Here is a 139,036-nt window from a genome sequence, read left to right on the forward strand (position 1 = left end):
TCAAAAATGAAGACTGAAGATGTGAGGGAAAGTCATCAGGGGTCAAGAAGGTGTCTGTTGTGAGAAGTTAAGAGGATGCTGTGAATGCTGGTGTTCCTATGGAAGCTGTTCAGACCATCATTCAGGGTCATAGAGGTAGTGGCTATGGAATTAGGGGAGGATGAGCAGCATATCAGTAATGATCAGATTCCCTTGGGGGATAGGAATCACCTTGACCAGGGCACTTTGAGGAAGCCAGGAGTAGCTAATAGCAAGATCAGAGGCATCCCTGCTAAAGGTGTTAAGGAGAAGGGAAGGGATCCAACTAGCCCTTTGCAAAATAAAGGTGGTACTGAAAATAAACCTCTTAATTCTGCTTCTAGTAGACTGAAAGAGAAAGGGAAACCCAGCTTGGACCTGAAAGTTAAACTGGAAGGGCTGTGTTAACCAGGTCGTGAAGGGAAGGGGTCCAACTAGCCCTATGCAAAAGAACCAATTTGAGCAGAATATTCGGTTTAAGTTTGATATCTTAGCTCTTTTGGAAACTAGAACTTCTGGTTCTAAGGGTGATAACATTATCAAGCAGTTGGGATTCCCTAACTACTTTAAGCAGGAGGCTGATGGGTATTCTGGTGGGATCTGGATCCTTTGGGATAATAAGGTGGTTGATCTTGAGATCATCTCAACCCACCACCAATTTGTTCACACTAAGGTAGTGCATTTGTTGTCTATGAAGATTGAACTCATTACATTTGTTTATGGGAGCCCTAGGAGGATTAAGAGGAGGATTCTTTGGGCTGAGCTAGACATCATTAGTCAATCAATTCAGGGGGGGTTTTACTTGGAAGAGGGGGAAGCTCCATGAGAGAATTGACAGGGCTTGCTCCAATGAATCTTGGGATATCCTCTGGCCTGACAGATTTATATCTCACTTACCTTTTTTCAATTCTGATCATAGGCCTATACTGGTGGCTCAGAGTGGTCCCCCTAGACCTGGTGATCATACCATAACCTTCAAGTTCATGGCTGCTTGGCTAACTGATCAAGACTTTGGTAGATTGGTCAGGAACAGTTGGGGTAATAATATTTGTTGGAACCAGGCAAGGAGCAAGTTTGATAGGGAAGCCAAAGAGTGGCACCAGAATGTTTTTAGGAGGAATTTCCATCAGAAAAATAAGATTTATGCTAGACTGAGGGGTCTTGACAGTTACAGAAATGGGAGCTTTGACCATAATTTGGAGATTCTGCAAAAAAACTTATGGAAGGAGCTTCAAGGCATTCTTCTTTCGGAGGAAATAACCTGGTTTCAAAGATCTAGGTTCCATTGGCTGAAATATGGTGACAAAAATACAAAGTTCTTCCACTCTTCCACAGTGATGAGGAGAAGGATGAACAGAATCCTTACTCTCAAGGATGAGAATGGGATTTGGATAGATGATCCCAAGGTTCTGGTTAATATGGTTGTGTCCTATTATCAAAAGCTTTTCAAAGCTGATCTTCCTGATGATGGATTCTTTCCTATTAAGGGTGCTTTCCCTAAGCTGTCAGATATTGATAATCTAAGGCTTGGCCAGATTCCTAGCAGGGAGGAAATTAGGAGAACTATTTTTCGTATGGGAAAGTTTAAGGCCCCTGGCCCAGATGGCCTTCATGCTATCTTCTTTCAAAGCCAGTGGGATATTATAGGGGAGTCAGTTATCCAAGTGGTTCAGGAATGCTTTCAAACCCCTGAGAAAGTAAATGAGATCAATAAGACTTTTATTTGTTTGATCCCCAAGAAGGACAGCCCTGAGAATATGAAGGAGTTTAGGTCAATTAGTCTTTGTAATGTGATTTACAAGATCATTACCAAGACTATCTCTGATAGATTGAGGGATTTAATGCCCAAGCTAATCTCCCCCAACCAAAGCAGCTTCATTAAGGGCAGACAAAGTGCGGATAACATAATTGTGGCCCAAGAAGTTTTACATTCAATGAGGAGCAGAAAAGGTAGTAAGGGGTGGATGATGATAAAGGTTGATCTGGAGAAAGCCTATGATAGGCTTAGCTGGAATTTTATTAGAGAAACCTTGAGGGATCTTAGTCTCCCTAGCTCTCTGGCTAATCTGATTGGTAGATGTGTCTCTTCTGCCTGGTTTCAGCTGTTATGGAATGGTGTGGCCACTAGAGATATCATTCCGGAGAGAGGAATTAGACAAGGGGATCCCTTATCCCCTTATCTTTTTGTCATTTGCATGGAAAGATTGGCTCAACTTATCCAAGTAGCTGTTGATGTGAAAGCTTGGAAACCAGTGGTGATTAATAAAAATGCCCCCCTCTCTTACATCTGTTCTTTGCAGATGATATTATTTTTTGTGCTGAGGCTAGCCTTGACCAAGCTCAAGTGATAAATCAAGTCCTCAAAGTGTTTGAGGAGGCTTCTGGACAAAAGGTGAGCAGGGAGAGAACAAGGGTCCACTTCTCTAAAAATGTGTGTTTTAACAAGACTAAGGAGATTAGTGATTGTCTAGACTTCTGTATAGCTGCTGATTTGGGCAAATATTAGGGGGTACCTATGCATCACAAGAGAATTTCCAAGAAGTCTTTTAGTTATGTGCTGGACAGAGTTCATGCAAGGCTAACTTCTTGGAATCAGAAGTCCCTCTCTCTGGCTGGTCGTGCTACCCTGGCCAAAGCTGTATTGGAAGCTTTGCCTGCATATACTATGCAATCTTCTGCTATGCCTTTTGGGGTGTGTAGAGAAGTGGAGAAGCTCACTAGAAGTTTCTTATGGGGATCCAAACTGAACCAGAGAAAGACTCATTTGGTTAATTGGACCAAAGTCTGTCAGCCTAAGAAGGATGGAGGGTTAGGCCTTAGGGACCAGGTGAAAATAAACAAAGCTTTCTCTATGAAGCTTGGTTTTGGCCTCATCAGTAAGGTGGAGGATCTTTGGGTGAAGGTGCTTAAAGCCAAGTATAAGGTTAATGATGCTATGATTCCTAATATCCCTGTATCTAAAAATGCTTCTAATGCTTGGAAAGGCATTCAGCAGGTTTGGGGTCAGGTTCAAATGGGTGCCAGAATTTTGCTTGGTGATGGCAGGAACATAAAGTTTTGGGAGGATAGCTGGTTACCTGGAATCAATAGACTTCTTGATGAGGCTCAAACTGAAGTGCCTGAAGCTATCTCCAAGTGGAGAGTGGCTGACTGTGTATCAAATGAAGGTGATTGGAAGTGGGAGCTGCTGAATCAATTTCTACCTGTGGGCATTACTTCTGTTATATCAGGTATCCCCCCTCCTAAGGATTCTGATGACAGAGATAAAGTTATTTGGAGCCATTCCTCTTCTGGTACTTTCTCGGTGAGCTCAACTTATTCATTTCTCTGCTCTCCTCAGTCCAGTCAGGATGCTGTTGACTGGGGTTTAATTTGGAGATGGGGGGCCCAACGAATTAAAGTATTTCTATGGTTGCTTTATAGTAATAAGATTCTATCCAATGCTGAAAGGGTTAGAAGGCACATGGCTGATAATTCAAGCTGTCCCAGATGCCAATTTCCAGTTGAAAACAGGGATTATATTTTTAGGAGTTGTGGGTGGACCAGGGATATCTGGAAGCACTGGATTGATAGTGCAGACAGTGGGCAATTTTTTAGGTTACCATTTGATAGCTGGATGATGATGAACCTCAACTCCAAAGGTCAGAGTTCTGATTGGCAACTTAAATTTGGTGTGATCTGTTGGTATATATGGAAGGAGAGGAACAACTTTATTTTTAAAGGTCAAAGCTTAGATCCCCCAGACCTTCTTTAGACAAATTTCTATTCACATTGTGAGTACTACTTCTGCCAATGATGTGCTGAAGGGGACAGGTCTTGAGTTGGAGCCTGTGAGAGAAGTTCGGGTCAGCTGGAGGGCTCCTTCACAAGGCTGGCTTAAGTTTAATGTTGATGGATCCTGCAGGGCTAATGGTTGTGATTTGGCCTGTGGTGGGGTGCTCAGGGATGAACATGGTAACTGGATACATGGCTTTTCCAGAAAGCTTGGGCATGGGTCAGTTTTAATGGCAGAATTGTGGGGCATCTTGGTAGGGCTGCAATGGATTTGGCAGAAGAATATGAGGAATGTGGTGCTAGAGGGAGATTCCCTGGCTGCATCTCAGCTGATTGCACATGGGTGTGTTAGTTCTCATCCTTGCTTCTTTCTTGTTAATAGGATTAAAGAGATGATGTTTAGTCATTGGCATGTGGATATTTTACATACACATAGAGAAGGCAACCGAGTTGCTGATTGGCTAGCCAAACTCAGGGTTGATAATAGTTGGGATACGCATTGGTATAGCATTCCACCAGATGGGTGTAAGGACATAGTATTAGAGGATTGTAGGGGCATATGTACAAGTCAAATGCTCTGGAAAAGTGATGTATGAGGTTACACTTTTAGACTGTAAGGTCTAAAGAAGTTTCTTCTTATGTAAGGTTTGTAATACTTTAAAGAGTAAATACCATTTTTCGTCCCTGGCAATTTTCACGAGAAACAATTTAGTCCCCGACAATAAAAAAGGCTCATTTTAGTCCCGAATTTTTGAAAAAAAGAGCCACTTTTGTCCTTCTGTTAGTTGGAATGTGACGGTCCACTTGACAGAGCACAGCTGGATCGTTAGTTAGCTGAGTCACTAACGTCACGGCCACGTGGAAGACAAAGGAACGACGTCGTTGTGTTATATGCTAAGGCCCTAAGATGTAACTACAAGCGGACGACGACGTTTGGTTAAAGGAAACTTCTTCAACCTTGGTGTTGACTCACTTCACACACTCAGACAACAAGTTACTTGTCCATACCCACCATTTCCTCTGCTCGTGAGCTTCGTTTTCGGTGAAGGTTGGTGAGGAACAGTGGTTTGTTGGTGCACGTCTCGTCTGCAGTTGCAACCATCTGGTGGTTTTTGTTGAAGATCGTTAAAACGGTTGTGAGTGTGGTGACATTCCTTCAAGGTACGTGGGAGAAATCATTTCTTTATTATCTGTAGTCCCTTTACCCTTTTTGGTCATTGTCTTTTTGTTTAATGTGGTCCCCCATGTGCGGTTTAGGGAAAGAGATTGTTAGGGTTTTATATTTTGGTCCCCTTTGGTATTTTATTTTTGGAACTTGTTGCATGTGGTCCCCTTGTCGATTTGCAAATTGCTATGTGTAGTGATTAGTGGACCCAAGTTTTTACCAACGGAGCCTATGATAAAAAATATTGGACTGGTATTATTGTAATTTTGATAATACATGATTGGTTATATGATACTGTGAAATAATATTATTGGCCGTATAAAAAATGATTGCAGTTCTGTTTTCTATGCAGATGGATGAATATATAGTCATGAGATATCATCATGGGGTGTGTTGGTTAGAATGATGAAGGGAAGCTGAATTATGTGAATGGGAGAGTGGATGATTTACCTAAAATGGATGCAGACTATGTAAACCTTCGTGACCTTGAAGCTCTGTTCAAGGGGTATGGTTACCACAAATGTAGGCAGATGTGGTGGTTGAATCCTGGTGAGAGTGATTTAGAGGTTGGGTTGCATCTTCTTGAAAAGGATTCTGATGTTTTGCAAATGGTCAAGGCTGCCTTAAGTAATGGGAACAAAATAGACATATATTTTGATGGTTGCATTGCAGTTCCTAAGATTTTGGCTGGGCCTGCAGAAGGGAGTGATGGGTCTGTACCTCAAAGTGCTGATGAAGAGGGGGTCTTAGGTGATTCAGTTGGGAGTTCGTGTGACTTCCATATGACTTCTGCTGATGAATATGAAGAGGGAGAGGGAAATGGACTGTCAAGTGATTCATATGACAGTGTAGAAGATGAGCCTTTCAAGCCTCCTCCACCGGGTGTTGATGACGAAACAGAGGATGAACTGGATCCAAGTGAGGATGAGCCACTTATGTCATTGAAAAAAAAGGTGAAAGGAAAGAAGAAGAAAAATACAGGGAAGAAAACTTGGAAGAGGATGAGCAGAATATGTCATTTGAAGAGGGCTATGGTTACAATTCTGAAGAATTGAAGACTCCTCCTTCAAGTGGGGATGAGGAGGTTGAAAGGGATGTGTTTCCGAAGTTTAATGAGGAGAATTCTTTTGGTCATGTACAGCTCGAGCTTGGAATGGAGTTTGTCAGTTTAGAGCACTTTAAACATGGTGTGAAAGACTACATTATAAGTCTTGGGAGGCAATTTACGTGGGTTAAGAATGACAAGGTAAGAGCAAGGGCCAAATTCTCAAATGAAGACTGTGAGTGGATGATTTGTTGTGCCTGGAACAACAAATCCAATAGTTTCCAAGTGAAGACATTCAATGATAACCATTCTTGCTGCAGAATTTTCAAAAATAAAAGGGTTAGTAGGGATTGGGTTGCAAAATAGTTGGAGAAAAGGCTGGCCACACAGCCCAACATGACAAGGGCCGAAGCTTATGAGCATTTAAAAGAGGAGTACAAGGTCCATGTGCATATGAAGAAAGCCAAAGGCATAATAGAAGAAAATGAGAAGGAACAGTATGGCAAGTTAAGGGACTACCTGGGTGAGCTTTTGAGGAGCAATCCTGGCTCCACTTGCCAGATGCAAGTAATACCACAGGCAGTGCCTAATAGCCCACCTATTTTTTCTAAACTGTTCATATGTCTTGATGCCTGTAAGAAAGGATTCAAAGCTGGTTGTAGGCCATTGATTGGGCTGGATGGTTGTTTCTTAAAAGGCTACTATGGGGGACAGCTCTTGAGTACAGTGGGAGAGGATGCAAATAAGAGCTTTTATGTCATTGCTTTTGCAGTGGTTGACAGTGAGACCAAAGAAAATTGGAAGTGGTTTCTGAATTTGTTACAAGAGGACATTGGCAGCCATGTAGTACATGGGTAGAACTTCATTTCTGATCAGCAAAAGGTATGTTTATTTTTTGGTTGTTTCTTCTCGTTTGTTAAATAGCCAATTGTTATGATTCTTGTTGATGCTTCATGTATTAATGCAGGGTTTGATACCAGCATTGCAGGAAGTCATGCTTGGTGCCCATCACAGGTTATGTGTGCAGCATTTCTGGAAGAATTTCATTAAGCAATGGAAGGACAAGGCCATTAGGGGAATAGTATGGGAGGCTGCTTGATGCACTATTGTGCCCCAATTCCAAAGAACAATGCAGAAATTGAAAGACTTGAATGAAGATGCTTAGGTATACCTTCACAAGATTGACCCCTCATGCTGGGTCAAGGCCTATTTTACTTACTGGCCCAAGTGTGATAACATAACTAACAACATGGCTGAGGTGTGGAATGCAAAAATTGTAGAATACAGGTCCAAGCCCATAATCAGTCTATGTGAAGAGCTTAGATGCTATATCATGAGGAGGATGGCTGCCCATCAAAGAATTCTTGGAACAATTAGGGGTAAAATTGCCTCAGCCCAACAGAAGAAGCTGGATCTATTGAAGGTATTAAGCAATTCCTGAACCCCAACATGGACAGGGAATTTGGAGCAAGATCTATATGAAGTGACTAGTAAAGGTGAAAGGGTTAGAGTCAATTTAACCTATAAGACTTGTGCATGTAATGTGTGGTAGCTCACTGGATTGCAATGTGAGCATGCAATCGCTGCAATATGTCACAAGAATGAACCAACAGAGCTTTATGTCCATCAATGGCTGACAGTGGATGCTTTGCATGCCACAATGCACACACCTTGAACCCTGTCAACTTGATCAGTATTGGCCTGCATCAACTGAGCCTAAACCCATTCCTCCACCACTCAAAAGGCCAATTGGCCGTCCCAAAAAACATAGGAAGAAAGATCAAAGTGAGGAGCATGACAGCAAAACCAAAAAGTTAAAAAGGACATATGCTGCAAAGTGTGCTAAATATGGACAACCTGGTCATTATGCAAAGACCTGTAAGGGACTAGCTGCAAGCAAGAAAGGGAAGAGAGCAACACCTCCTTCAAATCCAGTTAATGTCAACATACCATCAAGACCTGAAGAGAAGCTCCCTCTAAGTCAAGGAGGACCTTCTGTGATATCAAGACAGTCCCAGGCAGCTGAGGAATCCAAAAAGGGCAACAGCCCACCACCTACTGTCCCACCACCACCAGAACAATTGTCAACTAAAACTGTCAATGCAACAAGCAGTGGCACAAGGAGCAGGCTAATGGCCTTCATGACCACACCTGGGTTTAGGCCACCAAGGCCAGCTTGAATGAAGTTGATCAGTTGTAGGTCCAGTGTTTTTTGTATAGGGGTTCAGTGTTTTTTGTATAGGCAACGGTGCTAAAAGTTTCCATTTTTTTTGAATTGTATGCAAGTTCAGTTGCAACCCCATATATTTTGGTATTTAAGGCCTTTAGGTGAAGTACCTGTTTTTTTATTCCCAATATGTCTTTGTATGGGTTTATTGTGAATCAAAAAATACATTTGTGGAAAAAGTTTGAAGGATGGTTTTTTTGTATAGGTAGGCCTGTAATTATGTAACCTTACTGTGGAAACTTTTTGAAGGATTGTAAATGTCTACTTGGAAACTTTGTCAATTGATTTCTTACCTTTGTTTGATAACTATAACTGCTTGTGGTTGGTGTTTGCTGGTTTGAAGTTACATATGTGTTTTCTGCAATATGGTTGGTCATTTCACGAGTTACATATATTAACCTTGATCACTTGTTTTTTTTTGCTGCAATATGTCTCTATATACATTTGTGGATAAAGGGTGTGATTAGGTGCTATGTCATGAATTACAATGAATCTTCGAAATGTTTATGGTTGGTGTTTGCTGGTTTCAGTAACATATGTGGTCCACATTTTGCTGCAATATGTGCATTCCATTGCTGCAATGTGTTGTGTTACAGGCAATACCTTTTAGCAATAAACAGGTCATGCCCATTTCTCAAGTTTCAGGGATTAATTAGGGCCCTGATATCAATTGTCAAGGACCAATTTGGTCCTCGATATGAATTGTCAGGGTCCAATATGTCCCTTTTGGTTATTCTGTTACAATAATTTCTGGATTTAGGGATACATTTCTCATCACATTATGGTTTGTGATACAATGCAGCAAACTGGCACATTCATTCCATGCCCAAGTATGCAATATAATACAACAAAAATAGCATTGAGTTGGCATTGGATGCATATATATATATGATGCTATCAGATATAAAGGAATACATTGAAAGCTTCTTTATTATTAATCCAGATATGTATGATGGAGACAGATTTGAACCAACACAAAATAGGCCATATAATACATCCTTCTTCATTAATTTGGATAACAAGATTACTGAGTACTCATTACACTTCATTGAAGCAAAAATACATTGGGGTCACTTGTTTTGACTGTTACAACACTAACAAAAAACATACACATGATGATCACACCTACACAAGCAGCACCTAAGACCCTAGCAACCCTACCAACATTCCAAATTTGTTTGTCCATCCTATCTAACTCCTCCACCATCTTCAGGTGTAGATCATTCAGCTTTCTTTCCTGCTCATGAACCTTCATTTCTTACTCACTAATCTTCACATCTTGCTCTCTAATCATCATGTCCACATACTTCAACTTGAAATTAATTTCAGTAACATCCAACTCCACATTGTGAATTCTTGCATCTTCCAGCTCCATCCGTTCATTACAGACGTCATCTACCCATCTAAAAAAATCACAAAACGGCTTCTTCTTCTGCCAAAATAACAAACCACGATTAGCAAGTGTTTCAACTTAATAGAGGGGGAAATTACACATGTATACCTTGAAATTAGGGCACCCAAGGAAAGCCCTGTTTGGGTTTCTCTCAATTTTGGAGGTATACACAATACTTTGTCTCCCACATTTGCACCTACGACCGGCGGTCCTTGTTAGTGTTCTTCCCCCTATTGAAGCACTCCCACTTGATTCCCCCATTCCAGAAGAAAGACTCATCTTCTCCTATGCCCCAGCAAATTCGGTAGAGGTCTTCTACTGTTGTCGATTTTCAGTCATCAACGTCCGGATGTATAGTTTGGGGAATTCTTCTGTTTAGGGTTCATTTAAGCAATTTGGGGGATTTTTGTGTTTAGGGTTGATTATTGCACATTTGAGGGATTTTTGTGATTAGGGTTCAGTGTGAGCAATTTTTCTGTTTAGATGCATGCCATTCACAAAACGTCGTCGTCTCTTCTTCCACGGTGTACCACGTCCAAGCCGCGTCAGCAAACTAACGTGCCAAATGGACACCGTTAGTTGGGTCGTTTGGGGGGAGTTAACAGAAGGATCAACGTGGCTCTTTTTTTGTTATTTCAGGGACCAATTTATCCCTTTTTTGTTGCTAGGGATTGAAATGTGCCTCGTGAAAATTGTCAGGGACGAAAAAAGGTATTTACTCTACTTTAAATGTAACTGTCAAATTTATACAATTTATATTTGTAAGCTTACTATTCCAGAAGCTAGGAGCTGGTATATTGTCATATTTATAAAGTTCTATTTTTCAAGTTCTTTGACCTTTTCAACTATTTTCTCTCTCCGTGTCTCCTCTTTCAGTTACCTTGTGTCTCCATTATTTTGATATTCAAAGGGTTTAGAGGAAAAGAAAGAGCCAGAAGGCAGTTGTTCCTATCCAAGAGCATATTTTTTGTCTCTTGTTTATTTCAAAAATATAAATGTATTGTGTTTCTTTTTCTCTTGGTTATTTCTTTGTGCGTTGCATTTATTTTTTTGTTAATTCTAAAATTGAAGCGGGTAGCAACAAAGCCAATGCCAGACAACGCTTCTCAAATAAGATACGATATTTTTGTTAACTACGGGGACAAGGACATTTACTGTGATTTTCGTAGCCATTTGATTAAGGCTTTACACCGAAAGCAAATATATGCCTTTGAAGATGATAAACTTAGAGAGTGTATCAATAAAGTTTTCTCTTTCATTAAGTTGTTTTGATCCGTTCTCTCTTCAAATATATATTGGCATGTAAATATATTAAGTGATGTTGTGATATGAAGGAAATGAGATTAAACCAACTTGAATATCATATTCAAAATAGTTCATTTACTTATGCGCCAAGAAGTTTCTCTCCTTTAAGTTGGGCTTAGGTCCAACAGCTAGCTGGTGTTGATGTCAATCAAAGGCACTGCATATCTCAGCCATAATGCCACAGCTCTACTTTCCAATGCTACAGCTCTGAGTTGCAATAAAATAACAAAGGCAATAAATGACTCTAACACTCAAATTATCTTCAAATATCAATACTTAGCATATTTTTCATTCAAACCATGAAAATACAAAATTCATGCAATAATTATGTAAAATCAAGAGAATTATGCACAATTATGGCACCAAATCATCATATATAAGCCTAAAAATAACTCTCCATCAGAGAGTTATCACACTCCAAACTCAAAATGTTGCTCGTCCTCGAGCAACAAAACACTTCTCAAGCTTAACAACCATTAATTCAGTAACATCTATATCAGAGGCTATTGTTGAGATTCTCCACATTTCTACAGTACAATTGATTGTTGATCTTCAACCATCATCCTCACTTCAACTTTAGTATTCCTTGTTAGCCTCATCTTCTCAAGGCTTCATAGCCTTTGGAAAAATCAGTGTGTGTGCTAGGAATTTTCTTTTTAGGGTTGATCCACCTTGGAGCTTCAACTTAAAAATCATAAGGCCTAGTTGTTTCATTCCATGCTTTGCCAAATCTGAATCCATATCCATGTGTACAAAACTTGAAGCGAGTGTCCACCTTACATCTTTTATTTTTAGCTTTGCCTTCCTCTTTTGTCTTGTGCTTTTGCACTTATTCCATTTTTGGGGTTTTCACCTCTCTTTTTTTTACTTTTTTTATTCAATTTTTCTGAGGAAGAACTCTTTGTGCATTGGTACTTTGTTGCTTGGCTTCTTTCACCTTTATAGCCTTTAAATTTTTTCTCACGTGATAGGATTCAAACCCATCAAATTTTTGAATCCTAATCCCTCTTCCGCAATTCACTTCTTGGTTTCTTTTGCCTTCAAGTGATTCCTTGTGCTTAGATGATCCATCCATCAGCCTTAGACTTCAATTAGTTTTTGCTTTCAATTCTTACTTTGGAATCCATATGGACCTTGGTCAAATATCACTGAATTTCACTATTAAGCAAATGCTGTAGAAATCCTGTAACAATACAGATCATAACAGAATAGACAGAGATACAACAATACTTCATCAATGTTATGCTTAGTTTTTCAGTTCTTAACATTCTTAACTCAACATCAGTTCTGAGTTTCTTTCTTGAGTCCCTTATTTTTATTCCATGTTTTGCCTAACTTCATTTATTTACATCAAAATCAAACTAAAACCTAATTAAAACAGAATACTAAAACTTGAACATGAAAATAAACTCCTAACATGATGCAATATCCTACTAAGATCTTTGTTTCATTTATTTATGTGGGCATATACACAAAAGAAAAAGAAAAACATAAAGCGAAACAACCTTTCACAAAGTGAATTTTAAATCAGAGGGGATCCATTAGTATCATCCTCTTCTTCTTCTTGCTCTCCTTCTTCTTCATTTTCTTTCTCTTTTTCACCTTCTTCTTCTTCTTCTTCCGATGCTGCAGCTTTGCCCTGACTTTCTTTCTGATCAGGGGGATTGAGAAAACCAAGTTGAGCTAGGATTAAACTATCCATATTCTTCACTTTGTCCATGATCTCCTTCCTAGTCTCTAGTTGGTCAGCCTCAATTTTCTTCAATCTTTCTTCAATTCTTTTCTGCCAAGTTGTGTCTCCTCCAACTGGTGTTGTGGAAGATGATGTTGCAGCACTCTTTCCTCGGGAGTTTAGTGAAGATGTGATTTCTCCAGCAAGTTCCTTTGCTTTCTTGCTGATCCTATCAGTAATGTAGGGTGTGATTGGTTCTGTGATCTGGAAACGTTCCTCATCATCAGCAATGGGAACATTGGCTTCTTGGCACAATCGAGTGATCAATCCAGGGAACTAGAGATAGCCAGTATCGACCTTGGCACAGACCACAATTTCAATTTGAATTATACGACCCACATCAATGGGTCTTCCATCCCAAATACAAGAGAGCAAAATTGCAGTGTGTGAAGCAGGCATCATCCTACTTTTCAGAAAATAGTACAACACTCTTGCTTCGGGTTTCAATGCACTCCTAAGAAAAGAAAGACTCTTTTGGGATGACTTAGTCTATATCATCTTCTCAACACACAAGTCATCAAGAACTTGTTTCAGAAATTCCTCATCAATGGAGGTCTTCAAAACTTGATATTCATCCACGACGGTGGGCAGATTGTATAGCTTTTTGATGGTAGAAGTGCTGAAAGATATGCTTTTCCCTCTAGCCATCACCTTAGTGGCCTTGCTCTGAGGCATGTTGGCATAGAATTCCCTCACAATAGGGGTTACTGCTTCAGTTTCATGGAGGAAAAATGTCTCCTATTGATGTGCAGAGATGATGTTGGTGATGTAAGGATTATAGGCTTCAACATCCATGCTTGCTTGCACGAAGCCCCTATCCGAAAATAGGTTCCTCTTCAGCATGATCTTGTGCATCTGCAAGACTTATAGCAAATGCTCCTCTTGCATCTTGGTCAAAAGAGATGAAATTATCATGGGCAGAGTATCATTCTCTCCCAAGTATGCATATCTCAAATGATCAGATAGTGGCTTGAGTTCTAGCACTAATGGTTCTTCTATTGATGGCTTTGGTGGTTGTGCTTTCCATTCTTGCAAATTTAGAAACTTATAATGTCTCTTTTTGAATGACATTACTGGTTGGGCATCTATCCAGGCTAGACATGCTTCTACCTCTTCTTCATCAATTGCACCTTCTTCTGCTATGGCAATCTCCAGTGGCTCCTTTTTAGTTTCTAATTCATGCTGCTGCAGCAGTGGTTCATCAGCATCTTCTATGGTAGAGTATTCCTCCATTTGACTTGGATACTTCATAGCAGTCAACACATTGAAGATTACTTGCTCATCATTGACCCTCATGGTCAAATCTCTTTTTTCAACATCAATAAGAGTTCTACCAGTAGCTAATAATGATCTTCCCAAGAGAAGAGGTACCTCCATATCTCCTTCAAAGTCGAGAACAATGAAGTTAGCAGGGAGTATAAATTTATCCACCCTCACTAATACATTTTTAATCTTTCCTTCAGGGTAAATGATGGATCTATTAGCAAGTTGTAAGGTGATAGTGGTTAGACGTGCCTCTCCGATTCCCAACTTGGTGAAAATACTCTTGGGCATCAAGTTAATGGATGCACCAAGATCATATAGTGCTTGACCAATGTAAGTGTTGCTAATGGAACAAGGTATTGTGAAAATTCCTGGATCTTTCAATTTAGGTGGCAACTTATTCAAGAACCTGTTACTTTCTTGGGTGAGAGCCACAGTTTCATACTCTTTAACTCCCCTTTTCCTAAACAATATGTTTTTCATGAACTTTGCGTAGCTAGGCATTTGCTCGAGAGCCTCTACCAATGGAACATTTATAAGCAATTGCTTCAGCATATCCATGAATCTTTTGAATTGCTTGCCATCTTACTGCTTGTGAAGCCTTTGAGGAAAAAAGGTGGTGGTCTACTTGTTTTGTCAATTGGCTGCCAATGCTGCTTCTTTGCTGCAACATTATGTTATGGACTCTTGGCTTGAGTTTCAACTGGTTGATCTCCAATGTCTTCTTCTATAACAACCTTCTCTCCTGCATTCTGGTCTTCTTGCTCCTTAATCTTGTGATATTCCTTTATGTGATCTGGCTCATCTACTGCTTTCCCACTCCTCAGCGCTATAGCTTTGATCTGCTCACTTCCATCTCTTCTTGAATTCTCAATGTTACTAGGCAGTGTACTCATGGGTCTGCTCCTTATGGCATTAGCTAACTGCCCCACTTGATTTTCCAAGTTCTTTATTGATGTTGATTGACTCTGAACAATAGCATTATTCCTTTCCATGAAGTCTTTCAGCATATTCTCCAACGACTGGAGTTGTTAGCTTGATGTCTAGGCTATTGGAATTGTTGTTGCTGCTGGAATGGTGGTCTTTGCATCTGCTGTGCTGGAACATAGCCTGACCTTTGTTGTTGCCTTTGAGAATAAGGCAAGTTATTATTGTTCCTCAATCCTTGATTATAGGAATTTGAATATTGATTATTCCTGTTATAATTTCCTACAAAAATAGACAAATTGAGGATTTTGAGGGCAATCATCATAAATATGAGGACCATTATAGAAAACACATGTTATAGCATTAGGAATATTAGAAATTGCATGTGCTTGTTGTGGCTGTGCTTTAGCATCAATGCTCAAATTCAAAGTTTTAATAGTATTATTCAAAGAGGATATATGTGCTGCCAGTGAAGACACATCAAGCTCCAGCACTCCTGCAGCTTTCTATTGTGCAATTGTCCTCTCGGATGGCCATTGATAATTGTTGTTTGCCATCCTATTTAGAATCTGGTAAGCTTCTGTAAATGTCTTGTCCAATAGGGATCCTCTAGATGATGCATCTACTATTCCACGGGTTTGCTCATTCAGCCCATTGTAGAAGGTTTCCATCTGAAGCCATTCGGGTATGCCATGGTTGGGGAATTTTCGAAGCAGTTCTTTGAATCTATCCCAGCTTTCATATAATAATTCTCCTTTTTTCTGCTGGAAATATGTGATCTCATTCCTTAGTTGAGCAGCCTTGACTGAAGGAAAGAATTTGACTAAGAAATTCTCAGCCAAATCATTTCATCTTCTGATTGAATTAGGGGCTAAAGTGCTTAACCAAGTCTTAGCCCTGTTGGCTAAGGAATAAGGAAATAACTTCAACTTTAATGCATCAGATGTAACTCCTTTCATCTTGAAGCTATCTGCCAAGTCCATGAAGTTCTTCAAGTGTAGATGCGGGTCTTCAATTGGCATTCTATTGAACTGGCCAATTATTTGCAGCATGCTGAACATAACTGGTTTCAACTTAAAATTTGTTGCTACAACGTCAGGTTGTACAATCCCTGAATGGAGATTATTGAGTGTGAAGACTCCATGTGCTCTAATAGGCATCTCTGCTCTATTGAGTTCATCCCCATTGATAGATCCTTCTCCTTCCATGTCTGTAGTTCTAGGTACTGCTACAACTTTGTTCTGTCTCTGCCTCCTTCTCCTTGCTAGAAAGTTCTCTCAATCTCTGGATCAAATTCAACTTCTGGCTGGTCAGGAGAGTTGTTTATAAATTAGCTGGAATACCTGAAAAGAACAGGAAGAAGAATAGATTAAATATTATTTCACAAAAAGATAATAGCTTTAAAATAATCTCCGGCAACGGTGCCAAAAACTTGTGCAATTTCATAATCAATTATATCAATCACACAAGTACGTAAGTGCACATATCAACAAGTAATAAAGTGGATGTGTGAGTCCAAGTACCGATCCCATGGGGATTAAGTAAAGCTACGGCTCTGAGTGAAGTAATATAAGTAACAATAATAATTTTTGATTAACTAATGACTAACTTAACAACTAAGAAATAAAATAAGCTAAGACTACTGATTAACTAAGAAAATGCAGTAACAATATAAGTTTTCAAGTATTCAAAAGTAGATTGGGATCAATTTCCCCATTATTGTAATTTCATCAGAATGCAGTCACAATGCTACAACAATCATCCAATCAATAATCAGAACACTAATGCATGCAAGGGCTCTCACCAAAAATACATGTATACTAGTTCCCATATCTCTATGACCAATGTAGTTATGAATCATTAAGTTCAGGTTCTATGTGATTTTGTGGCATGAATGGTCTCTCTACTCACAATTAACCAATTTTACTTAGTTAAACCATAATATTTAATAACTTTCAGGGTTCACCTATATCTCTATAGCCCAAACCCTATGTATCTTGCAACTCTCTCTGATGAATCAACAAGATTAGAGACAATGTAAACACTTTATTAAACAACTAAAAGGACAATCATGTAACAAAGTTTAGGTAAACTAATTACATCACAATAAGGGTATTTTATCACCCAATCCTAACAAATTAGCTCATACTTGAATAGAAAGAAACAACAAAGAAATAATAAGATTCCATAGATCTAAGATAAGAAAAGCAGGGACGTTGCTGTAGCTCTGCTCTCGCAGCAACCGTGGGCTCTGCCACCATCCACCGTATCTCAGCCACCGGAAAAGTACAAAAAGTTACCTGATTCAATGATCTCTCTATTGAACCCTAGCTCCTCCCTTTGATTCGCTGGATCTCTCTCAAGGAACCCTTAAATTCTCTCTACGTGTTTCCTCAACTTTCTCTCTAACAGCTCTGAAATCTACGTTCCAATCCTTGTCTGAACCTTCCCAGCCTGTTTGATGTGTGTAGGCTTCCACTTTTTATAGATTTCTACGAATAGGGCTCCAATTATCTCTTCAACAGAGCATGGTGATTTTGCTGTTGCATATCTTCTTTAAATATTTCCAAATATACTACAGATTTGATTTGGATTTATAGAAGATTTCGCTCTGATTTGTTGAAGACTTGATTAGAATTTTTTGAAGATTTGTGAGTGATTATTCTGAACAGGTCGTTTAGTTGTGCGCCAAGAAGCTTCCCTCCTTTAAGTTGGGCTTAGGTTCAATAGATAGCTGGTGCTGATGTCAATCAAACGCACTGCTTACCTCAGCCCTAATGCTACAACTCTGCTTTCCAATGCTATAGCTATGACCTGTAATAAAATAACAAAGGCAATAAATGACTCTAACATTCAAATTATCTTCAAATAGCAACACTTAGCATATTTCTCATTCAAATCATGAAAATACAGAATTCATGCAATAATCATGTAAAAATCAAGAGAATTATGCACAATTATGGCACCAAATCATCACATATAAGCCTAAAAAATAAGGTATGCCATTTATTAAAAGTTTTCTCTCATGCTACTAATATCATATTAGGTAGTGATTATCCTACAACAAACTTATATCTTCCGGAAGTTTATATGGTCAAAGTAGTGATTGATAAAGCAGCTGAAGATAGTTATGATTTTATGAGATGAATGACATATGAAAGATAAATTTGATAAATATTGAGGGGAATGCAATTTGTTGATGGCCATTACCAGTGTTTTGGACCCAAGGTGTAAATTAGAAATGGCGAGCCTTTGGGTGTGTTTGAATGTGTTTTTGTTTTTTGTTTTTAAAAACTGTTTTGAGGATAAATTTTCAAAACTAATTTTGAGAGTAAAAAAACAGTAAAACTGTTTGAATATAGTTAGTTTTAAAGTTATAAAGAAGTTAATACAAAAAAAAAAGTTATAAAAAAGTTGTAGTTATTTACAAAAATGCCATTAATGAATCCTCATATTTACAAGATTTCCACTGCAAAGTAATTTAAAATTAAAATTAAAATCAATTTAATTATAAAAATGCCATTAATGAATCTTTGTATTTACAAAAATGCCACCGCGAAAACAAGAAAACAACTTTTGAAAATATCCCTTAGTTGTTTTTCTTTTTTGGTTTTTAAAACAAAAACGCAAAGGCTGTTTTGAAAACAGATAGCATGAAAAATCTTTTTCCAAACAATTTTTTTTGATTTATTGTTTTTAAAATTTGAAAACTATTTTGCAGAACAGAAATCAAATAGAGCCTTTGTTTTCCACTTATTTACAAATCAGAATTTGATGCCAAAGTTAACATAGAAAAGATGCATCAAGCTTTAGAAGACATTTACACTAATTATTTGCAAGAATCTTCCTTTAATATAGATGTCAGAACTAGGGTGGAAGGATCTTCCTCTTCTACTCCCTCAACTAAAGCTTCACAAGATTCTGAATCTGGGTTTGCTCAACTCATGAGCATGATACATGCAAGGGAATCTACTCATTCAGTTAAGTTTGGGCTGAAATGTTATCTTGAAGAGAATGTTTATATAAGTGAGGATAATTCTCATATTTCATTTGATGCCTTGGAATGATGGAAGAGCAATAGCATGAAGTATAAGATTTTATCAAATATGGCAAAATATATATTAGCAATACCAGTCTCTACAGTCGCATTTGAATTGACATTTAGTGCTGGAGGAAGAGTCATTGATGCTTATCGGGCAAGTTTGGCAGAAAATACAGTCCAAGCATTAATTTGCGGTACAGATTGATTATGTAATAAGTATGCATAAAGAAAAAGCAGAAGGTATTAACTTACTTAATTTAAATTGTTTTAGATCTTATGATATTATAATTGAATGTCAAAAATAATTTGACTTGTGTTTTTTTGTTTTTGTTTTTTATGTAGGAGGAGGCAACATCACAATATATTAAATTGTTGATATGAGTATATTAAATTGTTTACACAGAATTTGTAGTATTTTGTTCTTTTGGATATGCAAAATTTGGTGCAACTTTAGTTTATTGGTTAAGCAGACTTTTTGAATGATTTTGTTTTATATTATATTATTTGGATATACATTGAATTTATGAATGTTTGTGGAATTTTGTTGTCTTATTTTTTTTTAACAGGCTAAGTCAGGCCACAAGCTGATAATTATATTCGTAACAGGTTATAGGCTAAGGCCAGTCTAACATATTTAAACAAATGCTTAGCCTTTGAAGACCAAAGCTCGGCTCGGCCTGGCCCGTTAACACCCCTAGCTATATTATTTTGAGATACGTGATTAGACAGTTGTATGTATATTATGTCATTCAGGCATGTACATATTTATTCAATGACGCATGTATGGATATGTGTATGTATGTATGTGGTCAAGTCAAGTATATGATATCTATAATGGCAAGACACCATATTTAGTACATGTATATTGGATTGGACTTTTCTGTATTTTAGGTGACAGGTTAAAATGTGGGATTTTATCCTTAGATTAGTTCAATTTACAACTGTTATGTTGTCCATTTGACTCTGTCCAAATTGATACTTGTTATCATATCCGGATAGTCTTTGACCATCGATTATGGTCACATGAATTCAAGTAATGATTCTGTACATGTATAGACAGTACAATTCATGTAAATAAGACAAGTATACTTTGTATGGCAATACGTAAGGAAAAATAAAAAGGAAAAAATTAAATCAAAAAATTACCATGTGTAATAGCAAAACTTTCATAAAGTCTTCCGCTAATTATTCCATGTGTGATGATGCACTTATATACCATTTTGCACGCTAACAAACCGTGATATCAAGATGGGACATTACAACTAGCCCCCACAATTACCACCAACATTACTTCAACCAGCCACCTATACCTGCAAGCAACCACCACTAGTCATTGACCACCAATATTGACAATTAATTTAAAGCTTAATTTCTTATTTTTTTTTTGTAGGGGATATAATTTATTTATTTTAAAGAAATTATAAGTTATTTATGTATTTTAATATATCTTATTTAAAATTGTGACGTTTAAAATATTTTAATAATTTAAAATAAGAAATAATTTGTAAATAAGTAAAAAAAATAGTTTAAAAATAAATTTTAAAAACATATGTAAATATGTTAAAAAGGACATTTACGTCTATTTATATCATATCATGACACCACATGATTCACGTCAAACACTAGGTAGGATAATATTATCTTATCATAGTGCTTATCTGGGGCAAATCATACACATAATAGTATATGAATTTCTCATACTTATATCACACACATTATTATATGCACCAAACGAACACTAGGTGTTACCAATGAAAAATTTAATTATTACCATTGAACATTTTAATATAATGCAGAGTTTTAATTGCAATATTTATCCACAATTTCTACAATTGCAATATAATTTAATTGCTACTACAATAATTGAAAACCATGATATAACTCCTCTCCAAAAGTCTAACAAAAAAAAAGTTTAAAAAAAGAAATTAATAATAATAATAAAAAAAAGCAAGGGATCATCCGACAGGTCAACCTCGTCAGGTAACAAAAAAATGGGACCCAACTCATACATACTACGTGTGCAAACAGGGAACGTATATTAATAACAAGCTCTGGACAAGGGCCAAGCGTTTAGGAGAAATTAAGGCAAAAACGGTGAAGAATTGAATGCATTGTGATCTAACCAATCTAACGTAGAAAGATGGAAGGGTCATCGAACGAGTCTGCAAGTGGAGGATCATCATCTCAACGAGGCGAAGAGAAAGGAATATTCGAATACTTTGGTTGGGTTTATCATCTTGGCGTGAATTCCATTGGCCATGAGTACTGTAACCTTCGATTCCTTTTCATCAGGGGCAAGTGCGTTGCCATGTACAAGCGTGACCCTCACCAGAATCCTCACATTGTATCTTTCCTCATTTCTCATATATATATATATATATATATATATATATATATATATATATATATATGATCATGTTTTCATGTTCCATTCCTTTCATTATTTCTTGTTGCCTTTCACCATTTTAACATCATTGGCCGTCAAATTATCTAAACAATAATAAACCATCATAAATTTTAAAGTCTTCAAACCTTATGTATAACATAATCTTAAGGGTAAATATCTTTTTGGTCCTCAACAAATTTTACTATGACTGCTTTAGTCCTTAGCAAATAAAAAGACCAATCGTAGTCTTTAAGAAATTCAAAATTATTTTAGTCGTTTTAAGTACTAATATAGGTCTTTTTTGAATTTTTGAGGAACCACGATTTCAACTAAATGGGTCCATTTTGAATTTTTTAGATACCACGATGGGCCTTTTTTATTTGCTAGGAACTAAAACGGCCACCGTAAAATTTGTATATAGTATGAATAAAGGATATTTAATTGAACATAATGTTGTAATATTTTTATAGTGTCCCTTATTTTATTTTTAATGTGGGTTGTAATCAATCACTTGTCATTGTACTGTTTTTCTTTTCTTTAGTAATATCTATTTCTAGTTTTTATAATTCTTAGATATACCACGTTAAAATTTTTCTTTGTTCAGGAACCCATTAGGAAGGGGGTCATAGGGGCAACACTAATGGTGGAGGAGCTAGGGCGTCGAAAGGTCAACAATGGGGTAAAACACTAGCATTTTGCAACTCTTCGTATTTACTTAATTAAACTGATTTTGCATTGGTTTTGATGGTGTATTCTCTTTGAGGACAACTCGTAACAAGCTTTTGTGTCGTGAATTTAAGATATATATATATATATGTGGGATAATAGTTTGTCACGTAACATGACACCATTTGTGTCATGTTACAGACACAAAAACACTGTGGACCCCATTGTATAGTAAAAAAGCAAAAAAAGTTAAAGTGGGTCCCATGCTATATTGAGTGTGTAGGAAAGTGGAGATTTTTCATGTAACATAACACTTGTATTTTCCTATATATATATATATATATATATGTTTTACTTCATTTTAAACTTACGGAAGCTAAATATGTTCTGTTCTTATCCCCAGGATCTTTATGTAATACGCTTTTACAATCGCTTAGATGAGACCAGAAAGGGCGAAGTAAGTTATAGTTTTTAATTGTTTGTTCTCATAATTGTTTATGGAAATTTGCTTGCCACATAGCATGTTTTTAATATGTATAGCAGTTCATAAAGAATTAAAGGTAGCTTTTAAAGCTACTTGTTACACTATAAAAAGGAAACATAGTGACGGGCACAGTTGGTAAGTGAATTGTGACCCAAGGATAGGATATGTGTTCCATCCTTGGCCGATGATCTTTGGGTCAGGTGAATACCCTTGCACTCTAAGTCTCGGATGGAAGATTAGTCTCGCCTTTTCTCTGGTGACAGTGATCCAATGCACCTTCTGTTTTAATGAGAAGCTAGTCTTAGGGCCGTATTCCGAGAATAAAGTGGTTGGAGGAGGTTGAGTGAAGATACCTTCATGAAAATTTAAAAAAAAAGGGCAACATTGTACTATAAAGCTCTCACTATACGTCGGTCCAGAGGAAAGGGTCAGGTTCACTGTGTGGGTCTACAATAGGCCATCTTTCCTTAAATTTGCAAGAGACTAATTACATAATTGAACCTGTGTGCTATGGTTCACATGGGGACAACTTTTGACACATAACATAAAAAGAATCAATCTTTTTAGTTGTTAATTCTACAATCAGAACTTACTTCAAATATTATAAGTTGCTCTTATATATTTTAAAATCTAAAATAATTTTAAATATTTTATATCTTGCTTGGTGCCAACCCCAACTAATTTGGAGTAAAAGTAATGTTGATGTTGACTCTATTTTAGAGAAATTCAGCTTGAAGGTGCTTGTGAAGTGTACAGTAATGATCAACAAGAAGACCCAAGGCTTATCTCAGTTCGTAGGATTGCCTACATCAATCAATCGATACCATTGGACTCCATCAAAAACTAAATTTTCATTAAAACTATTCAGACCTTTTTTAAAAGTGGTTTCTGCTAAAGTTTTCTTAAATTTTCATCTACACCTAGTAATCAGACTATCTTCCTTAATTGGTACTACTGCAACTCTCTCCTAGATACATTTGTTCCTAGTTTTATTTCTTATTTTGTAATGTCAACTCATCCACCGTAGCAGTTTCATCTCTGCTTCACATTTTGTTATTTTTTTTATTTTTTTATTTTTTGCTCTTATTGTTACTTTACTGCCCAACAGTCATACTCTGGTAGAATTTTCTTCGAGTTTGATAGGCATTTTCACCTCGAAGCTTTTCTCTGTTTCATACGTGTGAATTGACATTCTATCAATCTCCCTCTTTATCACTTTGCAAGATGGATCCAAGATACTTATACTGTCAAGCTAGATTTCCCATAATTAAAACATATAATAGAAGCTAGCATTTGAAATTTTGGGTTAATTGGTTGAAAATGATAGTCTCTTGATCCAACAAACTGCACTAGCATGTATCTGAATTTGTGTCTGTATTGAAGAGGAGCTTATTTATTTTAAATTGAATGAACCCATTCATGTCATGGGTGCTATAAGTTTTTCCTTATTCATTATATAAATGAGGCTTTTTACATAATTTTTCTTCAAGATTGCTTGTGCAACAGCTGGAGAAGCCCAGAGATGGATTGAAGCATTTGATCATGCCAAGCAACAGGTATGAGAAAATAACTGTAAGGTTGCATTTATAATGCAAATGTTTAATATGTTATCAGTGTTAATATTTGTTACAACCCAAGCCTGGTTGTTATGGAAAAATTTGTTTATGGGGAAGGAGGTTTGGATTGGAGTTCCTAGTAAGAAATTTTCAAATATATATATAGGTTTACATTGTATGTAAAGAATATGGGAGTAGTTGTTTTGCTATATAAAAGAATTTAGCATGTTATGGAACTATATTCATATTTACCATAATATGCTTATGTGAATTTGTTCGACATATCCTCTTTGCAGGCTGAGTATGAGCTGTCACGAGGAATTAGTGCCAGATACAAACTAAACAAGGAGGCTGAGTATGCCATTTTTTGTCCTCCACCTAACATAAAGTTAACAAATATCATATAGAATGACATTAGTTAAATAGTCTTGTCAGCAAATTAATGAGGTTTTTCTGATGTATTATAAGCAGGGTATTCCAATGCTTTTGATCATGTCAGAGTCTCAATTTTATTTTATTTTCTTCTTATATATTTCCTTCATTTTTATTTTTATTTTTACTATAAGCTCTAGAAATTATGAAGTTTTTCAACAATTTTGAAGGAAAATGCTTTACAGAGTTACAGTTAGATATTACTGTTCATGTTTTGACGAGTTAAGCTTAATGAAAGATCCATAGAGTTGCTGAGATTGTTATTGGGTGGCCTTCCTTAGAGGTCATCCTTTTATTAGAAAACTTATCATAAACTGACATACAGTTGCTTTTTCTGTTGTGGAAGAATCAATCTGGAAGGACATCGACATTCTGTGAGGCGGTATGCCTCTGGGTTGAGGAAGTTTATAAGAATCGGCCAAGGTAAAATGATAATCATTGTTTGATAGGTAGCATTCATCAGCGGAGATTTTGATTTCTTAACAATGCTTAATTGATTTGTATCTTGCACTTACCATTCTGTTATGTCTTCATTATGTTATGGCTGAAGATTGGAGGGTAAATATGCTACGTTTTAGCTTAAATAGGTTAGGCTTCTGTAAAAGGAATAAATCTTTGGTACTACTGCTGTACCAAAGATTCAGTACAAATCAGACTATTAGACTTAAAAGGAATATGCTATTTATACCCCCAGTTGCCGAGCTAAGCTTTTGGTTAAATAAATCAGACTTATGTAAGATATATTAGGCTTGACTTGGCCTGTTAATCTTGCCTAGACCCAAATTGTAAGTTTGGTTCAACTTATATTTAAAAACAAAAGGTATGGCCTAGATCTATTAACCTATTTAAACCTATTAGGCTTAATAATTAAACAAATAATAAAAATAATATTATTTTATTATTTAAAATTATTAAAATAATAATTTTATTAGAGATATATAAAAAGTTTAATTAATCTCATGTTAAAGGAATGTCATAGAGACAAACTTGTAAACTCCACCACCTGAAAAAAAAAAAAAAAAAAAAGATGGCATAGTCATCGAAGAGTGTGTAGGAGGGAAAACTTATCTCATGTAACGTGAGAATAGTTTTTTCCATATATAAAATCATTAATATAACCTTACCTACCAGCTTAAGCTTTTAGGTTGAATTGATTTTTTACATGGTATCAGAGTCTCGGTGTTATGGATTCGATTTTCACTGCCCTCACTTTCTCTTGTGGAATTTCTTAACACAGATAGATGAGCATATGTACCCTTCAAGCTCAATAGGGAGCATATGCACCATTCAAGCTCAATGGACTCTCATGTGATGGGGGTGTTAGAAATATATAAAACCATTAATAACCTCATCCACTAGCTTAAGTTTTTGGGTTGAATTGATTTTTTATAAATTTTATTTATTTTATTTAAAATAAATAAAATAATATAGGTCAACCTGTAAACTTATAAGTTAGACTTTATAATAAAAAATTCTAATTTTTAAATATATTTTTTTTGAGTAAATATCATTTTTGATTCTCAGCAAATTTCATAATACTCGCTTTAGTCCGTGGCAAATAAAAAAACTCATCGTGGTCCCTAAGAAATTCAAAATGGACCCATTTTAGTTCTTTTAGGGACTAATACGGGTCTTTTTTGAATTTCGAGGGACCACGATTTCAACTAAATGGGTCTATTTTGAATTTCTCAAGGACCACGATGAGTCTTTTTATTTGTTAGGGACTAACGCGAAATTTGGGAAGAAACAAAAAAAGGTATTTACGCTTTTTTTTTTTTTAAGCCTATTTTATAATAGTAATACTAGAGAGTCCTATTTACACCCTTAATCCCATGTTTGTTTTCTAATTTCGATACTAGTTGACATTACTCTTGATCTTTCATTCTGAAGGCCCAGAGACACTCTTACGGCTATCATCAAAGTTTTTTGGTGGTTCAGATGCGTTTGAAGCAGATTGCGGAGATGCATTTGAAGCGCATCAGTGGAAATGCGTTCGTACCATGGCTGGTACTTTCTTCTGCCACACGCATACACTACTTTACAGCCTATTTATTGCAAGCCAATGTTTTGTTGCTTCAATATTCTCTTCCTAATATTTATTAAAGATTTTTTATCCAACTTTATGTAAAGGTTGCAATTGTTTTAGATTATTTATATGAGAATTGAAATTTTCCTACCTTTCGATTTTTGTGCTAACATGATCCTCTACATATTTTTTGTAACACGGGTCTCATGTGTTTTTTGTCTTTATGGCATAAAAAGACTCATTTCATGTAAGATGAGAAGTATAAAACATATTGTTTTATGATAGAAGAAGAAATTTTATTGTAGAGCAAAGAGAAGCAAAGCTTGGGGAAGAATAAGAAATCCTTCAAAACAGAAAGACTAAATTCAACAAAAACCATAAAAAATGAAAAGAGGGGAAAAAAGTTAAGTACGTATTAGGCTTCCCAATCTCATTGTAAATCCAAGATAGCAACACCCTTGAAGCAACCATGAGCTGAAAACCATAGACAAAACCCCCTTAAGAATACGAGTATAGCCTCCAACCACACATGGCAAAGGACAGCCTTTGCACAACAAGAAGTCAACAACAACTAAGCCTTAAAATCTTAGTCTTTTGTTCATACCAATTCCTCTATATTAAACCCCAAAAATAGAGTAAAGGGACTCACCTAGTTCTCTCCAATAACCCCAAAAAGGGAGTTCCAAATCCAAAGGAAAGTAGCCACCTTATAGTGCAACAGTAAGTAGCCTTACTGTCTGAGCCTGACTGCTCATAACACACATTTAGTGAGAAAGAGCAATGTAAGGTCTATGAATCTGCAAAAGTCATTTGTATCAATGTTATTAAGTAATGCTGTAAAATGGCCTAAAAGATGTTGCTAAATATTCAATCGGTATAGTTTTAATGATTTTGTATTACAGAAGTTTGTTTGGGCTAGAACATTGTAAGTTATAACTCTCTCGTTAATGAATTAGAGGTTTTCAGAAATAATTTTATCTCAAAGGCTATTAATTTTGAATTAGTTTTCATATTGTGTTCTTTAGCCACATAGTTGGATCTTTCGTTATCCTTTTGGTTTTTTTTGTTTGTGGTTCCAGGTATTAGAATTTTTGAGGATGTTTCAAATCACAAGGTATGTATGCATATAAGTTTTTGGGGCTGTTGGTTGATACTGATTTTCGCCATATATCTTGAAAACTAACTGGCTTGCATTCATGTATAAAAATTCTAACAGAAGTTGTGAAAGTACAATACTTGACTTTTTTCAAGAATAATTTTTTGGCAATTCTTTTTCCAGATCAGTATTTTGCTTGTAAAGCCTGAAAATCTCAAGTTTCTTTATCATATTTTCAAATTGTTGTGCCTCTCTCTTCTATTTCCTATCACAAGTTGTTGTTCAAAATGCTGGTCCATTTGTTTACATAAAGTTTAAAAATATATTAAAGGTGTTCTTTTCTTCCTATGATGAAAATCACAACCTGTGATTGTCACACAGAGTTTTTCAAATAGTTGTATCAGTTCACATGTATTATCATGAGGCTGGTTATTATTTCACAAAGTCAGTTTTAGTTTTGGTTTAATATATCTATTGATGGAAGACACCTTTGTCTGTATTGTTGTCATTTATATTGTTGAAAAAAGCATTGATGTGTGTGCTGTGTAACCCAAAACCTTTACTAACATGATAATGAGTTGTCTAGTATTCACCGTATTAATATTAAAATATTGTCATGTGCTTGCTATATAGGTTCTGTTCCTCTATTTTTTCTGTCTTTGAAACTGCAGATATCACATTTAAAAACAATTGAATAAGCACTTTATTATGATGGGATAGATAGTTATAGATATCTATTTTCTGCTTTAACGTTCTTTCAATGCTTTGTAGAATGGTAAGGGTGTCCTCGCTAAGTCAGTTGGTGTTATTGATGCAACTGCAGATAGTGTTTTTGAAGTGTTTTTAAACACTGAACGACAGAAAAGATACGAGTAAGTTTCCCATAAAAGGTGCTTCAGAGGATTGATAAAATATTGGGGAAATTAGTCTTTCCTATAATTACATTTTCAGGTGGGATATGTTGATGGGTGACTTGGAGCTGGTAGAGTCTTTTGATGGACATTATGATGTTGTTTATGGGACATATGATCCTAAGTATCTAACCCGGTAATCAACGGATTTTGACTTCTTCTAAACTTTAAATTTTGTTGCAACTGCATTGCTATAATAGTTTTCTCAGTCCAAAAATTTTCATTATTAATAATGTTGCTAAAACAGGTCAGGAATTTTTGATTTGTTTATGTAACGTGTGGATTGTTACAATTGATAGAGATTTGCATGCACTTGTGAATTTGACTGAATTGATTATAATCTCCATTCTGTAAAATTCTTCGTATCAGACATGTACTAACACATTAATTATCATTATTTTTATTTTTATTTTTTATTTTTATCTGCCTCTATCCATTGTATAGCTAAATGTGATGAAATTTTGTTGCTAAGTGGTTATAGTTTCCTCGCTTCTCTCCCTTTTCTCCTATTGTCGTATAAATTTTTATTTGTATCAGTGGATAGCAAGCTTCACTCAAATTTGTTGTGATTTAATCCCCGTTTTACTTTTAAAAATGTCCATCATTCATAAATTTCTTTTCAAACCTAATATCCAGATGGCATTCAAAGCGGGATTTTGTCTTCTCTAGGCAATGGTTTCGGGGACAAGATGGAACATACAGTAAGAATAACAGTTTCTTACTCCTTTGATTTTTCTGTTAATTTTCAACTAACTGAAGCTTTGAAATAATACTTGTCAAACTGAAAAAACACCCTAGAAATGAAATTTCTCTAATTGAGCATAGAATCCATCTCACTTAATTTTATGCAATTATCCTTTCAGTTCATTAACACTGCAGTTTGCTATTACAATGGTGGTGGTTGTTGTAGCCTTGATTGTCATGGATCATCAGAAGTGATTCTTGGCTGTGGCTGACATATTGTATATGTTTAATGGATGCAGCTATCTTGCAATTTCCAGCTATACATAAGAAAAAGCCTCCAAGATCAGGATATCGACGTACAAAAATTAATCGTAAGATATATTATTTGCATAAGTGATTCAACTTCCTTCACTGTTGGTGAACTAGCTTTTTGAACTTTTTTGTGTTGACTTCTTTTGAATTACTGGCTTCTTATAAAAGCTTAAATGGTTTGAGAACAACCCAACTTTGTGTATTAACTCTCCACCTTCAATCACATGCATAGTGATTCAAACCACAAGTAAATCCATGGTGCTTGGTATTTGAGCTCGTTCAAGATTTGCCAGTCAATTCTGGAAATTCATTAGAAGAAAAAGAAACAGAAAAGATTACTGGTGACTTCTTTGTGACCATTGACTAATTTTATCCTCATATTTATTTTATTTTTGCTGCAGCATCTACATGGGAGATTAGAAATATGAACACACCTATGGGATCAAGTAGACCAAGATGTTTAGTGACCCACACTTTAGAGATACACTCTGCATTCTGGTATGGATGGAAGAACAACCAGAGCTCAAAATTTGAGAAGAGCGTCCCTTATGCATTATTATGCCAAGTAGCAGGTTAAGTAATTGAACTTTGGTTTTCATCTTGTATCCATCTGAAGTCTAGAATCATTGGCAATTCAGGCTATTAAAATTTATCGTTTAAACTACTCACAAATAATCATTTAATTTGGCCACTCAGTTTTTGTATTGAAATTCTTTCTGTCAACATTTAATTTGAACTGTTCACTAATATAGCATAAACTCTTCTGACATAATATCATTCAATTCCTTTCTTTCCTTTTTTTTTTTTTTTTGATTAAGGTGTGTTTGAGAAAATGAGGAAAATATAGGTGAAACTGAGAGGAACAGAGAAAAAACTTCTCTATTTTATTCAGAATGGGATTCAGGCCTGACCCCCTTTTATGATTAACATCATAAATTTGGAATCACACCAGAGAATAGTAACGAAACTACAGCATTACACTTTCAATATGCAAGCTTACATCCCTATATATAGCCGGAACAGTGACTATTTTGCCACGCCTGGCCAAATTATTTACCAGACTGCCACGCGAACAGTAAAAATTCCGGGAATGTCACGCGGCATAATTCGCTACACTGTGCAGCGAAATATGTTTGCAAATAATTCACTACACAGTGTAGCGAATTATGCCATGTCAGGCTGCACAGTCAGCAAAAATGACATGTGTCAAGCAGGCAGCAATACAAGCATAATTCGCTACACAGTGTAGCGAATTACTGCCTGCTTGACACATGTCATTTTTGCTGACTGTGCAGCCTGACATGGCATAATTCGTTACACTGTGTAGCGAATTATTTGCAAACATATTTCGCTGCACAGCGTAGCGAATTATGCCGCGTGGCATTCCGGGAATTTTTACTGTTCGCGTGACAGTCTGGTAAATAATTTGCTGAAGTGTGGCAAAATGGTCACTGTTCCTTGACACTGGGCAGATTGAACCTCATTTATTTATTAATTACCTCATGTTTGTAAACAAAATATGCAACTGATGGACATGGAACGTGGTCAATCTAATTTGACAGCCTGGCTGGCTATGATATTTAAACAACTACAAGAAAATATTTTGAAGAAATTTCTCAGTCTAATCCAATTAATATAGAAAAACTTTAGGATTTCTCTTGATCCTTGAACTCGGAAAATAAATTAGGCAATTAGCTTCTATTTGGTGTAAAGCTCATAACCCTTTTAAGGGGCTTTCCTAACAGATATGCTCATTGATTGGCCAGCTTTGCATCATTGTTGTCTTCTCTTGTATCTTGTCTTCCTTTTTCCTTTTTTCATTATGGAGGATCTCTTTTCTCTGAGAAGGCATTAGTGTAAACTAAGTCACACTAGCCCAAAATTGAAGAACCAAATTGTTAAGATAAACAATCACAAAAGAAAAACACTAAAGGATGTGGATAAGCATGAAAAGAGACTTCTGTAAACCATTCATTTGTCTTCTTCGAACAACTCAAGCTCTGGGGATAGTTGTGTTATGACTGAGGTCATTGTTTTTCTTTTTTGTTTGTGACTATTTCTCACATTCTCCTAGCCTTGTAATTTTACTTTTCTCTTTAAACTATTCTTTCCATTTTACAAACAGAAAAGAAACCAAGGAAGTTAATTGCTATTTACTTTTTCTGTGACGTGTGGCATTTAATACTCCTTGTTAAATAATGGTAGGTCTAAAGGAATATATTGGAGCCAATCCAGCATTCCACGAACAATATTCCACTACTGTTGTTCATTCCAAAATCTCTGATGCTTCTCTGTCCAGTGCCGAATATGAAGATGCAGAAGTCCAGGATGAGTTTTATGATGCAATTGCTGCTGAATCCACATCAGATGAAGAAAGTGATGTTGATGAGGAACTTGATCAGGTTTCCTTAAATCTGCTTTTCAACCACGAGTCTACATTTGAAATGGATGTTATTTGTGTGTGACTGGTTTGAAACAAAGACGAAGTACTTTTTCTTTTAATTTCTATAATTTAATACCTTATCTAATTTGTCAGGAGCAGAAAGTCAAACTAAAGAATGTTTCATGGGCCATCACGTCCTTAGCTTTGAAGCGAACTGCAGGTTAGCCTCTTCCTATGTTCCTTGTTATTTGCAAGGTAAAAGGGCCTAAAGGCGTTATAACTTTCTGCATGTAATTCTATTTATTTAGACTATCAAACTTTCAAGTACATCAACTCCTTGGTTCCAACTTCAAAATAGCAGTTGAATTCTATATCTGATTCCTGTAAATTGACAGTGTGAGATAAAAGTGGAATGGTATATCTGATTCCCACAAAACTCAAGAGTATAAGACATGGGAACATGAATATATGTCAACCAAATTGGGAAATTCGAATTTGCTAGTCATTTAAAACCTGCAAATTCATAGCATAGTCCAGCTCGACGTTTAAAACCAGTAAAGTCTATGCATAGTCCACCTTGCATTTTTCCTAATTTACTGGGCTGATAATCAGATTGTATTAGATAATATTTATGTGAGAATTCTCCTGCAGGAGAACACAATTTTTGCCAATATTTTTCTTAGTTTAACATGGTATCAGACTGGCTCACGATCCTAGCCTAGCCTAGAAATTCATCGTCTCTTGTCCTTTGGTCTTAGCTCTGTCCTAGTCCAGACCAAGTCCTTCATATTCGTAGTCCGGAATTGGTTCTTCATGACCAATTTTTCTCAGTCTCGTGTCTTCTGAAAAGTATGTTGTCTTATTGGTTTGTTTCAATGGCAAGAACTCCTAAGCCAGGATATTCAAATTCCAGATATTTGTCAAACGTAAGGATCTGTTAGGTTACACTGATGGGAACAAACCTGCTTCTAACAAAGGCAACCCCAAGGACGAACATGCCAACTAGGGAGGTAAAGGATGCTGAAGTCATGGGGTGGATTATATGCTCTGTTGATGCCAACATTGTCCCCAATCTTCAACCCTTCAAGACTGCCTCCAATATGTGGGCTTATCTGAAGAAAAATCTGCAGTCCGAATAACGCTGCTTAAAGATTCTAGCTTGAACATAAAATAGCCATTTTTCAACAGAACAATCTCTCTATCTTTGAATTTTACTCTCATTTCCTGAATCTTAGGGCTGAATACACTGACGTAGTGTATGACAACTCAACTCCTGATGGTTTAGTTTTTTACAATCAGTTCACGGAACTTCTAAAGTAGTTCTCCCAGACCTTCCTAAAGAATTCAATACAAATGAAATTAAAAAACTGAGGGAGTTACTAGGCACATTAGCAAAAACCTCAACACAAGTATTTGTTCCTTGGCATTCTCAAGTTGTATCTCCCAATCCTATGCACGTAGTGCTTTAAATTCTCCTAAATAAGGAGCATCGGGTCTAGATTCTGGAGCTACAAACCATATGACATAGTCCTTCACTGGATTTTTCTTCTATAGGCCCTGTCCAAGCAATGAGAAAATTGCAACTGTGGATGGAACTTTTATTACAGTCACTGGAAAAGGAGACATTATCATAAACCAGAATTTAATTCTGAAAGGTGTCTTGCATTTGCCAAATTATCTGCCAGTTTGATTTGTATTCACAAGCTTACAAGGATTTAAAGTATAGGATGATATTCTCTCCAACAATACGAAAATTTTTGAATCAAGGAATGGGAAAGATGATTGGACTTGTTAAGGAGGAAAATGGACTTTACCTTCTCGAGGAGGGTAATAGGATGTGTAGCACTAAGAGTCAAATTCCATGTCTTTGCTTTCTGAGTCATCTCCCTCCAACAATAAAAAATCTGGTTGTTTCACTTTTGTTTAGGTCACCCTTCATTCGGAACCCTACAAATACAATTATGTTCCCTAGCTAATTTTAGGGACTCAGGGTAGGCATGCTTCTTTTTGATACTAGTGAACTTGAAAAACACGAACTTGTCAACTTTCCTCTCTGGAATAAAAGAATGTCAGTTCCTTTTGCTTCATTGCACTGTGATGTTTGGTGACCTTGTAATATTTTGAACATATCTGGGGCCACAAAGGGATACAAATTTGACCCTCAGGCTATCAAATGTATTTTTGTTGGTTACTCACCTACCCAAAATGAAAGGGGGCGAACCGGAACAGTGATAAAACTGTTACTTTATGACTGAAAGGTCATGGGTTCGAATCTAGGAAATAGCCTCTTTGCAATTATGCAAGGGTAAGGCTGCGTACAAGAATTGCCTCCACCTTACACTCGCTAGTCGGGTTTAACGGGGAGTGAAGTGAAGAGACTCACCTACCCAAAAGGGATACAAGTGTTATTACCTTCCCAAAAAAAAGGTCTTTGTGTCTAATTGATGCCACATTTGTTGAACTGAAAGTTTCTTTTCCCAGCCTATTAATCAAGGGGAAAGTTCGCGAATGGAAGTTAAAGGATGATTTGTTCTTACTAGAAAATTCCCTTGGAGAAAATCTCTCGTTTCCTGAGTCAAGCCCTAACTTACCATTGTCAAGCCATATACTCCTCCTGTTTCAAGTTCGATGATAACCGGTAAACAGACTTAGAGGGGTGTATTGGATTAGGATTTTAAAAGACTATTTTGAGATAAAAAATCTTATAGATTTTAAAAGACTATCTAGAATTTGGGGAAAGTTATATTTACAAACTTTTGTTTACAAATTATACCATGTACTAGGGGTAGTACATTCCAGTACACAGTGTACTACCCCTAGTACATAGTGTAGTTTGTAAAAAAAAAATTGTAAATATAACCCTCCCCCCTAGAATTTTAGTGACTTTAATGACTTTTTAAAAATACTTTTTTGACAATCTAGATTTTATAAGATTGGATTTTAAAGGATTTTCACTGAATTTATAAGATTTTAAAAAACCATATCAATTTTTAACAAACATTCAAAATTACAAGAGTCAATAAAAAAATAACAAGGAAATGCAATGATATTAATAAAAAAAAAGTAAAAACTAATATCATTTTCTCAATCAGTAATTTGATGTAACTTGATGTCCTACTAAGTAGCAGCTCTCCACATATCTATACTAGCCCTCCACGCATTAGCATCTTCTCATTTCTGCTTTTGGGTTTGACCAATGGGTTGAAAATTATCTTCTCCACAAGTGGTATCAGAGCAGGGTCTCTCTTCCAGTACGGTGTGGTTCGAGGATGAACCAGGCGGAAGCTGGTGGGGATGTAACATCCCGAGCACTGACGAGGGTGGGGAGTGATCGCCGGTGCGAAAGGGTATGGTGCGAAAGGACACAAAAAAGGAGCGGCTCCTGGAAGGCTTCCAGCTAGGGTTACATAAATTAATTGAATCGACACCCGAAAGAGAAGAATTCTAAAGACTGTGCAGGTATGACATTGTACAGTTGAGGATAGCTTATAAGAATTAATTGGTACTACCTATACTAACAAGATGCATGTACTTTTCGGTAGCCCATAACGGAAGAACTCTATAGTTAAGCGTGCTTGACTTAGAGCAATTCTGGGATGGATGACCTCCTGCGAAGTTTTCCCAAGAAGTGTGTGAGGATAAAACATGCTAAAAAGTCCCGTGTTAGTGTGTGGGGATAGTCATTGATTCTTGAAGCAGCCAGGCGTTACAAGAAGAGCCACAAACTAAGTGAATCAACCAAGGATGCAACCATGGACATAGAATCTTACCAAAGATTGGTTGAGAAATTAATCTTTTTGTCTAGTACCATGCCAACCATTGCTTTTGAAGGTGTGTGGTAAGTCAGTTCATGCATAATCCCAAAGAAACTCACCTTTGACCCATTTATTGCATTTTGCAATACTTGAAAGGAACTCTAGAAAAGTAATTCTTTTTACAAGGGGGAAGGAGATGACTTTGGAGGCATATACAGATGCTGACTTTGTTGGATATGTAGATGATAGAAGATCTCCCTGCGGATACTGCACTTTTCTGGGAGGAAACCTAATGGCTTGGAGGACCAATAAACAAAAAGTTGTTGCAAGGTCCAGTGCAGAAGAAGACCTCCAAGCTATGGCCTTGGGGATCAGTGAAATCTTTTGGCTAAAAATAGTTCTAAAAGACCTGAAGACTGTGTTGATTAATGATTAGACCTATGAAACTGTACTGTGATAATAAGTCAGCAATAAGCATTGCACATGATCCAGTGAAACATGCTAGGATCAAACATGTTGAAGTAGACTGACTTTACAAAGTAGAAGTTGGCCAGTGTAACAAATGCACCTCATTTGTATCTACTGGAAATCAACTTGCAGATGTACTGATGAAAGGATTTAGTGGTGCCATGTTTCAATCTATTGTTACTGTAAGCAACATGGAATGGATGATAACCACTCACCTTGAGGGGGAATGTCAGAATCCCATTATCCAGAATATTTCCCTGTATTTACAGGATTAGATCCCATACTTGGAGATTAGGTTAAATGTCTTATTTTGTATTTATGGTGTAGGAATCATTCACCTATAATTATAGGAACTGACAGTGGGTACAGGGATGAACAAGAGTTTAGGGTTTTACTTTTTTAGAGGACGTGGTATTCTATTTAACAGCACATGCTCTTCTGATGAAATCATCAGAAAAACCTTTTCTGACAGCTCACCAAGCCACTAGATTACTAATTATCTTGTAAATCGATGACCTACAAGACTTAGTTGTGATTTAGATTGGACAGAAGCATCACTCTTTTATTTGGTGAAAGAAAAGTGGGAAGAGAAAAGTAGGATTAGAGACAAAGATAAAATTACCGAGGATGTGCACTTTGACATAAAAACATTACCAAATGAACTGTAATGTTATAGGTGAGGACTGAGGAGTCCCACTCTTGGCCCTGACTTCCCTCTGTCAGTGAGTCATACTGTGAGGAAGTATATAATTTAAACCCAAACAAAGCTTATTAAGTTCTGAAGGCTTAGCTTATCTAAAACAGTATCTCTCCCATTGTTATTTTTTATAATTTTATTTTATTTTTTTTGCTTCCTTATGGACTTGGATTTTGCAAGGGTCTTCCTATATCTGATATGCAAAGGGAATGGGTTTCTCTTTTGTGCTGATGTATTTTTCGTTTTGGCTTCTTTTCCTCTCTTTTCATTTTGATCTTGTTTTATGAGGATTATTGATCCTCCTGTATTGTATCTAAGGAAGCTAAGGGCTCTTTCCAGTTTCGCACATGACTTCTGCCTCTCACTTTATCTCAAATATTGTTTAGTCTGTGCCTATACACAATACATATTCTAACTCTAACCAGGAGGAGTGAAAGAAAAAATAAAAATGGTAAAAATGAATGGAGCATTCTCTCATTTGTAATTAACAAAGTCACACAAGCTTCTTAATTTCTCAATTCTCCCTTCTTTTTTCCATTCAAACTTTCAGTCCTAAATACTTGGTCATTCTGATTGCAGCTCCAGATCAAAGCAAAGAATTAGATTCTCATGTAAGTCCAATCAAAATTGATGCCAGTGACTTGCAAGGTTCTTTGCGCAAAGGAAAGGATGATAGTGACACAAACTGCTGGACTTCTCCTAGTGGTGAAAGATTTATGATTAGAGGAAAGAACTATCTGAAAGATAATTCTAAGGTGAGTTTACCATTTAAGTCCATTTATTATTCGTTGGCATTGCAAGGCATGATTAGGGTGAGAATTTCCATTCAAGACAAATAATAATGATAACAGCAACATATTTGAAGACTTATTCCATGTTCATAGTGTTTCTAATTGTTTGGAGGGGCATTTGTAACTGACCTGATTAAGTATAGAAGAAAAAGATGATGAATTTTCTATCATTTTTTTTTTCTTGAATTTAAGTACAGCATTAATAGTGCGAGTACTTCCTGTTTACCCCTTATTTCTGTGCAATGAAGAAACATAAGCGAGTTCAGGCATATTGGTAATTTAAGCTGCGTTTGATTTTTCAAATATCTAACTCTATAGCTTTTAAGCTGTAGAACTAGTAATATGTTGTTGACAATGACCTTGATATACTTAATTCTTTTGTTCTGGCTGAATGTCATGGACATACATTTCTCATGTAGGTAGTTGGAGGAGATCCTCTTCTCAAGCTCATAGCAGTTGATTGGTTAAAAGTTGATAAACCTGCAGATAGAATTGCACTGAATCGGAGAAGTCTGGTTCAGGTAAAATTGATCTTATAACATTTCATATCTTTAATATTCATATAGATTGTAATGAGATAAATTTGGAGAAACTTTGCTCAAGTTGGTTTGGACCAAGGTTATTGAATTGCAATGTAAATCGAGAATCGTCAAGCTAATTTTTGAATGGTAAATCGTAAGATTCAGGGACATATAGAAAAATAGCTTGAAATATATCATATAAATAATGTGTAATGCACAATGTAATAATTTTAAACTAGGAATAATAAATTGACAAAATAACTTAACCAAAAGTCTCAAAAAGCAAAATCATAAGTCATAACTGATGCACAGAAAATGGTTGCATGAAGCTTATGTTTCAAGAAAAAGAACAAAGCAATGATATAGCCATATAAAGTGCATATAGAGTGAACAAGTAACTGTGTAAAACCTCTATTTTAGAAGAACAAAACAGAGCAATGAAACAACCAAACAGGATGCATAGAGTGACATTTTGTGTCAAATCCCGATTTTAGAAGAATGAAAACATCGCAATGGAATAATCAAATATGGTGCACTGAATGGCATTTGTTTAGGTGCTTTTGATTTAACAACTTCAGCTTATTTGACTTTTCAATTTCTTTTATGAGAATTGATGAAAGAAAAAAAATGAATTGAGTTGAATTGTATGAGTGATATGAGTCACTACGATTTATGTGTGTATCGTACGATTCAAAGCCATCTGCAATTCATCACATTATACGATTCGGTGGCTTAGCAAATCGTATAGAATCGTATGATTTCTATAACCATGGTTTTGACATGTTGATTGAAGAAAACAAAAAAATTTGTCAAATATAACATGAGGGCTTTTTGAAAAAACTGACTTGCTTTTTGTGGCAAACTGGCAATTTTCATTCATAAATTACATGCTTTACATGGGAAGGAGATATTACAACAAATGTCCTAAAGTCTACACTCTAATCTGCTGAAAACTATGATCTGCAATGGTTACAAAGTAATACCAGAAAATAATACAGCTGTTCATTCATTCAAGCCTACTGTGGTTTTATAACCCATTGTTCAGTTTGTCATTGCCAGATATTTGCTGAAAATGAATTTTGGGAGCTTAATTTGGTATAGTTTTTCGCTTTTGCCAATTATGTAAAATGCAATATGAGTTTTGCCTTCTTCATGTCGTCTGCTACATTTTGTTCCAATGTATGGTTGCCATGTGTATGTACTTGATCATCTATTTTCCAGTCTTACCTTTTTTTGAATTTTTAAAATTAGTGTTGTAGTTCGTTTATGTTTTTTAATCCTGTGCATGCTGTAGGCTTAAAGCTCATGTGGTTGAAATTTTCTGTTACCATCATATTCTGGAAACCTTAAGCTGGAGATTTTGAGATTCTAAATGTTTTATATCAGAAGAAATTACTCTCTATAATCCTTCTCTTCTGAATTGCAGTCAGAAGCTGGGAAAAAGCTTCCGTTTATCCTTGTATTTAATCTCCAGGTATGGATATGATTGCTATTGTATATCATATATGTTATTTTACTGCAAAGTGAAGTTTAATATGCATTTTTGTGTTACAACAGCCATTCTTTGGTCCTTGAATATCAAGTGACTCTTTAAAATAGAATCATAGCGTAGTTGACTAACTGGTGTACTATTCTCTCTCTAATAGTATCAATTCTATTTAAGTGGTTAGCCTCATAATAATGTAATTGTTTATCACTTTCAACCTCTGTGAGCTTTCACATCAGGGACCATGTTGCCATCTTTTTTAGTTTATAATAAAAAGTATTCATTAAGAGAAGTTAAAAAAGTACGAAAGAGACAAGAAATACTGCTCAAGCAACCAAGAAGCATCGATCAGTCGACCTAAGCTCCGACTTGTAATCATTGATATACTTGCTTGCTGAAACTAACCTCTATAGTTGGTTGGATAGACACTTAACTCTGCAGTATACTTCTTGTATCAGTTAAATGTAAAAGAATATGTTGTATATTGATCTGTGTCAGGGAGTTACAATATATAGAGACCCTAATGGGCTTAAGTGAAAGGCCCAAACCTAATCCTAATACAGTCAGAATACAGTCAGAATATTTACGGATAAGACGGAATCCAATCATATCTAATCATATCTAATCATATCATATCTAATATTCTAACACTCCCCCTCAAGCTGATGCGTATATATTATGAGCACCAAGCTTGTTACAAATGTATTCAACCCGAGGACCTCTAAGAGCTTTAGTGAAAACATCTACTAGTTGATTAGATGAGTTGACATAAGCTGTCTTGATTTCTCCTGACTGAATCTTTTCCCGAATGAAGTGACAATCAATCTCTATATGTTTGGTCCTCTCATGAAAAACAGGATTAGAGGATATATGTAGTGCAGCTTGATTATCACAGATGAGTGTCATGAGTTGTTTCTGTTCACAAAGATGAAGCTCCTGAATCAACTGCTTTAACCAGATCAACTCACAAGTAGTATTTGCCATTGCACGATACTCAGCTTCTGCACTAGATCGGGAAACAACAAGTTGTTTCTTGCTTTTCCATGAGATTAAGTTTCCTCCAAAGAAGACACAATAACCAGAAGTAGAGCGTCTGTCCGAGGGTGATCCTGCCCAATCGGCATCTGAGTAACCACAAATTTCTGTATTTCCCTAATCCGAATACAACAAACCTTTTCCTGGTGCTCCTTTGATGTATCGAAGGATCCTCACAGCAGCATCCCAATGTGAATCACAAGGTGAATCAAGGAACTGACTAGCCGTACTGACAGCGAAAGAAATATCTGGCCTAGTCACAGTAAGATAATTGAGCTTCCCAATCAGCCTTCGATAACGTCCAGGATCAGATAACGGCTCCCCTTGTCTGGGCAATAACTTAACATTAGGATCCATGGGTGTATCAACTGGTTTACACCCCAACATACCAGTCTCTTCTAGGATATCCAAGGCATACTTCCTTTGACAGATAGAAATGCCCTGTCTAGATTGCGCCACCTCAATTCCCAAGAAGTAACGCAGCTTCCCAAGGTCCTTTGTTTGAAATGCACTGAATAAATGTTGTTTTAACTGACGAATTTCGTCTTGATCACTTCCGGTGATGATGATGTCATCAACATAGACTAACAAATAGATGCACTTGTTAGGAGATGTAATCCTATAGAATACAGAATGGTCAACTTTACTGCGAATTAGGCCAAACGCCTGTACAGCAGAACTAAAGCGACTGAACCATGCTCGAGGAGACTGCTTGAGACCATATAAGGATTTTCGAAGACGACATACCTTCCCAGACTCCCCCTGAGCAACAAAACCAGGTGGTTGCTCCATGTAAACTTCTTCTTGTAAATCACCATGAAGAAAGGCATTTTTTATGTCAAGTTGAAGGAGTGGCCAGTGACGAACAGCAGCAAGGGCAAGAAATAGGCGCACGGACGCCATCTTAGCGACTGGAGAGAATGTATCGCTATAATCAAGACCAAATATTTGAGTAAAACCCTTGGCAACTAGGCGTGCCTTGAGACGATCAACATGGCCATCAGGTCCAACTTTCACAGTAAACACCCAGCGACAGCCAACTATAGACTTCTCTGGAGGAGCAGAAACAAGGTCCCAAGTGCCATTGGTATGAAGTGCGGTCATCTCATCAAGCATCGCTTGGCGCCATCCTGGATGGCAAAGTGCTTCACCTGTGGTTTTAGGAATAGAAAAAGAAGAAAGACTAGAAACAAAGGTGAAATGAGGAGGAGAAAGACGATCATAGCTCAAGAAGGTATAAAGAGGATAAGGGTTACGAGTAGTACGTGTACCTTTTCTTTGAGCAATGGGAAGAGCCTCTGGTGAAGGATCCGGAGGGGAAGAATCAACTGCAGGGGGCAATGAGTCAGCAGGGGTCGAGTCGACTAGAGATACTGTGTTACGATGCTGATAAGTGAGAAGCGGACGGTTCTCAGGTACTGGAGCAATAGGTGATTGCTTATCTGGAGTAGAAGCACCTGCATCTAGCAAAGACAAGTCAAGAAAAGGAACAGGAAGAACATGATCAACTTGTGACAATGGAGATGAGATAGAATTAAAGGGTTGTTGATCAAGAAAGGTGACATCAGCGGAAACTAAGGAACACTTGAGATCAGGAGAGTAACAGCGATAACCCTTTTGAAGACGAGAATAACCCAGAAAAATGCATTTAAAGGCTTTGGATGTTAACTTATCCTTACCAGGAGTGAGATCATGAACAAAACAGGTACAACCAAAAACATGTGGGGATAGAGGAAAGAGAGGAACATCCGGAAACAATAAGTTATGAGGAATATCATTATTAAGCACAGATGAAGGCATGCGGTTGATGAGAAAGCAAGAAGCAAGGAATGCATCAGCCCAGAAGTGAAGAGGAACATGCATGTGAATAAGAAGAGTCCTGGCAATCTCAATGAGATGTCTATTCTTACGTTCAGCTACTCCATTTTGTTGTGGAGTGTGAGGACAAGTGGTTTGGTGTAAAGTACCCTGTGTGGCTAAGAAATGAGAAAAGTCAACAGAAACATATTCCTTAGCATTATCACTACGTAAAATACGAATAGAAGCACCAAATTGAGTATGAATTTCAGCAGAAAACCTTTGATAAATAGAAAACAACTCAGAACGGTTTTTTCATTAAATAATCCAAGTACAACGGGAGAAATCATCAATAAAGGTAACAAAATACCGAAAACCTAAAACAGACACACTTCGACTAGGACCCCAAACATCTGAATGAATAATTGAAAAAGGAGCATCAGCTCGCTTATTGACACGATTAGCAAAGGAGGAGCGGATGTGCTTTCCTTGCTGACATGACTGACAATCTAAAGTTTGAAGACCGGATAAAAGAGGAACCATCTTCTACAATTTCGCAAGACTAGGATGCCCGAGACGACTGTGGATGAGTTGTGGAGATTCTGTGAGAGAACAAGCAACTGAAGGACTCGGCACATCAAGGTAGAACAGACCCCGTGACTCACGGCCCACTCCAACATTTTGCCCGTACCCGGGTCCTGCACAGAAACAGATTGGTTTGAGAATGTGACAATACAATTAAGAGAATTGATCAATTTACTAACAGATATTAAGTTATAAGGGATGTGAGGAATGTAATAGACAGATGTCAAGGTCAATGAGGAGGTTGGACAGATTTGTCCAATCCCATGAACGGGGGGCCTTAGTTCCATCAGCAAGAGTAAAAGAGGGTAAATTTTCAGAATATGTAAGGGAAGAAAAGAGTTCCTTATTACCACAGAGGTGATCAGTAGCACCTGAGTCAAATATCCAAGGACCAAGTGATGCAGAATGAGAAACACAAGCAACAGGATTACCAGTTTCTGAAGCGGAGGCCTGAGATTGAGGAGAGGACTTCCTGAGAAGGGCCTGGAATGCTACATATTCTTCAGAGGAGAGAGAGACTGTACCATTTGAAGCAGTATCCGATTGAGCTATATTAGCAGCAAAAGAAGGTCGCATGTGAGGATACTTTGTGTAGCAGCGTTCCTCATAATGACCAAGTTGCTGACAGTAATGACAACGAGGTCGCTGACAACGTCCGACTGGACCTCCTGGGCCACGTCCTCCTGGGCCTCTACCACGACCAAGTCCACCTCCAATATTCCCGCGAAAATCAGTACGGGAAACTAGAGCAGTAGAATCAACAGCAGAAGACGATGCAGGAGCAGATTTCTTATTCAAATTCAGAAGACGCTGATACGTCATGGATAGATCAGGCTCCCCACTAGTCAAGATAGTATCACGGACATTATCATATTCTTCGGGAAGGCCAGAAAGTGTGGCAACCATAAAGAGACGTTCCACCTGTTTCCGATATGCAGTAGCATCAGTAGGGTAAGGCAGCATATCCAAATATGCCTGCATCAAAGAGCGACTTTTGCCAATATATGTCTCCATCTGAATGTTGGATGATTTGCTCAATTCCATAAACTGAGAGATGATGAAATAGAGTTGCTGAACATCATTAGTGTAGAGGTTTTTTGCTTCCTCCCATACTTCAGTGCAAGTTTGAAAGGAATAAAAAATATCCAAGACGATCGGATCAATGGATTGCCAGAGGATACTCAGAAGCTGGTTGTCAATCTTTTCCCAATCAGACTTGTCCTCCTTAGGGACATCAGTAGACTTAGTCGTGAGATGGTTCCCATATCCTTGTCCAAAGAACCAAACTCGAACAGAGGTGGCCCAGTTCTTGTAATTAACAGATCCCTTCAATTTTGAAGAGGTAATGGACCTAATATTGGTAGAGATGATATTGGGAGAATTTCTCACAGGAGGAGATGGAGACTTGACCTCCGAATGAATTGGAGAGTTTGCTGCCATAGTATTAAATCACAAAGATATAAACCGAATAAAGAGAAACGAACCTGATCACCAATCAAGAAGAGGTGCGCACAAAAAGTCAGACCCACAAAGAACCAACCACAGATCCAGAAAGAGGAGGAGAAGACGAGCTTCTCTGTCCAAGACCGGCCGGAATAGTGCTCACGCGCCGGCAGAAGGTGACGCGTGAAGCCCACGCGCAGAGAAGACTGGAGGCGCGTGAGAGCGCGTGACAACTCCGATGGTGGCCGGACTTCCACAGAGCAGGTCGCCGGGAGGAGAGGGTGCTGTTTGCGTTCGTTCCAGACTGAAATCTTGCCTGAAAAGTACTCCGGCAGCCTGAACAGTGGCTGACGGTGGCTCCGGTGACTGTTTGGGGATGTGGACACGTGCAGAAGATGCCTGGAGAGGACTTACAGTCCTTGATGTCTTGCCGGAAGGACGCACGGCAAAGAAAAGATGACTCCTAAGCAGTGGGCTTAGGTTTTAAAGCGAAGAACAAGATTTCTAAGCGGAAGCGAGGGTTCCCAGAACGAAATAGCTCTGGTACCAAGTTAAATGTAAAAGAATATGTTGTATATTGATCTGTGTCAGGGAGTTACAATATATAGAGACCCTATTGGGCTTAAGTGAAAGGCCCAAACCTAATCCTAATACAGTCAGAATATTTACGGATAAGACGGAATCCAATCATATCTAATCATATCATATCTAATATTCTAACAGTATCCTACCCCCCTTAGCCACTGAATCTTCAATACATTTCTGGAATCCCACTTCCCTCTCTATCTCTCTCAACCCACTCATCAGATTAACTTGCGCCGGAATGCCTCCATTCTCATCTCTTTTTGATCTCTGGACCTTCCCACTATGAGATATTACAGGTGCAGAAGCGTATTATAAATTTCTGTTGAACTCTGGCTTTCCAGCTTAAGATTTTAGGTGTTGTGAGTCTTTAGCATATCAAATAATCTTTGCGGATGTACCAAAAAATAAAATAATAATCTTAGCGGTTATAAATGGTATGAAATATTAACCAATGCTGGCATGTTGTTATTGTTGTAAGCCTCTAACAATGAGTGAAGGTAGATTTAGTACCTATGTTGACCAAGGAAGAACAAATTTGGAAGCCCTGTCGACTTTCTTATAGAATATCATAGGAGAACAAATGTGATTTTGAATGTAGCTGGAAATTTTCAGTTGAAATCATGAATATTTTGCAACTTGTTCATCTGTGTCTATTAGTTAGTCAATCTCTGGTGTTTTTTAACAATGTCAGATTTCAATGGCTGAAAAGATCTGTCTACATGAATGTATGTTGTATGCAGTTATGCACCTATGTATGTATAAAATGTTGCAATGAAAAATTTGTCTTGCTTATGGATCAGTTATCAAGAATGATTTTTATTTTGTCATCAATCTCAGGTTCCAGCTAAACCAAACTACAGCTTGGTTCTATATTATGCATCTGACAGACCTATAAATAAAGATTCTCTATTGGCTAAGTTTCTGGATGGAAATGACATGTTTCGGGACTCAAGATTCAAACTAATTCCAAGTATAGTTGAGGTGTGTGATTCTCAATGAAGTGTCATATGCCCTTTTTGATACCTGATGGCAGCAGCTAATGGTTTTCAATGGATACAGGGATATTGGATGATCAAGCGAGCTGTTGGAACTAAAGCTTGCCTACTGGGAAAAGCTGTAACTTGTAAATACTTTAGACAAGATAATTTTTTGGAGGTAAAGCTACAATAGCATTTTCAGAAGTAAAGATCTAGTTTATGTTGTTTCTCAAATATCATGGAACAACTTCAGAAGTAAAGTTTCTATCTTTATGCACGCATATTCTCTGGTTTAAATAGAGTTAGAGGTTACTGCACTTTTGTACGGATTAAATAGATATTAACCCTAAGTAATAGACACTTTCCAACTCTCTCCTCTCAAGTTAGAGTATACAAATCAAATGCACCAAGCTTATCACTGATAAAGTGACTTCTAGGAGCCCGAAGAGACTTTGTAAGGATATCTGCAAGTGATCACCACTATAATTTTCAAACATAATAGCAATTTCCTTGGAAAGAACTTTTTCCTGGCCAAAGTGACATTTGAAGTCAAACAATAAACCCAATAGGATGAAATTGTGGGTAATAGTCGACACATGGTGTAAAGGATCAATATATCTCAACCAGCAAACAACAAATAATCAGAAAATACCACAAGTATCTGATCATACAATCTGTATATTCCTCTCAATTCAGTATATCTCTGTTACAACTATGTCTTTAAAAGAAAGAAACAGTAATCAACTACAGTGGAAATAATAGCAAGAGACAGTAAGATAGCCCAGAAGAGTTAGAGCTCCTAATTTCTCCCCATTCACCAAATGGTGCCCAAATTGCCCAAATTCTTAGATACCCCCTACCTTTCCATACGCGCTCCTCCAATAGAATTGTTACCCACCTCAAGTGTCATGCTTGTAAAGAACCAATTCAACCCAAAAGCTTAAGCTGTTGGGTGAGGTTACATTAATGGTTTTTATATATTTCAACACTCCTCCTCACACGAGAGCCCACTGGACTTGAAGGGTGGACAATACACAGGCCCACCTACCTGTGCGAACAAAGAAATTCCACTTGAAAGAAAGTGGGGGGCGGCGAGGATCGAACCCGGGACACTAGGCTCTGATACCACTGTTGGGAAATTCGTTGCCTCAAACTTCAATGTCAAGCGGGTCCAGGGGAAGCCTGTGGCGGGGAACCACCACCAATGAGCTAAGGCTACACCAATCGTAGCAAGTGGATCCGACACCATGTCTCAACCCAAAACCTTAAGGCATTGGGTTCATGGGTCCTTTCACTTATATACTCTTCACTTAGCTCATTACCAACCAATGTGGGACTCATCACACTTGAATATCTCAACAATCTCCCCCTCAAGTGTGAAACCCACCATTGGTATGCTCCCCCTCAACCGAGTACCCGAAGCGCAAAGTACTCGACCCGCCTCCTAGCCAATTTCCACTCCATTTATCCCTGCTGACTCAGCATACACATTCATCCTCTTATAAGTAAATGATTCTTCACGGGCACAAATATTTTTCCTCATATAAACTTTCCATTTAGGTGGCGGCATCTTATCAATACTCCCCTCCCCCCCAATAAACACACCTTGTCCTCGAGGTGGAAATCTAGAAATTATTGGTTGATAGTAGATGATTCCTCCCAGGTATTATAACAATCTGGCAATTGTGCCCATTTAATTAGAACTTCCACGGTCCTATGCAGTGTATGACGCCATTGGAGGACAGCTTCAGCAACGACCTTCAACTCCTAATCTTCTTGTAATGTCTCCGGAATAGGCTGGACCTATTAACCCAGTGCCACTACCTTTTTTAAATAGGACACATGAAAAACTGGATGTAAAGAGCAAGTTACATGCAGGTCTAATTTATTAGCTGTCTCACCAATCTTCTCCAACACTGTGTATAGACCATAGTATTGGGGACTTAATTTCTCATTGAAACATCGTGCCAAAGATTTCAACCTATAAGGTTGAATCTTCAAATACACCCTGTCCCCTTCCACAAATTGCACATCTCTCTTGTGTTTATCAGCTGCTTGTTTCATCCTGTTTTGGGCATTGCTCAGCTGATTTTGTAGCTCGAGCAAAATGGCATCCCGCTCACGCATCAAAACATCCACCTCTGCTACGGGAGACACGCAGCCTGCATGAAATAGAGTTGGAGGTTCACAGCCTTAAAGGGCATCATGCCAGAGGAGCTTTTATAATTGGTATTTATGTCAATATTCAGCCCAATGCACCCATAAATGCCACTTTCGCGGTTTAGGATGACAGAAACAACGCAAAAATGTCTCCAAACATTTGTTGACGATTTCTGTTTGTCCATTGATACGAGGGTGATAAGCGGTATTATACTTTAGTTGCGTGCCTGCCTGCTTAAATAGTATGGCTGAGAAAGACCCTATCCCGATCAAAAATTATAGACAAAGGGAAACCATGCAACTTTACCACATTCGTGATAAACTGAGTCGTGACATCTTGAGCTGTATAAGGATGAGACGGAGGCATAAAATGAGCATACTTGGATAATTGGTTCACCACAACAAAGATAGTATCTAAACCACCCGCCTTCGGCAATCCTCTAATGAAATCCATGCAAATGTCACCCCACACCTGCGTAGGAATTGGCAAAGGTTGAAGGAGACCCGCTGGTGATAGAGCCACAAATTTACTGGTTTGGCACACCCTACAAGCTGCAACATAATTTTTTCTATTCTCTTCATTCTTCTCCAGTACACCAAGCCAGCCAAACGTTTATATGTGTGCAAAAAGCCAGAATGACCTCCAATAGGTGAATCATGATATTCTTTCAGTAATAAGGGTATTAAAGAAGAACCTGAAGGAATAATAAAGCAGCCTTTGTATAGTAATTTTCCATTCACTAATGTATAATCTCCGAAATTTCCATCTCCTGTCAACAGACCCTAGATAATTTCTTTCAGAACTGGATGAACTTGTTGCTCCTGTTCTAGTTTGTCTAATAGAGGTAAGGCCACCGGAGACATCGCTGCAAATAAGATTTGATGGCACAATGCATCTGCCACTACATTTTCCTTCCCAGATGGTATTGCACCTCAAAATCGTAGACCAACAATTTGGAAATCCATTTTTGCTGATCTTCCCCTGATATTCTATGCTCCATAAGAAAACGTAAACTCCTTTAGTCAATGCGAACAATGAAGTGTCTGCCTAACAAATATGGTCTCCACTTTTGGATTGCAAACACTATAGCCATTAATTCCTTCTCATACAAAGATTTTCCTTGAGCTCTCAATAAAAATGCTTTACTTACAAATGCTAAAGGTCTACCTTCTTGCATGAGTACTGCATAATCCCTTTCCCCGAAGCATCTGTGACAACCATAAATGGCTTGTCGAAGTTGGGCAATGCTAATGTGGGTAATTCACACATCTTTTTCAAAATATCAAAAGATTGTTGGGCCTCCGCATTCCACTTGAATGCATTTTTATTAAGTAAATTTATTAATGGTTTGGCAATCTTACCATATCCCTCCATAAATCTCCTATAATACCCTGTCAGCCCAAGGAATCCACGCAACCCCTTGATAGTTTTATGTATTGGCCATTGTTGCACCGCTACAATCTTACTCGGATCTGCCTGAACCCCTTCCTAGTTATAATATGCCCCAAATATTCCACCTGGTATTGCCCAAAAGAGCATTTTTTTAGGTTGGCAAATAATTGATGTTCTTTCAGCACTCCAATACTGCACACTCATGTGCCAAGTGCAACTCCCTGTCATTACTGTAAATTAAAATGTCATAAAAAAATACCAATGCGAACTTACAAAGATAAGGCTTTAAAATCTCATTCATCAATGCTTGAAATGTGGATGGTGTGTTAGTCAAACCAAAAGGCATAACTAAATATTCACAGTGTCCCTCATGAGTGCGAAACGCAATTTTGGCAATATCTTCTTCCTTCATTCTAATTTGATTGTAGCCGGACTTCAGACTTAGTTTTGAGAACACTGCTGCCACATGATCCAATAACTCCTCAATTATCGGCATAGGGAATTTATCAGGGACAATGATTTTATTCAAAGCTCTATAGTTCACACACATACGTTAACTCCCATCTTTTTTCTTAACTAATATTGCTGGGCTTGAAAATGGACTTGTACTAGGTCGAACGAACCCTAATTGTAGCACTTGAATATAAAATAATATGTTGTGTATTAATTTGATACAAATAGTTACAATATATAGAGACCCTAATGGGCTTAAGTGAGTTGCCCAGAACTAATTACAAAGGAATAAGGAAGTAATCTAATCGTATCTAATCATATCTATTCTAACACTCCCCTTCAAGCTGGTGCGTATATATTGTGAGCACCAAGCTTGCTACAAATGAATTCAACCCGAGGACCTCTAAGAGCTTTAGTGAAGACATCTGCTAGTTGACCATTAGAGTTGACAAAAGCGGTCTTGATTTCTCCTGACTGAATCCTTTCTCGAATGAAGTGACAATCAATCTCTATATGTTTAGTTCTCTCATGAAATACAGGATTAGAGGATATATGTAGCGCAGCTTGATTATCACAAATGAGTGTCATGGGTTGTTTCTGTTCACAAAGTCGAAGCTCCTGAATCAACTGCTTTAACCAGATTAACTCACATGTAGTAACTTCCATTGCACGATATTCAGGTTCTGCACTAGATCGAGCAACAACAGGTTGTTTCTTGCTCTTCCAAGAAATTAAGTTTCCTCCAAAGAAGACACAATAGCCAGAAGTAGAGCGCTTGTCTGAGGGTGATCCTGCCCAATCAGCATCTGAATAACCACAAATTTCTGTATTTCCCTGATCTGAATACAACAAACCTTTTCCTGGTGCTCCTTTGATGTATCGGAGGATCCTCACAGCAGCATCCCAATGAGAATCACAAAGGGAATCAAGAAACTGACTAGTCGTACTAACAGCGAAAGAAATGTCTGGCCTAGTTACCGTAAGATAATTGAGCTTCCCAATTAGTCTCCGATAACGACAAGGATCAGATAACGGCTCCCCCTATCCGGGCAATAACTTGACATTAGGATCCATGGGTGTATCAATTGGTTTACACCACAACATACCAGTCTCTTCTAGGATATCCAAGGCATACTTCCTTTGACAGATAGAAATGCCCTGTCTAGATTGTGCTACCTCAATTCCCAAGAAGTAACGCAGCTTCCCGAAGTCCTTTGTCTGAAATTGACTGAATAAATACTGTTTTAATTGACAAATTCCAGCTTGATCACTCCCGGTGAGGATGATATCATCAACATAGACTAACAAATAGATGCACTTATCAGAAGATGTGATCCTATAAAATACAGAGTGGTCAACTTTAATGGGAATTAAGCCAAACTCCTAAACAGCAGAACTGAAGCGAGTGAACCATGCCCGAGGAGACTGCTTGAGACCATATAAGGATTTGCGAAGACGACACACCTCCCCAGACTCCCCCTGAGCAACAAAATCAGGTGGTTGCTCCATATAAACTTCTTCTTGTAAATCACCATGAAGAAAGGCATTTTTGATGTCAAGTTGAAGGAGTGGCCAATGACGAACAGCAGCAAGAGCAAGAAATAGGCGAACTGACGCCATCTTAGCGACCGGAGAGAATGTATCGCTATAATCAAGGCCGAATATTTGAGTAAAACCCTTTGCAACTAGGCGTGCCTTGAGTCGATCAACATGGCCATCAGGTCCAACTTTCACAGTAAACACCTAGCGATAACCACTATAGACTTCTCTGTAGGAGCAGAAACAAGGTCCCAAGTGTCATTGGAATGAAGTGCAGTCATCTCATCAAGCATCGCTTGGCGCCACCTGGATGGGAAAGTGCTTCACCTGTGGTCTTAGGAATAGAAATAGAAGAAAGACTAGAAACAAAGGTGAAATGAGGTGAAGAAAGACGGTCATAGCTCAAAAAGGTATAAAGAGGATAAAGGTTACGAGTAGTACGTGTACCTTTCCTTTGAGCAATGGGAAGAGCCTCGGGTGAAGGATCCGGAGGGGAAAAAGCAACAGCAGTGGGTGATGAGTCATCAAGAGTCGAGTCGACAGGAGGCACAGGTTTACGACGCTGATAGGTGAGAAGTGGACGCTCCGCAAGTATAGAAGCAATAGGTTGCTCATCTGGAATAGAAGCACCTGCAGCTGGCAAAGACAAGTCAAGAAAAGGGACGGGAAGAACATGATCAACCTGTGACAACTGAGATGGGATAAAATTAAAGGGTTGTTAATCAAGAAAAAGTGACATCAGCGGAAATTAAGTAACGCTTAAGATCGGGAGAATAACAACGATAACCCTTTTGAAGACGAGAATAACCAAGAAAAATACATTTAAAAGCTTTGGATGTTAACTTGTCCTTACCAGGGGTGAGATCATGGACAAAACAGGTACAACCAAAGACATGTGGGGATAGAGGATAGAGAGGAACATCTGGAAGCAATAAGTTATAAGGAATGTCATTATCAAGCACAGATGAAGACATACGGTTGATGAGAAAAGAAGAGGCAAGGACTGCATCGGCCCAGAAGTGAAGAGGAACATGCATGCGAATAAGAAAAGTCTGTGCAGTCTTAATGAGATGTCTATTCTTACGTTCAGCTACTCTATTTTGTTGTGGAATGTGAGGACAAGTAGTTTGGTGTAAAGTACCCTGTTTGGATAAGAAATTAGAAAAGTCCATAGAAATATATTCCTTAGCATTATCACTACGTAAAATACGAATAGAGGCACCAAATTGAGTATGAATTTCAGCAGAAATTTTTTTATAAATAGAAAACAACTTAGAACGGTTTTTCATTAAATAAATCCAAGTACAACGTGAAAAATCATCAATAAAGGTAACAATACCGAAAACCTAAAACAGACAAACTACGACTAGGACTCCAAATATCTGAATGAATAATTGAAAAAGGAGCATCAGCTCGTTTATTGACTCGATTAGCAAAGGAGGAGCGTATGTGCTTTCCTTGCTGACATGACTGACAATCTAAAGTCTGAAGACCGGACAAAAGAGGAACCATCTTCTGTAATTTGGAAAGACTAGGATGCCCGAGGCGACTGTGGATGAGTTGTGGAGATTCTGTGATAGAACAAGCAACGGAAAGACTCGGCACAACCAGGTAGAACAGACCCCGTGACTCACGGCCCACTCCAATCGTCTTCCCCATACCCGGGTCCTGCACAGAAACAGAATGATTTGAGAAGGTGACAATACAGTTAAGAGAGTTGATCAATTTACTAACAGATATTAAATTGTAAGGGATGTTAGGAATGTAATAGACAGATGTCAAGGTCAATGGGGAGGTTGGACAGATTTGTCCAATTCCATGAACAAGAGTCTTAGTGCCATCAGCAAGGGTAAAGGAGGGTAAATTATCAGAATATGTAAGGGATGAAAAGAGTTCCTTATTACCACAGAGGTGATCAGTAGCACCTGAGTCAAATATCCAAGGGCCAAGTGATGCAAAATGAGAAACACAAGCAACGGGATTACCAGTTTCTGAAGCAGAGGCCTGAGACTGAGGAGAGACCTTCCTGAGAAGGGTCTGGAATGTTGCATAGTCTTCAGAGGAGAGAGAGACTGTACCATTTGAAGCAGAATCCGATTGAGCTATATTAGCAACATGAGAAGGTCGCAGGTGAGGATACTTTGTGTAGCAACGTTCCTCATAATGACCAAGTTGCTGACAATAATGACAACGAGGTCGCTGACCACGTCCACCTGGGCCACGTCCTCCCTGGCCTCTACCACGACCACGACCACGTCCACCTCCAATGTTCCCGCGAAAGTCAGTATTCCCGCGAAAGTCAGTATGGGAAACTATAGCAGTGGAATCAACAACAGCAGACAGATTTCTTGTTAAGATTCAGAAGACGCTGATACGTCATTGATAGATCAGGCTCCCCACTAGTCAAGATAGTATCCCGGACATTATCATATTCTTCGGGGAGACCAGACAGTGTGGCAACCATAAAGAGACGTTCCACCTGTTTCCGATATGCAGAAGCATCAGTAGCGTAAGCCAACATATCCAAATATGCCTGCATCAAAGATCGACTTTTGCCAACATATGTCTCTATCTGAATGTCGAATGATTTGCTCAGTTCCATAAACTGAGAGATGATGAAATAAAGCTGTTGAACATCATTAGTGTAGAGATTTTTCGCTTCCTCCCACACTTCAGTACAAGTTTGAAAGGAGTAGAAGATGTCCAAGACGACTGGATCAATAGACTGCCAAAGGATACTCAGAAGCTGGTTGTCAATCTTTTCCCAATCAGATTTTTCTTCCTTAGGAACATCAGAGGGCTTAGTCGTGATATGGTTCCCATAGCCCTGTCCAAAGAACCAAACTCGAACAAAGGTGGCCCAGTTCTTGTAATTAACCGAACCCTTCAACTTTGAAGAGGTAATGGACCCAACATTGGTGGAGATGATATTGGGAGAATTTTTTACAGGAGGAGGTCAAGAACTGACCTCCGAATGAAAAGGAGAATTTGCTACCATTAAATTAAATCACAAAGATAGAAACCGAGTAAATAGGAACGAACCTGATCACCGATCAAGAAGAGGCGCGCACAAATAAGTCAGACACACAAAGAACCAACCACAGATCCAGAAAGAGGAAGAGAAGGCGAGATTGTCTGTCCAAGACCGGCCGGAAAAAGGTGTCGGAACAGTGCACACGCGCCGGCAGAAAGTGGCGTGAGGCCCATGCGCAAAGGGGTTGGGCGGCGCGTGACGGCGCGTGCGAGCTCTGATGGTGGCTGAACTTCCACAGACTTGGTCGCCGGGAGGAGAGGGTTCTGATCGCGTATGGTCGGGCTGAAAACTCGCCGGAAAACTTCTCCGGCGGCCTGAACAGTGGCGGACGGTGGTTCCGGTGACCATCGGAGGTGCCGACGCGTTCGGAAATTACCCAGAAGGGACTTACAGCCCTTGATGACTTGCCAGAAGGACGCACGGCAAAGAAAAGATGACTCCTAAGCAGTGGGCTTAGGTTTTAAAGCGAAAACAAGGTTTTGAACGGAAGCGAGGGTCCCCAGAACAAAAGAGCTCTGGTACCAACTTGAATATAAAATAATATGTTGTGTATTAATCTGATACAAAGAGTTACAATATATAAAGACCCTAATGGGCTTAAGTGAGTAGCCCAGAACTAATTACAAAGGAATAAGGAAGTAATCTAATCGTATCTAATCATATCTATTCTAACAGTAGCAATTCATTTACTGCCTTTTCGATTTCGGACTTCTGATAGTGAGGGTACCTATAAGGGCAGATGTTTGGAACTTCACTCCCCTACTTTAAAATTATAGCATGGTCTTATCGTCTACTAAGAGGAAAAGGTAAGACTGCATTAAAAATCTCTGTAAATTCCTCCAATAATTCCATCAGCTATGGTCATTCTCTCTCCACATCTCCTAACTTCATTGGTGTTTTTCCTTCAGTGATCAGAAAACCCTAACCCTCATCTGCAAAGCCTTCGCCAACGATTTAAAAGAGGCAAGTGCCCTGGAAATTTCTAGTTCTGCTTTAGGTACCACTTCTCTGCCATCCTTGACAAAGCACAAAGTTAAATATCTGAAATTAGCTATGATATTGCCCAATCCTTGCAACCAATCTAACTCCAACACTACATCAGCTCCTCCTAAATTGAAGAAGTAGAAATCCTTCTCCCCTACAACTCCTTATATTTCTGCCTTCACCCCCTTATAGACTCCCTAACAATTCAGCAATTCACCATTACCCACTTCAACTTGATATTTAGGAGTATCTATTACAGCCAAATTCAACGCATGGACCATAGTATTCTTGATAAAATTATGCAAAGCTCCACAATCAATCAAAACTATTGCCTGAGTTTCGTTAATCTCCCCTCACATTCGCATGGTTTTGCTCGATGATAGCCCCAACAAACTTTGAGTAGAGAATTGTAACGTTGGTTTTTCTTCCTAAACTTCCCCGATGTTCGAGCCCGTGAATTGTAAGAAGGCCCATTGCTCCCCACCACCACGTTCGTGAGAGCCAAGTTTCTACTTTCGATCCTCTATGCTTTTTTCATCATCTTCTCCAAAGAATCATTAGGTTTGATCAGCAATTCCTCCCTAATCACGTCAGAGAATCCATTCAGCCATATTCCCCTCAAAAATACTTCATCTACATTTCGTACGGTGCTACTGATCCGTTCAAAATCTCGACGGTACTCTTGAATTGTTTCCGTTTGTTTGAGTCGAAGGAGTTCTCGAAAAGAATCTCCGATTAGTTCAGGGCGAAATCGTCCCACAACATCTGTGCGGAACGACTCCCAAGTTGTCTCTTGAGTGGTTCTTTCCTACCATTGATACCAATGGAGAGCTTCCCCTTCTAACATGATCATCACCATCGGCAGCTTCTCCGCATCAATCATGTGGTTCACCTCAAAGTAACATTTGACTCGTGCCAACTAGTCCTTCACCAGAGAATAATGGGATCTCCAATTTCTTTTCTTGTTCTGCGCGATTATCCCCTCTTTCGCCTCCTCCGTTGTGACTTCCCCACCTTCATCTCCATGTATGTTCTTGGATCATTGATTTTCACGATCCTGTGTCAAATTGTGCAACATTCTCATTATATCTGCCATACTCCGTTGCAATTCCACCTTTCCTGCTTCAACTCGTGGAATCCCTTCCTACAAACGTCCCACACGCTCTTCTATAGTTTCAAATATCGTCTCCATAATTCGTCACTACCATTCAAATCCCCCAGATCGGGAGGTTTGATACCAGTTGTAAAAGATCAATATATCTCAACCAGCAAACAACAAATAATCAGAAAATACCACAAGTATCTTATCATATAATCTGTATATTCCTCTCAATTCAGTATATCTCCGTTACAACTATGTCTTTAAAAGAAAGAAATAGTAATCAACTACAATGGAAATAATAGCAAGAGACAGTAAGATAGCCTAAAAGACTTAGAGAGCTCCTGGTCTCTCCCCATTCACCAAATGGTGCCCAAATTGCCCAAATTCTCAGATACCCCCTAATGCATGCTTCCCCCACTAATATGCCCCTCGTGAGCCTTCTCACATGCTTCCTGCCTTTCCATACGTGCTCCTCCAACAGAATTGTTACCATATCACGTGTGATGCTTTCCACTCCATTTACCGCTACTGACTCAGCATACACATTCATCCTCTTATTAATAAATGATTTTGTACGGGCACAAATATTTTGCCTCCTATAAACTTTCCATTTAGGTGGGATCTTATCACATGGTCTCTATATATAATATTTTCAAGTTTAATACCAATTATTCCTAATTGGTTCAACAATATATACATGATATATTATCATTAATATCCAAGTTACTCTAGCACTCCCTCTCAAGTTAGTGTTTACATACATATGCAACAAGCTTGTCATGTATATAGTTAACTCAAGAATCTCTAAGACCTTTAGTCAAAATATATGCAAGTTGGTCGCCACAATTTACAAATGCCGTTGTGATCTCTCTAGACTTTTTTTCTCCGGAACAAAATGGGATGAATCCCAATATAGTTAGCTCTTTCATGAAAGACTTGATTTGCAGATATATATAGCGCAACATGATTGTCACGTATCAGTTTCATTCTTTGTGATTCACAAATGTTAGATTTTTTTATCAACTACTTTAAGCAATGAGTTCACAAATCATAGTTCTCATTTCTCATACTTAGCTTCCGCACTCGATTTTGCAGCCGCTTTTTGCTCACTTTCTATGTTGACAATGTCATAAACAAGATGAATACATTGGTCAAGAGACTAATGTCAATAGAAAAATGATGGTTGGCTTCGCTTTGAGTCGTGATGAAGTCTTTAACAATTGTGCTAAAAAACTCAAATTCAGCCCGAGGATGTGGTGACTGTTTCAGGTCATAGAATGATTTGAGCAGCTTGCACACCAACCTAGACTCCCTCTAAGAACAAAGCCAACTAGTTTCTAGAAATGGTGGTCTAGGGCAAAGTCAATCGAGAGTTTCTATAACTGATCTTGTCCTTATTGTGGTGACTGAGGGTACTCAGACCAAAAGCTCAAGTACCTTAGAATTAGGATTTGAGACTTCCCAAGATCAAGCAATTCCGAAGACAACTTGAAAAGGGACAAAAGGATTTCGGAATTGTTTTGAGCAATTCCTTAGTATGATCAAATATATACATGATTTATAATCTCTCATATGAGGAAATTAAGAAGAAAAAAACTAACCTAATTATTTATTGTGAATATACATGCAATAATTAGGAGATATTAACCCTCAAGAATAGATACTTTTTCAATAGCTACCTTATTCTTGAATTAAGAAGACAAACATAGATGTCTGTGAATAATCTTTGTAATTATTAAACCACTCATTTCATAATATCCTCTCCTCTATCCGAATTTATTTCTAGGTGGAAAAAATGTAGTGCAGTACTATGCTATAATTGGAATGCTTTCAGATCTTTGGGATTTACTTTGCAAAAGGATGAAGAGATTATTGAGGATGTGAATCATAGAATCAAATCAGGATGGATGAAATGGCGTAGTGCATCAGGGTTTCTGTACGATCGCAAGATTCTCCTTAGGCTAAAAGGAAAGTTCTATAGAACAGTACTAAGGCCTGCAATGTTATATGGAGTTGAATGTTGCCCAGCACGTAGGCAACATGAGCATAAAAAGGGAGTAGCGGAAATGAGGATGTTAAGGTGGATGTGTGGTCATACAAGGTGGATGAGATAAAAAATGAAGATATTCATAAAAAGGTTGGAGTTGTACCGGTGGTTGATAAGATGAGAGAGCATGGATTGGGGTGGTTTGGGTAGATAATGCGAAGACTACTAGATGCTTCGTTAAGAACAAAAGCGTGTTACCAAGAACTCGACACAAAGAGAGGAAGAGGTCGGCCAAAATTTACTTGGGAGAAGATAGTAAAACATGACTTAATGGAGTGGGATATAGATTGGCAGACGGTGTGTCTTCGGTCGGATTGAAGAAAAGCTATTAGCGTTGTGGAGAGTTGGACTTGTTTTGCTTCCTATTTTCTAGATGGTTTCTTTTTAGTCCTTTTCCCTTTAATCTCCCTCTATTTCTTTCTTTACCTCTCATTTGTTCCCTTTCTCCTTGTATTTCACTTTTTTCCCTTTTTCTTTTTCTTCTCTTATTAATTTATTTATTTTCTTCTTTTTCTTTTTTTTATCCCTCTATTTCTTTAATATTTTCTATGTATTTTTGTTTTAACTTTCTTATTTTTTTCTTTCTTATGTATCTTTATTTTCAGTTTATTCTATTTTATTATTCTTCGAAATCGTTTATTGCTATGTTTTCATTTCTAATGTTATTTATAGTTCTTTTTATTCTATTTTTATCAATTTTTCCTCAATTTTTACGTACTTTTTATTTATGTTCATTTGCCACTGACCCTAACTAGTTTCATATAAAAGTGATGTTGATGTGTAGTACTATGCTAGAATCTCAGCTTACTTTTACTTGCAGTTATGTGTAAAATACTTTATTGGATTGGCTATGTAAATTTCAAGCCCCACTTAGCATCAACTACTGGCTTTTGCTTGTGGAACCTTAATTTTTATTCTGAAATATGTTTATACCGCAGCTTGCCAGTCATTGAAGGTGCCCAATTCAACATTATTATTGAATTGTGTGCAATAATATGCTAGTTGATCATAGAGTTGAGCTTCAGTTTACCTGTAACATTTCCGCCATTATCATAATTTGTCTGGTGGATCACACTTTAACAGCAATTTTCTGTATTATGCAGATAGATGTAGACATTGGATCATCCTCTGTAGCCAGGAGTGTCGTTGGCCTTGTTCTGGGATATGTCACAAGCCTAGTCGTTGACCTAGCAATTTTGATAGAGGTTTGTGCCTTTTTGGTCATTATTTTTATGGACAAATTATCCTCTTACAATGTCATCTTTCCATGTTCCTTTCATGTAGACTTAAGATATCTGGAATAAGGAGGCTGTGATTTTATTGGAAATGTGGAATTACCTGATTCTTTGGTGTATTTGGTTTGGAGAGGGATGCATTTTCAAGGGTCAAGGGTGTCTCTTTGCCAATACATATTTTATGGGATAGGATTGTGTTTATATTATGACTTTTATCTGGTGCCCTACTCATGGTTGCTTAAAGGAAATTGTTAGAGAATAATATAACCATATAAAAGGTCCTCACCCAACACCTTAAGATTTTGGGTTGAAGTTGTTCTTTATATAGTATCAGAGCTTCAATGACCACAAGGTCACGGGTTCGATCCTCACCGCCCCTACTTATGGAATTAAATAAGCATAAAGTAAACTAAAAATTGGGCCTATGCAATAATTCACGCTTCAAGCCCAAAGGACTCTTGCGTGAGGGGGTGTGTTAGAGAATAATATAACCATTAAAAAGGCCCTCACCCAACACCTTAAGGTTTTGAATTAATTGGTTCTTTACAGAAATATACATTACTAACATATGCAGAGATTATACAATTTTGTTGCATGTTTGAGCTAATTTATCTGTTTTCTTTCAGCTCATGCAATTAGTAGGATTTCTTATCCATATTGAATTTTCCCTCCTCCTTTATACAAAAATACTACTACTGATTTGTGATAAGATGCCGTATCCCTTTATAAAGGACATATACCATTAATGTATATGGGGAAAACTAAAGAGACAGAAAATAAAAATAAAAGGATTGCAAAATCTGAATGTTTCTGAGATGGAAGTTGGTGAGCTGATATGATACTTTAAAAATTAACTCCAACTGAATAAGAATTTTATGAAAATCCTTTTCATCTGCTAAAAGTTTCTTTTATTATTTTAGATATAAATAATCCCTCTCTAGCCAAAAATTAAATAATCAAACTAACTCAAATTTGAAATTTTTTTACATTTTATGTCCCTGCATGCTCTTTCTTACATGTTATTTTTTCTGAGAATCATAAAGTAAACGTCAAATGCAAAAGGACTGCCACGTAGTCTAGGCGTATTTGATTCCTTGCATAAGCATGTCCACATGTATTGCATTCTAATGTGGTCCAGGACCATAAATCATTTGGTAGGACTGTGGCGAGAGAAAAGAGGAAAGAGAAAAAAGAAAAAAAAATAATTTAATCCAAGTGTCAATATTTTAGTAGAAGGACTATGGTGGTCCTGGACCACATTAAAAAACTTCCTAATGGAGTGTGGGCTAGTAATAATTAATGAATAAACTCCTCTTGGACTCTCCAACCTTCTCACTATTCCAGATATTTACTGTGATGCCATATTTGCAGGCAAAAGAAGAGGCAGAACTGCCAGAGTACATTCTTGGAACTGTCAGATTAAACCGCGTAAGACTTGAATCTGCTGTACCATTGGAGTTTTGAGGTGTTCTCCCAATAAGTATTATAGAGTGTGGTTCTACTTTATCATTTGCCTCAAATGTTTTCAGTTTCACTGAGGACTCAAATTAGAAATGATACTATGGTGAATTTTCTGCAAAAGCATACATCATCTCTTTTTGCTTTTCTCTTCTCTGGTGTGTCCTATTTATCCAAGTTTGGTCCCCTTGATAAGTTTACTAGTTCCCTGTTTTGATTTTGTTTTGCATTTTTTTTTTCCCCGTCTTATGAGATTTCCTACACCCTTTGAAGTGAGGCTAATTTGCGTTTTGGAGATTGAGGCTGCCCCTCTCCCAACTTTCCTGCATGGCTCAAAACCCCTAATTGGCAAAAGTTCATCAACTTTATTTCGAGTTCTTGCACCACTTGTTAATTCTTAAAAAACAAACAAATATTCAACCAAAAAAAAAAAAACAAATAAATAAATAATAAATAAGTGGTTTAAAAGTAAAACGTGAGTACTGAGTAATAAACAGCAAATGTTCTGTAAAAATCAAGGTTAGTTTTATGGATTTAATTGATTCATTAATAATACAACGCTTTACACAACAGTGAATTATAGTGGCAGTTATTTTGAAAACAATTATTAGAATTTTTTTTTTAAAAATGGTGATCGCAAAGTTTAGGGGATGTATTGGATTAAGATTTTAAAAGATTTTTTTGAACTAAAAAATCTTATAGATTTTAAAAGACTATTTAGAATTAGAGAGATTTTAAAGACTTTTTTAAAAGATTTTTTTTACAAACAAGGGACTTTAATAGAATTTTATAAGATTTGAAAGAACAATATGGATTTATAAAATTTTAAAAAATCATTGAATTTTTAACAAACATTTAAAATTACAAGAGTCAATAAAAAAGGAAAAGGTTATAATTACAATCTATTTTTGTTTATAACATTTTACAATCGTTTCTTAACAATTGATTTTCGTCAATCAACGGTTATCATTCATTGCAAATTAAACATTAATTAATGAGTTTGATTTGTGAAAATAATAATCATTGATTGACGGAAATCAACGGTTAAGATATGGTTGTAAAAGGTTGTAAACAAAAATAGGTTGTAAGTATAATCTTTCCCATAAAAAAAAAAACAAAGAAATGCAATGGAATTAATAAAAAAAAGTAAAACCTAATATAATTTTTAAGAAACATTCAAAATTACTAAAAAATAGCTTTTCACATATCCAATGGGTTGAAAATTATCTTCTTCATTTGGTATCATATCCAATGGATTGCTTGGTGCAGGGATCAAACCTAATATAACAAGAATTTCACATAGCTTATTTTTGCCACATGGGAAATTTGAAGCATTGTTATCATTTCTTAATAAAAAAAACAATATTACATTATTATAGTAACCAAAAGTTTCTTATTTTTGCCAATAAGGATCGAGTCAACTATGTAATCGACTTCCCAGTCACGGGGCGTATTAGATTGAGATTTCAAAGAATTTTAATAGCTTATCCAATGGATCCACTTGCCAATAAGGATCCTTTCACATAGCTTATTTTTGCCACTTACCACTTACCCCCAAAGCATTGTTATCATATCCAATGGATTGCTTGGTGCAGGGATCAAACCCTGCCTCAAGCAGTTTCTTGGAAAATCTTTGGGGGCCAGAGGATAAGCCAACAAATCTTCGGTTGGGGGATTAGTCTCGTCCTTTCTCCGGTTGCGAAGCTTAGTGCACCCACTGTTACAATGAGGGGCTAGCCCAAACGGGCCGTACCCCGAGGGCATGGTGCCCGGAGAATGTTGAATGGGGATACCTCCAGGCAATGTACCAAAAAAAAAAAAAAAAAATTGGGAACGGAGCCACTTACCACCAAAAAAGTTTACAACTCTTACAACCAACTTAATCACCGTTGATTTTTATTGTAAGAGTTGGTTGTAAGAGTTGTAAACTTTTTTGGTGGTAAGTGGATCCTCCCCTATTTATATTTTTCACTAAAAAGTCTCACGAAATTCACACTAATAGAAAATTCATTAAAATCGTCGGAATTTTGAATACCACGAGATTTTGATTCCATTGTTTAAAATCCTTATTAAATATTAATGAATTTGGACGGATTCTAAAATAATCCTTTAAAATTCTAATCGAATACCAACGGATTTTTTTTGTCCAAAAATAAGCTATTAAAATTCTTTGAAATCTCAATCTAATACGCCCCGTGACTGGGAAGTCGATTACATAGTTGACTCGATCCTTATTGGCAAAAATAAGAAACTTTTGGTTACTATAATAATGTAATATTGTTTTTTTTATTAAGAAATGATAACAATGCTTCAAATTTCGACGTAAGAAGGAATGCCTTAGCTAAATGCATCAAATAGATGCGTACAATCAACATAAAATATAAAAGGGAAAATTGTGTGTCATTTTAAAGGATGTAAAGTTGTGTCATTTTGAGAGAGAGAAAGAGATAGATAAAGGAGGAGAGAGAGTTGACAAAAAAAATAAAGGTGTGGGTCCCACCTCTTTGTGAGAGTGAAAGGATATAAATTATGTCATTTAAAAGGATAAACATTTTTTCCAATATAAAATGCCTTCAAGGGTTTAGGGGTCCTTGTCTCCATTGATGTGGAAGCCTCTGTCCACCTGAGATGCACGGACACGCTCCTTTTTAAAAAAATTACGTGTCGGACACTGAGACGCTCCGACACGCGTCTGACATGTAGTCAATATTTTAGAACACGTTGACTATCTCAACACGCGATTTTGACCGAGTCGGACACGAAGTCAACGTCTTCGGACACGTTTTCAGACACGATTTCAAGCACCTTTGCAGTTTAGTTTAAAATAATTGTAAAAAAAAAAGTAGAGAACAATGTTTCTGAACAGAGTGAGAGAGGGGAAAATCACAAAGTTATAGAAGTTATAGTCTGTGAGGTCATCTTCGTTGTCTCCGTCGAAATCACAGGTCGCCGTTGGTCGCTAGTTTTCACAGGGGAAGGGGTTTGTCGAAGATGGGGAGTCATGGTTAGTGCCTCCACCTTCTCCGTCTCCGCCGCTGGTTGCATGACGCTGCTGGCCGCTGGTTGCATTTAGCTGCTGGAACGGATTTGTTGAGAAGGAAGAGTAAGAGTTGGTCATATAAAAAACTTATTAAAGGGAGAAAGTATTCATGCTGCAATTCCTATTACCAATGTACATATGCTGCAATTCCTATTACCAATGTACACCATAAAGACGTTAGTCAGAAGGGGAGGGGAGGGGACGGGTAGGGGTTGACGTTAGTCAGAAGGGGAGGGTTGGGGTTGGGGTACAGATATTTTAATGGTTGAATGACAAAAAAACCCTTAAATTATTATAATTATAATTTTAAATAGAGAGCAAATATGTAAACTTGGACATCCAATAATTTTAAAAGGATGAGACAACTTGGGGAACCAAATTGAATAAGTGGAAAAGATAAGAAAAAATAAAAGGGACAACGGTTTAATAAAAATTAGAAAATTGATATATTTTAAAAATTATTCATTAAAATAAATACAATATATAATTTCAATGTAAATAATGTTATATATATTAAAAATATTATTTAATATCAAAACGTGTCCCAACGTGTCGAAATATGCCATTATTTAGAATTAACGTGTCGGCGTGTCATGTCGTGTCGTGTCTCGTGTCCCGTGTCAGTGTCCGTGCATCATAGTTGTCCACGTGACGAACTCTTGTACGCAGGCTATTTCTTAGGGGGCGTTTGGTTGAGGAGAAATTTTTTGAATATTAGAGAAATGTAATTGATAGGAAAATAGTTAGAAAGTGAGTTTGATAGGAAAATGTGAAAAAAGTTGTTTGGTTAGAAAAAAAATTACCAGGCAAATTAGGTAAGATTTATAAAGTCTATGTTTGGTTGATGATAGAATATTGATGGGTAAATGGTATAAAATTACAAAAGTAACCCCTTATTAATTTTTTAATATCAATACAAATATTTTTAATATCATTACAAAAGTAACCCATAATAGATGGTAGTTATGTCAAATCCTTCATTCTATATATCTCATTTGCCTAGTTATCATACAATCCCACTTTCAAAGTGGCATTGTTGGTCTGGGTTTGTTGTTCCATTTTGCACAGAATTGTAGAAGCATAGCCAAATGAGTTGGGTGGGAAATTTTTAAAAAACGTTGAACCAAACATTGAATTCATAAAATACCAATATGTAATGCCTAGTGTTTTGAAAAGAAAACCCAAACCAAACACCCTCTAAGATTGTCTTTGGATAGCGAATGGGTTGCACCAACATATATGCTAGGCCAATTTGCCTCCCGCGTAGGGGTGTTCGCGGTCTGGATTGGATTAGTTTTGGAAGCAAAATTCATCCTATCCAATTCCTTCGGTTTGAATTTTTTTGCAAATCCAATCCAATTTTTTTCGGTTTGGATTGGATCGGTTTTCGGTTTTTTGAAAATCCTAATATTTATTTCATAATTGTTGTGCAAATAACATCTTTTGTATATATTAGTTTTGTAATTTTTTATTTTTTTAAAAATACAAAAACATTAGTAAACTATAATATAATTTTTTTTTTTTGGCAATGAGATATGAAGTTATAAAGATAAAATTGTGTTGATAAGATATGACTAGATTTTTTCTTGGGTTAGTTCATGGGTTAATGGGTCTTGGGTTAAGAAATTTTTAGGCTAGGATTAGGAAAAGACTCAAATAGGTAGAGGGAAATTAATATATTGGATCGGTTTGGATTGGATCGGTTTTCATCAACCCATCCAAAAACCGATCCAATCCAATTAAAATTTGTGATTTTTTTTCGGTTTTCAGTTTTTCGGTTTTCGGTTTATTCGGTTATCGATTTTTCGGTTCGGTTACCGCAGTTTAAATCGGTTTGGATCGGTTGATGAACACCCCTACTCCAGCGTGGTGTTCCCAAAAATATTTTTAAAAGATAATCAGTAAAGTAAATATTTTTTTGGATTCCTAAAAAAAAATATAGTCCCCATTTTAGTTTATTATAACAAAAAATTAGTTGGTTAGTCCTTATGAAATTCAAAGTAGACCCATTATAGTCCTTTTGAGGGACTAATGCCGGTCTTTTTCAAATTTGTGAGAGATCATGATTCTAACTAAATGGATCCACTTTAAATTTTTTAGAGACTTCAAAACTAATTTTTTTTTTGTAAAAAAGAAATTATATTTTTTATTATGAATCAAAAAGGATATTTATTCTAATGAGTATATTGGTCACTTTCAGAACGTATTTCAAAAGTGGATAGATACGAAAGGGCGAGGGCTCAAGCTCCAACAGCTCGAGGTCTCTCATAAGGATAATTTTGTTTAAGCCTTTGTGTGCTTTTTGTGCCAGTTAGATTATTTATCAGAAATATAAGAATTATATTGCAGAAATGGTATTATTCATTCTAGCAACTATTTTTTAATTATTTATTCTCAAAAATATATAATTAAAAAAATAATTTTAATATTATAATTATATATTCTTAGAAATATATAATTAAAATAAGTTACGGAATGCAACAGGATATTCGATGTACCCATTGTTTATATGCAAAAGAAACTTAGCACAATGTATACCATTGTGGTAAAATGGTACCTTGCCATAGTAGTTATTATATCGTGAGATTCTACTTGTTTACTCTAAATTATGCTATATGGGCTCATCAGTTCCAACCCAAGAAATATGGATTTCAAAGGTCACCAGCGAAACCATTTCGAAGCAAGACCAAAAAAAACTAGAGTAGGTAAATAGTCGGTCAGTTATAAATTCCTTTTCTTTTCTTTTTTTATATAATCTGGGAAATAAAAACAAGCTACAAACTCAATGTTGTAAAACTCGGACCGGTCATTGACCTGGTTGAGGTACTGGCTCAATGAGTCATTAGTTCAACCAGTGAATCACTGTTTCAACGGCATAACCCGGTATGTATATGCAAATTTATAATTTATATTAAAAATATTATAAACTTACTTAAATATCAATAAAATATTATATCAGTTTCAAATATTATAATATAAAAAATAATAAATTACAAGTCTTGAAACTTAATGTACTTAAATGGTGCTTAAAAATATCAAATGCATTGGTATAAACATTGATATCATGTGAGACAGGATGCGTAGTTCCCTCAAAGAAAGCTTAGTCTTGTGGAAAATATTAAAATTTATAATAATTTCTATTTGATATAATACCATGGAGAGATTTTTTCAATTGTTCATAAATAACTCTAGTTAAACAAAAATTTGCAATTTAGTCGATCACCAAGATTTTTTCAATATGTCGATACCACCATTTTTTTATGTACCAAAAGAAGCTTATGAAATGTCCACCTTTGCATCCATTAATTGATTCTACACAGCTAACTGAAAGTGAAATCAGATTGCTTATTACAACTCAAGTAAAAAAAACTTAGATATGAGGACAAAGATAATAATGTACAACCATTCAAACAAACTACAATGAATAATTAAACAAAAAGAACAATTAAATGGAAACAAAGTGCCAATGCGATTGGGCACAGCAAAAACGACCAAGAGTAAACTCCAATGCATAATTTGCTCTAGCTTAACTTTTTTTTCTAGAAGTGTACAGATGCTAATAGCTCAAATACAACACAGTTTGATTAGAATTTAGAAGTTAGAAGCATACTGAGAATGAATAAACAAGGAAAGGATGGAACTTAGAAGAGATCAAAACTTAATGTCAGCGCCACCTTTGCCCATTTAAGCTGAGATTCTAAAATTACGAAGCCCACATCGACCTTGATATGAAGTGAGAAAAGCTTTATAAACCACTCGAAATGAAGTGATGGCATGAAAAGCTATCGCGTGGGAATAATTTGTCATTAGTTAATCGGGTTGATTTTGACTCGCCGGTTCGCGGATTTTTTACAAACTCGGCCGGTCCAACCCGAGTGGCAGCGGTTCAATGCTTAGCTTCCTTTTAATAAAGTTAGTTTTCTGTTATAGTTAGTTTCATGGAGACTAACTGATTTCATGGTGATCAAAGAAACAATGTCTCCAAGTCCTCTTCTGAAGCTGAATATAGGGCCCTCGCAAGCGTGACTTGTGAAATACAATGGCTTGATTACTTGTTTAACGATATCCATTTCCTTTTCACTCAATCAATGTCTGTTTTTTGTGACAACCGAGTTGTTATTTACTTGGCACATAATCTCAGCTTCCATGATCGTAACAAGCATATCGAGATAGACTGTCACATTACAAAGGAGAAGATCAATGCAAGTCTCCTTCAATTGCTTTCAATATCTACTCATCACCAACTCGCTGATGTTCTAACGAAGTCCCTTCATCCTTCTCCATTTCGCGATGTTATTTCCAAGTTGGGCTTGCTAGATGTTTATCTCGCAACTTGAGGGGGGCTATTACAATATACAGATGAAGTTTAGGTTTAAGTAAAGTTTGAATGTAGTTTACATATATCAGTTAGCTTAGCTTTATGTTATAGTTAGTTTCATCTAAGTCATTGATTGGCTGTTAGTAATGCCACATCAGCTACCTGTATATATTGTATCTTGTATCAGAATTTTACTATCGAATCAAAGTGGAGTTTTCTCTGTTTCAAAAATATCAATTTTCTCTTTCAACTTTGATAGTAAAACATGAAAACTTTGATAGTAAAGAAATGGTTCATGTAATCCATGAAAACTGTCGGAGCATTGGTGATACCAAAAAGAATTACTTAGTACTCATAATGTTCGTACCTGGATCTGAATGCAATCTTAAGAACATCCTTCGGCTTAATCTGGATCTGATGATACCCTAACCTCAAGTCAATATTCGAAAAGATACAAGCACCCCTCAATTGATCTAATAAATCATAAAAGCGAGACAATGGATACTTGTTCTTAATGGTCATCTTAATTAGCTGCCTGTAATTTGTACACACCTGAAGGCTTCCATCCTTCTTAACAAAAAAAATTGGTGCTCCTAAGAGGATACACTTGGTCTAATAAATTGCTTGGATGGAAGATCCTCTATCTGCTTCTTCAATTCTAATAATTTCAGAGACGGCATCTGATATGGAGCCATAGAGATAGGCCCCACACCAGGAAGTAAGTCGTGGAGAACTCTATCTCCCTCTCTAGTGGTAGGTATCTGGAAACACACCCATAAACCCTTGCACCAGGAAGTAAGTCATGGAGAACTCTATCTCCCTCTCTGGTGGTAGATGTGGAATCTCATCTGGAAACACACCCATAAAACCTTGCACCACTGGAATCTTTACAATATCACTTTTAGCATCACTAATTAAACCTCCCAAAAGGATATAGCCAAAAGAACCTCTCTTCAAGACCTTTCTAGCTTGAAGCACTGACAAATAAGGAGAAGAACTCTCAATTGTATTCCTAGGAGACATCACTATTATTTTGCTGCAACAATCTACCTATGCACAGTTCTTTGACAACCAATCCATGCCTAGAAAAATCTCTAAGATGAACATAGGTAGACATACTAGATCCACTATATATTCTTGACCTTCATACTGAAATTTAACATCTTTGCACACTTCTGAAGTAGTGCACTTCTCCCCTGTAGCAGTAATAACCTCCAAAGGACGAGACAATTCATACATGGGTAGGTATAATCTAATGGCACACGGACCCACAATAAAGGAGTGACTAGCTCCCGAGTCAAATAAGACTCTCACATCATTATTATCTACATAAATTGTACCTTTGACAAGATTCTGAGCTTTCTCCGACTGCTGGAAATTCAGAGTATACGCTCTGGCTATAGTTTGAGGTACTGAAGCTGCTGGCACTGCAGTAGTTTGCCTACTAGCAACTTTTACATCACCTTGAAAACAGTCTTTGAAAAAGTGGCCTGGCTTGCCACATTGTAACATACATTCTAACCAAGGCCTGGATGAAATTTCCCACAAGTCTTACACTGTGGAAAACTTGTTGTAGTGCTACTCTCATTTGTATTCTTCTTAAACTTGTCTTTCTGAGTCCTGACCTTCAAATATTTACCTTTACCTTTCCAGAAAGAAGATGATCCACTTAACGTCTTATGCTCAAACTCCTTGGTACTAAAAGGCTTCTTACTCTTGAACATCTGACAAACATCCTCTATTTTGCGGCACTGATTTATTAATGTACTGAAATCTCTGGATCCACTACCAGCTATCTTCCTAGCAATTCTCTCATTCGAGCCCCTTTAAACATAGCAGTTAGATCTTCAAGAGTAGGCAATGCCCTTCTATAATTTGAATATATTTCCAACTCATTGAACTTAGCTAGATACTCATCAACAGTCATAGAGCCCTGAACTAAATTCGCAAACTCACCTTGTTTCATTTCCCTGGCATCCCTGGGAAAATACTTCTCAAGAAAGAGATTCTCAATCATCTGCCATGTTACTTCTTGCCTTTGAACTTCTAAGGGTCGTGTGGTATTAACCCACCATTTGTTCGCTTCTCCTTCTAACATATAAACAACGTAGAGCAGCTTCTGCTGATCTTGGCATTGCACCACATTTAAAATATTATCCAAAGCTTGAAGCCACTTTGTTGCTACAATTAAATCATTTGATCCATCAAAAGTTGGAGGTTTATGCTTCCTGAAAGCAATCAACCTTCTCTCAACTACTTCTAACTCTACAGCCATCTTTACCTACGGTTGAGGATTAGTAACTTGATGGTTAGCCTCACCACTAGTACCCTTTGTATGGTGACTCGCTTCTCCACTGACATGTTATTCATATGGAGTATATGAAGGTGGAGACATAGGTAGTTGTATGTTCTCTTTTCTCATCGCCCTCATTTCATTAATGAAGGCACTAGATATATTTTGATTAGCTGCTCTGTCGGTTACTCTCTCATTTTGTTAGGCATGTTTATTGGCCCTCAACTCTTCCTGCATACCAACCAAGGAGGATGCTACAGGATTAGGCTGCTCATTAGTTGCCTCGTGGTTGTTCCGGGGTCTCACCATGACGTTGTACTTGTTACACAAAGGAGTGAGTTGATCAAACTCACACTTAGTGATCACACATGCATAATCGTAATGAAAACCTATAACAACTATGAAGCATATCATATAACATATCTCATACAAGGTTTTCCTAGAAACTGCTCTTATACCATAAAATGTAACACTCTATTTGCAACCGGTTTGTTATCATTACACATGGCATTAAGCGTCGTTACAGTCACAATAGTTTAATTAAATTAACGATAAATTTTTTTTTCTTTCTGCTTTACATTATAAAACTCTTTCTGTATTCAACTAGTTCAAAACTATAATTATAACTAATACATTGTGTGGAAAACTCATACTTTACTCAAGTATATCATACATCACTTCTATAACCATACCAAGTAGTTCCCATAAACAAATAAGGTGTAAAACTCTCTAAATTCATTTCTTGCAATGCGTTATAGTGTCCTTGAGCGCGCTGCTACACGTGCAATTTACTCTGCTTTGGGTGCTTTAGAGCGCCCTAGCGCGTGTTAAAGACTTCATCAGGTATTTTCTCTCATTTTAGCGCGCTTTAGCACCTTCTTTGTGCACAAGGAGGCTGAGCTACTACCTCAACTTTAATTAGCGCGTAAAACAGGCTCTCAGCACGCTATACGAATCTTTTTTCTGAAATCGGAGTGTGCTTCCCATAACCAGAAATGGTTCATTTCGGGTTATGCATTAACTTGGGACATTTTGATCCCATCATTGGTACCTAATTGACTAGTTTCTCAATTTCATGATAAGTTATACACAAGTATATACCATTCCATTGGATTAAAACATATCATACTTGTTTTCTTAGATCTCAAGCTATCATTTTATACTTTCTTAATTTTATTTTTTAATGAGTTTCGTGGATTTCTCAAGGGACTCACTTCTCGCGCCACGTGATGCGATCTCAGTCAGCCAAAACCTTTAACGCTTCCTATAAGTATCTCATCCTCTCATTCTCTCACTCACTTATTTCCTATAATATTTAATAAAAATTTAATCATAATTATTTACTAATTACAATAATTAATAAATATGAATCACAATTGAAAATCCTAAAATTAATAAACACGCATATATTTTACACTATAAACATACTAAAAACTAATTAATAATTACTAAGTACCAAGTAAAATCTATAAACTCAATTAATCACACATACCTATATTTTACAATAACAATACAAAATTTAATCATGACTATTCACTAATTACAACAATTAACAAATATGAATCACTATTAAAAATCCTAAATTAAATATTTATTAATTGTTGTAATTAGTGGGAGAATGAGGGGAGAGTGAATTTTATAGGAAGGGTTGAAAGGTTTTCACTCGCTGAAATTGTGTCATGTGGCACAATTCGTAAGTTCCCCTAGAGGGGGTTTGTGCCTGTGGAACTTAATATGAAAAATAAAAATAAAAATAAAAAAATTAATAAGTTCCTCAAGAAAGGAATTGATTATCCCCACCGGAAAATAGTTCCAAATGCATACTAAACATGCAAATAAACACTACCAAGTATGTAAATCAACTGATAAGGGATTGTTTCAACTTAAATATTAATCTTAAGGTCGAATCCCTAAGAATAGAGTTGTGTTAGAACTTGGTACGAAGAGATTTACCACTAACCTTAATATTCATATTTATACATGCTGACAAGTGACAACTAACAAGACTCAGTTTACCATTTTTAAAAAGTCTGATTCGAATTTGTTTAACCCATTACTAATTATTTTTTTTTCTTGAAGATTTTTTTCGTAGTTTTAAATTTACCGGTTGATAGATTTACAAAAAAAAAAAAAAAAAAAATTACCAGTTGATAGCAACTTTTATACCAAAAGAGTATGTTTAGGCGCCCTATTTTGAGTGTGTTAATGCTTTCTGGTTGTTTGCATTCAAAGTAAACTTTTCACTGTTTATCATTCTTTTCTCTCCCAAATGTCCCATTATCTGAGTTTATGGCCAATTGTCCATCCTAAAAGAAAGTCACTCAATTCACCTTAAACTGTTGCTAGATGCTTAGCAGTGGCTTCTTCAGTAAGATTACCCCACTTAGCAACAAAAAAGGCTCTCAATCTCACAATTATCTTGTTAATAATTCCGTTGTCTACGCTTTCCTCATGACATGAAAGATTAAATAGCTAAAATTGACATCAAATCAGATGAAAATGTATGAGCTCCTACTCTTTTGACCCAAGTGGGAATCTAGTCAACCGAATCTTGCTTTTTCTACTTTTTTAAAAGGTGTGTTATTGTGCAGCCCTAGGCCACACGGTCACTTATTATTATGGCTATCTTTTTAAACGTTTCTCTTGGCAAACTAACTTGAATTTCCTTCTTTTCCTTTTTATCTGTATTTTTTTAAGCGTTTGTTTGGGTTTTTTTTTTTTAAGTTAAAATTACTTTTAAATTAAAGTAAAAAAAAAGAGTTTAAAAAAAAAGTTAAAAGCTGTTTGCAGTGTTTTAAAATCTCGTCCTATCTCGGGGTCGACCCTGCCAGATCATTGACCCCTTTTCTTTGAGGGTTTGGGTTAGTAGTTAGACCATACTTGTACATTGACTCCTTTAACCTCTGAAATCCTCGGTTGAACCCGTGACTCCCGGGTCAGAGGGGTCACTGCATTTTTTTTTTAAATTATACATGAAATGACATCGCTTGATGTGTTGAAAAAAAAAAACAAAAGCTCTCTGCTGCCTAGATTTGGAATTGGATCTGAAATCTGAATCGTTCATTTTCTTCTCTTCCGATCTTCTCTGCCATACCTAGACTCAGTCTCCTTCGGTGATCTTCTCCACCATGCTAGTTCTTCTATCCTCACTGTTAATTTGTCGTGTCACCGCCTCTCCTCCGCTATTTTCTATTGGGTAAAGATCTCCTTTGTTGAAGATGCATGAGAAAGACAATAAGGGTCTGAGTTTGATGATATAACTTTTTATTAACTCTATTGGAGTATGTGTTTTTATACTTTGATAGTTTGATGCTTTGATTATCTTGTGAATATTGACTTGTGGATGTAATTGGTTGAATTATATTAAGTATATCTTGAATCTTTAGTAATTGGCGGTTTGATTTTTTAAATTTTTTCATATAGGATATATATTTAATTTTTTTAAAGTATAAAATCGGGTCAGCGAAGTGACCACGTGACCTTCCGGTTGAACCCGTGACCCCTGACCTCGGTCGAGTCGATGGTTGGATCGGATTTTTAAACACTGATGTTTGGTGATTACATAAAAATTTTAGCTTAAAAGTTCAAACTTCATTCCAAAAAAAGCTGATAATAAATTAAAAAAAAAAACATCTTCTAGAAACTTTTGGCTTTTAACTTTTTTTTCATTATAAAAAAAAAATTATTACAAAATTTTATAAAAAATTGTTTGGCCTAATTTCTAGAAAAACAAAAAATGAGAGTATCCAAACATGCACTCATATTTGTTTGCCCTTGTTATCATGATAGTAACCAGTTTTAGGGTGTCTAGCGTGGCTCTCTTTTTCTTTGATTCAAATGATTAAGTCATGGCAGCATTTACTTTTTGATTCAAGAAAGAAATTTTTAAGGGGGAAATTAACAAGAAGTGAAAAGTAATTCTATAAGAAAAGTAGGTAAAGCTGGAAATGTAAGCAGTGGAATATGCAAAGCAATAGCGACGACGCGAGCCACAGCCGGTGCATGTGATAGCTCATTAAGTTTGTTGTACCGAAAATTTTGCATTATTTAATTAAAGTTTAAATTTTGTCTTTATTTTCTTCTTATAAATATTTAATAGGCCGGAGTGTCGAACCCAATTAACATTAATATATTATGTAAAATTTACACGTTTTTCATAAATATTTATAACTGTTGATAAAATTTGGCTCTGACCTATTAAGTATTTATAAGAAAAGAGAAAAATATAAAATTTACGCATTAATATATTATATAAAATTTACACTCTGAGAAAATCCATTCGTTAATTTACATAATACTGTTGTCAAATTAATAGCAATTTCAAATATCATATCTTCAGATTCATCTTGAAGGGACTCACTGAGCACTTTTTTAAGGAGACGTACTTATATATTGAAATTGGACGCATAATTGGTAACGTTTGATAAACTCAAAATAAAAACAATTAAGAAATGAAATTTCATTTTTTTTATATTTTAGTATTTATGTTTAAGTTGATGATTTATTATTTAAGAAACTATCTTCTCAGCTAAATATTTATCATAGCATTTACATCATAGACATTTCTCATAGGATCAGCATGCAAATGCAGGGAACAAATTAAGTGAGTATTCAATATACCAAGTCACGGGGTCTCTGTGAAAAGAGCTGTTCCAGGGCCCTGGCTCTTGGGTTGTATACGTTTGCATTTTTATGATTCATAAATTCCTGATCGAGAAGGACAGATATTTTCAAACCATTGAAAGAAAAGACAAGGTTTTGGTGTCCATTATACAAAAAAAGTAATTGGACTTTCATAAATTTCATTCTGAAAATCCTCTCACAAATATTAAAAAGTAAGCACATCTAGATCACTTTAAAAAGTTAAGGGATTATCTAGTGATTTGTATACAAGTATGTGAGGAGTTTATCAACATAAAATCTAATGCTTAATTTGGGCAGTCTTCAGTTCCTACTGTTTTTATCATCTGCTCCCGTGCCTCTGTCAAGGCGTAAAATGGCAGCATGCATCTTGTTAGATACCACTACTTAAAATTAATTGAGCAATGTTATATTATTGAAACGAAAATATGATAGATTTCTACCAATGGACAGAGTAGGAAGAATTTGACCCTATATCTTAATTCGACATTAAGTTTATGGTCTATCTCATTGATATGGTCATTATTTAGTTTATATTTAATTAATATGACTTTTTTTTTTGGAATTAACTCAACTCTAATTATCTCTTTTAGATGAGTTGACTCTCTCGATATTCTCACAAACTTCAACTCTTTGAATCGTCTATGGGACAGATCCGAAGTGCGGGGCGGGTCAGGAATGAAGCAATTTAGAGCATGTTTGTATGGGATTTTTTTTTCCTTCAAAAGGTATTTTTTTAAAAAAAAAAAACACTTCTCAAAAAAAGTCTATTTCGATTTTTGCTTTTAAAAAAAAACAGAAGTCACAAAAAAGTCAAAAATTTGCATTTTCTGAAAGCAAATTTTAGCTTAAAAAAAAAAAGCAGAAACCAAAAGCCAAATTTTTTTTTTCAAAAATCATTTTTTAAAAAAATAATAATCTAAATAGCTTTAGATTATATACAAAGTACTTCTAAAATAAGAAAGACATAAAAAGCACTTTCTTTGGAAGCCCATCGAAACAGACTCTATAACCCCTCCCAAAGGTGACATGTGAAAATCGAACTGAGGTCCTTTTATTTTCACTTACTCAACTCCCTGAGCTACTATAAGATCCTGAGCGCTGACGAGGGTGGGGATTGATCGTCGGTGCGAAAAGACACGGACAAAGAGCAGCTCTTGACAGGCTTCCAGCGGAGGGTTACATGCATGAATGAATCGAATCGACACCCGAAAGAAAGGGATTCCAAAGACTGTACATGTGTGAGACTGCATAGTTTGGGATAGCTTATAAGAATTAATTGGTACTACCTATACTAACAAGATGTATCTACTTTTCGGTAGCCCGGAACGGAAGAACTCCATAGTTAAGCGTGCTTGACTTGAAGCAATTCTGGAATGGGTGACCTCCTGGGAAGTTTTCCTGAGAAGTGTGCGAGTGAGGAAAAAGCACACTAAAAAGTCCCGCGTTAATATGTGGGGATAGTCATTCATTATTAAAGCGGCCAGGCGTTATAAGTGGTATCAGAGCAGGGCCTCTCTTCCAGTACGGTGTGGTTCGAGGACGAACCAGGCGAAAACTGGTGGGCATGTAACATCCTGAGCGCTGACGAGGGCGGGGAGTGATCGCCTGTGCGAAAAAGCACAGACAAAGAGCGGATCCTGACAGGTTTCCAGCAGGGGGTTACATGCATGAATGAATCGAATCGACACCTGAAAGAGAGGGATTCCAAAGATTGTGCAGGTGTGAGACTGCGTAGTTTGGGATAGCTTATAAGAATTAATTGGTACTACCTATACTAACAAGATGCATCTACTTTTCGGTAGCCCGAAACGGAAGAACTCCATAGTTAAGCGTGCTTGACTGGGAGCAATTCTGGGATGGGTGACCTCCTGGGAAGTTTTCCCGAGAAGTGTGCGAGTGAGGAAAAAGCACACTGAGAAGTCTCGTGTTAGTATGTGAGGATAGTCGTTGATTCTTGAAGCAGCCGGACGTTACAGCTACCACCATTTCGTAATATGATATTTCATTACTCACTTAAACTTTTGAAAATAAATAACACGAAAGGTTTGTTTATGAGATTAGTGTTTCTCATGTTTAGAAGATAATTTTCATATACACTTTTACGTGTGTATAGGAGTTAAAATTATCTCCTATAACATAAAAAATATTAATCCCTTTGTTTATATGGAAAAGTTATATTTACAAACTTTTTGTTTACAAACTCTTATAAACTAAAATAAATATGACCGGTCATACTTCAATCAAGAGTGTATGGCCGATCATACTTACTGTAATTTGTAAAAAAAAAAAAAAAAATTATAAACTCATCCTTCCCCTTGTTTATACAAACAAAACAAAGGCTTTGAGCATGTATAGTAACGTTCATATTCATCAAGGGAATAACAATGGCACATCATATCATAATTTAAGGGATAAAAAAAACTCCTTTATATCACAAGCCTTGTCTGTTTCGGTTCTTTCCATATACCCGCATTTCACTAGTGAAAGCTCTTCATTAGATAACGTATGCATGGTAATCTATATTATAAGCATTATTTACTACTCATATCTCTTAAGAAAAGAGCGTATATATGTTAAACCCTTGAGTTAATCATCCGACAAATGGTCATGCTTTGTTTTCTGCTAAAAGGAAGTTTCGCAAATGCGACACAATTACAAACACTACTACATTTAAGCTTAACTCACAAGAAAAATAATAGTAATAATAATAAGATCTATGCTCTCTTTATCATTCTTCTCCTTATAGATATTATTAACAAGAAGATTTGCTGGTGTGTAGGGTTTTTACATTATCATGTTTGAACATATTTTTGTGAAAAGAAAGGGCGATTATTATATGAATTTACACGGCACTTCTCCCCAAGTTAATGACGAAAACTAAAATCATATCCCATCCTTTAGCACCCATGCATCATACACCACAATTATTTAGATAGCTATAAAATGGAACTATAGATTAGCACTCAAGGCAGCTATAATTTTAAGTGTCTAGTATAGTAAATGGCAATTTCCTATCTGCAAATTTTTCTCACACAATATTTACTCAATTCAGAAATTTGGCTTTCCGTCCAACCTAAAAAGACCATGCAATATACCTTTTATAATCTCCATACAAGGACATGGATATGGACGAACTTGATCCATGTCCCAGCGGTTAAGAGTAAAGCTAAGATAAAAGAAATTTGAATTAGCCATGACGTCACCTATCTATGGGATTCTCCAAAATGAAAAGTTAGAAAAAGATAATTTCATATTTGAAGGCTTTATTCCCTAATGGCAAACACCATCCAAATAAATAACACAAAAGGGTCCCCTCTTGCACCCAAAAGCAACCCAATAATATTCTTGAACCAACTAATCAATCAGAATAGTCATTCTCTTTTTTCAATTGTACAGTCCCATTTCCTTTTTCTATTCCCCATGCATTCCTCAAACGACAAAACAAATATACAAAACTTATTTTATACTGACACCATTACCTTTGCTTAGGGAACCTACAATTGTCCACCTTCCTTGTGCTCTTCAAATTCCAATGGAGATTTTCAAATGCTTGTACATCAACCTTCTCCTTACTTTCATGTTATCAGCAGTTTTAGCAATCGACCCTTACTCAGAGGCACTCCTGAGCCTAAGATCTGAGCTTGTAGATAGTGATAACAGTTTGCATGACTGGGTGGTACCCTCTGGAGGAAACTTAACAGGGAAATCATATGCATGTTCTTGGATTGGTATCAAGTGTAACAAGGATTCTACAATTGTAACTTCCATAGACCTGTCAATGAAGAAACTGGGGGGTCTAATGTCAGGGAAGCAATTTAGCATCTTCACAAAGCTAACTGATCTCAATCTGAGCCACAATTTATTCTCTGGGCAGCTTCCAGCGGAGATTTTTAACCTCACCAGCCTCAGAAGCTTGGATATAAGCAGAAACAATTTTTCTGGTCACTTCCCAGGTGGAATTCCCAGTCTCCAAAATTTGGTTGTGCTTGATGCCTTTAGCAACAGCTTTTCAGGGCAATTGCCTGCTGAATTATCTCAGCTACAATATCTTAAGGTTCTTAATCTAGCTGGGAGTTACTTCAAAGGATCAATTCCATCTGAATATAGTTCATTCAGAAGCCTTGAGTTTCTTCATCTGGCAGGAAATTCTCTCACAGGAAGTATACCTCCTGAACTGGGCAGCCTCAAAACAGTGACCCACATGGAGATTGGCTACAACTTTTACCAGGGTTTCATTCCATCCCAACTTGGTAATATGAGCCAGCTTCAGTATCTTGACATAGCAGGTGCAAATCTATCTGGCACAATACCAAAGCAACTCTCGAATCTCACAAGTTTGCAATCACTTTTTCTGTTCAGAAACCAGCTCACAGGGTCAATTCCAAGTGAGTTCAGCAAAATCACACCCCTCTCAGATTTAGATCTCTCTGATAACTTCCTTTCTGGGTCCATTCCTGAAAGCTTTTCTGAGCTAAAGAACCTAAGACTGCTCAGTCTCATGTACAATGACATGAGTGGTTCTGTTCCCGAAGGCATTGCACAACTACCATCCTTGGAAACTCTTCTCATTTGGAACAATCGCTTCTCTGGATCACTTCCACAGAGCTTAGGCAGGAACTCCAAACTCAAGTGGGTGGATGTTTCCACAAACAATTTCATTGGAAGCATTCCACCAGATATTTGTGTGAGTGGAGTACTATTTAAGCTGATCCTGTTTTCAAACAAATTCACAGGTGGTCTTTCATCAATCTCCAACTGTTCTTCCCTTGTTCGTCTTCGCCTAGAAGATAATTCATTCTCAGGAGAGATCCCTTTAAGATTTAGCCATCTTCCTGGTATCTCATACGTTGATCTGTCAAGAAACAATTTTGTTCGTGGGATTCCTTCAGATATTTTTCAAGCTACTCAACTAGAGTATTTCAATGTCTCTTACAATCTGCAATTAGGAGGCATCATCCCTACACAAGTGTGGTCTTTGCCCCTACTTCAAAATTTTTCAGCATCTTTGTGTGGAATTTCAGGCTATCTTCCTCCATTTGAGTCCTGCAAATCAATCTCAGTTATTGATCTAGATAGGAACAACTTATCAGGAATTATCCCAAACAGTGTTTCCAAATGTCAAGCTCTTGAGAAAATCAAATTATCTAACAACAATCTGACAGGTCATATCCCTGAGGAGCTTGCCAGCATCTCAATTCTTGCTGTAGTAGACCTATCTAACAATAAGTTCAATGGCCCTATACCAGCAAAGTTTGGTAGTTCTTCAAGTTTACAACTTTTCAATGTGTCTTTCAACAATATCTCAGGTTCAATACCCACAGGAGAGTCATTCAAATTAATGGATAGCAGTGCATTTGTTGGAAATTCAGAGCTATGTGGAGCACCTCTGCGACCATGTCCTGATTCAGTTGGAATATTGGGCAGCAAAGGCACATGGAACTGGAAGCTTACACGTATTGTGCTACTCTCTGTAGGGTTGCTAATAATCCTTTTAGGATTGGCTTTTGGAACACTTTATTACAGAAGGGGTGTTAAAAGTCAATGGAAGATGGTCCCATTTGTTGGACTCCCTCAATTCACAGCAAATGATGTTTTGATTAGCTTCAATGCCACAAAACCAACAGAAGTTCCATCACCATCACCTTTAGTTACAAAGGCAGTTCTGCCTACAGGAATAACAGTTTTAGTTAAGAAGATTGAATGGGAAGCAAGGAGCATTAAGGACGTGTCAGAGTTTATAATGCGACTTGGAAATGCAAGGCACAAGAATTTAATCAGATTGTTGGGTTTCTGCCACAACCAGCATCAAGTGTATCTTTTGTACGATTATTTGCCCAGTGGGAATTTGGCTGAGAAAATTGGAATGAAATGGGATTGGGCAGCTAAATTCAGAACAGTGGTTGGAATTGCAAGGGGACTTTGCTTCCTTCACCATCACTGTTACCCTGCTATACCCCATGGAGACTTGAAGTCCAGTAACATTGTATTTGACGAAAATATGGAACCCCATTTGGCAGAATTTGGGTTCAAAAATCTGTTGAAGTTGAGCAAAGGATCATCTCCAACCACAACTAAGTGGGAAACAGGTATGACAAACAAGTGTGTGCATATGCATAAGCATTAAATGACATCAATTTTTCTTTTCCTTCCTCTTGTCTTGTCAAAGCATAAAAAGTACATGCAACAAGTAACTTAAATCCTGGTAGCGCATATATACCTTTTACAGAAAACTTTATAACCAGCTCTGATTTATGTTTAATTTTGGATGGCAGAATTCAATGAAATCACCAAAGAGGAACTTTGCATGGATGTCTACAAATTTGGGGAGATAATCCTGGAAATTTTAACTGGGGGAAGGTTGAGAAATGCAGCAGCTAGCATACACAGCAAACCATGGGAGGTTCTTCTAAGAGAAATTTACAATGAGAATGAAGTGAGTTCTGCAAGTTCATTGCAAGAGATTAAACTGGTTCTTGAGGTTGCTATGCTCTGCACTAGAAGCAGGTCGAAGGATAGGCCATCCATGGAAGATGCTCTGAAGGTTTTGTCAGGGTTAAAGGGTCTCGAAGATGGCAGAACTTCAAAAGAAGGGCAATAAATTTTTCATTTGCATCACCACTTTGAAAGCCATCAGTAACATATAATTGTTTAGTTTGCAAGTGTGTAATTAAATGAGTTTGTAGCTTGTATAATAGATATTTACATTGTTTCAGTGTGCCATACAATCCTGTCCCACTCCCACTCAACCCACTTCATAAAATATTTGAAATGGCATTCCTTTGAATTCATAATATTTATGATTCACTCAGTGCTGTCTTATACGTTCCTTCTATCTGATAAGTAAATCTTCTTAGTTATTCCTTCTGTTACTTACCTCAGATATAATTATTTCAACTTTCAAGACTTAATTGCATGGACCCAAGTACCTTATTGCTGTTAGCTTGCCATTTTTCTTGAAATCCCAAGGAAATACATTCATGAACGAGGCAAATTTGGCAATGGGAAAACCCTGAGTGATCTGAATCATAAACTCTATATCTCTGCCAATGATCATGATAGAGAGTTGAACAAGTATTTGCTTAAAATCATTGTTGTGTACCCTTCAGCCAATCACAATTCGCTTCATCCTTGAACAAACAACGCCCCCCATTTACCTACATGCATGTGTAGAGCTTTCGAAAACCTTTTCCCCATTTTAAAAGGGAGCTTCTTTTCACATTTATTGTATTAAGAGGTTTAATGAAGTTACCTATAAAATCCCAAACATAGCATTAAAGAACTAAGCAACCCAAATGTTGTAGACTAGTGGTGAAGCAAACAAATGAATGATAATCACCAAAATCTCGACATATTATTGATACAAACATGTTGAGAGTTGTGACCAAAGAGTGTATAGCACTATCAAGTACAAATCGCAATATAAAGGAAGTACAATCTCATATCACACATATATCACAAGAAAAGGCCTTTGATTAAATAGGCAAAAGTCTACATTTGAATTCTAACATCTAAATTCTAAGCCTTGCCAATGTGACATTTAGAACGTCAACAACACCATCAAAACTATCAAATTTGGAACTCACCACATCAACCTTCACTCCCAGCCTCTCCGACCCAGCCGCAGTGACAGGCCCATGGGCCGCAACAACCAACCTTGGGCATTTCCTCCTCAAGTCCCCAAAGCCCAACCCAAATTCCCTCAAGCTCTTAAGGAGCCCCTCCACCTCAGCGCTACTAGTGAACACCACCGCATCCAATCCCTCCTCCTCGCTCGCCTTCACAATCCCCTCCGCACAACGCGGCCCGGCCCATCGTGTCTCGTAGGCCTCGACCCGAACCGGGGCCCACCCGCCAGCCCGGAGCTCCTGCAGGAAACCGGGGACCACCGGCGGCTCCTCCAGCCCAACAACGAGCGGGACCGGACAAAGCACCCTCCGGCCGTAGCCGGCACCGAGCGCCGCCGCCAAGCCACTCGGAGTCGCCGTCGGGGGCACCAGAACAGTAACCCGCTCTGAACTGGCGCAGATTCCGGAGAGGAAATCGCGGTCGATGAGCTCGGAGTCTTTGCCGAGGGCGGCGACAGTGAAGGTGGTACCGAAGGGGGAGAGCGGGGGATGGGGGAGAGTGGAGGCGGCGTGGCGGAAGGCTTGGATTGCGGTTCGTGAGGTGAAGGCAATGGCGGAGAAGGTGTCAAGGGATTGAGGGGAGAGGTAAGGGGTGAGGGTGGATGGGGTAGGTTCAATGATGAGAGTGGGACACCAGAGTGTGTTGTAGGCGCTGAGGGTCATGAGCTGGGATAGTCTTGCGGCGTAGTTGGACGGCGTCGTGAATGCTACGGTGGGGTTGTGGAGGGTGGTTCCGGCGGAGGACACGGTGATCAGCGCCATTTTTTCTCACTGGTTCATTTGCATATTCCACTGGCAGCTATCGCTACGAGCCTATGACGAGTTTTCTTAAAAATAAAATAAAAATTAAGAAATGAGAAAGTTTATCTGTGTAATTTTTCAAGACGAAGGATGCTGAAAGTTCCTAAGCTTCGATTGATAAATTATTTTGAAGAATAATTCTTTTTTTAAGAATTTTTGTGAGAGAAATATTTAAAAATAATAATTGTTTCTCTAAATTTAAGCTTTACAAAAACATGAGTTTGCGCTAAAATTTTATGGGGAAAAGTTGATAAATGATGTGATTTATTCTTTTATCACTTATATTTTTTTGAGTAAATATCTTTTTGTTCCTAGTAAATAAAAAGGTTATTCGTGGTTCTTAAGAAATTCAAAATAGACGTATTTAGTTAAAATCGTGGTCTCTCACAAATTCAAAAAAGACCCATATTAGTGTCGCAAAAGGACTAAAATGGGTTCACTTTGAATTTCGTAGGGACCACGAATAACCTTTTTATTTACTAAGGACTAAAGCGAGCATCATAACATTTGCTGAGGACCGAAAATGGTATTTACTCTTCTTCTTCTTTTTTTCTTATCAATTAGTTTTTTTTTATCCAAGTCCACTTTGATATAGTTAGTAATTAAATTAACTTTTAATTTTACCCTTATTTTATAATTTGATATAATAGGTGTTAGTCTTACATGATAAAAGGTAATCCACATCAACAATAGTTGTTGTGCCTACGGGTGTTCGCGGTCTGGATTGTATCGATTTTGAAAGCAAAAATCATCTGATCCAATCCCTTCGATTTGACCATGTAATCATTCATTCCGTTAGGATTTTTTTTCAAATCTGATCTGATCCAATCTAATTTTTTTCGATTTGGAGTAGATCGGTTTTCGGTTTTTTTAAAATTCTAAAATTTGTTTCATGATTATTGTGCAAATAACATCTTTTGTATATATTGGCTTTGTAATTTTTTATTTTTTATTTGAAATTACAAAAGCGTAAGTAAACGATAATATAGTTTTTTTTTTTGGCAATGAGATATGAAGCTCTTACACAAATGAAATTTTGTTGATGAGATGTGAGTAGGTTTTTTCTTGGGTTTCGTTGATGGGTTAATGGATCTTGGGTCTAGAAAATGTTGGGCTACGATTGGGGAAAGGCTCAAGTAGGTAGAGCAGAATTTATATATTGGATCGATTTGGATTTGATCGGTTTTCATCAACCAATCTGAAAATCGATCCAATCCAATTAAAATTTGCGGGTTTTTTTTCGGTTTTTGATTTTTCAGTTTATTCGGTTATCGATTTTTCAGTTCGTTCACCGCGTTTTGAATCGATTTGGATCAGTTGATGAAAACCCCTAGTTTCACCCCCTATTTGGATAAGAAATTATGCCATCCACCTCTATCTACCAATACCAAAATGACCACATGTCATCCCGCAACTTCCAGTATCCCTAACTTGTCCTCCTTGCTAACTAACTTCATTATGTTATTCGTTTATTAGACCATGTTGTTATCAGCCTTAGGCTGATTACTTGTGTAGACTATATTTTTAACCCTCCACATATACACAAACTTCAAACACACATGAAATACTCACCATTTTCATGTCATTTGTGCACAAAGTTTATGCGTTTGAAGCTTGTTTGATGCGACCCGTGTCTTCAAAAATATTTTTCAATTTTGGAAATTTAGTATTTTTTTAAACTTTGGGTCCACGTGGAATGTTTGATAAGGATGATTACCACGTGAGTTTGAATGTCAAGTTAAATATGATCAGGGATTTTATTAAGTTTCTTTAACAAGTTAGGCTAGGTGATCAGGGGTAAAATGGGCAAGTTAGTTCAATCACTAATTATAATGACCCTAACCTATAAATAAATGAATTAAAGTCACCTTTGATGAAAAATGAGTTAAGAATAACAGTTAAAGGATAAAAATATTAGTAGACAAAATTACCCAAAAGGTAAAAGTAAAAATAGAAACATAACTAGAAAAAATTCTAGTCCATTGGGTAAAGTTTGATAATTAATAAAGGTGACTAGATACCCAGTTGAATTTCACTTATCCTATGTAAGTGAAAAGTTTCAAAACATTCCTATTCTTCTTCGTCTTCCACGAGCGTTAACAGATGGAGGAAAAAAATGTTTTTGAGTGAAAATCTTCCAAAATTCATAGAGAGAGCTGGAGACCTCCAAATCACTATATTTCAAAGCCAAACTTGTGAGAAATTTCGAGAGGAACACATTGGTGCCCATATTTTCATGTGGGGTTCACTGAAGAGAGAGTTCTTCCTCCCCTAAGATTTGGGTTTCATGGAAAATATGGGTTTTGATGGAGCTTGAGGCCATGGGAGCTTGAAGTAAACTTTCTCCTTCATTCTTGGGTACATTGTGGTAAGGAATCACCTCTCTTTTCTTATTTCCATGAAATTTTAAGAATTATAAGTTTTGTGATGAATAGTGCACAAAAATTTGATGGTATAAATAGTTAGAGAGTGATTTGGATATAGCTTCCTTTGATAAATATGCTTATAATTGCTTCTTGATGAAAGACAAAAAAAGAAATCACTGTTTAGCTCACTATAAAAAATCATAGTTTTTGGCTATATGTCAACTTCGAAAATTTAATGGTATGAGTAGTTGGAGAGTGATTTGTAGGTGAGTCCCTTTGTTAAACATGCTTGGAATTAGTTCCCATAAAAGGAAAAATTATGAAATTGTCATTTAGAACACTTTCATAAATTTGACTCAAAATCAAGTGGATGTGTCTTGTATGTGTAGTCTTGAAAATTGAATTTGTTAGACTACTATATATGTACTGATTGTCTTCACATATTTGGAATAGGTTGTGATATTGTGAGAGATTGTGGTTGTGACCCCTTGGATACAAGTAATGCATTGGAGTATAGTGCTTGACAGGTAAGCTTTCGATTCTTGGGGTTAATCCCCCGTTTGTTCCACCAAACTCCGAGGGAGGGTGGTTCTTTTATATGGTATATGGATTATGAGTTGTTATATGATGCATGTATATATATATATATATATATGTATGTTTGTGTGCCACACAAAATAAGTTATCTTGTGTGTGATAAGAGGAGTTACCTTATGCGTAGTACAGGATGAGTTACCTTGTACGGGTATGTTGCAAGATAAGTTACCTTGCGTAACGCATACATGTTTTATTCTTTGGCCAGTAGGATTATATTATTGAACATTGCATTGTCATACATATTCTGATGCATGGATGGATATTTTATGTACTGTGATTATACCATAAGTGAGCTTAAGGGTGGAGGAGCCCTCCAAGGATCCCTAGCTTACTAAGGTAATTATATTATCTCACCCCGTGTTATGGGGATTACCATTTCAGGTACAGGAGCTGATGGTGTTGAGGTATCGCGTGGCAAGAGGTCAGATGAGAGATATTATCTGACATGATAGTATGATTTGATTGATATGATGATATGTATTTGGCATGGTTTTATTTTGGATATATATCTATATGCCATGTCATTATTTTGAGAGCATAGGGGATGTCTATGCCATGTTGATAGTTTATCTATTTTGTTAATTATGTCTGTATATGTCTAAGTTACTTATTTGATTACATCTCTTTTGGTTGGTTGGTGTAATCATGTAAGTAACCCTATGGATATTATTTTGAGACCTGTTATGTATGGGATAGCCTATGCCATAGATGGCTGGGTAATATGGTTTATGCCTGGATTATATTATATTGTCAGTTAGGTTGAAATTATCATGGTAGAAAATGTCCCCAGTGGTCCAAAATACAGACGAAATGTTGTCCGTTTTATTTTGGCCATGGAAGAGAAAAAAATTGCAATACATAAGGAAAAATAAAATTTATTCAGTTAGCTTCCGCATTAATTAAGTTGAGCATGTTGCGCTTACTATCATATGAATGTTAATTAACTGGCTGCAAACGGGGCGTTACATTTTATGGTATCAGAGCAGTTTTGAAAATGGAATTCCTTAATGTATTGCAGCTAATTGTTATGTTTATGAGTAGCTTTTAGAATTTTCTATGATGATGCATGTGTAAGAACTTAGTGTGGGTCTGATCAACTCATTCCTTTGTGTAACATGTGCAGATTCATGGCACCTCCTAAGACACCTCTGGCGATAGATGACGAACAGACAAATCCTACATTAGTTGCCTTGGTGAGACCCCAGAGTAATGTTGGGGCCACATCAGGACAACCTGATCTTATAGTTGTTGCTTTGGCTGGAGTGTAGCAGGAGTTGGCTACTTCTAAGCAAGCTAATGAGACTTGAATGAAGACAAATCGAGATGTAATTGCTGCCAATCAAATGTTGATGAACCAGATGATAGCTGAGTTGAGAGCCATGGGAGATGGTAGAGCGGGGAACCAGCCCCCACCACATACACTCATTCCATCTCCACATACTCTCCATGTCGAGCATGGGGATGCAGAGTGAAAGGCTAGTCATCATGGTGGTGTTATTATTCAGATTGGGCTGCAATCTATTCACACGATTGCAATGGAGAATGTTGAGGCTAGAGAGATGGCTAAATGCTTTCAGGAAGCATTAACCACCTACTTTTGAGGGTGATTATGACCCTATTGTTGCTGCTACATGGTTGCAGTATCTAGAGAGGATTTTTAGAATGATGGAGAGTCCGGATAATCAGAGACTGTTGTATGCCACATATATGTTGAAAGGTGATGCCAGTGATTGGTGGCTAAATACTTCTCGCCCATTAGAGCTGCAGGGTTATGCTATTACTTGACCTTTGTTTGAGAGGAACTTTCTTGACAAGTACTTTCCTTGAGATGCTAAGGAAATGAAGGAAGGTGAATATAATGATCTTGTGTAGGGTGAGATGTCCGTTGATGAATATCTGGCCAAATTTAATCAGTTGGCTAAAAGGATTTATCAACAATGTCGGTTGCAACCCTTTTTGGAAAACTGCAAAAGCATGAAATGCAACTAAATAGAAGAGCCAGAAGGGAGCAATCAAATTCAAAGAAGAAAAGTCTTGCATTAAAAGCAAAGGAAGAAACTGAAAGTGACAAGAGTTCAAGTGATGATGAAGAACTTGGACTTTTGGTCAACAAATTTAAAAAGTTGGTCAAGAGAAGAGGCTATCCAAGCAAGAGAAGCAATGCTGCCAATTTCAAGAAATTTAATGATAGCAAAAATCCTCCTCCCAACTATACATGCTTTGAGTGTGGAAAACAAGGGCATTTCAAGGCCGACTGCCCAGATGTGAAAAAGAAGAAGAAGGATAGAAAACCCAAGAAATTCATTAGAGGCAAGAGCAAATATAAGAAAACATACATGGCCATGGAAAGCGATGACACAAGCTCCTCAAGTTCTTCAAGTTCATCTTCTGAGGAGGAAGCAAACCTATGTATGATGGCAAGTATCAAAGAACTCATCGATTCTAAGTCGGAGATAAAATCTGAAACCTCTTATTGTTCTTCTAATTCCTCTAGTTCAATTAATTGTGAGCCTACCTATGATGAGCTAGTAAAAATTGCTAAAGGTTTGCTTACAATGAAAACAAAGCTAGATAAAGATCTTAAAAAGATTAAGCTAGAAAAAGAAGAGCTAGAATCAAAGGTGGCATGTTTAAATAATAAATTGGCTGATCTTATAAAGGAAAATGCATGCCTAAAAGATGAAATATTTGCTACGGATGAAACTGATTCGGATGATACCTTAAATTCTAACTCTTATGCTAAATGTATTGAGCTGTCCAAAGAGTTAGAGGAACTAAAACAAATTGTAAGTCGCATGACTAAAGGTAGGGTTTTTTGACCACTGTAGCCCTTATTTATTAATTAATTATCAAATTGACCTTGATTATAAACTATTTCAAAAATTTAACCTTTCTTACAAACATAACACCAATCTGCCCTTGTTTGACCGTTGACCATCACGCCTACCCGGGTATCCCCTCCCTACTCGGATATTTTTTGAAAATTTTACCTTGCCCGGGTAGTCAAGGGAATACCCTGGTATATTTCAAAAATCTAAAAAAATGGTTGAATTATTTACCCGGGTAGGGAGAGGGCTACCTGGGTAAATCTCATTTGTTCTTAAGTGGTCAGTATTATTATTAGCTGCCTTGAACTGTTTCCCTTTCTCGTAACCTTCAACAATTCTGGTGGTGCCTCTTTACCTGTTCGAGAATCGTTTTGCATTTCTATCTCAAACATACTTTATTTTGACGTGATTTCTCTTTTTGTTCCTCTAATATTATATTTAAATAATTGTAAGCAGTACTTATCATCAAATGTAATTTCTAATTTAAATATTTGCATATATTTAATTTTTCCTATTATTTTGTACGTTTTTATTGATGTTTTTGGTAATAAAAATTTAGGGTAAAGGTATGTTTCTCCTACAGATTACGATGACTCTTTTGGGTTAGCAAATATAGAAATAGAACCCCTTTAAAAGAAATTTTTTGCAGTCGAGGTTAAGTCATGCATTTGTCACAGGCGAACAACAATTGAGTGAGTCAACTTTCGTTGGTCAATTATATTTATGTATATTATTTTCATTTTATCTTTCTGGGAGTACTTATAGAAAAAAGGAAATAAAGATGAATCGTGTACCCAGTAGCCTCCCTACCCGGGTAAATAATTCAATCATTTTCCCAAATTTTTTAAATATACTAGGGTATCCCCTTCACTACCCAGGTAGGTAAAATTTTCAAAAAATATCCGGGTAGGGAGGGGGATACCCGGGTAGGCTTAATGGTCAACGGTCAAACAGGGGCAGATTGATGTTATGTTTGTAAGCAAGGTTAAATTTTTGAAATAGTTTATAATCAAGATCAATTTGATAATTAATTATTAAATAAGGGCTACAATGGTCAAAAAGCCCTAAGGGTAGAGATAATTTAAATGCTCTACTAGGTAGTCAAAGGGTTTCTTCTAGCAAGTTTGGGTTAGGATATGGTGATATCTTTAAGAGAACTGAATATGTACATGCTGGTCCCTCCAAATTCATGTCAAAATTGCCTTTTAAAAAATGCACATATTGTTGCCGAAAGGTCATATTGCCTATACATGTTACATAAGAAGATTTGGCCTGAAAGGTACAAATTTGATGTGGGTTCCTAAAGGTTCCATAGGCTTATCATCTTATTTTCCTTCTCCTACTAACACTAAAGGACCCATACGAGAATGAGTACCTAGATATATGAAATGATTTTGTAATGTAGGTATGCTTTAGAGCACAGAGCTCAAATTGGTATTTAGACAGTGGATGCTCAAAGCATATGACTGGAGACCCATCCAAGTTTACAAGCTTTATTAAGAAGAAACATGGATATGTCTCATATGGAGATAATAACAAAGGAAGGATTATCGGCTATGGCAACATCAAGACTGCATCAACTATTCAAATTGAAAATGTGTTGCTGGTTAAAGGTCTAAAGCACAATTTATTAAGCATTAGTCAACTCTGTGACAAAAACTATAAGGTATCTTTTAACTCTGACAAATGCATAATTGAATCTTTGGATGATGTGAATGCTAAGTTGATTGGTAATAGAACTAATAATATCTATATGCTTGACCTAGATAATGCATCTTCATCCAATTCAAAGTGTTTACTAGTTAGAGATAGTTATGCATGGCTTTGCCATAATCGAGTAGGTTATTTAAGCATGGATCAATTAAATAAGCTTGTATCCAAGAACTTAGTAGTTGGGCTGCCAAAGCTGAAATTTGACAAAAATAAGCTTTGTGATGCATGTGAAAAGGGTAAGTAGGTTAAAAGCTCTTTTACGAGTAAAAATATTGTCTTTACTTCAAAACTCCTGCAACTTTTGAACATGGATCTCTTCGGTCCAACTAGGACTAGAAATTTTGGTGGAAATTACTATGCTCATGTAATTGTAGATGACTACTCTAAGTATACATGGACTTTGTTTTTAACTCATAAAAATGATAATTTTAAGTCCTTTAAAAATATGGCCAAATTAGTTCAAAATGAAAAAGACTCTAAAATTGTTGCCTTGAGAAGTGATCATTATGGAGAGTTTGAAAACTCTCATTTTGAAAAATTCTGTAAGAAATACGGTATGTAACATAATTTCTCTACTTCAAGAACCCCACAACAAAACAGGATTGTAGAAAGGAAAAACATAACCTTAGAGGAGATTTCCCGCACTTTATTGAGTGAAAGCAATGTCTCTGAGCATTTCTGGGCAGATGCAATGAGTAATGCCTGCTATGTCTGTAATCGTGCTCTTTTTAGACCAATTTTGAAGAAAACACCATATGAGCTTTATAAAGGCAGAAAACCTAATATCTCTTATTTTCATGTATTTGGATGCAAGTGCTTTGTTCTAAACAATGGGAAAGATAACTTAGGTAAATTTGATGAAGGTATCTTTCTAGGTTATTCCTTGTCTAGAAAAGCATTTAGTATTTATAATAAGAGAACTAGAACTATAGAAGAGTCCATTCATGTTGTCTTTGATGAGTCAATAAATGCTACTAACCCTTTGCCGAGAAAGGATGTGTTTGATGATGAAAATGTAGAAAGTAAAGAGAAAAAGAAACCCGGATGCAATGAACAACAAGGAATAATCTACCCTCAACCATACAAAGCACAAAACCACAAGTCAGAAGAGATCACCCCATTGAGAATGTGATAGGTGATATTACACAGGGAATAACTACAAGAAGTTACTTTAAAAATTTGTGTATTCATTCAATTTTTGTGCCTCAAGTTGAGCCTGAGAACATTGAGGAGACAATAATTGATGAGCATTAGGTAATGGCTATGCATGAAAAGCGAAGGCAATTTGAAAGGAACAATGTGTGGGAATTAGTTCCCAAACCCTATAATCATAAAATTATTGGCACCAATGGGTTTTTCGCAATAAACTTGAAGAGAATGGCATTATAGTCATAAATAAGGCAAGGCTGGTTGCCAAAGGGTACAATCAAGAGGAAGGCATTGATTACGATGAGACCTTCGCTCCTGTTGCACGCCTTGAAGCAATTAGGCTTTTGCTAGCATACGCATGCATACATAATTTCAAATTATTTCAAATGGATGTGAAAAGTGCTTTTCTAAATGGTTTCATACAAGAAGAGGTTTATGTAGGCCAGCTCCCTAGTTTTGAAAACCATAGCTATCCTAACCATGTTTATAAGCTTAAAAAGGCTCTATATGGATTAAAACAAGCCCTTAGAGCATGGTATGATAGACTTAATAAATTTCTTTTGTCAAATGATTTTAAAATGGGTAAAGTTGACACTACATTATTCATAAAAACCAAGCATGATCATACTTTGTTAGTCCAAATATATGTGGATGATATTATTTTTGGATCGACTAACATAAGTCTTTGTGAAGAATTTTCTAGCATTATACAAAATGAGTTCGAGATGTCAATGATGGGAGAACTGAATTTCTTCCTTGGGCTGTATAATAAGAAAATGGAATTTTTATTAGCCAAGTGAAGTATTGCAAATCACTCCTTCAAAGGTTTAGGATGGAAAAGGCAAAGCCCATAGACACTCCAATGAGCTCAAGTATGTCCTTGCACAAAGATGAGAATGGTAAAGCTGTTGAGGTAACATTATATCGTGGTATGATAGGGTCTTTATTATATCTCACAGCTTCTAGGCTTGATATAATGTTTAGTGTTTGTTTGTGTGCTCAGTATCAATCAAATCCCAAGGAATCTCACTTGACTGCTGTCAAAAGGATTCTAAGGTATTTGGTAGGTACTTGTAATATGGGATTGTGGTATCCCAAAGGATCATCACTAAGTTTGGTTTAGCAAGAAGCATGTGAGTGTTTCACTCTTAACTACTGAGGCAAAGTATGTGGCTGCTACCTCATGTGTTGCACAAATCCTTTGGATGAAGCAACAATTGCTAGATTATGGGTTAAATTTAGAGAAAGTCCCAATCTTGTGTGGTAACACAAGTGCTATAAATCTAATAAAAAATCCTATAATGCACTCAAGGATTAAATACATAGACATTTGGCATCATTTTATTCGTGATCATGTTAATAATGGTAATGTTAGCATTGAATTCATTGAAACTACTAAGCAATTACCTGACATCTTCTCTAGACCTTTGCCTAGAGATAATTTTGTCAAACTTAGAACGGAACTAGGCTTGTATGATTCCACTGCATGACATTCACATGTGCATGTGATAACTTGTCATGATCTGCCATTATGTAGTCGTTTGTTAGTTGTATGATATTAAAATTTTGCTATGTTTAAAGTTGTTTTTGATGTATGACAAAAGGGGAGAAGAAAAATGCATAGATTTAGGGGGAGCAGATCACATTATAAATTTTTTTGTGTACTAACCTCTATTTCAAGATAGTTGACATCATAAAAAAAAGGGAGAATGAAGATATTATATTTTGATGATGAACAATGTGTTGAAATAGGTCTTGTTGTGTAGTTGTTTTTATTTGATGTATAGGTATCAAGAAAATATTTGGAGAAGCAAGGACTGCACTTGATCAAGACAATTTAAAGAAAGTGAAGATATTTTTTTAATAGCCTATAATCAAGCTTAATCAATTAATTTTATATCATGAGCTTGCTTCTAGGATTGCATCATGTGCATATAATTTTTGTGTGTGTGAAATTGAATTCTGTTTAACTTGTTCATTGTTTTTATATTAAGATGCACTTTCTAAAACAGTGTAATTAGTTTTCTTTAAGAAAATAATAATAATATAAAAATATGTTGTTATCTATTAAAAATATGTTAGTAGGCCCAAAATAAAAAAAAGAAGCCCATATAATCTTTTGTTCCCTAAATCAGTTTGCTCAACTATTCTTATCAAGATACACCATTTTGCTTTTCAATTTTTCTGAGAACATGAAAAACCTAGCAGAGAAAAAGTGAAAGAGAGAGTGAGAAAGAAAAATTTCAGCAATAGTAGAAGAAAGAGATTAAGAGCAGAAATGTGAGATCAAGAGGAAGAAGAGTCAAATTGATAGTGAATAGTGCAAGAAGAGATTCAAGAAAAAGAGGACCTAGATCGAAGAAAAAGATCTCTACTAAGAAGGCTTAGGCCATGAAGGCCAAAGCCTGGCCTAATTACACCCCTACGTGCTTTGTTCCGAAAAGCCCAAGTCTATGCCAAAAATGTTCAATTTGGCATCGCCTAATAGTATAATACAAGTCTAACTGTTAGCCTGACTTGGCCCATTAATAAAAAAACAAATGGCTTAGCCTGGCTCGTTGGCCTATTAATTTTTAACTTACAAGCAAAACCATGAATCAACTTCACAAAATATTCGAAATCTATTGTTTAAACAAAAATCACAATTTCAACATCCAAACAGAACCATGAATCACAATAACAACTCATCATAATCTGCATTTAAGTCACTTTCATAAGCAAAATACTCAAAATAAATAACATATATTTCATCAAATCCAACAAACCAATCCATATTATGTCAGATAAAATAAGTACATGAATCCAACAAATACATCATGATGCTTGTATAAGTTGGCAAAAAAATTGCAAATGTAGAAAACAAAAAACAAGATTAAAGAATAAAAAGAAACAAAAATTAAGAAACAAAAAACCTTTTAATATATTCATAGCGGCAATCTCACATGCTAAGATGTTGGTTTCTCCTACATAAGAAATATAGTCAGATTTTTATTAAAGTTTAATCAAATATAATTAAATTATAAAATAATTTTAATATATTCATAAGCTACTGTAAAGATCGGTACAGATCTTATGCCCCTTCCAAAGGTGGTATTGGTGGGGATTGAACCTAGGTCCTTCCACCACATACTCAACTCACATGCATCAACTGAGATATCACCATCTGGTACTACTATTAATAATATTATTTTATTTTATTTAAAATAAATAATATGATATAGGCCGGCATGTAGGCTTATAGGTCTGACATATAAAAAAAGCCTATGATCTGCTTTCTAAATAGACCTTTTTAAAAGCTCGAGCCTGTTTTATTTGACTTTATGTAATAGGCTGAGCCTGACCTAATATAGGCCAGGCCGTAAGCCCCTGTAGGCCGGTCTGAACCACTTTCATCCCTAATCATAGAGGTGTAAATAGGCTAGGCTAGGTTAGACTTTAACTTAAAAAGCCCAGGCCTGTGTAAAAAATATTGGGTTTGGCCTAGCCTGTTAGCCTGTGTACGCCCTAAATTACAAGTCTGGTATGACTTATATTTAAAATTTAAAGCTTTGGCCTAGGCCTGTTAGCCTATTTAAACCTATTAAACATTCAATAATTAAAAGAATAACTAAAACAATATTACTTTATTATTCTAAATTATTAAAAGAATAAATTTATTATTTTATTTAAAATAGATAATATGACATAGGCCGGCCTGTACACTTATAGGCCCGACATGTACAAAAAACTTATGACTTATTTTCTAAATAAATTTTTTTTAAAAGCCTAAACCTATTTTATTTTACTATTTGTAATAGGCCAAGTCTGGCTTAATATAGACTAGGCCGTAGGCCCCTGTAAGCCGACCTAGCCCATTTACACTTCTACCTACTCACACACTTTATTTATATATAAGAAATAAAATTATCTCCTACAATATGAGATATAATAATTCCTAGCATTGCTAGCATGGCCTCATCTCTAAACTGGGGATTAGTTCTACTCAATTTTTCTTATCTCGGGTTACGTATTTGGTAAATTACCATTTTACTCTTCTTATGCAATTTGACCATAATTTCAGGATTTTCACTAATCCTACCCTTTAAACCACATTTATAATTTCGTTTTATTTTCCTTTTGTGTTAAAAAATAAAAGATATAATAATTCCTATAAGTTAAAAAAACATTTTTTGTTACCATTTTCAGTTTTCACTAATAATCATAAAATATCTATTTTTATTTTATTTTGTGTTTTTAAAGATTTATTCATAAATGCTGTACAAATATTTAAAAATAAGAAATAAATTGAAAATAAAGTAATATTTTTAATAGTAACTAATAAAAACAAAAAAGTAAAAAAAAAAACACAAATCGTACATTTTATAAAAATAAAAATTGATCTAAATTAATTAGTTTTTAAACTTCAAACAAAAAAATATTTTGGGTTTTTGAAAATGGAAAACTATTTATGTCATTGGTGGTACAGAAATAGTTTTGTCTGTCAAAAAAAAAAAAAATTATTTTACCAGCTCCGACGTTGAATCCTAGTATATTTTATTTTATTTTTTTAAATTTGTGAATCTTGCTTTTTTACATTGTTTCTCCGCCGGAAAAACTGAAAAAAAAAAGAAACTTAAAAACATTGAAAAAATAAAACATATTTGCAGATTAAAAGCATTTGCCTCCATTTCACAGAGATAGAACAGTTCAGCGAGAGAAAGGAAGAGGTGGACATGAATAGCATCAATCTATGGCCGAACTCTAATCCCATGATTTTGCCGTATCGTTCAACATCTCCGATACTTAACGTTGTCAATGGTGTTCCTCCTTTTCCTTCTTCAGTTCGGTCTTATTGTTCTCTAACTCAACACCCTCTCAGGTTAGGTCTTCTTCCTTGAGTTTCTCTCTGTCATAAGCACACGCATTTTCCTCACACTATAGTATAATAGATTAACACGTAATTGTTATTGCTCCAGGTACGCTGTGCTTGGTGCTGGATTCGCTGGCCTCTCAGTGGTTTGGCATTTGTTGAAGGTTCTTTTTTTTTTCTAATTCATGTTCTTCAGCTAATGTTAATGTATGCTTTTTTATGCTCTCTTTTGTTGTATTTTTTTAGCAATATTTGTTTTTTCTTTCACTTAAAGTGTATTTATAGACACTGACATACTTGTACATTACCCACATATTGTCTGTCAGCAACTGATTTGATAATTTTTTTTTGGGGGGTGAAAATTAATCTTGCAGCACAGTCCTAAGGAGTTGAATCTAAGAATTGATATATATGATGAAGTGGGCATTGGGGGTGGTGCTTCTGGAATTTCTGGAGGTCTTCTTCACCCTTATTCTCCAAAAGGTTTCTCATTTTCTTGTTGAAATATGTCCTACTGTGGAGTGTGGAGGATATAGTGGAATATTATTTTCTACTGATGTCATATGTTGTGCTACGTTTTCCTATGGAGTCTTCTGATGGGTTAATGGTATTGTAGTTAAGCTTCTTTGGGAGGGTGCTCAGTGTTGGAAAGAAAGCATAAAGCTTTTGAGAATTGCTGAAGAAGCTAGTGTCTCCAAGGACTGCCAAATTGGAGAATCTGCTGAAGATATGAAAGCTTTTGTTGCTCACAAAAGGTTTTTTTGATTGTTCATTTTATATAAACTGAAAACTGTCAATTGTCACACCCACCCCCTTCCAACTCTCTCAATTTTTATTCTTCTTTTGAACACTGCATATTACTGTGGTTTTGCATTTACATTCTCCATTGGAGTCTTAGTTGCTTTATACTGCTGATGATCAGCTGATTTCAGGGGCATCTTAAGACCAGCAATGGATATGAAGAATATGACCAAGTTGAATGATGTAATCTCTCTGATTTAATAGATTCCAGAAATATTGGCTATTTGACTGGGGTTTCTTACCGATAATCTGCCTTTATGTGATTAGAATGTCAAGACTTACCTTCCTAGCTGTAGAGTAGAAACACTTAATAACGAAGAGGCTCAATGTCTTTTACCCGGTGTATGTTTACCATTCAACACAGCTTTCTTTATGCCTGAAGGTCTAAATATTGATTCTCAAAACTATCTTCAGGTTTGGATGAGTAATACATAGTTTTTTTTGATTATTTAATGTCTATGTTTTTCTTTTTCCTAGGTTTCTTTCATTCATCTTGATAATTCTATTAGGCACTTTTCCAAGCATGCAAAAATTTGGTGAAAGAATCCTACACTCTTAATTCTGGACAGAAACAGCTCAATTTACTCAAAAAATCTGTCCATAGACTTTTTGAGTTTGAAGGTATTGATGCATTGCTATTCTTTTGTTCTTTTGTAGTTTTATGCAGTTTGTTGATCTTTGACTGCAAACTTACTAAAGTTTTTAATCTGACACCTTTTGCTTTATCCTTTAAATTATGTGAATGTAACAGTTTAAATTTAGCATTTTTTTGCTAGAAAATGTAACTCAATAAAGGATGAGCAATCATAAATAATGGAAAGCTTGAATTCAAGACTTCCCAAAATATCTTCTTTTCTTCACCTAAGTCAAACTCTAATGCATAGCCCTTTTTCTGTGGGTAACTAAAAGAATTGGTGATTATGGACTCATCAACTTAGACTATATTGTTAAATTGGTCAAAACATAATGAAAGAGGCTTTCTGACACAAAGGATAATTTTATCTTAATATGAGGACAATGGTGAATCTGTAATTTCCGAATCTCAAGGAGACACATGTAACACAAGAAAAAGTATTGGCAATTTTTGTGTGGAATAAGTTTTAACACTTTTGAATCACTTGAAATTTAGAGATAAAAATTTGGTAGGATGATTTGTGTCTATAACTAACTTAGTCTCTATATATATTAGTGCTGGTTTTGATTAGAATGATTCAATCCTTGATATATATATATATATATATATATAATCCTAATTGATTCTATAGTATGCACACGATATCCTACTATAAATACCTACGATATTCTAACACTCCCCCTAAGATGGTGTGTATATATCATATTTTCCAAGCTTATTACGTCTATGGTTGACTTGAAGACCCCCTAAGAGCCTTAGTGAAAATATTTGCAAATTGGTCGTGGAAGTCTACAAATGCTCTCGATCTGCGTAGACTAAATTTTCTCTTGAGCAAAGTATGTGCTTAGTCTTTTTATGAAAAATAGGATTTGTGGATATATGCAATGCAACCTAATTGTTACAAATTAGCTTAATTGGTTGTGCTCAACAAATGTTCAATTCTTTGAGCAACTATTTTAACCAAATGAGTTCACAAGTTGCGATTCCCATTGCTCGATAGTCAACGTATACACTTGATTTTGCAATCTCAATTTGCTTGTTACTTTCCCATGAGATCATGTTTCCTCACCCTGTCCCCCCTCCAAAAATAAAATAAAAATTGGCTTACCACATTCACAACAAAGGAGATATATGGTCTTGTTATCGTAAGATAATTTAATTTTCTGATCAACCTTCGATAATGACCAAGGCTGGTCAACAACTCTCCATATCTTGATAGAAGTTTGACACTGGGATCCTTAGGCGTATTAATGAGTTTGCATCCCTATCATGTTGATTTCTTCGAAGATGTGTAAACCATACTTTCTCTGAGAAATGGAGATATCATGTATTAATATGCCACCTCGATACCCAAGAAATATCAGAGCATGTCGAGATTGTTAGTCTGAAAATGTTTGAATTAGTGTTGCTTCAATTGTCCAATGCCAACTGGATCACTGCCAGTAATGATGATGTCATCCGCATAAACAAGGTAGATGAATTGATGAGGAGATTGATGCCGATAAAAATCAGAATAATCGGCTTAACTATGACTCATGTTGAATTCTTGAACAACTACACCGAGCTGTTAAATCAGGATTGAAGTGTTTGTTTCAAGCCACAAAGTGATTTGTGAAGCTTGCACACCAATTCAACCTCCCCTTGAGTGACAAATCTGGGCAGTTTTCCATATAAATTTCCTCCTTTAAATTACCATGGAGAAAGGCATTCGTGATGTCCAGTTGATAGAGAGGCCAATGAGAAATAGTGGTTAAGGCTAAGAAAATCCAAACAAAGTCTATTTTAGCAGCAAGAAAAGTTTCATTGAAATCAAGACCAAAGATTTGAGTGTAACCTTTGACGACCAAACAAGCATTCAACCTATCATTATAGCCATCTGGACCAACTTTAAGAATATATACCCAACAAAAAACCAAGACAGGTCTTCTTGCAGATTTAGGAAGAAGATACCATGTGCCATTAGAGTGCAAGGCAGACATCTCATCAATCCATTGCTTGGCTCCAACCTAGATGAGGTAGTACTTCACATGTGGTTTTAGGAATGGGCACGAAGGAAAAACTAGAAACAAAGGTAGAATGGATGAAGAAAGACGGTCATGACTAAGAAAAGCATAAAATGGATGATGATTACAAGTAGATGTATACCTTTTCAAAGAGTGATAGTTGGACTTTCTAATGCAGTAGCCATGGTAAAAGGGAACAACAGGTAAAGGCGATGAGTCATCGGAAACAATGTCTAACATAGGGCTAGCACTAGTGTGTGGTTAAGGGCGACTAGTAGTGTGTTCTCTCCCTCTAAAACTAGAGGTCTCCAAAACTGAACCCCCATGTCATCCTCTCCCTCTCCTTATAACCTACATCTGACCATTCCATTAAAGGCCTAACTACTATAAATAACTAATTCTAACTACCTCAACTGATTGTGGCTGGGTCCGTTTGGTTCATTGGGCATTTCTTTGTCTCTTCTAGCATGGACTTTCATAATTGAGGGTCGGCTGCTAACACATTGTTTTTAATTAGTTGCCAGTGTCCATAATTCCTCAGACAGGAGATTATGGCATCCTAACTTGCAAAGGCATTGTTGGGCTGAGCCGGTTCTATGAAATTCTTTTTCGGCTCATTAGTGAGAAGATTCCTCTTTTTTTGAAGTGTCTGACGTGAAAATCATGTTTCAATGATACTCATACCAACAGCTTTGAAATATTTTTGCTTGCCTTATTTTGTGATAGCTTTAGCTTATAAGTCATGAGCATACTTTTGGCAGAACTTTTTGTTGTTCAAGACTATGATTAAATATCTTCCATGTCTCAGGGGAGTATGATGCAGTCATCATATGCCTAGGTGCCAAAGTGAACATGCTTCCCGAGATCTCTGGGAGGCTTCCTTTGAGGACATGTAGGGGTGTCATTGCTCATCTGGAACTGGCTGATGATATAAGGTAAAGTTTAATGTTCTGCCTTGCATATGCTATCAATCTGAAAAAACTACACTTGTACCATTGATGTCTCATGAAATGACTATTGAGCTGTATTCTGTTTCAAGAGCATTATTTTCTGGGAAAGGGCCTTTTATGGCCTACAATATGCTATTGAGATTGCTTCAATGTCACATCATATCCCATTTATTTGAGAAATTTCTGGCCTTGTTTTCCAGTGGTTATCCCGAGCATGGGCCGTCCATATTATCAGATGCCTGGATTGCTGTTCAGGGCCCTCGTAGTCTAAATGTGGGCTCAACGTGGGAGTGGAAATCCATGAATTCATCACCAAATGTTTCAAACGATGAAGCTTCAAAAGCTCTTCTACAGCTTCTGCCAAAGGCATCTGCCATTTATCCTAGAATAAAGGATTGGGTTTTCACTGGAGCAAGAGCTGGTCTGAGGGCAATGCCACCACTCACTCCCCTTGGATCACTTCCACTTTTGGGTTGTATCAATGATGTCATTGGCAGTAATAATACTTGTAAATATTGGTTATTTGGAGGGCTAGGTTCAAGAGGATTGTTATACCATGGTTGGTTAGGTAATTTGATGGCACATGCTGTGCTTTCTAGTACTGAAGAAGTAATTCCATCTGAGTTGACTTCTTGGAAAAATTCTAAACCCAATATTTAGCATTTTACTATCAATACAATATGGCATTGTTGAATTTAGTAAATAAATTTTCCTGCTCTTTTAGAACACGGATAATTTTTTTTTTTTTGGAACAATTATCTTTTATTGCTTAAAACAATTTTCATATTTATAAACATTTCAAACTGTAATTATAACTCGTACAAATTGCGGAAACATCTAATATCGCTTAAACATATCATACCATAATGAAATTCCTATAAACAACATGGCTTCACATGACAATGAAGATAGATAATCACACAAGGTGATAATCCCCTACCAACGTAGCCCAAACAAAACAGACAGAGCTACGTTTATTTTTCAAACATCTAGGGATAATCCCACGGGATATCTCAACCTGATAAACAGTTCAATAAATACTGACATTATCTCAGTCTATCCAATAGACGTACAAGCCCTTTCATCATAAGTGTATCAAAATACATAAATGTCCTCAGACGACTACATAAATGAGAATTTAGCAATTCAAAATATATGATCAAAGTCTTTTACATGCATCAACAATATGAAAGATATCCAATTACTCTGATCATAGGCTAAGTCCTTTCTCCATGCATCAATAGCATATATTCTCAAAATAAGACTACAGAAACATATGATGCTACAGTCATCCTAAATAACATGCCATATGCAAGTCCATGATATACAGATGTAGTCCATTGTGGCCTCCTGCCAACGGATGCTCCTGCATCGTCCGTACCTGAAAGGGGGTCCCCACAACACGGGATGAGATATACATATATATCTCAGTAAACCAGGGGTTCTTGGAGATTCCTCAACCCCCCAAGTTCACTTTAGCATAAAAGCAATAAATCATATGATACAAATATACATATCCATGCTATGAAAATAATGCTCATCCAAACGTTCCTCCAGAATGCTCATGCCGCAATAACAATAAATCCTACCAGGCAGAGAACCTACACTCTGTGAATTATACAAGGAAATCTCCTTGATACATACCAAATGCAAAAACATAGCATACACATTCATATATCCAATGCATCATAACAAATGTATGCAATTACATATACCACATAAACCACTACCTCTCCAAGGCATGGTGGAACAAGCACGAGATAAATCCCAAGGTCCGAAAACTTACCTGCAGTAGCTTTCCGTCCAAAGATTCCCTTTGCACCAATGGTATTCACAACTAGTCAAAAGATCAACACCATTAGATTATACTAGATTTATCTATCAAAGGCACAAGTGTGATCAACAAACATTATGTACTAGAATATTAATCCCATTATATGAATATCACGAGTATAGAAAACTTAGCAACACTTGATTCCTCTGAAGTTTCAACCAAGATTCCTTAGCACCTCCAAGGCTTGATCTACAACCACATGTTCACCTAATCCACTCTTAGGATTCAAAGGAACAATAAACCAAATCAACCACAATAGCCCATTACTTGCATTACAAGAAATAAGCTATATGCACATGAGATTTTCGAAAATCTCCAACATTGCCTAAATGATGATTTGATTACATTTCCACCAATTATTTAGGTTCCTTAGCATATATTCCTACATGAACTAAGGCTAATTAACCCTCCAACCTCATCATCCATCAAAATATATATTATGTTAACCTAAAATTACCCATTATCAAAACTTTGTGGAAATGAGATTTTCTTACCTCAAATGGCTCTACAAAGACATAAGGAGTAGATCCCAAAGTTTGGGTGAGATCAAACCACTCTCCTTTGCTCACAAACTCAAGAAAACTGCCACTTTCCCAATGAATTTTCTCTCCACATGCTCACTTTCAAGGATATTTGAATTAGGGGTTAGGTTTGTGTTGTGATTCTAAGCAATTCTCTAGTTGAAACTTTGTTGATTGGATGATTACAGAAAGAGTTACGAAACCAAGCTCTTCTCTGATGGCTATTGGGTTCTCATGCACGAAGGAGGAAGAAGAGAAAATGGTGTCTTTATTCTAAATTAGATTTTAACATACTTAAAGTAAAAGCAACTTTTTTTTTTGATAACAAAAGTAAAAGCAACTTTAAGCGGTACACCCATTGCATCCTCTCATCCATTTTACTCATATAACTTGATCTTAGACTTTTACTAAAATTATTTCATTATATTCTATTCAATTATTTTTAAGTTCCTGTAACTTTTGTATAATATCCCTAGCCTAATTAAATAGTAAAGTACATGTAATTAAGTAATTTAGCATGTATTGGTGGGTTGAAATAAGTAAAAGGCCTAATAAAATTAATTAGGGTCACTTTTGAGGTAAAAAGTGCAGTCAGTGAGAATTAAAAGGTATAAATGTGTGTAGGCAATAGTACCCAAAATATAAAAGTAAAAGTAAAAATATTCTTGAAAAAATATTCTAGTCATTTGGGTAAAGTTTGGTAGTAAATAGAGGTGAATATATAGATAAACTTTTACCCAGTTGGAATAACCTATCCTATGTTAAGTGAATAAGCAAAGAAAAGAACTCCATTTGCTTCTCCTTCTTCGTGGGGTTAGAGAGAGAACCGTGAGAATGAGGGAAACCATTGTTGGAAGAGCAAAAATCATAGTTTCTCCATCTCTCAACCAAATCAATCCATTCTAAAGGCAAACTCGTGCCAAATTCCATTCTCTTCAAACCCACCACTTAGTTTTTGTTGGGAACCATTGTAGAGGGAGAAACTCCACCTTGAAAGTGGCGACCCACTTGGCTTGAAGGACCTTAGAGTGGCTCATTTCTTGAAGTGAGGCTTGCAATCTCTTCCTTGTGTGATTCTAGGTGAGTTGGTGTTTAGAAATCCCTTTTTCCTTGCATTTTATGATGTTGGGTATGTTAGGGTTTTGTTTTAAGAAAATGCATGAATAATGGGGTATGTTAGAGAGAGATTAAAGTTAAATTCCTTTGTAAAAATTGTTAGGAATGATAAATAAACAGTAGAAATGGATTTAGATTGTCATTCAAGTTATGTTCAAAAATTTGGAAAAATACATGCTTGAAGTGGTGAGTTTCTTGTATTTGTAAGCCATGGTTTGGTTGGATATTAATTGTGTCCATGTGATGGCTAGGATTGAGGCAATTGGACCATCCTTGAGTGACCAATCATTAGAGGAAGCAATGGAGCTTGGTTAGCTCACTTGAATTGATAAGTTCATGCCATTGTGGTGTGAATATGTTTGTTTGGTTGATGACAATATTGGTATTCATTGGATTGACTTGATAGATTGTCTAGTACCTTGATGTAGGTATTGATTGTTGGTATTGTTGTAAAGCTTGGTTGATTTCTCATTGGTGGTGAACAAAGGTTAAGCTTTGAAGCTCATTGAGGTAAGCCTTGTTGATCCCTTTATTGTTCCACCAAGCCCTGAATGGGTAATGGTTGTTGATAGTGTATGTAAATGCAATAAAGTAATTTAATGTTTTGTTATACGTATGTGTATGCATTGGGTGTGACATAGGATGATGGTTCCCTATGTTTTGTATGTTGCATGATGATGCGTAATTCATACTTGGTAGTTTAGCTGGCCAGTAGGATTATTTGTGTAATATCCCCGTCTCGAGCCGGTTCAATTAACATGCATATGATACAAACAGAAATAGCGGAAGACGTAACTTACGAAAATACGGGCTGACTTTTTCTTTTTCTAGTTTAATTCTTATTCGGCGAAAACGAAAATCGGACAGAGTAACCTCTGTAAATAGGACAACTGGGGATTTTCCAATCCCACTCTCAAGATTTCCTGATAGACAGTTTATACAGTATATTAATCCAGAAGTACCAGACATCCAAATATAGTCATATGCCCATCTATGGGCACATACATAGCTTGGCTCCGTGCCACTAATCTAACAGCATGCAATCCAATACATAAGCATAACTGAATACTACATAGTCATATCAACATGCCTGAATACACAAATGTGCATGCATCAAACTGAAGGACATGTACAAGACATATACATGCCATATACAAAATAAAGAATCCAACATCATGATCCATCAAATGCGGTAATACTAAATAATATAAATACACTCCAAAAGGTTAGTAGCCTACAGCTACTCAAAACTGATCCGTCCCAACATCTCAACCACGAGTCACGTCCCTGCCAAGTGAGGACTCACCGGGAATCTGGGCACCTAAAATGATGTCCCCAAAGAGGGGTGAGATAACAAATCTCAATAAGCTCCAGGTTTATAGAGAATTCTTCATACCCCTGGCTCACTCATGCATGAAAGTAAGATACAGAGTTTACAAGGCACATATAATAGATATCATAACAGAACAAAACATGTATTCATATCATATCAGAGGCGTGTGCCGTCATTCCCAAGGGAGGACCCCGAGCGAAAATCAACGCACGTGTTCCCAAGGCAGGACCCCAAGCGAAACCAGAGCATATGAAAGGTGTAAATCGTCAATCTCAGGGAAACCCCAAGAAGACATCAGTGTACCATATGTCAATACAGAAATCATATCGGAACAAGTCATATCATGTTATCAAATAACTCTATATGAATGCATCTATACAAAGTATCAAAACAACAGTCATAAAGTCCAACAATAGTTCATTAACCATAGTGGAGCACTCAAGCAGGAAAAGACTCCTTAAACATAGAGCTTACCTCTTGAAGCTTTTCAATTTCGCTTACTTGTGGCACAAGTTACTTATACCGCTTCAACAGGATCCAAACCCTTTTCAGTCCCTAGGCACACCTAGAGAAAGAATCCAAAATACACATCAATAAAATGCTATCATGCCTAGATTTTCATAAGGCATACATTTTAGCACTTATTTGCGTTTCTTTACATTTTTGCCAATCCTATGCCAATACACAAGTCTAGACCCCTTTATAATCGTTCGCGTTCTTTAATTTAATCAAGTGTTCACTTGAGAATTTTCAACATAAATCATGTCATTTTCTTTAAAAGGTCGTGGACATCCCCTTAGGGAATCAAGATATTTTTCACAATTTTCCAAGCCATTTCACTTCTTAACTCATCACTTTCATACATTGAAGAACCACACATTTTATTAAAATAAAATGTAACAAAATCTATTCCTAAAAACTCCTCTATAGGTCGAAATCTACAAGGAACTTCCAAGGATTATTTTCTTTTTCAATTCATTTTCTTCACTTAACTTATAACTTGCACCTACCTATGTATGCATCCACACGGTTCCAATTTAATTTCGGAACATCAAGTCCCTCCAAAGCCCATCATGGCCGAAAATGGTGTGCAACACCATAGTATTTTTCCCAGTTTAGCATTCCTACTACTTCATCAAATTTATACCCAATCCCACATATAAAATCTTCTCAATATACAGAACAAAATTTTACACATCACCCCCCAATTACCCTCACAAGGCCAAGGCATAGGGGAAAAGATACATGGGATTTTTTTCCAATTTTTTTAACATACATATGCTTATTTTTCTTTTCGTATCTCCAAAACACACACAATACATCATCACTTCACATTTTAAACTAACTTATTTTCCACCCAACACATTCTCATAATTTCATGGCTCAACTCATCAACATAATACCATGAAAATAGGGGTTTATTACCTCCAATAGCTTGTACAAGGTCTAGGGAACCATCTCCAAGCAAAACTCCTTCCAAAATACAATTTCTCCTCCTTGATAGTGACACGAAAATGGGGGGAGGAAGAACTCTTCAGACACTCAACTATAGCTCAAATTGATCGATGGAATGGATTCATTGGACTTTTTCCTATGATTTTCATGTATAACATCAAGCCTTTTGGTGTAAAAATGGATGGAAATCAAAGGAAGGAAAAAGAAGAACCCTAGCCTTATTTCTCCATGCATCCGCGAGTTAGAAGGGGGAAGAAGGAGAGAGAATGAGAGTGAATAGTGATCACTTAAGTCACTTAAGGTTTTTCAGCATATGTGACCCTTTACCCAGTTGTTTTTCTATCGTGTATTTTCACTTAAACTTACTCGGAATTAACTTAAAGCTACAGACACATTTTTATTTTTCTGAATACTTTTACATTAATTTTTATTTCCTAAGGAACAATATTCATAATTCACAGTATGGTTTCTGCACCGTTTTTGATGAAATGCACTGTGAATGACTAACTATACGTCTTTTGCTTACGAAACTTAAAACTTATGAACTTATCATTCTTGGGCCTATTATGACTTGTATGGCATATATTGTTATTCTTATTTCATCAATTATTTGTTTCTGAACTCTAAAGGTTGCTTAAACAGCAGTACAAAATATCCGGTAGAAAACACTATTCACGAGATTTTCACGGAAAATGCTAGACTATACAATTTTTCGTTCTGAACTCATATATGGCGTCAGAATTATGAATTTATGTCTCTAAAATCATTTTACTCATTTTAGCTCTACCGGTTAATTCACAAGAATGCAGATCCCCGGCAGAACACATTGTCCATAACCTAGTCATGATTACAGTCACAATACTTGAAATCACACTCTGAATCTAATTATGGAATTTAAATCCTTAAATTCAATCTCTAATTACGATTTACCAGTTAGGGTCATTATAGTCACCCCACCTTTTAAGGATTTTGCCCACAAAATCAAAATATGACATATAACACATACCTGACGTTAAACTCAAGATACTGCTAGAGAATTTCATTCTCCCGCTCCCAAGTAGCGTCCTCAGGAGTCAATATTTCCCATTGCACCTTGATCATGGGAATAGTCCTGTTTCTCAACACTTTTTCATCACAAGCTAGAACCTTCAACGGTCCCACAACAAACTTCAAGTCTTTCCTTACTTCAATATCGTCCCGCTGAACAATGTGGGATGCATCAGGTACGTATTTGCGAAGCTGACTGAAGTGAAAAACACTATGCAGATTTGACAGATGTGGAGGTAAGACAAGCTGATATGCCACAGGTCCGACCTTCTTTATAATCTGGTAGGGCCCAATGAACCTAGGACTCAACTTCCTCACGCCTAGAGCACGCCAAACACCCGTAGTCGGAGACAAACAGATAAAAACATGATCCCCTTCAGAAAATTCAAGGGGTCGATGTTTTGCATCATAATAACTCTTTTGGCGGCTCTGTGCTTTCTTCAACCGATCCTTAATCATCATAATTTGATCGGTAGTCTCTTGGACCATATCAGGCCCAAATAACTGCCTCTCACCAATTTCTGACCAACAAGTAGGCGCCCTGCCATACAAAGCTTCATAGGGAGACAGACCCAAACTGGCATGATAACTATTATTATAGGAAAATTCCACCAGAGGAAGATACTTATCCCATGCGTTTCCCTGTTCTAAGGCACAAGCCCTCAACATGCCCTCTGGGGTCTGAATAGTCCTCTCAGTCTGACCATCAGTCTGGGGATGATAAGCCGTACTCAGCCTCAGCTGCGTATCGAATGCATGTTGCACTGCATCCCAAAGTCGAGAAGTAAATTTAAAGTCCCGATCACTAATATACTTTCAGGAACACCATGAAGTTTCACAATCTCTCTTACATATAACCGAGCCAACTGTTCTGTGGAGAAACTCGTTTTGACTGGTATAAAATATGCAGACTTTGTCAATCTGTCAACAACTACTCATATAGAATCAAAACCAGCCTGAATTCTCGGTAATGCCACTACAAAATCCATAGAAATACTCACTCATTTCCATTCAGGAATATCCAAGGGCTGCAGTAATCCAGAATGTCTTTGATGCTCAATCTTAACTTTCTGGCATGTCAAACACTTACTCACAAACAGAGCAATATCTTTCTTCATTCCCGACCACCAGAAATTTCGTTTCAAATCTTGGTACATCTTGGTAGCACCAGGATGAATAGTGTACTTACCTATATGGCCCTCAGCCAATACCTCATCTTCCATCTGACCTTTCGGAACAATGATCCGATCTTTGTAAAACTTAAGTCCGAACCTATCAGTGGACACAAAGTCCTGTTCTTTCATAGATTGAATTTCTTCATCAAGCAACTGAGCTTCTTTGATCCGCTCGACTAATGAGTTCTGGACTACCGTAGTAGTCAATAAATGTGGGCTATCTTCTATATTCACAGGAATGCGAAGATCCCTGAACTTCTCAATCAGATTATACTCAGAAATCATCAAATTGGCCATACTAAGCGCCTTTCTGCTTAAAGCATCGGCTACCACATTTGCTTTACCAGGGTGATATTGCAATTCAAAATCATAATCCTTCAGAAATTTCACCTATCTGCGTTGCCTCATATTCAACTCTTTCTGATCAAACAAATATTTTAAACTTTTGTGGTCACTGTAGACAATGAAATCGGCCCCGTATAGAAAGTGTCGCCAGATTTTCAATGTGAACACTACGGCTGCCAACTCAAGATCGTGTGTCGGATAGTTCTCCTCATGCGATTTTAACTGCCGAGAAGCATAGGCGAACCTGACGAAACTGCATTAAAACACAGCCTAACCCAAACTAAGAAGCATCACAATACACCACAAATTTACTGGTAGGATCAGGCAATATCAATACCGGAGCTGTAGTCAACTTCCTTTTTAACTCTTGAAAGCTCACTTCACATTTTTGGGTCCATATAAATGGGTTCCCTTTACGGGTTAACCGTGTCAAAGGTAGTACAATCCGTGAGAATCCCTCAATAAAACGCCTATAATACCCAGCCAAACCAAGAAAACTCCTGATCTTTGTAATATTTTTAGGACGTTCCCATTCTAACACTGCTTCAATCTTACTCGGGTCCACTGCCACTCCTTCAGATGAGATGACATGGCCCAGACATTGTATCTCAGAAAGCCAGAATTCACACTTTGACGGTTTAGCATACAACTGATGCTCTCTCAGAATCTGCAAAACAACCTTTAGATGCTCAGAATGCTCTTCTTTAGTCTTTGAATATATCAGTATGTCATCAATAAAGACAACCACAAACTGATCCAGATAGGCTTTAAAGATCCGATTCATATAACTCATCAAAACGGCTAGTGCATTTGTAAGCCCAAAAGGAATAACCAGGTACTCATAGTGCCCATATCGGGACCTAAAAGCTGTCTTCAGAACATCATCCGGCTTTATCCGGATCTGATGATACCCGGACCGGAGATCAATCTTAGAAAATACAGTCGCACCACGCAACTGATCCAACAAATCATCTATACGCGGCAAAGGGTACTTATTTTTTACAGTAACCTTATTCAACTGCCGGTAATCCGTACATAATCTCATGGACCCATCCTTCTTCTTAACAAAGATTACCGGTGCTCCCCACGGAGACACACTCGGTCTGATAAAATTCTTACTAGACAGGTCTTCGATCTGCTTCTTCAATTCAGATAATTCCAGAGGTGACATCCGGTATGGAGCAAGCGAGATAGGCCCCACGCTAGGCAACAAGTCAATTGCGAATTCAATTTCCCTCTCTGGAGGAAAGTGCAGAATTTCATCTGGAAAGACATCCTCAAACTCGGAAACAATCGAAATATCAGAAATATGCTCCTTGTTGACACCAACCAGACCTCCCAACAAAACAAACCCGAAATCTCCTTCCTTCAAGGCCTTTACAACCCGAAGTACAGACAAATAAGGAGACGCCCTCTCTTCATCATAAGATGAGACAGAAATGGTTTTACTGCAGTAGTAAATCTTCACACAGTACTTAGACAACCAATCCATCCCCAAGATTAAATTCACCGAGGCAAGATGTAAGACGATAAAATCGGCAGAATATTCCCTACCTTCATACTTGAATTTCACATTTTCACAAATATAGTTTTCATCAAAAACACTTCCCACAACCGTAACAATACGCATAGGAGTTTTCATTATTGTCACACGCAGATCAAATGCTTTAGCTACATAATCAGCTGCAAAAGAGTGTGTGGCACCAGAATCAAACAAGACACTAAGCATTTTATCATGAATAGAAATCATACCTCGTACCAAACTAGCTGATCTCTCAGCTTCTTACTGAGTCACTGCATATACTCGGGCAACTGGAGGTGGGAGGGGTAGAGATGGTTCCTCAACCACAATAGGAGTCGGAGTAGCCTGAATAGTAGAAACCTGTCCCCCATTAAAGGGGCGGTCCTTAATAAAATGCCCAGCGTGACCACACTTGTAACAAAGTCTTTGTTCTTTCCTGCAAACCCCAGAATAAGCTTTCCCACATGTAGAGCATTGAGGAGCAGATTTAAAATTTCCAGGCTTTGAATTCCCAGCGTTCTTGAACTTGCCATTAGACTGTTTAACCTGTAAACCTTTTCCCTTAAAATTCCCAGAAGTGTTTTTAGGACCGAAATTAGGAGCAGCTTGGTTCTTGTGCTTCTTTTTATAGTATTCTTGAAAGTTTTTACTCTTTTTAATAAGTGCCTCAAAAGTATCAAAAGAGTGCCCTGCAAGTTTTTCAAAAATATTGTCATGTAGTCCTCTTTGAAATTTAAACACCAAGTCATCCTCAGTAGGTGGAGCTCTTTGAAAGTGAGAGTATTTTGCCAGCTTATTAAATTTATTCAGGTATTCATCAATAGACATCTGACCCTGCTTTAGTTCTTCAAATTCACCCTTCTTCCTTATCCGTGCTTCCCCCGAAAAATACCTCAGCAAGAATTGCCTTTCAAATAAAGGCCAGGTAATAGCATAACCCTGACATTCCAAGGGTTGACGAGTATTTCTCCACCAGTCGGCTGCATCACTCTGCAACATATAAGAGGCATACAGTAATTTTTGCTGATCGTCACACTCCATGAGAGTAAAAATACGATCCAATTCCTCCAACCACTGAATAGCAGCAATAGGATCAATGCCGCCCTTGTAATGTGGTGGTGAATGTTTCCGGAACACATTTAGCATTCTTTCTCTCTGCTCTCTATTAGTGGCTGGCAGTGCCACACCACCCCTGTGACTGGACTCTTCATTCAGATCATTATTTCCTTCACCCTCCTCTACATGGAGAGGATGAAGGGGAATAATAGGTTGTTGTGGTGGTGGCGGTGGAGGTGGGTGTGGCTGTTGCAAAGGCTGTGGTTGTGGACCTTTCCCACCAGCCCTCACCTCAGCTAAAAGTAATCTCATCATTTTCACATTTGCCAGTCTGCTGGCTGTCATCATTTCTTGATTAGCTAACCTATTGGCCTCTAACATGTCTTGATTTGCTTTCATCATTACTTCCAGCTCTCGCTGCCTAGCTGCAGCCATATTTTGTTGCATTTTAGTCAAAGCTGTTATCATAGGATCCGGCTGCGAAGTACCTCCCCGACGAATTACTTAAGGACCAGCCAAATCTGCTAAAATAGGATCTGTCGGGTCAACAGGAGGATCAGATGTCCTTCTTGGACAAACCATAATTCTGCACATTTTACACAAAGGAATGAGTTAGCTACGCTCACACTCAGTGATCAGACATGCATATCATAGTACTCCAAGAAAAACTCAAGAATATCACAACCCGAACAACATAAGCAATATATCACAAGCTTTCCTAGAGAAACTGCTCTGATACCATAAATGTAACATCCCCGTCTCGAGCCGGTTAAATTAACATGCATATGATACAAACAGAAACAGCAGAAGACTTAACTTACGAAAATACGGGCTAACTTTTTCTTTTTCTAGTTTAATTCTTATTCGGCAAAAATGAAAATCGGACAGAGTAACCTCTATAAATAGGACAACTGGAGATTTTCCAATCCCACTCTCAAGATTTCCTGATAGACAGTTTATACAATATATTAATCCAGAAGTACCAGACATCCAAATATAGTCATATGCCCATCCATGGATGCAAACTTAGCTTGGCTCCGTGCCACTAATCTAACAGCATGCAATCCAATACATAAGCATAACTGAATACTACATAGTCATATCAACATGCCTGAATACACAAATGTACATGCATTAAACTAAAGAACATGTACAAGATATATACAGGCCATATAAAAATAAAGGATCCAACATCATGATCCATCAAATGCGGCAATACTAAATAATATAAATGCATTCCAAAAGGTTAGTAGCTACAGCTACTCAAAACTGATCTGTCCCAAATTCTCAACCACGAGTCACGTCCCTGCCTAGTGAGGACTCACCGGGAATATGGGCACCTGAAATGATGTCCCCAAAGAGGGGTAAGTTAACAAATCTCAATAAGCTCGAGGTTTATAGAGAATTCTCCATACCCCTGGCTCACTCCTGCATGAAAGTCAGATACAGAGTATACAAGGCACATATAACAGATATCATAACAGAACAAAACATATATTCATATCATATCAGAGGCGTGTGCCGTCATTCCCAAGGGAGGACCCCAAGCGGAAATCAACGCACGTGTTCCAAAGGAAGGGCCCCAAGTGAAATCAGAGCATATCAAAGGTGTAAATCGTCAATCTCAAGGAAACCCCAAGAAGACATCAGTGTACCAAATGTCAATACAGAAATCATATCGGAACAAGTCATATCATGTTATCAAATAACTCTATATGAATGCATCTATACAAAGTACCAAAACAACAGTCACAAAGTCCAACCATAGTTCACTAACCATAGTGGAGCACTCAAGCAGGAAAAGACTTCTTAAACATAGAGCTTACCTCTTGAAGCTTTTCAATTTCGCTTACTTGTGGCACAAGTTACTTATACCGCTTCAACATGATCCAAACCCTTTTCAGTTCCTAGGCACACCTAGAGAAAGAATCCAAAATACACATCAATAAAATGCTATCATGCCTAGATTTTCATAAGGCATACATTTTAGCGCTTATTTTCGTTTCTTTACATTTTTGCCAATCCTATGCCAATACACAAGTCTAGACCCCTTTATAATCGTTCGCGTTCTTTAATTTAATCAACTGTTCACTTGAGAATTTTCAACATAAATCATGCCATTTTCTTTAAAAGGCCGTGGACATCCCCTTAGGGAATCAAGATATTTTTCACAATTTTCCAAGCCATTTCACTTCTTAACTCATCACTTTCATACATTGAAGAACCACACATTTTATTAAAATAAAATTTAACAAAATCTATTCCTAAAAACTCCTCTATAGGTCGAAATCTCCAAGGAGCTTCCAAGGATTCTTTTCTTTTACAATTCATTTTCTTCACTTCACTTATAACTTGTACCTACCTATGTATGCATCCACAAGTTTCCAATTTAATTTCAGAACATCAACTCCCTCCAAAGCCCATCATGGCCGAAAATGGTGTGCAACACCATAGTATTTTTCCCACTTTAGCATTCCTACTACTTCATCAAATTTATACCCAATCCTACATATTAAATCTTCTCAATGCATAGAACACAATTTTACACATCACCCCTTAATTACCCTCACAAGGTCGAGGCATAGGGGAAGAGATACATGGGATTTGTTTCCAATTTTTTTAACATACATAAGCTTATTTTTCTTTTCCTATCTCCAAAACACACACAATACATCATCACTTCACATTTTAAACTAACTTATTTTCCACCCAACACATGCTCATAATTTTCATGGGTCAACTCATCAACATAATACCATGAAAATAGGGGTTTATTACCTCCAATAGCTTGTTCAAGGTCTAGGGAACCATCTCCAACCAAAACTCCTTCCAAAATACAATTTCTCCTCCTTGATGAATAGTGACACGAAAATGGGGGGAGGAAGAACTCTTCACACACTCAACTATAGCATCAAGCCTTTTGGTGTAAAAATGGATGGAAATCAAAGGAAGAAAAAAAAGAACCCTAGCCCTATTTCTCCATGCAGCCGCGGGTTGGGAGGGGGAAGAAGGAGAGAGAATGAGAGTGAATAGGGATTACTTAAGTCACTTATTAAGGTCTTTAAGCATAAGGGGCAAGATGTAAGGCGATACAATTGGCAGAATATTCCCTACTTTCATACTTGAATTTCACATTTCACAAATATAGTTTTCATCAAAAACACTTCCCACAGACGTAACAATACGCATAGGAGTTTTCATTATTGTCACACGCAGATCAAATGCTTTAGCTACATAATCAGCTACAAAAGAGTGTGTGGCACCAGAATCAAACAAGACACTAAGCATTTCATCATGAATAGAAATCATACCTCGTACCAAACTAGCTGATCTCTCAGCTTCTTGCTGAGTCACTGTATATACTCAGGCAACTGGAGGTGGGAGGGGTATAGATGGTTCCTCAACCACAATAGGAGTCGGAGTAACCTGAATAGTAGAAACTTGTCCCCCATTAAAGGGGCAATCCTTAATAAAATGCCCAGCTTGGCCACACTTGTAACAAAGTCTTTGTTCTTTCCTGCAAACCCCAGAATGAGCTTTCCCACATGTAGAGCATTGAGGAGCAGATTTAAAATTTTCAGGCTTTGAATTCCCAGCCTTCTTGAACTTGCCATCAGACTGTTTAACCTGTAAACTTTTTCCCTTAGAATTCCCAGAAGTGTTTTTAGGACCGAAATTAGGAGCAGCTTGGTCATTATGCTTCTTTCTATAGTATTCTTGAATTTTTTTACACTTTTTAATAAGTTCCTCAAAAGTATCAAAAGAGTGCCCTACAAGTTTTTCAGAAATATTGTCATGTAGTCCTCTTTGAAATTTAAACACCAAGTCATCCTCAGTAGGTGGAGCTCTCTGAAAGTGAGAGTATTTTTCTAGCTTATTAAATTTATTCAGGTATTCATCAATAGACATCTGACTCTGCTTTAGTTCTTCAAAATCACCCTTCTTCCTTATCTGCGCTTCCCACGAAAAATACCTCAGCAAGAATTGCCTTTCAAATAAAGGCCATGTAATAGCATAACCCTGACATTCCAAGGGTTGACGAGTATTTCTCCACCAGTCGGCTGCATCACTCTGCAGCATATAGGAGGCATACAGTAATTTCTGCTGATCGTCACACTCCATGAGAGTAAAAATACGATCAAATTCCTCCAACCACTGAATAGCAGCAATAGGATCAATGCTGCCCTTGTAATGTGGTGGTGAATGTTTCCGGAACGCATTTAGCATTCTTTCTCTCTGCTCTATATTAGTGGCTGGCAGTGCCACACCACCCCTGTGACTGGACTCTTCATTCAGATCATTATTTCCTTCACCCTCCTCTACATAGAGAGGATTAGGAGGAGGAATAGGTTGCTGTGGTGGTGGTGGTGGCGGTGGCGGTGGTGGCGGTGGCTGTTGCAATGGCTGTGGCTGTGGACCTTGCCCTCCAGCCCTCACCTCAGCTAAAAGTAATCTCATCATTTCCACATTTGCCAGTCTGCTGGCTGTCATCATTTCTTGATTAGCCAACCTATTGGCCTCTAACATGTCTTGATTTGCTTTCATCATTACTTCCAGCTCTCACTGCCTAGCTACAGCCATATTTTGTTGCATTTCATTCAAAGCTGTTATTATAGGATCCGGCTGCGAAGTACCTCCCCTACGAATTACTCGAGGACCAGCCAAATCTGCTAAAATAGGATCTTTCGGGTCAACAGGAGGAGTAGATTTCCTTCTTGGACAAACCACAATTCTGCACATTTTACACAAAGGAATGAGTTAGCTAGGCTCACACCCAGTTATCAGACATGCATATCATAGTACTCCAAGAAAAACTCAAGAATATCACAAACCGAACAACTTATGCAATATATCACAGGCTTTCCTAGCGAAACTGCTCTGATACCATAAATGTAACATCCCCGTTTCGAGCCGGTTCAATTAACATGCATATGATACAAACAGAAACAACGGAAGACTTAACTTACAAAAATACAGGCTAACTTTTTCTTTTTCTAGTTTAATTCTTATTCGGCGAAAACGAAAAATCGGACAGAGTAACCTCTGTAAATAGGACAACTGGGATTTTCCCATTCCACTCTTAAGATTTTCTGATAGATAGTTTATACAGTATATTAATCCAGAAGTACCAGACATCCAAATATAGTCATATGCCCATCCATGGGCGCATACATAGCTTGGCTCCGTGCCACTAATCTAACAGCATGCAATCCAATACATAAGCATAACTGAATACTACGTAGTCATATCAACATGCCTGAATACACAAATGTACATGCATCAAACTGAAGGACATGTACAAGACATATACAGGCCATATACAAAATAAAGGATCCAACATCATGATCCATCAAATGCGGCAATACTAAACAATATAAATGCACTCCAAAAGGTTAGTAGCCTACAGCTACTCAAAACTGATCCGTCCCAACGTCTCAACCACGAGTCACGTCCCTGCCTAGTGAGGACTCATCGGGAATCTGGGCACCTGAAATGATGTCCCCAAAGAGGGGTGAGATAACAAATCTCAATAAGCTCGAGGTTTATAGAGAATTCTCCATACCCCTGGCTCACTCCTGCATGAAAGTCAGATACAGAGTATACAAGGCACATATAACATATATCATAACAGAACAAAACATATATTCATATCATATCAGAGGCGTATGCCGTCATTCCCAGCGGAGGACCCCAAGCGAAAATCAACGCACGTGTTCCCAAGGGAGGACCCAAGCGAAACCAGAGCATATCGAAGGTGTACATCGTCAATCTCAGGGAAACCCCAAGAAGACATCAGTGTACCATATGTCAATACAGAAATCATATCGGAATAAGTCATATCATGTTATAAAATAACTCTATATGAATGCATCTATACAAAGTATCAAAACAACAGTCATAAAGTCCAACCATAGTTCACTAACCATGGTGGAGCACTCAAGCAGGAAAAGACTCCTTAAACATAGAGCTTACCTCTTGAAGCTTTTCAATTTTGCTTTCTTGTGGCACAAGTTACTTATACCGCTTCAACAGGATCCAAACCCTTTTTAGTCCCTAGGCACACCTAGAGAAAGAATCCAAAATACACATCAATAAAATGCTATCATGCCTAGATTTTCATAAGGCATACATTTTATCGCTTATTTTCGTTTCTTTACGTTTTTGTCAATCCTATGCATATACACAAGTCTAGACCCCTTTATAATCGTTCGCGTTCTTTAATTTAATCAAGTGTTCACTTGAGAATTTTCAACATAAATCATGCCATTTTCTTTAAAAGGCCGTGGACATCCCCTTAGGGAATCAAGATATTTTTCACAATTTTCTAAGCCATTTCACTTCTTAACTCAGCACTTTCATACATTGAAGAACCACACATTTTATTAAAATAAAATGTAACAAAATCTATTCCTAAAAACACCTCTATAGGTCGAAATCTCCTAGGAACTTCCAAGGATTCTTTTCTTTTTCAATTCATTTTCTTCACTTAACTTATAATGTAATGTCCCACATCGGTTGGAGAGGGGAATGAAGCATGCCTTAAATAAGGGTGTGGATACATTTCCTTGTAGGAGGCCTTTTGGGGGTAACCCAAAACGTAAAACTGTGAGCTCGACGGTGCTTGTGCGCGGGGCAAAGCGGACAATATCCTGCTACAGGGTTTGGGGCTGTTACATTTGGTATCAGAGCAGGGCCTCTCATCCAGTACGGTGTGGTTCGAGGACGAACCAGGCGGAAGCTGGTGGGCCTGTAACATCCCGAGCGCTGACGAGGGCGGGGAGTGATCGCCGGTGCAAAGAGGCACGGATAAGGAGCGGCTCCTGACAGGCTTCCAGCGGGGGGTTACATGCATGAATGAATCGAATCGACACCCGAAAGAGAGGGATTCCAAAGACTGTGCAGGTGTGAGACTGCACAGTTTGGGAGAGCTTATAAGAATTAATTGGTACTACCTATACTAACAAGATGCATCTTCTTTTCGATAGCCCGGAACGGAAGAACTCCATAGTTAAGCGTGCTTGACTTGGAGCAATTCTGGGATGGGTGACCTTCTGGGAAGTTTTCCCGGGAAGTGTGCGAGTGAGGAAAAAGCACACTGAAAAGTCTCGTGTTAGTATGTAGGGATAGTCGTTGATTCTTGCAAGTTGTCAGGCATTACAAGTGGTATCAGAGCCTGGCCCTGGACCGGTGTGTACAGCGGGGACGCTGTATTCCCAGTGGGGGAGGATGTAATGTCCCACATCGGTTGGAGAGGGGAACGAAGCATGCCTTAAATAAGGGTGTGGATACCTTTCCTTGTAGGAGGCCTTTTGGGGGTAACCCAAAACGTAAAACCGTGAGCTCGACGGTGCTTGTGCGCGGGGCAAAGCGAACAATATCCTGCTAAAGGGTTTGGCGCTGTTACATATAACTTGCACCTACCTATGTATGCATCCACAAGGTTCCAATTTAATTTCGAAACATCAAGTCCCTCCAAAGCCCATCATGGCCGAAAATGGTGTGCAACACCATAGTATTTTTCCCACTTTTGCATTCCTACTACTTCATCAAATTTATACCCAATCCCACATATTAAATCTTCTCAATACATAGAACAAAGTTTTACATATCACCCCCTAATTACCCTCACAAGGCCGAGGCATAGGGGAAGAGATACATGGGATTTTTTTCCAATTTTTTTAACTTACATATGCTTATTTTTCTTTTCCTATCTCCAAAACACACACAATACATCATCACTTCACATTTTAAACTAACTTATTTTCCACCCAACACATGCTCATAATTTTCATGGCTCAACTCATCAACATAATACAATGAAAATAGGGGTTTATTACCTCCAATAGCTTGTACAAGGTCTAGGGAACCATCTCCGAGCAAAACTCCTTCCAGAATACAATTTCTCCTCCTTGATGAATAGTGACACGAAAATGGGGGGAGGAAGAACTCTTCACACACTCAACTATAGCTCAAATTGATCGGTGGAATGGATTCATTGGACTTTTTCCTATGATTTTCATGTATAGCATCAAGCCTTTTGGTGTAAAAATGGATGGAAATCAAAGGAAGAAAAAAGAAGAACCCTAGCCCTATTTCTCCATGCAGCTGCGGGTTGGGAGGGGGAAGAAGGAGAGAAAATGAGAGTGAATAGTGATCACTTAAGTCACTTAAGGTTTTTAAGCATATGTGGCCCTTTACCCGGTTGTTTTTCTATCGCATATTTTCACTTAAACTTACCCTGAATTAACTTAAAGCTACAGACACTTTTTTATTTTTCTGAATACTTTTACATTAATTTTTATTTCCTAAGGAACAATTTCATAATTCATAGTATGATTTCTGCACCATTTTTGATGAAATGCACTGTGAATGACTAACTGTACGTCTTTTGCTTATGAAACTTAAAAATTATGAACTTATCCTTCTTGGGCCTATTATGACTTGTATGGCATATATTGGAATTTCTTATTCTTATTTCATCAGTTATTTGTTCTGGACTTTACCGGTTGCTTAAACAGCAGTACAAAAAACCCTGTAGAAAACACTATTCACGAGATTTTCACGGAAAGTGTCAGACTATACAATTTTTTGTTCTGAACTTATATATGGCGTCAGATTTATCAATTTTTGTCTCTAAAATCATTTTACTCATTTTAGCTCTACCGGTTAATTCACAAGAATGCAGATCACCCGGCAGAACGCACTGTTCATAACCTAGTCATGATTACAGTCAAAATACTTGAAATCACACTTTGAATCTAATTATGTCATTTAAATCTTTAAATTCAATCTCTAATTAGGATTTACCAGTTAGGGTCATTATAATTTGCATCTGAGTATCCTTAGGACAACATGAGAGCTCGAGGGATGTCTCCTGGAGATGTTTTACACACTGCATGGATATGTATTTTCTGCATTATTTACGATTATTGCTATTATATTGTGAGTGAACTATGGGGTGGAGAGATGCTCCAAGGACCCCTGGTTAACTGAGATGTATTCATATATCTCACCTCATGTTGTGGGGACCCCCTTTCAGGTACAGATGTTGCGGAAGCTTCTGCTGGCAAGTGGCCATGCTTGAGTTAGAGGGATGCATAATTTATGAAGCACCGACACTACAAAATCCCTAGCGTATCGTGTCCGACACTACAAAATCCCTAGCGTATCGTGTCCGACACTTCCCGACACCCACCGACACTCTGACACTTCGCAACACTCCAATACTCGTTGCAAAAACTCAAAAAAGGTTCAAAGGCTACGTTGAGTTGCATTTTGAGTTCCAACTATTAGATTTGTGGGATTATAATTACTATTTTATTGAGTTTAATATAAAGATTTGGGATATCTTATGTTTCTTGGCAAAATTTATGGCTATTATAAGTTTAGCTTTACTTTTTTGTTAAATTATTGAATATTAAATATCATATACACTACATAAATTAAAAATATTATATAATATCAAAACGTGTCCTAACGTGTCAAAATTTAACATTTTTTATAATTAACGTGTCGGAATGTCGTGTCGTATCGTATCTCGTGTCTCGTATCGGTGTCGGTGCAACATAGTGCATAATGATGCTACATTCTTTTGGTTATGCATGCCATTGGGATGGTTTACCATATACAGGACATGTTGGATGCATTTTTGGTATAAGTCTTCTTGAGGGACTTAGGAGGTGATTATTGACATTTTGTATAGCCCTTGCATATATAGATAGGGACTTTGATAATATGCTATTCTAAGTTCTTTGGCATGTATATAAATTTGGAAGAACATTGGTGTAATTGAGATATTGATACATTGAAGAATGTGATGCTATATTCATCATTTTGAATTGTATAATTAATCTGATGTAATTATATGCTAATGGATATCATGTGAGCCTTGAAATGGTAAGGAATCATGTATTGAAATAGTTGTATAATGTCAATTAGGTGAAAGAAGATATTTAGATTGGGAATTAATGTAAATATAAGGATACCATGTCTTTTTGTTCATTTTTCATATCCTATATGATAGATTTGAACCCTTGTGTCTTAATGGAAGTTGTAGATCTTTTTCTTAGCTTTCCAACGAGACCAAGATTGCGTCAATCAGATAAGTATAACTCAAGTTATGGGTAAAATACTAATGTAGGGTGAAATCTCCAGACCGTGGCGCTGTGAGCGTCAAAGTTGGCAATGTGGGAAGACGCGAGCAAGTCAGTGCTCCCGCGCTACCAGCGTGGGACTCCCTGTGAAATTCAACACTTTTTCTTCAAAAATCCATAACTTGAGTTACGGTGCTCCGATTTGAGCGCGGTTTGAACCCACGCGTAGTTAACAGAGAGATCTATAATATAGTAGGAAATGAAGACCATAAAGAAAGTATAGAATTCCTTGAGAAACTAAAAAGCGAAAGTGTTTAGTGTGAATATTAACAAAAAGGAGTTTTTAAGCTTTGTTGGTCTTAAAGGGCTACTTGGCACACTGTGGTAGCAACGTGTGGTTATTATACGATTAAATCGTTAATGAATTCTTAAATCCATATTACCCAGTTTAGGGTTATTATACTGCACGTTTCATTGAAAGCGTCTGCAGAATGGTGTTTCTTAAACCTCAAAAGTAACGGCCCTTTAAATTTTTTCTTGGTTTCCTTGCATATGAAAAGCCATGTATAACAAATTTCATCTATATTATTACAAAAATGGTATCACCATTCTACTAAGCAGCAATGTGATATCCTTTTAAAAATGAGAGTAAGAAGTCTCGGAACAAATGTTGTAAAACACCAATCTCCCAATATATTACTCCAATTTTAAAAGAATAGCCAAATGACTGTAATAGAAAAACGAAGAGAAATTAAGTTAAACACAAAGTACAGCTGTATTTTTTCATCTTCACTTTTATACTCGGCTTCTGATCACATCTTCATGAATAGCCTAAGTTAGCTTCTTTTACAACCATCCCTCAGTAATATGCTTATACTGTGTAGTGTTGTTGAATGGTTTCAATGTCAAGACCCTTCAACTTCACAACCGATTCAACATGTCCCTTAAGCGTGTGTAGCTCCCTCAGCCTGTAAAATTTGATAACATCATATTAGCATTACTGTGTTGGATTCAACTTCACCACTATAAAATCATTTTAGTAGATGCATTCATTTGAAGTTTAGTCAGGGAAACTTAACCTAGCTGCCTCAGCACGCCTCTTAGCCTGCTCAGCAATTTCAGAATGCTCATGGTGGTTGTTGTTCTTCTGTGCTTCAGGAACTTGAAGACCGTGAATTGTGCGTTGAGCCACTGCCCATTGAGCCTCCCTCTCTCCCCTTCCGTAGTCCTTCTTTGTTGTGAATGCAGTCTGCATCAAAATACACACACAATGTTGTGGTGATCAATGATATTTGAGCAAGAAAGGCTACAAATGAAAAGAGGAAGCACCAACAACCAGTTCAAGTGGTAGGGAGCTTGTTCCTTATTAACAAAGGTTTCAAGTTTTGGGAATGACAAAAATAATATTGGAAGAGTCGTCCCATATATGGGTCTGAGAGTACTCGAATCGGATTAGTCAGATTTCGGATGAGCTGGTTGGAAAAATAATAGAAAGAAAACTTTCGCGGACCTTGTTTTGGAGCATGTTGTCCCAGGCACTCCCCGTGAGTCCCATGCGGATCAAAAACTTGAGGATGTCAAGAGGGATATAGGTAATAACGCTGTAGACCCAGATTGCTCCAGCCCATGTCCATCCAATTCCATTGATTTTAGCAAAGTCCCAGTGTGCATACACAGCAATGCAAGTAGCCACCTAAGTTAAGCACTCACCAAGTTAAAACCAGATGTATTTTTATACGGGACAGGATCCGTTTACAAACTTTTTTGAATTTTTTTACAAATTACACTATCTTCTCCCGGGAGAACATAGTGTAGTTTGTAAAAGTTTGTATTCTCCCGGGAGAATATAGTGTAGTTTGTAAACAAAAAAATTTGTAAATATAATCTGTCCCTTTTTATACATTGATGGATTCTTTTTTAACACAAAATTTTTCAGAAAAAAATGTTTGGTACAAAGAAACTAAACTAACCAATTGTGCAGCAATGAAGGCTCCAATAAGCATGAGACCAGGGCGTTCAGTATATGACCAGCTCCTTGACCTGGTCACAAAGATGAGTGCTTGACTAATAATACTCACTTGAAGGTAGAGAGCTGAGTTAAGCTGCTCCTCGCTGTCAGCAATTGAGTGGACACCAAATATTTTCTGAAAGAAAGAGAGAAAGAAAAACATCACTTTCATGCCATAATTGTATAATGTGTGTTTTCTAATTTCTATATTCAGAAATTTTTGGGTGAGCGAGTAGTTACTTACAGAGAAGAAATCAGTGTCATGAACAGCATAGAAGAAAACTGCGGTCATGATGGCCATGTATGTTCCAAGAACAATTCCAGTGGCAAAGATTTCCTTAAGCTTCCATGAGTCAGGGAGAGGAGATGGCTTGACCCTATCCTTGGAGATGGTCATGATGGTTCCATCGTTCAAGATGGCAATGATGAGAACCATGAAAGGTGAGAAGTCAAACTTCCAGATTAGAGCAACGAGCAAGAATCCAAGCACAATACGGATTGTGATGGAAACAGCATAGATGGTGTAGTTCTTCATCCTTTGGAATATAGCCCTGCTTGTCAACACAGCACTCACAATCACACTAAGTCCAGGCTCGGTCAAAACAATGTCTGAGGCACTCCTTGCAGCATCAGTTGCATCAGCCACTGCAATACCAATGTCTGCTTTCTTGAGTGCTGGTGCATCGTTCACACCATCTCCAGTCATTCCACAAATGTGTTTCCTTTCCTGCAACCTCTTCACAATCTCATACTTGTGCTCTGCATGTATAGTACATGTCTTAGACTCAGTTTTTGTTTTGTTAAGAGTCATGTTGTTATTGAGTTTAGCATAAATATAATAAGACTAATCTCATTACCAGGGAAGACTCCGGCAAATCCATCAGCCTTCTCAATGAGTTCATCAATTGGGATTGATGCAATGGAAGCATCCTTGCTATCACCAAGGAGGGAGGATGAAGGGTACATGTTGGTTCCCATTCCAAGCCTGCGACCGGTTTCTTTTCCAATGGCAAGTTGGTCACCAGTGATCATCTTAACATTGACACCAAGATCAAGAGCACGGCGAATAGTCTCAGCACTGTCATGCCTTGGAGGGTCAAAGAGGGGCAAGAGACCTAAGAATTCCCATTGATCTCCTGCACTCTCCTTGTTCTTTTCTGAAACAGTCTGCCAAGAAATAAAATATAATGTAGATTTATTGGAAAATTTCCTAACGCGCGAGCCTTGAAGCAACGGTAAGATAAAACAGCCTCTTTGCAAAAATACAACTAGGTTTGTGGTTTTTATCTATTAGAAAATTTCCTCATTTTTCTTGCTAGCAATGAATTCATAGCCTCTTATATTAGGCCCTTTACTCACCTGGCGAGCAACACCTAAGGAACGCAGACCACGGTCAGCAAACTCATCAATAATTTTGTGGGCCTTTTTCAATGCCTCTCCTTTGAGGGCACAGAGATCAATAATCTGATACATATAAAAGGGTAGTCAGATATCAGAAGTGATATGCATGTTACACTTTTTTCAGAGAATAAATATTTTGTGGTAAAACTAATTCTATTTCCATGCATATGAGGAAATGCCTTACTTGCTCAGGGGCACCTTTGCTGCTTCTGTGCCAGTTGCCATTGCTGTCAATGTAGGTAATAGCAGTGCGCTTATCCACTGGATTGAAGGGCAAGAAATGCACCTCAGTGATTCCTGCTCTTGCCTGAGATGTCACAACAGAATCCAAATTACAAAGTTAAGCCATTTTGCATACTGCATGCACTACACGTTAACACAAACTATGTTACGTAAATGAATGTGAATCATAGTACCTCCTTGGGGTCGCTCAACATTCCGACAATTGATGCATCAATGGCATCCTGGTTTTCAGTCCTAGAAGCCCTGGCAGAATATAAGACAAGGGTGTCCTTGTCCATACCAGTGACGAACACCTGCATTCGCAAACAACGCATGATTAGAAGAACAAGAAAGCTTTTTAGTGCAATTGCATCTTCACGCTTTTGTTTGATGATATGGGAATCCAGTACTTACGAATCATTTATTGTTATTATGTCATTTAAAATTAATAGATGTAATAATTCTTATGTAAAAACATTTTTAGTAGTAAGAAATAGTAGTTCTAGAAATTTAACGTTTAATAGTTACATTCCCATGCAAGAGTTCTTATGTGTTTCCATCTTCTTGATATACCACCGAAAAGTGGATAAATTCCTTTTCTTAGGAACACATACAAGATTCATCACCACAGAAAGGATGAGAATGGTAACCTCACCATAACTACTTCAATTGAATAGTAATAAAAATACATGCCTACCAAGATAGAAGAAGTGTAATTTTATCCTCTTGCCTTGGGAATTTAATTGTGATACAGAACACAGGAAAATATAAAAAAATGCTTAATTAAACATGGGAATTATAAATTTCTATGCATCCTATTACAAGGCATCTTAAAACATTTGAAGGCTCATTAATGAGAGTTGTTGGTTCATTATCATATTTTGCTCAAATAAAATCTTTACCTCAATCAAGCTCTTGTCCACGGTGAGCTTATTAAGGGTGAGAGTTCCAGTCTTGTCACTGCAGAGAACATCCATTCCTGCCATTTCTTCAATGGCAGTCATCCTCTTGGTGATGGCTCCTTGCTCAGACAAGCGGTGGGATCCAATAGCCATGGTCACAGACAAGACAGTTGGCATGGCAATTGGGATACCTCCAATGAGAAGCACCAACAAATTGTCAATACCATCTCTGTAAGCCCTGCCCTGAATAGGGTACATGACAATGATCTCAACCAACATGCCCAAAGCAATTGAGCAGATACAGAAGTTACCAATGGAAGTCAACACCTAAAATGCAAGCCAATAAAAAAAACATCCAAAGATTAGTCCAAAGTTGGATCATGCTTAGACATGAGAATCCAGTTTCAAATGCAAATTACTTGACTTAAAAGGTAAAAGATATGAAATGATATGATACCTTTTGGAAGTGACCGACATTGTTGGTGCTGTCAACAAGGTGTGCAGCCTTACCAAAGAAGGTGTGAACGCCAGTGGCAATAACAATAGCCTCAATCTCACCTTGTTTGCAGGTGGAGCCAGAGAAGACCTCATCACCAGGGTTCCTTGTGACTGGCAAGGACTCGCCAGTGAGGGCAGATTGGTCAATCTTGAGGGGATCTCCCTCCAAGAGACGGGCATCAGCTGGGACAATATCTCCCAACTTGATGCTAATCACATCTCCTGGTACCAAAATTGCTGCCTCTTCCTCAGTCCATTTTCCACCCCTCAACACCTACAATTACAAATTGGTTTCTTTCTTGTTAGCTGGTGAATGTGTGTAGAGTAGTATATAGCAATCCAATAAAATCACTCTCCGTTAAACCTCGATTAGCGAGGGTAGGGTGAGAGCAATCCTTGTATGCTGTCTTATCCTTGCATATTTGCAAAGAGACTGTTTTCCAGATTCGATCCCATGACCTTTCAGTCACAAAGAAGTAACTTTACCACTGCTGATACTCGCCATCGTTATATAGCAATCCAATCAGGGAAAAATTGAAATGAATGAACAAATGCTGTTACCTTGGTTTTGGGTGCAAGACCGGCCATCAAAGCGGCTGCAGCATTGCCTGCATTATTTTCCTCAATGAAACTGATGGTTGAGTTGATGACAAGCAACACCATAATACCAGTGAAATCTTGCCAATCCGGTGGCTTTCCCTGTTATATTTACAAGTTCTGTTAGGGAATGTCATCAACCAACTCGATACAAAAGCTTACATTTTAAGGCTTCACACGTGAATAGTTTTATATCATATCTCTAAGAGAGAAAAATTGCAATAAACTCAAGAGAGATTTGTAATTACCCCTCCATTGGCCAACACAATGGCCATGATAGCAGCTGCCTCCATAACCCATGAAAGTGGATTCCACATAAAGCCCAAGAACTTCAGGAACTTGCTCTCCTTTTTCTCCTCTAGCTTGTTGGGGCCAAAAACCTGGAGCCTCTTCTCTCCTTCCTCGGATGTGAGACCTTCTCTTGTACATTTTAGCTGCTTAAAGACCTCCTCAATTGGAATGTTTTCCTACACATATATAACCAATGTAACAACAACTTGTCATAACAAGGAATGCAAAAGAAAATTGCAAAACGTATCAAATAGTTGATATTTATTATTATTATTATTATTATTATTATTATTTTACTTACGAGATCAACATTCTCATTCTTGAGATCCTCAAATGAGATATCAGAAGCCATGATGAAAGAAAGAAGCCTTCTCTCTTTTTTTTTTCTTTTTTTTTAATTCAATCTATCAACGCTCCCAGGCCTCTACCTACCATAGGCAGGTAGAAAGAACAGAGAGCGAAAATACCCGTCAGAACAACAGAATATATAGATGTGTTAAGAAGGTGAGACAGCAACAACGGTTCTGGCTTCTCTTTCATTTTATAGTGTAGGGATATTGGAGATACAATAAAGAACCTGTGATTGTCCGTGCAATGCTATAATTATTGACCACTTGCAAGCTAGTTCGTGTTCCTCGGAGGTTGTTTGTTTAAATCTGCTAGGCTTTTGTGGCTCACAAAACACCCCGGTTGTTTGGGGTCTTAAAATTACAAGTCCTCTTGGTTGTAGAAACTAATCATTGAGAAGCTCATTTTATTGGTATACACAAATTCAATATGTTAACTTTGGGTTCCATGCAAACTCATATCTGCATGTTAGAATCTCTTGCTTTATTTTTCATAGTAATTTTAGGTTAAATTACTCTATATATATCTCCTTTTTTATATATAGTTTCACCAAGATTTTATTTAGGTTCATATAATTATTATTATTTTTAATTGGGCCATTCTTTCTGAAATAGTATAAGTCTTTGGAGACTAACATCATTCGAGTTTCATTAAGTATTGCTGACGAGGCATCTCATACATGAAAAATATTTTTGCTTATATGACAATAAATTATGATTATTTGTTCAAGTCATCATCTATCTTGCATATCAAAAGCCATGTGACTTGCATTGCACATGATTTTCTTCTACCCTATTCCTTCGCCTATTTCCATTTTTTCTATTTAAGGAAAATGTGTGTCTTTTTTTAAGGATAAAAATTTATATGCTTTTAAGAGTGAGATAAACACAAAGTGGTGAGAACCATTTTTTTATTTTTTTCAATAGTACTCACATTTCTTTATATCTATCTCTCTATTTGTAACACCCTGTTCTAGAACCGGTTTGTTAACATCGCATTATGATATTAAGCGCAGTTACAATTACATGGGTTCAATTAAAATCCGGATAAATTTTTCATTTTAAAACATGCCGAATTTATAATACCCAATTTCGTGATCATAACCATATTAACTTGCGGAATCAGATAAATCCAACTTAACATCATGTTTTTATTCCATTTTTAAACCATTAATTTACCTTTTATTTATTTCACAACTTCTACTATATCGTAGATCTCTTCATTAGCTACTCGTGGCTTCAAACCGCGCTCAAATCGGAGCACTGTAGCCCAAGTTATGACCGTTGGAATCAACACAAGAGAGTGTTGATCACAGGTCCCGCGCGCTTCAGCGCGCTACCGGGCGCTCAAGCGTGCGTTATCGGGCGCTAAAGCCTCCATCTGAGCGCTTAAGCGCACGGAGGCAGGAAGCATCAGGTATTTCAGTGTAAATGGGCGCTTAAGCGCACACCAGGGCGCTCAAGCGCGCTATCCTGGCGCTTCAGCTCCCATTGAGACATTTTAGCGCGCAGAGACAGAAGCATCTCCTCCTTCAGTGCCTAAGGGCGCTCAAGCGCGAACCAGGGCGCTCAAGCGCGCAACCTATAATAGCCCATCTTAATTAATTAGTAAATCAAGTGTAATTAATTAATTAAACATGTTTTAGTGAGTGAAATTAAGTATAAGGCTTAATTAAATGAATCTGAGTCACTTTGGAGTTAAAAAGTGTACTCAGTGAAAATTAAGGGGTATAAATGGGTACTGGCAAAAGTACCCAAAATATAAAAATAAAAATAGTAATATTCCTAGAATAATATTCCAGACTTTTGGGTAAAGTTTGGTAATTATTGGAGTTGAATAGATAGACGAACCAATACCCGCTTAAAGCCACTTAACCAATGTTAAGTGACCAAAAGCCAAAAGTGAACCCATTTCCCCCCTGCAACCCGTCGAGAAAGAAACAGAGAGAAGAAGAAGAAGAAGGAGAAAAGAGGAGGAAGGAAGGGAGGAAGAGAGAGAGAGATCAAACCTTGATGGTTTTGGATGATTCAAAAGCCTAAATCGCTTAGAATCTCGCCCTCTTTCATAATCCAAGCTTAGTTTTAAGTGGGGAGCTTTGTGTGGTGGGATATTGGCTCTCAAAAATTCGGCCCTTTGGAGAAATTTGGGGTTTTGAGAGTTTCTACCTCCATTGAAGCTTGAGGAGCCATCAATCCTTGGTTGTGTGACCATTGGTGGTAAGATTCTAACCCTTGAACCTCATGATTCCTTGAAATTTGCATGAGTTAGGGTTTGTGAATAGTAAATTAGGATTTTTATGAAATGTAGTTGAATTAGCTATGTTCTAGGAAGAATGGAGCTTAGAGCATGTTATGGAAAATGCTAGGAATGTCATTTAATCGGTGGAAATGAGCCTAGATAGTCATTTGATAATTGTTCATAATATTGGAAAATTCATGCTTGGATTGGTTAGTATTCTAGCATGTTGAACAATTAGTGAGTTGAATGATTGATTGGATCCTTGTGATGTCTAGGATTGAGACATTTGGACCAACCGTGAGTGATCAACCATTGGAGCAAGCTATGGAGCTTGAATAGCTCATTGGAATTGGTAAGCTCACACTTGTGTGGTGTTTTGAATTGAACATTTGATGGTTGATTGTGAAATACTCTTGGATGCAATGTGTTGATTGCATTACACCATGTGTAGGTGTTGGTTTTGGAGTAGAGTATTGTTGACATTGGTGAAGAACAAAGGTCGACTGAAGCATTGAGGTAAGCCTTCGGACCTTGGGTGTAATTCCCTTGATTGTTCCACCAAGCCCTGAAAGGGTAGTGGTGATTATAGTGTATATAAATGCAATAAAATAGTGTAATGCTTTGTTATACGTATGTGTATGCATTTGGTGTGGCATAGGATGGTGTTTCCCTATGTGGGTATGTGGCATGACGATGCGTAAATCATACTTGGTAGTTAGCTGGCCAGTAGGACTATTTGCATATGAGTTTCCTTAGGACAGCTTGAGAGCTCGAGGGATTTCTCCTGGAGATGTATTGCACTTTGCATAGATATGTATTTACTGCATTATTATTGTTATTGCTATTACACTGATATGGAACTGTGGGGTGGAGAGATGCTCCAAGGACCCCTGGTTTACTGGATATATTCGTATATCTCACCCCGTGTTGTGGGGACCCCCTTTCAGGTAAGGATGCTGCAGGAGCCTCTGGTGGCAAGTGGCCATATCTGGATTATGCATGAAATGTGGCATTTCTTTGAGTTTATGCATGCCTTTTGTAGTTGACATGTATAGGATTTTATTTTGAAAGCACATGGTCATTTGTATATCTTGATTCATTGGATGAACTTAGCCTATGCTCATGCCTTTGGTTGCACCTTTTGTTGATGGGAGCCAAGGGAATGATCATAGTGTTTTGTAAGCTAAGTTCTATGATTTGTAAAGGATATGTAATGTAAATGATGCCTACTTGAAATTCAATATATGCATGCTTGTTATGTATTGAGTTGTTGAATTGGTTGGGCTGAAAATCAATTAGGTACCCCTTTGTTTAAACTGGTAAACGATGAGAAAACAAAGGTCATGCTGCCCAAATTCTAGCTAAATCTCATGAGGAGAGGTTGGATGAGTGCTAGGATTTAGTTTTGGGGCATGGACAATTGGGGTTTGTAATGGGGATGCATTTTCCCCTAGGCTTGGACTTGAGAAATGTGGGAATTGGAATTCCCTGGCAGCGTGCTTAAGCGCCCAGGAGCGCGCCCAAGCGCCCTGCTGCCCCTGCGAGTGCCAATGCATTCTGCCTCCTCGCGCTGGAGCGCCCAAGTGGGGGCTTAAGCGCCCAGGATTGAGCGCTGGAGCGCCCTGGCTCGCGCTTAAGCGCCCTTTTGCTGCAGAAAGTTGGGATGCTTACTGTCCCCTCGTGTTTTAGCGCCCAGGGTGGGGCTTAAGCGCCCAGGGTTGCGCGCTTGAGCGCCCTGGTCCGCGCTTAAGCGCCCTTAGCCACTGTAGGAGGAGATGCTTCTGTCTCTGCGCGCTAAAACGTCCCGGTGGGAGCTTGAGCGCCCAGGCTAGCGCGCCTGAGCGCCCTGTTGCGCGCTTAAGCGCCCATCCACACTGGAAATGCTAATGCTTACTGCCTCCGTGCGCTTAAGCGCCCAGATGGAGGCTTTAGCGCCCGATAGCGCGCGCTTGAGCGCCCGGTAGCGCGCTGAAGCGCGCGGGGCCTGTGACCAACACTCTCTTGTGTTGCTTCAAATTGTCCTAACTTGGACTACAGTGCTCCGATTTGAGCACGGTTTGAAGCCACGGGTAGCTAATGAAGAAACCTACAATATAGTAGAAGTAATGAATTAAACAAGAAGTAAATTAATGGTTTAAAAATGGGAAATGAACATGATGTTAAGCTTAATTTATCTGTTTCCGCAAGGTAATATGGTTATGATCACGAAATTGGGTATTATAAGTTCGGTACGTTTTAAAATGAAAAATTTATCCGGATTTTAATTGAACCCATGTGATTGTAACTGCGCTTAATATCATAATGCGATGTTAACAAACCGGTTCTAGAACGGGGTGTTACATTTTATGGTATCAGAGCAGTTTCGTTGGGAATAACTGTTAGCTAGTGTTGAGTATGCTTAGTGTTTGATGCTTTATAGTTGTTTTAGTACTCTGTATGATTATTGCATTTGTGATCACTAAGTGTGGGCCTGATCAACTCGCTTCTTTGTGTAACATGTGTAGTGACATGACGAGGAACCGAAACAACCCCGGACCATCAAACACCAATGCTCAGCCAGAACCTGTTTTGGCTGCTCTTGTGAGGCCTAGAAGTGGCCGTGGGGCAACGGGCGTACAGCCTGATCCCGTGGCTGAAGCTCTTGCAGCCGTTCAGAGAGAGTTGGCTGCTAGCAGGCAAGCCAATGAAAATTTGTTAAAGACAAATGAAGACTCGCGGACTGCTATGGCCGCGATGATGACCGAGTTGAGGACGTTGAGGGGTCCTAGGCCCGTGAACCGGCAACCCACTCCTCCTCCTCACACTGCTACGCCTCCTCCACCTCCGTCACAGGAAGAGGGTGGAGTGGGTAACAATGAGGGTGAAGGTAGCCACCATTCTGATAGTCATAGCCATCACACTGAGGTCCGTCAACCACGGGTTGAGCGTGTTGACGAGCATGAAGCTGAGGAAAGGAGATTGATGGCTTTCCGAAAACATAAACCTCCTTCTTTTAAGGGAGGTTATGAGCCAATGGCGGCTGCAAAATGGCTCCAAGCTATGGAGAAGATATTCAGGGTGATGAGGTGCCCTGACGCTATGAAGTTGGCTTACTCTGTTTATATGCTGGAAGAGGAAGCAGAAGATTGGTGGACAAATACCGTGCAGCCATTAGAAGCTGAAGGTCGGGAGATCACATGGCGGTTATTCGAGACATTGTTCTTGGATAACTACTTCCCTAGAGAGGCTAGGGAACAAAAGCAGAATGAGTATAACGATCTCAAACAAGGGTCGATGTCTATTGACCAATACTTCTCAAAATTCAGTGAGTTGGTGAAATACGCCAACTATGGGCGAGCCTTACCCACCCCGGCTGAAATGACCTCCAAGTTCCAATGGGGACTTAATGAGAAGATGTCTCGGAAGATGTCAAATTGTGACATCCGAGAGTTCAGTCGGTTTGTAAACCAGTGTAGAAAGGTGGAGGAAGTGTATAAGGTGTCCCAAACCAAGAAGTCTTCTGAGGCCCAGGCACCTAGTTCCAATAAAGCAACGGGCTCAGGTTATTGGAAGAACAGGAAGGTGCAAGGCAAGAAGCTGAATGCGAATAAGCCCTTTGACTTGTTCAAAAAACCCGGTACTCAGAAGAAGTTTGTTGATAGAGGACCTCCTCCCAAGTGCAAGGGATGTGGCAAAGAGCATAGAGGTCCATGCGCTACTGGTGAAGTGATTTGCTTTAAATGTGGAAGATCCGGTCACTACTCCAGGCAGTGTCCTCAGAATGAAGCAAGGACTATGGCAGTTCAAGCTACTGCTGTTCCGGTCTCTGTTGTTCAACCTATGCTAGAGTCTCAGACGGTTGGTAGAGTATATACCATGGACCGTCAGCAATCGGAGAAGGCTCCGAATCTAGTGAAAGGTACAATTTACATTGATAATATGGATGTTGAAGTGTTGTTTGATTCAGGAGCTACACACTCCTGTATGTCTGATTTTATGGCCGTTGGGCTAAATTTGCAAATGTATGACATTCGCCCTCCAATGAAAGTGGTTACTGCTACTGGAGAGGAGTGTTATACATCCGTGTTGTGTAAAGATGTCGAATTCAAATATGAAGGCCGAGATTACGTGCTGGATTTTATTTGTTTACCTATGATCAACCTTCAAGTTATCTTGGGTATGGACTGGTTGTCAAAGAACTGTGCTATGATAGACTGCTGCGGTAAAAGGATTGTGCTTGATGCTGATGATTCTGCTACTAGTTCTTCCCCATATCTATCTGTGTTGCAGGTTAGAAAGGCTTTGAGGGCCGGGGCATTGGGATATGTCTTTGTGGGGGGTTTAGTAGGCGGAAGTCATGAGGAGATTGGCACTATTTCCGTGGTGAGGGAGTTTGTGGATGTGTTTCCAGATGAAATTCCACAACTTCCGCCTCATAGAGAGATTGAGTTCACGATTGATCTGTTGCCTGGTGTGGGGCCTATCTCTCTGGCTCCGTATAGGATGTCACCACCGGAATTAGCCGAGTTAAAGAAGCATATTGAAGAGCTTTCGGCTAAGCAGTTTATCCGGCCAAGTGTGTCCCCGTGGGGAGCACCAGTCATATTTGTTAAGAAGAAGGACGGTAGCATGAGATTGTGCACTAATTACCGTCAGTTGAATAAGGTTACCATCAAGAACAAGTATCCTCTCCCTCGCATAGATGATTTGGTTGATCAGTTGAGGGGTGCCTGTGTTTTCTCAAAGATTGATTTGAGGTCGGGTTATCATCAAATCCGAATTAGGCAGGAAGATATTCCGAAGACTGCCTTCCGATCTAGATATGGACATTATGAGTATCAAGTAATTCCATTTGGACTCACTAATGCTCCTGCGGTGTTTATGGATTACATGAATCGCATATTTAAGCCGTTTCTGGATCAATTCGTGATTGTGTTTATTGATGATATCCTGATATATTCGAAGAGTAAGGAAGAGCATGAAGGTCACTTGAGAACTGTGTTGCAAATTCTCAGAGAGAAACAGTTATATGCAAAGCCTTCTAAATGTGAATTTCGGCTTTCTCAAGTGCAATTTCTGGGTCACGTTATCTCTGCTGATGGAGTAGCGGTTGATCCTAGCAAGATAGAGGCAGTTGTTGATTGGGAAAGACCCAAGACAGTAACAGAAATAAGAAGTTTTCTGGGTTTGGCTGGTTATTACCGGAGATTCATTAAAGAATTTTCAGCCATGGTGTTGCCACTGACCCGTTTGACCCGGAAGGATACTCCATTTGTTTGGACACAAGAATGTGAAGAATGCTTTCAGAGCCTTAAGGAGAAACTAACGACCGCTCCGGTGTTAGTACTTCCCGACCCGGAGGGTGAATTTGAGCTATACAGCGATGCTTCCAAGAAGGGATTGGGATGTGTACTGATGCAAGATAGGCGAGTGGTAGCTTATGCATCGAGGCAATTGAAACCGCACGAAGAAAATTATCCGACCCATGACCTTGAGCTTGCTGCAATTGTTTTTGGGTTGAAGCAGTGGAGGCATTTCTTGTATGGAATGCAATTTGCAATATTCAGCGATCACAAGAGTTTGAAATACTTGTTTGATCAAAAGGAGCTGAATATGAGACAACGACGGTGGACCGAGTTCCTAAAAGACTATGATTTTGAATTGAAATATCATCCTGGCAAGGCTAATGTTGTAGCTGATGCACTGAGCCGTAAATCTGTGAGCATATCAAGCATGATGATTAGAGATTATGATGTGATAGAGAGGTTCAGAGATATTCAATTATCTAAAATCTTTCCATGTAAAATTTGTGGCTTTGAAATCACGAGCATTGAGAATGAACTGATGACCAGAATCAAAGAAGCCCAGCTGCAAAATGAAAGTGCTAGACGACTAAAAGGTCAGAGTGGTGTATCCTGCAATGATGAGGGTATACTATTATATCAGGGTCGTGTAGTTGTACCTAGGCAGTTGGCGGAAGAAGTGATGACAGAGGCTCATAAGGGTCATTTTACAGTTCATCCGGGAGCTACAAAGATGTATCAGGACCTAAAGATGAATTTCTGGTGGCCTGGTATGAAGAAAAATATTGCCGAATTTGTCTCTAAGTGTCTTATTTGTCAGAAGGTAAAGATTGAGCATCAAAAGCCTTCTGGTATGTTACAACCTCTGGATGTTCCTGAATGGAAATGGGAGAGTATCTCCATGGATTTCGTAGTGGGATTGCCGCGAACGCAGGCTAGTTATGATTCTATATGGGTGATTGTGGATAGATTGACAAAATCCGCACACTTTTTGCCAGTTCGGGTAGATTTCTCTGCGGAGAGATTGGCTAGGCTCTATGTGAAGGAGATTGTGAGGCTTCATGGGGTGCCTGAGAGCATTGTTAGTGATCGGGACCCGAAGTTCACTTCTCGCTTCTGGGGAGCATTGCAGGAGGCTCTTGGCACTCAGTTGAGACTGAGCACTGCTTATCACCCACAGACGGATGGTCAGACTGAGAGGACCATTCAGACGTTGGAGGATATGTTGAGGGCTTGCACCCTGGAGCAGGGTACTGCATGGGATCGATATCTCCCGCTGGTTGAGTTTTCATATAATAATAGTTTCCATGCTAGTCTGGGTATGGCTCCCTACGAGGCCTTGTATGGTCGCAGGTGTAGGACACCTACTTGGAGACACAGAGCGGTTTGAGGGATAGTCTGAAAAAGGCAACAAGATCGTCAGAAAAGTTACTATGATCTCAAGCATCGACCTCTAGAGTTTGAGGAGGGAGATCATGTGTTCCTGAAGCTGTCACCGGTTACGGGTGTGGGACGAGCCCTTGGAGTGAGGAAGCTGAGTCCGAGATTTATTGGACCCTACCAGATTCTTCGTAGGGTGGGACCGGTTGCCTACCAGCTTGCCTTACCTCCGCGCAAATTTACATGATGTGTTTCATGTTTCTCAGCTGAGGAAATATGTAGCAAATTGTGGTTCAACCAGATAATGTTGAAATCCGGGAGAATTTGAAGACTCCGTATTGGACCACTGAAGATACTCGAAAGAGATGAGAAGAAGCTGAGAAATAAA

At 37.5% G+C, this 139,036-nt stretch overlaps 9 protein-coding genes, 1 long non-coding RNA gene and 1 other non-coding gene across 11 annotated transcripts; 6 read left to right on the top strand and 5 right to left on the bottom strand.

Moving 5' to 3' along the window:
* Window positions 1–460: 460 nt before the first annotated feature.
* Window positions 461–4,388, top strand: LOC133296147 (uncharacterized). Its single transcript, XM_061495099.1, has 5 exons — window positions 461–813; window positions 938–2,273; window positions 2,342–2,410; window positions 2,525–3,702; window positions 3,797–4,388. Exons 1-5 carry the CDS (start codon window positions 461–463, stop codon window positions 4,386–4,388), a joined length of 3,528 nt encoding a protein of 1,175 aa, XP_061351083.1.
* Window positions 4,389–9,487: 5,099 nt separating this feature from the next.
* LOC133296156 (uncharacterized protein At4g04775-like) lies at window positions 9,488–9,901 on the bottom strand. Its single transcript, XM_061495107.1, has 2 exons — window positions 9,731–9,901; window positions 9,488–9,661 (listed from the first exon to the last, which is right to left on the bottom strand). The coding sequence occupies exons 1-2, from the start codon at window positions 9,899–9,901 to the stop codon at window positions 9,488–9,490; spliced, it is 345 nt and encodes a 114-aa protein (XP_061351091.1).
* Window positions 9,902–13,523: 3,622 nt separating this feature from the next.
* Window positions 13,524–14,483, bottom strand: LOC133296164 (uncharacterized). Its single transcript, XM_061495115.1, has one exon. It carries the CDS (start codon window positions 14,481–14,483, stop codon window positions 13,524–13,526), a length of 960 nt encoding a protein of 319 aa, XP_061351099.1.
* A 1,053-nt stretch (window positions 14,484–15,536) lies between these two features.
* LOC133296217 (small nucleolar RNA R71) lies at window positions 15,537–15,643 on the top strand. Its single transcript, XR_009749478.1, has one exon. It is a non-coding gene; the product is annotated as a small nucleolar RNA R71 (small nucleolar RNA).
* Window positions 15,644–21,031: 5,388 nt separating this feature from the next.
* On the top strand, window positions 21,032–61,476 carry LOC133296175 (protein ENHANCED DISEASE RESISTANCE 2-like). Its single transcript, XM_061495120.1, has 22 exons — window positions 21,032–21,235; window positions 21,882–21,956; window positions 22,347–22,400; window positions 23,918–23,983; window positions 24,280–24,338; window positions 24,762–24,838; window positions 26,306–26,422; window positions 27,521–27,555; window positions 28,309–28,409; window positions 28,489–28,584; window positions 29,085–29,149; window positions 29,432–29,503; window positions 29,846–30,016; window positions 31,650–31,846; window positions 31,981–32,047; window positions 37,327–37,502; window positions 37,958–38,059; window positions 39,486–39,533; window positions 45,828–45,971; window positions 46,050–46,145; window positions 59,783–59,884; window positions 61,286–61,476. Exons 1-22 carry the CDS (start codon window positions 21,032–21,034, stop codon window positions 61,376–61,378), a joined length of 2,217 nt encoding a protein of 738 aa, XP_061351104.1. The 3' UTR covers window positions 61,379–61,476.
* An 8,001-nt stretch (window positions 61,477–69,477) lies between these two features.
* Window positions 69,478–70,454, bottom strand: LOC133296182 (uncharacterized). The gene is made up of 3 exons (XM_061495131.1): window positions 70,286–70,454; window positions 69,850–70,193; window positions 69,478–69,780 (listed from the first exon to the last, which is right to left on the bottom strand). Exons 1-3 carry the CDS (start codon window positions 70,452–70,454, stop codon window positions 69,478–69,480), a joined length of 816 nt encoding a protein of 271 aa, XP_061351115.1.
* Window positions 70,455–79,199: 8,745 nt separating this feature from the next.
* On the top strand, window positions 79,200–82,313 carry LOC133296201 (leucine-rich repeat receptor-like protein kinase TDR). The gene is made up of 2 exons (XM_061495148.1): window positions 79,200–81,753; window positions 81,940–82,313. Exons 1-2 carry the CDS (start codon window positions 79,200–79,202, stop codon window positions 82,263–82,265), a joined length of 2,880 nt encoding a protein of 959 aa, XP_061351132.1. The 3' UTR covers window positions 82,266–82,313.
* Window positions 82,314–83,175: 862 nt separating this feature from the next.
* LOC133296193 (uncharacterized) lies at window positions 83,176–84,054 on the bottom strand. The gene has a single exon (XM_061495143.1). The coding sequence runs from the start codon at window positions 84,052–84,054 to the stop codon at window positions 83,176–83,178; it is 879 nt and encodes a 292-aa protein (XP_061351127.1).
* A 13,373-nt stretch (window positions 84,055–97,427) lies between these two features.
* LOC133296207 (uncharacterized) lies at window positions 97,428–102,645 on the top strand. Its single transcript, XM_061495160.1, has 9 exons — window positions 97,428–97,604; window positions 97,702–97,759; window positions 97,970–98,078; window positions 98,212–98,350; window positions 98,528–98,579; window positions 98,664–98,810; window positions 98,906–99,017; window positions 101,842–101,968; window positions 102,184–102,645. Exons 1-9 carry the CDS (start codon window positions 97,459–97,461, stop codon window positions 102,641–102,643), a joined length of 1,350 nt encoding a protein of 449 aa, XP_061351144.1. The 5' UTR covers window positions 97,428–97,458; the 3' UTR covers window positions 102,644–102,645.
* Window positions 102,646–124,352: 21,707 nt separating this feature from the next.
* Window positions 124,353–129,752, bottom strand: LOC133296138 (ATPase 8, plasma membrane-type-like). The gene is made up of 14 exons (XM_061495088.1): window positions 129,702–129,752; window positions 129,358–129,576; window positions 129,074–129,211; window positions 128,472–128,786; window positions 128,015–128,341; window positions 127,307–127,426; window positions 127,075–127,197; window positions 126,849–126,953; window positions 126,347–126,656; window positions 125,734–126,248; window positions 125,452–125,625; window positions 124,992–125,174; window positions 124,561–124,730; window positions 124,353–124,449 (listed from the first exon to the last, which is right to left on the bottom strand). The coding sequence occupies exons 1-14, from the start codon at window positions 129,750–129,752 to the stop codon at window positions 124,353–124,355; spliced, it is 2,847 nt and encodes a 948-aa protein (XP_061351072.1).
* A 1,924-nt stretch (window positions 129,753–131,676) lies between these two features.
* LOC133296131 (uncharacterized) lies at window positions 131,677–132,985 on the top strand. The gene is made up of 4 exons (XR_009749460.1): window positions 131,677–131,964; window positions 132,262–132,338; window positions 132,438–132,502; window positions 132,934–132,985. It is a non-coding gene; the product is annotated as an uncharacterized LOC133296131 (long non-coding RNA).
* Window positions 132,986–139,036: the final 6,051 nt, after the last annotated feature.

The sequence above is a fragment of the Gastrolobium bilobum genome, unplaced genomic scaffold (assembly GCF_033153095.1).
Source record: "Gastrolobium bilobum isolate Gb01-03AN ecotype WA unplaced genomic scaffold, APGP_CSIRO_Gbil_v1 utg27986, whole genome shotgun sequence".
Lineage (NCBI taxonomy): Eukaryota > Viridiplantae > Streptophyta > Magnoliopsida > Fabales > Fabaceae > Gastrolobium > Gastrolobium bilobum.

Coding starts and splice junctions, on each gene's coding strand:
- LOC133296175 (XM_061495120.1), top strand. CDS start 21,032: ATGGAAGGGTCATCGAACGAGTCTGCAAGTGGAGGATCATCATCTCAA. Junction 24,339..24,761: donor AAACTAAACAAGGAGGCTGA/GTATGCCATTTT, acceptor CTGTTGTGGAAG/AATCAATCTGGAAGGACATC. Junction 46,146..59,782: donor GACAAGATAATTTTTTGGAG/GTAAAGCTACAA, acceptor TGTATTATGCAG/ATAGATGTAGACATTGGATC.
- LOC133296156 (XM_061495107.1), bottom strand. CDS start 9,901: ATGAGTCTTTCTTCTGGAATGGGGGAATCAAGTGGGAGTGCTTCAATA. Junction 9,662..9,730: donor TTGGGTGCCCTAATTTCAAG/GTATACATGTGT, acceptor TTATTTTGGCAG/AAGAAGAAGCCGTTTTGTGA.
- LOC133296182 (XM_061495131.1), bottom strand. CDS start 70,454: ATGTTCAAGAGTAAGAAGCCTTTTAGTACCAAGGAGTTTGAGCATAAG. Junction 70,194..70,285: donor TACAACAAGTTTTCCACAGT/GTAAGACTTGTG, acceptor ACTGTTTTCAAG/GTGATGTAAAAGTTGCTAGT. Junction 69,781..69,849: donor AAGAATATATAGTGGATCTA/GTATGTCTACCT, acceptor AACTGTGCATAG/GTAGATTGTTGCAGCAAAAT.
- LOC133296164 (XM_061495115.1), bottom strand. CDS start 14,483: ATGGATATGCTGAAGCAATTGCTTATAAATGTTCCATTGGTAGAGGCT.
- LOC133296207 (XM_061495160.1), top strand. CDS start 97,459: ATGAATAGCATCAATCTATGGCCGAACTCTAATCCCATGATTTTGCCG. Junction 97,760..97,969: donor TGGTTTGGCATTTGTTGAAG/GTTCTTTTTTTT, acceptor TTAATCTTGCAG/CACAGTCCTAAGGAGTTGAA. Junction 98,580..98,663: donor ATATGACCAAGTTGAATGAT/GTAATCTCTCTG, acceptor TTATGTGATTAG/AATGTCAAGACTTACCTTCC.
- LOC133296193 (XM_061495143.1), bottom strand. CDS start 84,054: ATGGCGCTGATCACCGTGTCCTCCGCCGGAACCACCCTCCACAACCCC.
- LOC133296201 (XM_061495148.1), top strand. CDS start 79,200: ATGGAGATTTTCAAATGCTTGTACATCAACCTTCTCCTTACTTTCATG. Junction 81,754..81,939: donor CACAACTAAGTGGGAAACAG/GTATGACAAACA, acceptor TTTGGATGGCAG/AATTCAATGAAATCACCAAA.
- LOC133296147 (XM_061495099.1), top strand. CDS start 461: ATGCAAAAGAACCAATTTGAGCAGAATATTCGGTTTAAGTTTGATATC. Junction 2,274..2,341: donor TGAAAGCTTGGAAACCAGTG/GTGATTAATAAA, acceptor TTTTGTGCTGAG/GCTAGCCTTGACCAAGCTCA. Junction 2,411..2,524: donor AGGAGGCTTCTGGACAAAAG/GTGAGCAGGGAG, acceptor GGCAAATATTAG/GGGGTACCTATGCATCACAA.
- LOC133296138 (XM_061495088.1), bottom strand. CDS start 129,752: ATGGCTTCTGATATCTCATTTGAGGATCTCAAGAATGAGAATGTTGAT. Junction 125,175..125,451: donor CCTTCATTGCTGCACAATTG/GTTAGTTTAGTT, acceptor TGCTTAACTTAG/GTGGCTACTTGCATTGCTGT. Junction 124,450..124,560: donor AGGCGTGCTGAGGCAGCTAG/GTTAAGTTTCCC, acceptor CAAATTTTACAG/GCTGAGGGAGCTACACACGC.